This window comes from Abramis brama, assembly GCF_963993115.1.
Source record: "Abramis brama genome assembly, chromosome: 4".
NCBI lineage: Eukaryota > Metazoa > Chordata > Actinopteri > Cypriniformes > Leuciscidae > Abramis > Abramis brama.
Window position 1 is genome coordinate 55,139,381 of NC_139966.1, and position 121,236 is coordinate 55,260,616.

At 37.9% G+C, this 121,236-nt stretch overlaps 3 protein-coding genes and 1 long non-coding RNA gene across 4 annotated transcripts; all 4 read left to right on the top strand.

The window, feature by feature from the left end:
• The first annotated feature begins 3,509 nt into the window (after positions 1 to 3,509).
• Positions 3,510 to 17,235, top strand: LOC311082275 (myelin-associated glycoprotein-like). Its single transcript, XM_084113003.1, has 9 exons — positions 3,510 to 3,668; positions 3,796 to 4,161; positions 4,594 to 4,917; positions 5,014 to 5,280; positions 6,770 to 7,036; positions 9,964 to 10,275; positions 14,017 to 14,104; positions 14,676 to 14,742; positions 14,820 to 17,235. Exons 1-9 carry the CDS (start codon positions 3,620 to 3,622, stop codon positions 15,144 to 15,146), a joined length of 2,067 nt encoding a protein of 688 aa, XP_083969129.1. The 5' UTR covers positions 3,510 to 3,619; the 3' UTR covers positions 15,147 to 17,235.
• Positions 17,236 to 21,179: 3,944 nt separating this feature from the next.
• Positions 21,180 to 48,196, top strand: LOC311082276 (B-cell receptor CD22-like). Its single transcript, XM_084113004.1, has 15 exons — positions 21,180 to 21,253; positions 26,981 to 27,304; positions 27,397 to 27,663; positions 32,350 to 32,400; positions 33,127 to 33,489; positions 33,927 to 34,250; positions 34,342 to 34,608; positions 35,801 to 36,067; positions 37,348 to 37,614; positions 38,817 to 39,083; positions 39,995 to 40,261; positions 43,771 to 44,082; positions 46,259 to 46,346; positions 46,926 to 46,992; positions 47,080 to 48,196. Exons 1-15 carry the CDS (start codon positions 21,205 to 21,207, stop codon positions 47,362 to 47,364), a joined length of 3,465 nt encoding a protein of 1,154 aa, XP_083969130.1. The 5' UTR covers positions 21,180 to 21,204; the 3' UTR covers positions 47,365 to 48,196.
• Positions 48,197 to 53,278: 5,082 nt separating this feature from the next.
• LOC311080924 lies at positions 53,279 to 57,001 on the top strand. Its single transcript, XR_014605759.1, has 4 exons — positions 53,279 to 53,410; positions 53,931 to 53,994; positions 54,119 to 54,488; positions 56,436 to 57,001. It is a non-coding gene; the product is annotated as an uncharacterized lncRNA (long non-coding RNA).
• A 316-nt stretch (positions 57,002 to 57,317) lies between these two features.
• On the top strand, positions 57,318 to 109,057 carry LOC311082277 (B-cell receptor CD22-like). The gene is made up of 17 exons (XM_084113005.1): positions 57,318 to 61,885; positions 62,398 to 62,461; positions 83,950 to 84,319; positions 86,291 to 86,982; positions 87,475 to 91,742; positions 92,255 to 92,318; positions 92,446 to 92,808; positions 93,246 to 93,569; positions 93,657 to 93,923; positions 95,114 to 95,380; positions 96,660 to 96,926; positions 98,511 to 98,777; positions 99,686 to 99,952; positions 103,458 to 103,769; positions 107,114 to 107,201; positions 107,781 to 107,847; positions 107,934 to 109,057. Exons 6-17 carry the CDS (start codon positions 92,270 to 92,272, stop codon positions 108,249 to 108,251), a joined length of 2,856 nt encoding a protein of 951 aa, XP_083969131.1. The 5' UTR covers positions 57,318 to 61,885; positions 62,398 to 62,461; positions 83,950 to 84,319; positions 86,291 to 86,982; positions 87,475 to 91,742; positions 92,255 to 92,269; the 3' UTR covers positions 108,252 to 109,057.
• The last annotated feature ends 12,179 nt before the right edge of the window (positions 109,058 to 121,236 follow it).

The window sequence follows — 121,236 nt, forward strand, 5'->3', positions numbered from 1 at the left end:
ATCGATTTTTTTTATTGTGGTAGCTTACTTACAACTACACATGCAAAGCTGTTTACTGCAATTAATCAATAATTAACATAATTCCTTGTTTGCATGTCATTCCTTGTATGAAGTACTTATATTTGACAGAATCTTCTACTTCAAAGTGCCATGGGAAGTGTAACTTTTGAATTTTTTTAATTCCCACTTTTAATTGTCATCATGCCCTTAATGATTTATGTAATCTTTTTGGATATCAGAAAGCCAGGTTTTTCCTAATATCAATTGCGTGAATCTCATGTTGAATGCGTGAGAGTTGTCAGCTCTGCAAGTTGTTATCTTCTGAGCTATTCTGAGATGTGCCTGAAGACCGTGGTCTTTTGCTTCATATTTAATAGCTCTCCATTATGATTGCTGTTGATGAGGAGATTAATATGATTGTGATTCACTAATGCGTACCTGAGCGTGGCAGAACTGACTCCTCAACCCATTAAGACCATTGTTAATATAGGCAAAATAAAATATTTATTAAAACTTATTTTATTTTTAACACTGAGACACTGAGAGTAATACATTTTTTATTGGTGGAATTGGAAACAAGCTTCCATACATTTGATCATCGGTGTCGGAATTAGAGAAACAAACATGATACAAAACAGCAGTATTTGCTGAAATCTGTTCTGCTTTCGGTTTCACTCAGTATCTTGGGTAAGAAAGAATCTGCAAGCTATTTAGTCCAGAATTTCCCATGTTTCTTACTGTAATACTATAATAGCCAACCTTAAAAAGTAAGAAACACAAAGAAATTAAATGTTAATGTTTCCTTAACAGATTGCGTTTTAAATGTGATTCAACACTTATTCCTGAATAATATTTAGTAATTATTAAGCGTTACTGGATCTCACAAGATGTTTCAAGTAAATATAAAGAAATTATTTTTTGAATATTATTCAATAAGCTTCATACTGATTAGCTTATGTTACTCAGTCAGGCTATAGTTATTTAGTTCGGACTGAAAGGGGAAGTGGTAAAAAAAAGACGTGTTGTTTTCACACACAGATCTCCCTCTATCCAGTGTAGAAGAGTCACAGTCGCTTTCACTCTTCTCCGGTAAGTCATTTACACTTTGTGGTTGTAAAACATGTTCAAAATTAAACAGTTTTTAATCTTTCTAAAAAATTTTTTTTTAAGAATTTCAGTGATTTAGAGTTTTGATTTAGTAGCCTGTATTTTTTCTCATGACATTTATCTCACTCATGAAAAATTGTTTTTGGATTTATAAATAGTGTTTACACCAAAGTTTAAAAAGGAAATAACTGTTGTTAAGTTTATACATGTCATGATTCCTGTCCTGTGTTTCCCTTGTCTGGTGTGCATTTTTGTTATTTCCTGTTCTGTGCCATGTTTTGTAGTCCTTTGTAGTCTTTCTTGTTTATTAGTCTCCCCAGGTGTTTCAGATTAACCACGCCCCCTTGTTATCTTGTTTAGCTTGTTAGTCTCTGTATTTAAACCCTGTATCTTGTTTCAGTGTTTGTGGGTTCTTGTTTGTGTATGTTGGCTGTTTGGTTGGTTGGTTCCTGTGTCCTGTTTCCCGAGTCTGAGTTTGTCTAGGTTTTGGTTTATTAAATAAAGTTTGCTGCATGTGGATCCTGCTTCCTCCTATCATTCAGCCAGCAGCGTTACAGAAGAACCCACCACTTAATGGATCCAGCAGCAGCTTTGGGGAGTCTCCAGCCAAGATGGCGGCCACGTCTGATTCTGGTTCCCAGGATGGCCGCCACCACGTTGTCTGAGAATCTCCAGCCAAGAAGGCGGCCACGCCTGATTTTGGTTCCAAGGATGGCCGCCGCCACGCTTCCTGAGCCTCTGTCTGTTCCTGAGACCGCATCTGTTCCTGACTCTGAGCCTGTTCCTGAACCTGAGCTTCTTCACGTCGCTTCTGCTGATCCAGAGACTGTTCACGTCGCTTCTGCTGATCCAGAGACTGTTCACGTCGCTTCTGCTGATTCAGAGACTGTTCACGTCGCTTCTGCTGATCCAGAGACTGTTCACGTCGCTTCTGCTGATCCAGAGACTGTTCACGTAACTTCTGCTGATCCAGAGACTGTTCACATTGTTTCTGCTGATCTAGAGACTGTTCTCAGCTCAGAGCCCTCTTCGCCGCTGGTCCTGCCCAGCTCAGAGCCCTCTTCGCCGCTGGTCCTGCCCAGCTCAGAGCCCTCTTCGCCGCTGGTCCTGCCCAGTTCAGAGCCCTCTTCGCCGCTGGTCCTGACCAGTTCAGAGCCCTCTACGCCGCTGGTCCTGCCCAGCTCAGTGCCCTCTTCGCCGCTGGTCCTGCCCAGCTCAGTGCCCTCTTCGCCGCTGGTCCTGCCCAGCTCAAAGCCCTCTTCATCGCTGGTCCAGGACTCTTTACCGGGGAGCCTCCCCATGAAAATTTTGGGGGGGGGCAATACACCTCCGGACCAGCCCGATCCGCCAGGACCGCCAGAGGGGTGGTCTCCTGTTCCGCCCTGGCCGCCCGAAGGGTCGTCTCCGCCCTGGCCGCCCGAAGGGTCGTCTCCGCCGTGGCCGCCCGAAGGGTCGTCTCCGCCGTGGCCGCCCGAAGGGTCGTCTCCGCCGTGGCCGCCCGAAGGGTCGTCTCCGCCGTGGCCGCCCGAAGGGTCGTCTCCGCCGTGGCCGCCCGAAGGGTCGTCTCCGCCGTGGCCGCCCGAAGGGTCGTCTCCGCCGTGGCCGCCCGAAGGGTCGTCTCCGCCGTGGCCGCCCGAAGGGTCGTCACCGCCGTGGCCGTCTCCTCAGCCAGCACTGCCCTGGCTGCCAGCACTGCCCTGGCCGCCTGCACAGCCTGCTCCGCCCTGGTCGCCTGATCCGCCCTGGTCTCCCGTTCTGCCACAGTCTCCAGGCCCTCTGCCGTTCCACGGGCCTGGCCCTCCATCCCGCCCCCGGGTCCGCCTCCGCTCCACCACCCTCCTGAACTATTTCCTGAGGAGCATCTGGAATCTGCTCCTTAAGTGGGGGGCTATGTCATGATTCCTGTCCTGTGTTTCCCTTGTCTGGTGTGCATTTTTGTTATTTCCTGTTCTGTGCCATGTTTTGTAGTCCTTTGTAGTCTTTCTTGTTTATTAGTCTCCCCAGGTGTTTCAGATTAACCACGCCCCCTTGTTATCTTGTTTAGCTTGTTAGTCTCTGTATTTAAACCCTGTATCTTGTTTCAGTGTTTGTGGGTTCTTGTTTGTGTATGTTGGCTGTTTGGTTCCTGTGTCCTGTTTCCCGAGTCTGAGTTTGTCTAGGTTTTGGTTTATTAAATAAAGTTTGCTGCATGTGGATCCTGCTTCCTCCTATCATTCAGCCAGCAGCGTTACAATACACTCTTAAAAATAAAGGTTCCAAAAGGGTGTGTTTTTTTCACAGCGATTCCATAGAAGAACAATTTATGGAAACTTTCAGGGAACACTTCCTAAAATAATCATTTTTTCTTAATATGAAGAAACTTTTAATAATCTAAAGAACATTGTTTTTTTCACTATAAAGAAGCTTTTATGGAATGGAAAGATTCAATGGATGTTAAAGGTTCTTCAGTTTATTTTAAGAGTGTATATGATTGTGTGTTTGTATTTTCTGTTGTAAGGTGGAGTGAATGTAAATGATGGAAATATCTGTGACGTTCCTCCTCACTGGATGTCTGATACAAGGTTTCATTCTTATAGATTATTCCTCTACTGAATTAATATTCTGAAAGCATTTCCATTTGAATAAGTGCAGCAGGTTATTCTGCATGTAAACTCTGTGTGATCAGTTCCTCTTGTCTGTGTGTTTTAGGAGTGTTATGTGTTTTTAATATCAGTCTGCCGAAGAAAGTAGAAGCTCTACAAGGATCCTGTGTTTTCATACCCTGCACATTTGATATTGATGATAAATATGTAACAGACCTCACTGAAGATTTAAAGAGAATATGGAATAAAGACGGAGACTCTCCCACTGTAGTGTTTGACTCCAGTAGACCCGGCACTGGACTATTAAAAGGAGAAATATTTGGCACTCCTACAGAGAAAAACTGCACCACCCGCTTTGATAATGTCCGTCCGAGGGATAAAGGGTCGTATTTCTTCAGAGTTGAAGGCAGCAAAAGATTGAAATATAACTACTACAACAAACCTGAATACAAAGTTGAAATTGCTGTCACAAGTGAGTGTCATATTGTTCATGCTGCTTCTATCTTAATGTAAGTGTGGCACGGCCATTAGTAACATGATTGTGCAAAGCTTCTATTGACATTCACTACCAGTTATTAACTTGTACAAAAACTGTCTGTTATGCTGCTTTATATTGCAAACTAGTAATTGTTATCATATTATTTTGATTTATTATCATAAACACTGGTTTGTACTGCAAATAGTTTTACCAGTTACAGCAGTTATTCTTCTAATCATTTACTAATATGCGGCTTATGAATCGGAAGACTTGCACATTCACAGAAAATAGCTTATGTCTGCGATGCAAAATGAGTTGGATAATGTTACTGGATATAAATAATAAATAATTCAACTACTGTACAATATGTGCCTTCATTATTGGATATAATCCTGTAATGTTTGACTGCATCTCTATGTGTTGTAGAGTCTCCACCCAAACCCACAGTGAGTCTGTTTAAGGATCAGCAGAAGGTGACGAAGGTGACGGAGGGAAGCTCTGGGAATCTGCGCTGCTCAACTAAGATCTTCTGTTCCTCTCGTCCAGCAAATCTCACATGGAGCTCGTCTCCTGAACACCTCCTCAACGAGAGCGTCACACAACAGCAGCGTCAGGAGCAAACTGAGCTCATCTCTGATCTGATCTTCACTGTAACTCACCGTCATCATTTAGCCAATTTCACCTGCACTGTAACACACCAGCTTCAGAAGCAGATCACAAAACAAGAGACTCGTACGCTACGTGTTCAGTGTAAGACAGGGATTATTTCAATAAATACTGTCTGATCATCTAGAATTAGAGCTGTAAATCATAACATAATTGCTGAATGTTTTTCTCCTCCATTAGATGCTCCTAAAAACACATCTGCGCATGTAAGTGCATCTGGTTTTGTTCTGGAGGGCCGTTCAGTGACTCTGAGCTGCAGCAGTGATGCAAACCCACCGGTGCTCAACTACACCTGGTACAGAGACACTGAAGAACCACTGAAACCAGTGCAGAGCGGACAGAACCTGACCATCAGCAACACCGACCCGACACACAGCGGACGATACGTCTGTACAGCTCAGAACGAACACGGCGCTCAGAACGCATCAGTGATGCTGGACGTCCAGTGTGAGTATCAAGAGGCTCTTCTAATTTACTGAGTCATTACTATATCAGACTTCAGATTTCAGACTTAAAAGCTAAAAAATAAATAAATAAAAAAACAATTAAATTAAATATATACATTATATTTTAATGCATATATTTTAAATATATTTCATATTTTTAACACATTTAAAAACCTTCACTTTTACTGCAAATACTTGCAGTAAATGTCTTTACTATTATTTTACAAATGTGGAAGATAGTCATAATGCTATCTACTGTGACAGCCTGAATTCTGCTGGACGTCCAGTGTGAGTATCAAGAGGCTCTTCTAATTTACTCACAGTCATTACTATATCAGACTTCAGATTTCAGACTTTATACACATATATATACTAGAAGTATAAAATATTGCATATAATTAATTTTATATGCAGAGAAAGAGAGAGAGGAATAGTGTAAATAAATACACAAAATATAAATTATACATATTATATTACAATTATTTTATATATATTTTTAAATATAAAAACTATAAACTATAAAAACAACCGCTACTATAAATGATCTTCGCTTAAACAGTTTTTTCAACCTTTACTAGGCTTGTAAATGTACAGTGAACGACAAGAACTAAATGCATATATAATAAGCATGACTTTGTAGTCATTTAGCCTGCTGACAGCGGACCCTTTTACATGGATGAGACAATGTGTATGATTTAAAGGGGTGGTATAATGCCCTTTTCACAAGATGTAAAATAAATCTCTGATGTCCCCAGAGTGTGTATGTGAAGTTTTAGCTCAAAATACCCCACAGACATTTTTATTTAGCATGTTAAAATTGTCCATTTTTGAGGGTGAGCAAAAACGCACCGTTTTCTGTGTGTCCCTTTAAATGCAAATGAGCTGCTGCTCCTGACACAGGGGGCGGAGCTTCAACAGCTTGCACTCACACACACGTACTGAAAATTTCAAAAACTTTTAGCCTTTTATGTTCAAACCGGAGTCAGACAATGATGGAGAGACTCAAGAAGAAGAGACAACATGTAGAATGCAACAGGACATTTCTGAATGTTTAGTTGATGAATTTATGTAGCTTATGTGTAGTTATCTTCTAGTCAATGATTAGCATATTCGGTCTTGATAATCTATAAATCGTGTTCAGGGGGCGGGGTTTATGTAAATTTTAGGGTTAGTGATGTCACTAACCCAGGAGGAATGTCGTGTAGTCCCTACCAGCTGTTTGTTGTAGTCCTTAAAAAACTATTTCTTTAAAAGCAAATATCTCCCTTTGCTTTGAACTTTGAGCGTTGTCACTTTGCAGATGTTGTTTATGCTCAAACAGCAACATTACACACTAACTAAAGTTAGAAAAGTGAAATCATAATCAACCACCCCTTTGAAAAGCCTTTTTTTTTGTCACTAATTCCATTAGTCTCATTTCATCGCATTAATGACTTTACAATTATAAAAACAATTTTTTTTGATGGCCTACATTTTTTCTTCTCCATAAGATGCTCCTAAAAACACATCTGCGCATGTAAGTGCATCTGGTTTTGTTCTGGAGGGCCGTTCAGTGACTCTGAGCTGCAGCAGTGATGCAAACCCACCGGTGCTCAACTACACCTGGTACAGAGACACTGAAGAACCACTGAAACCAGTGCAGAGCGGACAGAACCTGACCATCAGCAACACCGACCCGACACACAGCGGACGATACGTCTGTACAGCTCAGAACGAACACGGCGCTCAGAACGCATCAGTGATGCTGGACGTCCAGTGTGAGTATCAAGAGTCTCTTCTAATTTACTCACAGTCATTACTATATCAGACTTCAGATTTCAGACTTAAAAGCTAAAAAAGAAATAAATTAAAATACAACCAAATTAAATATATACATTATATTTTAATGCATATATTTTAAATATATTTCATATTTTTAACACATTTAAAAACCTTCACTTTTACTGCAAATACTTGCAGTAAATGTCTTTACTAATATTTTACAAATGTGGAAGATAGTCATAATGCTATCTACTGTGACAGCCTGAATTCTGCTGGACGTCCATTGTGAATGTTTGGCAATCGCTATTATCCATCAGTTACTCACATTCAAGAGGACTGAATTAATTGATTTCTCATAATATAATCAATGCAAAAAAATAATAATTTTTGATTAGGATTTAATGTGCAAACCCTAACATTAATGATCCAAGTAATGAGGCCTGTCTGTAGATACTGACTTTTTTCTGTGACCATCACTGAACTGCAAATTTATGATCAGTGTCAGTGGGTTTTGATTTATTTTATTCCCAGATATGCTTCAGTTGCTCACAGTGCAGCTGTTCTCAGTTCAGACTAACACACTGTCCAGTCGACAAATGAAAAACAGTCCTATCATGTTTACTACAAATTCTCATCATATAGTCTGTGTTTTGTTTGCTTTAGCACAGTAGCTAATTAAAACCATTACACAGCTAGTGTAAAGCGAACAACGTAATAGGTGAAATACAGACACATGGTGTTTTGTCGGTTATTTTGTATTGTGTTCATCTAGATGTTTGCACACATGCTTCAACATACTGCCTACATCTGAAACTTGTAAAATAACAAGGTTTAAACATACATCTATTCAGTTACTAACCCAGATCTTGAACTGCTACACTACACATCTTTTTTTCCTCAGATGCCCCAAAAAACACATTGCTGTCAAACGCGTCTCTGTAGGCAGCCTAGGCTCTGAAATCTGCACACAAAAACAGTCGGTTTCACCACTACTCAAAACCAAAATAAATAGTGTTCCAACCAATCACCGACAGGGGTGGGTGTTGTGAGGTTTTTGCGTGCAGCCGTCATAGACAGCCGTGCACGAGCGCAAAACCTCACAACACCCACCCCTGTCGGTGATTGGTTGGAACACTAGCTAGCGGATTGTTAGGAAAGTTTAGATGAATGTGATCATTTATGTTTGGGCCTGAAATCGCTGATACAACCTTTAAACCTTTAACAAGTACGATCACAGCGAACATTCAGATCTGTGTTGGCGGAGAGAGCAGTTGTGATGTATAAGTATGAAACAGCTTCACAAACAGTCTTTTCAACCACACAATATTGTTATTTTATATTGTGTTGCATTAATTCAAATGATCATAGAAGTACTGGGATAAATGTTTATAGTTTGGATATAAACACCGATGTCTGCAGTAGCGATCAAAATACAGTAAATCACCTTGTGAATGTAACTTGATGCTTCAAATAAAGATTGTATCAATTAAATTGTTACACAGGGACAAGTGACTTTTAAAAAATGTATTTGTCATTAAATCATTCATTCAAGAGATTTGTTCAAAAACGCTGATTCATCCAGTAATGAAACAAGTGAATTATTTGAGCAAGTCGTTGAATCATTCATTCAACTCAACTTAAAAAAATAATAATAATCTTTTTAGACTACACTACAGCAATTAACATTTTGTCAGAATATTTAGTAAATTACATGTTGTTGTTTTTTGTTGTCCATTCAGAATCATGTGAGAATTTTAAACAAAACAAAAAATTGTCTCAATTCATCCAGAATCATAATGCTCTAGCGTGTCCAGCGACGCAACAAAGTTGATATATGTTTAACTTTATGTAAATAAAAAGTGACTTTTGGGAGTGACAAACAACAGACCTTACTCAGAGCAGCACCATGACAGGTGTGAAAGTGAGTGAAGTCAGTGGAGCTCGAGTGATACAAGACTACATCCTGTAGTGGATTGTCTGTGGCAAGATGGAGAAGTTAATCTTAGCGGTCAGCAACTTCCCTAATTTAGCATTTGTCTCTTGAGTATATATGGTGGTCCTCGCTGTGCTGACTCTGAGCCTGAACAAAATGAACATCCACAGATAAATGGCCACGGTAGCAAAGAGAACTCGCTATTTCGTTAATCTTTAAAAGTAAGCATTTTATGTACTGATTCCATTTATATTTAATCTTTTTGCTCCAAAAGAAAACTGATTCACTGTCTACAACATAGAATAACCCAAGGTAAAGGAACGTTTCACACTTGTAATTTAGAAGTGCCGTTACCACTGCTTTTTACCCGGGGTTATGAAACCCTGCTCGGGAACAGGAGTAGCGCTGCTATTGGCGTCATTAATCCCGCATTGCGTTGCAACCAGTGCATTGTGAAATGATCTGTGTCAGAATGTTACGGCTAGACGCTTAGCAACAAACAGCCAATCGCATGGCTCATAAGCACATGCTTTGAACAGTCATGGGCGTTGGATAAACAGTAGTTTAGCGTTTGAAGGGAAACTGTCAAATGGTGACAGAAAATGTGACAATTGTTGTGAAGAAGAGACCATATCATTCTTACCTTTACTGTCCGAAAAGCCCATTCATTATAAACTTGATAGTTCAGTCGATGAGGATGTGCAATGTGGCTGAATGGCAAATATGCAAATAAGAACATTTATGGTTTAGGAATGTATTTATAAATACTCAGGAATAAATGTTAACCCCAATGTGAAACGTGAAGCAAGATAACCAAGAATTCTGTTAACCCAGTTTTTAGTGTGACCCAGAGTTAACTATATTTCAAGTGTGAAAAGCCCTAGTGAGATGTTCAGCAGTTTTTCTTAAGTGAAACAGGTCCTCAAACTGTTTTATTTTGCTCAGATCCTACACAGAAACTACAGTTTATGATCTTATTATCTCTTTCAGTTGCGCCCAAAATCTCCAGCTCTTGTAACAAAAGCAGCGTAATCACGTGTGTCTGTGAGGCTCATGGGAATCCCTCGCCTAAACTAGAGTGGCGTCGATCTGGAAATGTTCTCACCAACTCTACAAACACGTTCATCAGGAATGAAACTTTAGGAAGCACAAGCTCGAAGAGCATCCTGACCATCAATCAGTCTCTCACAGACACGGACGTCCTTCAGTGTTTCAGTGCAAACACTCTCGGCACCGCCAGCGCCAGCCAACGGTTTCATCCCGTCACACAGACACCCGGGACAGAGACAGATCGGGACAGAGGTGAGATTCGCTTCTCTGATGCACAACAACAGCTTTATCTGATCAACAAGAATGATCACAAATGAGATCTCTGGAATATCTTAACCCTTCTGAAAAAGAAGTGCACTTAATTTGAATTGAATGTGCGCTTGTAGTGTACTTCAAATCTTAAAAGTATACACTCTTAGAAGAAAAGTTTCTGTACGGTGCTTCATATATAGAATCTTTTAGGGATGATTTTATGGATTTATTTGTCCTTAATTTGTTTTGATAAATTTTTTATTTTAATTATCAGTAGAAAAAAACTGAAAGACCCGTTAAACATTAATGTATTTTCGCAATCATTTAAGACATTTCTCCTTAGAACCTTTTTGGTATAAAGTCTTTAAAATTGATTCAAGAACCCTAGAGTTCTAAATAGAACCCTATTTAAGTTTTTTTTTTTTTTTTAAGTGTATTAAAAATCTGTACTTGCAGTTCAAGTTTACTTAAAGAGATTACACGTTCATGACTGTTTCTTGCACTTTTAAAAAGTGCACTTTGTAATGATGCCAAATTAAAAGTTGTACTTTAAAGCACATTTTAAATTATTGTTTTAATACATTTTGCTGTGCTTTAAATAAGTAGACTTGTTTTGATGTGTTGACTATAAGCACACGAAGTACTCGATTAAAATTTTAATTGTAAAATTAGTGTTATTCAATATTACATTTAAAGATAATATATTAAAAGCAGCTTCATTACAAATGTGTAATTAAAAACCCATTTAAATATGTTTACATATGCATAACCTACAATTTTCGGTTAAACATTATTTTAAGGTGTCCATGTTATAGTGTAATTATACATTTAAGTACTTAGTAATAATAATTAACTACATGTACTTATGATTAGGGAGTGGTTAGGGTTAGTTGCATGTAATTATGCATAATTTATATTCATTACTATAGTAACTACATGTAACATGTAACAAGGACAGTGTAAAATAAAGTTACTCAATTTTCAAAAGAAATGACATTAAAGTTTATTTTAGTTTACATACATGCTTATCAGTATTTGGCTGTACACTTTCACCATATTTCAAAGACAATAGAAGTAATTGAGAAATTATGTTTGGCTAATTGAATTTAATATAAATTTAACCTAGAATTATAAATAACATGCAATTATGTGTCTGAAAACTAGAGCCCGACCGATATTAGGCATTTTCCAAACTATCGGTATCGGCATTTATAATGGCCGATAAATGAATATTTAAAAAATTAAATAAAAGCGGACGAAACACCCTTCAACCATGTTATGAGTGTTGGCGCAGCATAGTTTGTCCACCAGAGGGCACTCTACAAGGAAGACCGCTAACATCAATGAGCATGGAAATCACAACGAACTTATTCTGCCTAAATAAAGTAATGATTACTGTATTTATAACTAGCATATCTGTAGTTCCAGTCCCTGCGTTGTAAAACGTAAGTTAGGCACGCGAGGAGTGAACATTTAGACATTGAGAAAAACTATCAAACATAGCCTGTGCATAAAAGTTAGCTTTTCTTTTACACGTGTGTGAAATCCAAGTGTGCGTTGCTGACTTCGTTTAGTCGCAGCATTAACGAGTCACATAATGTATTTAGTGCATCATTAAGTAGTAGATTTTAGAAGGCAGGGAGCAAATGATGATTGAAAATGGTTTGTTGTATCTTTGGAATAGATGGATAGAATTAAAAGAGTGCAGGTAAAGGGATAAGCAAAATGACATTGTAATTATAAGGTAGCTTATAACATTGACATTTGGCAGACGCTTTTATCAAAAGTGACTTACATTGCATTTCAAGGTACACATTTACAATCTTATCAGTTCTTGCATTGAACCCATGACCTTGGCGTTGCCAGCACCAACGCTCTACTGTTTGATCTAATGGAAAGGCAATAGGGACTAACTGTCACACACACACACACACACACACACACACGCACGCACGCACACGTACACACACGTACGTTCACTATCTTTGTGGGGACTCTGCAATGTAATATAAACCTGTACACACACACACACACACACACACACACCACACACACACACTATATTTATCAGAACTTTAATATATTCTGTTCTGTTGTGACAATAAAACAAACAAGTTTATTTTTAAACTGCATTATCATATTATTTTAGTTAGGCTGAGGACTCTTAAACGTACAGTATGGGATTTTTTCTCCACTAGGGGTCGCTAACCTATTTACAATAACAAAGGCGTAGATTGATGACGCAACATTTGCTAAGAATTATGGATCTTGTCGTCAACGTCAAGCCGACCGATCTAATAATGTTTATGGATGACTGAATACATCAATGTTTTTATCATGACTGTGATATGAAGCAGTTCGGGATTGCTAAGAGACAGCTATCAGCTCCAAACGCGACGCGAGTCCCGCGGATATAAAAGGAATATGGACATTTCATTCTACCGAACTACACGCAGAATTACTACTCACAGGTCAGTTTATTAGACAAATTAAACTTGTGAGGTAACGCAGCGCTGTTTCACTTGGTCTAACATTACACTATCACACTAAACTGCATTTGAATGTGTTGAAATGTATGTGTTAGTCTGTCTGTATGAGACTAGCAGTAAACTAGATCAACATTAGAATAACATACAGATCATATTTTGACATTTTAGCATTGTTGAACTATAAAACATTGATTAGTTTTATGTAAATGTGCTCACCTGTTTAATAAAGTACATGTAGGAGCGGTCGAAGTCTCGGACGTGGAGCTCTCGTTTATATACTGTCTATGGGAGCTCTAGGCATCTCGAAAACACCGCGCTGATATTGATTCTCGTTTTAGTTCTCTTTTTTATCCAAAGTCTGCTTGCCATGGTCCGTAATGTTTGAACGAAACAACAACAGCGTGCAGATAGACATTGCGAACTACAGTGGTCCACGTCTGTCGTCTTGGTTACTATCAGAGGGCTCTGGTTCATAACTCTGGTTACCATGGCAGTACGAGCGGAAACCAGGGACAACGCGGATATGACGCCATTGACTGCGACAAAACGGAAATAAAGAAACGTGCCGTGTCTTCGAATTAAATTGAAATTTCTCCTGGTTTGAAAGTTGTTGGAAACAGTTGGGATAATGTAAGTACACAACTAAAAAAAATATATAACATAGATATAGTGATTTTTGCTATTTTTAAAGCAAAAAAGTTACATATTGTGCCTTTAAATAACTACAAATAACTAATGTTAGGGAAATCTGTTCATGTTTTGTTACGTGTTTCTGGATTTTATTTTTTTTAATATATATTGGCCGATATATCGGAATATAGGATTTTTAAATCACCAAATATTTGTATCGGTATCGGCCTTAAAAATCCTTTATCGGTCGGGCTCTACTGAAAACATTACCTTTAGTTCACACTTAAATATTAAATGTTTTCTTTTTTTTTTTTTTGTATGATGAAGTGTACTTTTCCAGAGGGGAATTATTTCTCCTAGGCAGCAATGAGATCAAATGGAGACCAAATGGAAACTTTTCTCCAGAGAAATGTGCTCATATTTGCCAAGACACTAAAGTCTGTAATCAAATATCAGAGATCTCAGTATGAACTTGAATCGAATCTATGATCAAATGATCTGAGCTGCTCTTCACATTCATTTTTATCACTCCTGAGAAACTTTTTAGACACTTAAATTATTTCATTTAAGAGTCCTGAGCTATAAAAGACCAACCTCTGAGCAATAAAACACTGCTTTCCAGGTTTCCATCACCCGTCTGTGCTACTCGGAGCTGCTGTCGGCGCATCAGCGATGATGATCTTGTGCATCATGGCAGTCTACAATGAACGGTGGGTACATCAGACAAATGTCATTTGAGGAAAGACAAAAAAACATGATTATCACAGAACTGGTCCAATATATGAGCTGAGGCTAAACTATAGATGATTACAAAGACTTTTTCGGCTATTGTGTTCAAAAGTTTCACTCCAAAATAAGCTTGTCTTGTTTTCCAGTAAAAAATATCTAAACGTTCTTAAATCAAGATACTTTTACTTGAGAAGCAAAATGACTTCAGAAATTAATTCTTGTTTTCAGAAAAATGCCAATGGGTTCAGAGAAATACACTTTTTTAACCCCATTGGCAGATATTTGTTCTTGTTTTAAACAATCTTAATTTTGATCGATTTTTCAGAAAACAAGACTTTTATATCCCATTTTGCTTCTCAAGTAAATGTGTCTTAATTTAATATATTTGTACTGGAAAACAAGACAAAATACAGAAGAACATAATTTGAAGCCAAATAAACAGATCACATTGATTTGATGAGACTTTTACTTTACTAGCCTCATCACAAGGATGATTTGTGATTCTGATTGACATATTATATCAGAATCTAAAGGCCTAAAAACATTTTTCAGAAGAAGGAATCCCAAACCTTCAAGAACCAGACAAGACGACACATCTGGACTCATACTGTCTCAAATAGTGAGTTAAACACACTCACATTATTCATTTTCAAAGACATCACAAACGGACCTTCATCTGATTCTGCTGTGTTTCAGCTCCATCAGGCCACGGATTCCCATGGTGACAGCGAGTGTGTTTACGGGAATAAAGACATGCTGTCAGCCGTTACACCAAGATCACCAGAATCTCTTCATTATTCCACCATCGACTTCACGAACGCAGAGCCGGCGTCAGGAGAGATCAGGGGCGCCTCCTCGCTGACCGAGGAATATGCTGAGGTCCGTCATCATTCTACAGGAGACGCAGCATCTACGACTGACCTCAAGGAAGACCAAAGCCCACAAGATAGTAGGGCGAAGATCCCGAATGTGTCATCAGAAGACACGATTTATGAAAACATGACCCATCGCTTGGTTGTTTAAAGACAGAAAAAGAACAGTTGCACTTTGTCCAAAATCGAATACTTCCCTGCTATACAGTATGCGCAAAAACTAGTATCATGTCCGAATACATAGTATTAAAGGAGACATATCATGCTTTTAAATTGTTCCTTTTTACATATAAATCATACATTTGTAGTCTATATAAAGCGGAACTGCAATTCTTGGGTCTGAATTCCTCATTATTATAGCTCCACAGGCCCCTTTTCTACCCCTTTTCTGATGTGCGTCTGAGAGCAACTCGTTTTGGTGCGGTCTCTTTAAATACAATTGAGACACTTCATACCCCGCCCCCTCTCCAGGTTGTAGCGGTGACACTCGGTTCAACTCCACCCCATTCGGCCATTTTTGTAGTTTGATAGCAGAGATACGATTATCTAGCGGCACAGAAACTTTTTATTCACACGTTATTAACAAAATGTCAACAACGGAAGACTTGTCCAGCCAGCCTTACATGTTCGAGCCAGAGTCGGAGCAGGAGCGAGATGAAAATGAAGACGACGAACCTGCAGAACAACGTCTTCATATGGATGTATTGCAATGGTGTGTACTGTATTTACACACCTTTTACCACCGTGTCGATTTATTTTGATTAATATGTGCGAGGGAGAGAGAGCAAGACAGCGTCTAGTTTGGAGACGGTTAAGTCTTGTTTACACTTTCGCCTGGCTCTGAAGAGAGAGAGTGAGCACGCGCGCGACCGGGTCTCTCTCTCTGCTCGTTCTTTCAGTTAAACATGCGTCCTGTAACAAGCAGTTCATCTACATTAGACGGTGTAATGAAGCGTGTGGGTTACTACATCCAACAACCGAACATTTTAACTTACCCTCTCGTAACTTCTGCATCCTTTAGCTTGGACTACAAAATTGCAGCGAGAAATAAAAATGGCGGATTGCTCGAAGTGTTGGGCCGGAAGTCAATGTCCTTATTTGGCAGTTCCGCTGCAAATACTGTGACGTAATAGTTCAAAAAACGTCATAGATAACAGAAAAATCGGAACAGGTTGAAAAATATGACCAAAACAGAATATATAGATATCAACGAAGCACCTGAAGAGAATAATTTCATATTTTCTGTACTTCTAAACACTCCAAATATACAACAAAATGCATTTAAGGGCTAAAAAAGTGCATTTGGCATGATATGTCCCCTTTAAAAAAACATTAGGCTAAACATACCCAGGATGATCTGCTACTTCTCAAGTGCGCATTCAATGAACACTTTATTATCCCAATTAGGCCCCGGGAGAGGAGTTGTGAATGGCAGTGAAGCGACGCAGCTGACGCTGTAGGTCACATGACCTGATAGTACCAACTCGGACAGAATGCAATTTCACCGTTGGTCAGTGCAGATGTTGTTGAACAGTAAAAGCCTGTTTAGACCAATAACTATAACGAGTATGAGGCTAGTATATCTTCCACAACGATACGAATATAAACAACTTTTGAAAATTGTTCTAAAGGTGTAGGAACGGCACAAAAAATTATATTGTTGAAACTATTTTTTTTTTCAGCTGATGAACGATAAAAACATTGACAGCCAATCAGAATCCATCCTGCTGTAAAGAGCTTGAGCATTTAAAGCAGTAGACGACAAAACTGCAGACGCACTTATAATAAACAGAACGATATTGTTCGTTGGTGTGACTGTGGACGATATTATTGTTATGATTTTATAGTTATCATTCTTGGTGTGAACGAGCCTTTAGAATGAACCAAAACCTTCAAATCTTTATGCATAACTCAAACACCACACATGGATTTTTCAAGCAAATGTTCACCAACAAATTGCAATTCTATCCTTCCAAACCTGTAGGACTTTCTTTCTTCTGTTGAACATAAAAGATGATAATTTGAAAAATGTTCCAGTGTTTTTTTTCCCCTCAGTGTTAATGGGGTCCAATGATGTTTTTAGTTGCCAATGTTCTCCAAAATATCTTCTTTTACGAACTATCCATATACAATATGAATGAACTAACATTATGATGGACAGAAATTAGCTACTTTATGGCAAATTACTTGAAATAATCTGTAACACTTAAAGTCCCCTGTATTTTATCCCTTAAAACTCATCTTTGATCACCAAAATTACATATTTAAAAGTTTTTTCTTTTCTTTAAAAAGCCTTAAAATAGTTTGAATATAACTCTACACCCTTGACTCATTTAGTCGGTGATTCTATGAATATGCAAATTAGCCCCACCCCCACTCACTCGCAGCAGCTCAGAGATCCAATCGTTGACCTGATTGGTTACAAGTTTGTGACGTCAGAAACACCAGCGAATTCAAACTGTGTTTTTGAGACTGTCTTTGGTTCACTGCAGTTTTAAGGAGAAAATACTCAGCAATGGTGTTGACTAACGCATTTGTACATGGTTTGTCTCAAAGCATATTAAAAACACTACATAGACATATAAACAACATTAAAAGCTTGATTTGTTAACATTTGTTAACATTAGGTAATGCAAAATTTGTTTAGTAAATGTTGAAATTAACATTAACTAATATTGACAAATCATTGTTCATCGTTCGTTCGTGTTTACTAATGATAAAAAGTGAAAACTTCCTCTAAAGCATTACCTAATAAGATTTGAAGTTTGTGAGATTTCACAGAAAATATAGGAGTCAGAAGTTCATTCCTGTAAAATAGCATGAGATTGAACAAGCATTTCTTTTCTTACCAGATCAATAGTGGGAAACGTACTTGACCTCAGTGTGTCGTTTATGTTGCACATTATTTGTGATGGAGAACACAGTCAGCTTCTTCTGGTGTCACACTTTCAGACAGAAACTCCTTTAAAAATACGAGGGATAAAACACATTACATTTTAAAACATTATAATGTATTTTATTATACATCAGTGTTTTCATTTCTATTCAAAACGTATTTTTTTTCTTTAAAAAAAAGATTATAATGTTAATCAGTTTCATCCAGTGTTTATGGAAAAAAATTGCATAGTTGCACATTAAGTATACCAGAGAGTGAAACACTTTTTTTGTTTATTAGACTCGATATGCAACTGTAATTCACACAAATCACCACAGGAGGGCGAAACCCTTTTATTTTGAATGTACACACAGCGGACGATATGTCTGACAGCTCAGAACGAACACGGCGCTCAGAACGCATCAGTGATGCTGGACGTCCAGTGTGAGTATCAAGAGTTTCTTCTAATTTACTCACAGTCATTACTATATCAGACTTCAGATTTCAGACTTAAAAGCTAAAAAAATAACCTTAAACTATATAAATTAAACATAAAAATTATACTTAAAATGTTAAATATGGAATAATAATATTAATGTTTTTATAATTTTTATGTAATAAATCATTTTTAAAACCAGCATGGCCAACACAACATGACATAAATGCTGTGAATGTAATACAGTAACTGCAACACGATCTAGATTGCATTTGGATGCAATGAAAGTGCATTGTTTATAGTCATACAATAAACATTGATTGACAGGAAAAAGATGCAATTTCACCATAAAAGCATTATGTGATGTATACTTTGTTTCACACAGTCACAATATGACTTTCAGCACTGAAAAGACACTTTTGTATGAGGAGCCACTGTCTGATCATCTAGAATTAGTGCTGTAAATCATAATGTAATTGCTTGATTGATTTTCTCTTCCAGATGAACATGTACATCTGTGTCTGTAAACGCAGCTGGTTTTGTAGGAGGGCCGTTCAGTGACTCTGAGCTGCAGCAGTGACTACTCTTATATGTGCACAATAATGCGATTATTTCTAATAATCAGACTAGGTCTTAAACGCAGTAAGATGTTTACATGACACGAGCAGAACTCTTCACTCACAGTTTGTATGCAATTTTTTATTTATTCTGATTATTCACTATGAATCACTAATAAGTATGGTTATAACACACTCAGGCATACAGTATGAATGTTTTAATCTACTCATATCAAATTCATAATAGATTTTTAAGGAGGCACTAGATGTTATTCTGTGCCATGATGTATATTGCATTGCTGGTGTTATGCCGAATTCTGTGACCCTAGTAGGCGCTGTATTGTGCTAATCCAACATACTCCTAATCCCAATCCTAATCCCAATTCTAATATTAACCCTACCATCACTACAGCGCCTACTAGAGTCACAGAATTCAACACTACACCGGGTTTGCCTACACTGCTGTCGCGTTCGTCTGGATGAAGATACGGAGCAGAGACTGCGCAGCGAGTTGTGTTGACAGTTTAGTGATTTGGAGAAGAGAAAGTTCATTCATGAAGTTGTGTGAACAACACACGGCATCCGTGTAGAACCGAGCACTGAGATTAAAGGTGTTTAAATTCCTGTTTATTGCGTTTAATGCAAATATGGTTACTACGATTATAAGCTTAATCTCATTAGTTTCATCGAAGTATTACATTTACATGAGGTAAAGTTTAATCGCAATATTGTCAAAATCCCACATTGCCAGAACCACAATCATTATATATTGGACTTGAGTATTTACACCACCATGGAAGTAAGATAATGTAAAATGTTTTTGAAATAAAAAAGCCTGTTGAATTGCACTACTTGAAAAAATAGGCATTGCATTAACCATGTTTGCATTTTAATGCATTGTATTTTTAGGGCTTGCATTTTTATGGGCTGAAATTCAACATGGTTGAATATTTAAGCTGTGAATATTTCAATTAAAAACATTTCAAACACATTTTCATTATTAAAAATGCAATAATCCATATTCACCTTTCATATTTCACTTTCAAAATATTCAAACTGTTTAAAAATACAACCTATAATATTCAACAGGCAATTTTCGGTCCATTTTATTTCGCTTTGCAAATTCGCTTCCACAAATTCAGTGGTTCAAATTCGACAGTAAATTCAACATTGACGTCCAGGAACTGCAGGAAAAGCAGTAGATTGCCGAGCATATTCTCTACAGCAGATGGAGAGTATGCTTGGCAATCTACTGCTCTAAAGTTGCATACAACATTGACATACACGTTTCTAACTTCAATAGCAAACTTAAATTTATTTGAATAAATATCAAAAATCCAAAGGGTGCACATTATGCCTGACACTACATGAACACTTTAAAAAAAGTAAAGAATGGGAGAAAAGAATCTGCAATCTATTTTTATCCTGAATTTACCATGTGTATTACTGTAATATTATAATAGCCAACCTTAAAAAGTAAGAAACACGAAGAAATGAAATTTAAAATATTTCCTTAACAGATTGCGTTTTAAATATGATTCAACACTTATTCCTGAATAATATTTAGTAATTATTAAGCGTTACTGGATTTCACAAGATATTTCAAGTAAATATAAAGAAATTATTTTTTGAATATTATTCAATAAGCTTCATACTGATTAGCATATATTACTCAGTCAGGCTATAGTTATTTCGGACTGAAAGGGGAAGTGGTAAAACTCTAATAGAAGTAAAGACGTGTTGTTTTCACACACAGATCTCCCTCTATCCAGTGTAGAAGAGTCACAGTCGCTTTCACTCTTCTCCGGTAAGTCATTACACACAACACACTAAAACTTCTGTCGTTTAGAGATTTTCAGTCTTTTGACAAACTTTGTGGTTGTAAAACATGTTCAAAATGTTTTTAATCTTTCTAAAAATTAATTTAAGATTTTTAAGTGATTTAGAGTTATGATTTAGTAGCCTGTATTTTTTCTCATGACATTTATCTCACTCATGTAAATATGTTTACACCAATAGCTAAAAATTCAGATACAAGTTTAAAAAGGAATTAACTGCTGTTAAGTTTATATACTCTTAAAAATAAAGATTACAAAAGAGAGTTTTTTTTTCACAGCGATTCCATAGAAGAATAATTAATGGAAACTTTCAGTGAACACTTTAATAAAAAACATTTTCTTGAGAAGAATCTTTTAATAATCTAAAGAACATTGTTTTTTCACTATAAAGAAGCTTTTATGGAATGGAAAGATTCAATGGATGTTAAAGGTTCTTCAGTTTATTTTAAGAGTGTATATGATTGTGTGTTTGTATTTTCTGTTGTAAGGTGGAGTGAATGTAAATGATGGAAATATCTGTGACGTTCCTCCTCACTGGATGTCTGATACAAGGTTTCATTCTTATAGATTATTCCTCTACTGAATTAATATTCTGAAAGCATTTCCATATGAATAAGTGCAGCAGTTTATTCTGCATGTAAACTCTGTGTGATCAGTTCCTCTTGTCTGTGTGTTTTAGGAGTGTTATGTGTTTTTAATATCAGTCTGTCACAAGTTTGTCCTGTCTTGTTTTACACTTGGGTGTTTGTTGTGTTGAGCCATGTGCTCGTGTTCATTGTTAGCCCCGCCCTTCTTGTTATCTTGTTATTGGTTTAATTCTTTCCACCTGTTGTCATCGTTACCCTCTTTTGTTTGCCTTCCTATTTAGTCTCCTTGTGGCTGTTGTTTTGTGCTGTTACGTTGTCTAATGTTCTTGTGTTTGTTTCCCAGTGTTTTGGTTTGTTTATATTATTCTAGTGTTTTTCCCCCCGCGTGGGAGTTTTGTTTATCATTGTATTTTGCTTCTATTTTATTAAAATCCCATTTTGGTTTTCTGCAATTGAGTCCTCAGTTTTGTTTTTGAATCCAGCCGTGACAGAACGTAACAGCCATTTTGAGGACTCAGCAGAATGAGCATTCGTGTGGTTCCCCCCGCTACAGCTCAAGAGAAACTAGAACTCCAGCAGGCGTTGGCATCGCAACGCCAGCAGGGCTGGGAGATAGGATGCTTCGCCCAGTTCTTCTGGACAATGGCTAGGGGATTGAATTACCATGATGAAGCTCTTAAAGAGGCATTCAACCACTGTTTGGATGATCCCCTTCCTCAGTGGGAGATGAATGGTTTAAGGATCCTGGACTTTTGGAAATTCACCAATTACCTGCGGCATCGCAAGGATTGGAGGATCCTGCCACCATTAGAGACTGACGGTATTGACCAACTTACCTATCCTTCTTCACCGAGTCAAGTTTTTCCGAATTTAACTAAAAAACGAAGGTTGAGAAGGAGGAGAGCAGCTAAGACTGCTGCATCAGTCTTTGTCTCCATCGAGCCAGTTTTTGTCACTCCAGAGTCTGCAGAGACTGTTCTGGTCACGTCTGCCCAGCCAGAGACGGTTCACGTCACGTCTGCCCAGCCAGAGACGGTTCACGTCACGTCTGCCCAGTCAGAGACGGTTCATGTCACGTCTGCCCAGTCAGAGACGGTTCATGTCACGTCTGCCCAGTCAGAGACTGTTCACGTCACGTCTGCCCAGCCGGAGACTGTTCTCGTCGTGTCTGCCCAGTCAGAAACTGTTCACGTCATGCCTGCTGAGCCGGTGTCCCTGGACAAGATGGCCGTACAGCCGGTGCCTGTGTCCGAGCCGGTGGTATCTGTTCTCGAGCCGGAGCCGGTGTCTGTTCCTGAGCCGGAGCCGGTGTCTGTTCCTGAGCCGGAGCCGGTGTCTGTTCCTGAGCCGGAGCCGGTGTCTGTTCCTGAGCCGGAGCCGGTGTCTGTTCCTGAGCCGGAGCCGGTGTCTGTTCCTGAGCCGGAGCCGGTGTCTGTTCCTGAGCCGGAGCCGGTGTCTGTTCCTGAGCCGGAGCCGGTGTCTGTTCCTGAGCCGGAGCCGGTGTCTGTTCCTGAGCCGGAGCCGGTGTCTGTTCCTGAGCCGGAGCCGGTGTCTGTTCCTGAGCCGGAGCCGGTGTCTGTGCCGGAGCCGGTGTCTGTTCCTGAGCCGGAGCCGGTGGTGCCTGTTCCTGAGCCGGAGCCGGTGGTGCCTGTTCCAGTGCCCGAGCCGGTGGTGCCTGTTCCAGTGCCCGAGCCGGTGGTGCCTGTTCCTGAGCCCGAGCCGGTGGTGCCTGTTCCTGAGCCCGAGCCGGTGGTGCCTGTTCCAGTGCCCGAGCCGGTGGTGCCTGTTCCAGTGCCCGAGCCGGTGGTGCCAGTTCCAGTGCCCGAGCCGGTGGTGCCAGTTCCAGTGCCCGAGCCGGTGGTGCCTGTTCCAGTGCCCGAGCCGGTGGTGCCTGTTCCTGAGCCGGAGCCGGTGGTGCCTGTTCCTGAGCCGGAGCCGGTGGTGCCTGTTCCAGTGCCCGAGCCGGTGGTGCCTGTTCCTGAGCCCGAGCCGGTGGTGCCTGTTCCTGAGCCCGAGCCGGTGGTGCCTGTTCCAGTGCCCGAGCCGGTGGTGCCTGTTCCAGTGCCCGAGCCGGTGGTGCCTGTTCCAGTGCCCGAGCCGGTGGTGCCTGTTCCAGTGCCCGAGCCGGTGGTGCCTGTTCCTGAGCCCGAGCCGGTGGTGCCTGTTCCTGAGCCCGAGCCGGTGGTGCCTGTTTCTGAGCCGGTGGTGCCTGTTTCTGAGCCGGTGGTGTCTGTTCCTGTGCCCGAGCCGGTGGTGTCTGTTCCAGTGCCCGAGCCGGTGGTGCCTGTTTCTGAGCCGGTGGTGTCTGTTCCTGTGCCCGAGCCGGTGGTGCCTGTTCCTGAGCCCGAGCCGGTGGTGCCTGTTCCTGAGCCCGAGCCGGTGGTGCCAGTTCCAGTGCCCGAGCCGGTGGTGCCAGTTCCAGTGCCCGAGCCGGTAGAGTCTGTTCCAGTTCCCGAGCCGGTGGAGTCTGTTCCAGTTCCCGAGCCGGTGGAGTCTGTTCCAGTTCCCGAGCCGGTGGAGTCTGTTCCAGTTCCCGAGCCGGTGGAGTCTGTTCCAGTTCCCGAGCCGGTGGAGTCTGTTCCAGTTCCTGAGCCGGTGGAGTCTGTTCCAGTTCCTGAGCCGGTGGAGACTCCGCCGTGGCCGCCCGAGGGGTCGTCTCCTCCCTGGCCGCCCGAGGGGTCGTCTCCTCCCTGGCCGCCCGAGGGGTCGTCTCCTCCCTGGCCGCCCGAGGGGTCGTCTCCTCCCTGGCCGCCCGAGGGGTCGTCTCCTCCCTGGCCGCCCGATGGACAATCTGCTCCACTCTGGTCGCCTGATGGACAGTTTGTTTCTCCCGTCCCGCCCTGGTCTGTCCCTCCACTCTGGTCGCCTGATGGACAGTTTGTTTCTCCCGTCCCGCCCTGGTCTGTCCCTCCAGTCCCGCCCTGGTCTGTCCCTCCAGTCCCGCCCTGGTCTGTCCCTCCAGTCCCGCCCTGGTCTGTCCCTCCAGTCCCGCCCTGGTCTGTCCCTCCTGTCCTAGTGGAGCGTCTGGTAGCCGCTCCTTAAGGAGGGGGTTATGTCACAAGTTTGTCCTGTCTTGTTTTGCACTTGGGTGTTTGTTGTGTTGAGCCATGTGCTCGTGTTCATTGTTAGCCCCGCCCTTCTTGTTATCTTGTTATTGGTTTAATTCTTTCCACCTGTTGTCATCGTTACCCTCTTTTGTTTGCCTTCCTATTTAGTCTCCTTGTGGCTGTTGTTTTGTGCTGTTACGTTGTCTAATGTTCTTGTGTTTGTTTCCCAGTGTTTTGGTTTGTTTATATTATTCTAGTGTTTTTCCCCCCGCGTGGGAGTTTTGTTTATCATTGTATTTTGCTTCTATTTTATTAAAATCCCATTTTGGTTTTCTGCAATTGAGTCCTCAGTTTTGTTTTTGAATCCAGCCGTGACACAGTCTGCCGGAGAGAGTAGAAGCTCTACAAGGATCCTGTGTTTTCATACCCTGCACATTTGATATTGATAAAAATTATGTAAAAGACCTCACTGAAGATTCAAAGAGAATATGGTATAAAGACGTAAACCCTCCTCACTGTAGTGTTTGACTCCAGTAGACCCGGCACTGCATCGTTAAAAGGAGAAATATTTGGCACTCCTACAGAGAAAAACTGCACCACCCGCTTTGATAATGTCCATCCGAGTGATAATGGGTCGTATTTCTTCAGAATTGAAGGCAAAGATAAATTTAAATTTAGCTACAGAAAAAGTAATAAATACTCCCAAGTTGAAATTGGCGTCATAGGTGAGTGTCATATTGTTCATGCTGCTTCTATCTATCTATCTATCTATCTATCTATCTATCTATCTATCTATCTATCTATCTATCTATCTATCTTAATGTAAGTGCAGTGTGGCCATTTGTTATTATTCCTTTACTGAATTAATATTCTGTAATGTAATTGTGTATAAAATATATTTACCTGTACAAAACAGTCCATTATGCAGCTTTATATTGCAAACTGATAACTATCACATTATTTTCATTTATTATCATAATCATAAAACACTATGGTTTGTAGCGCAAGTAGTTTTATCATTAACTGCACTTTGTTATTAGTTATTATTTACCAATAGACCCTTTGTAGCCCTGCCCAGGTCCAGCGATGTGCTCGTCGTGTTCTGTCTTCTGGGGCCTCATTTATAACCGTCGCGTACGCACAAAACAGGCCCTGAAAGAGGCGTACGCCACTTCCGACGCACAAGTTGTGATTTATAAAAACAAACTTGATGGGAAAATGTGCGCACCTGCACGCAAACTCTGACCCATGCGTACGAACGTTTTGGAGATGGAGCAGTTTGGCGACACCGATGGTGAGCTGGAGTTAAATGTCTTTTTGGTCAAAAATTATACAGAAATATAATACAAATATAATTTCACTCACCAAGCCTGTCACTTGACGCAAATATCCACCCCTTCTTAAATGTCCGCGCCAGCGAGCGCGTTGGGCTGTTTAGTGAAACTGACGCAAATAACAGTTTAAATAAATAAAATAATGATTTAAACTATGTTTTACTTCTGATATAAACATTTAGATTAAATATGCCATTCAAATTAATGGAGAACACTTAAACATGAAATCATTACTGAGAAGTTACAACATTTTTTATTCAAATTCAATCAATAGAAATATTTGTTGTGGATGCGATGTTTTTGAACACTTTTCCTGTGGCGTGCTGTGTTTTAATGTTTTAACCACAGAGATAATTGCTTATCAAGATAATACAAGATTGTCTGAGAAAATAGTTTCGTGCAAATAATGCCCAATCTGTTTCCATTAAAAATATAAATCAATTAAAAATACAATTCGGCCAGTGGAAAAGATGAAATGTATTTTACACTATTTGATGTGTATTCAAAAACAAGACAAGGATAGGCAAGTACATGATTTTTATTAATGTAATGTGTCTTGTACCGTTAAACGTTATCACGTGGATGAATAATCATATGCAAATGATATGCAGATGAGGATATGCATAGTAAAACTAGGCGTTGTAAGCTCCATATATGGTTATTTCAGGGAGGAGACGCATGTGCGCACAATCTTCCGCTGACTGGGATTTATAAAGTGAATTCTGCGCAGGTTCTGGCGTACGAATGGTTTTATAAGTCTGAATATTTTTTTGCGTACGTCATTTTTGGCTTTCAGGCGCACGTACACTTTTAGTAAGGTTCCTACGCACAGTTTTATAAATGAGACCCCTGGTTTGTATTTCCACAGCATGTAAGATATGTAAGATCTTATGGATTTATGAATGAACCGCTCGTTTTAAAATCTTCCAGGCCTACAGGGATTCTTTATGACATTACAGACATTACAATGCTCATGATAACTTTCATTAACTCTACAATAAGTAAATCCACTTTACCAGCTACTCTTCAACAGCGCTGCCATAGAAATATACAGAGCTACAGCAAAAACACAAAATTCTAAAGATGTCTACACGCTTGTTTCTCTTGCGCATAATGTCTATAGCGGCTAATGAATCGGAAGTCTCGCACATTCACAAAATTCCAAGATTAAGTCCCAAATACAAAATAAGTTTTGCAAATAAGTTGCAAAATGAGTTGCATTGAAAAATAAATCTAATACTGTACAATATGTGCCTTCATTATTGGATATGATAATCCTGTAATGTTTGACTGCATCTCTATGTGTTGTAGAGTCTCCACCCAAACCCACAGTGAGTCTGTTTAAGGATCAGCAGGAGGTGAAGGAGGTGACGGAGGGAAGCTCTGTGAATCTGCGCTGCTCAACTAAGATCTTCTGTTCCTCTCGTCCAGCAAATCTCACATGGAGCTCGTCTCCTGAACACCTCCTCAACGAGAGCGTCACACAACAGCAGCGTCAGGAGCAAACTGAGCTCATCTCTGATCTGATCTTCACTGTAACTCACCGTCATCATTTAGCCACTTTCACCTGCATTGTAACACACCAGCTTCAGGAGCAGGTCACAAAACTAGAGACCCGTACGCTACGTGTTCAGTGTAAGACGCATTTCAATAAATACTGTCTGATCATCTAGAATTAGAGCTGTAAATCATAACATAATTGCCTGAATGTTTTTCTCCTCCATTAGATGCTCCTAAAAACACATCTGCGCATGTAAGTGCATCTGGTTTTGTTCTGGAGGGCCGTTCAGTGACTCTGAGCTGCAGCAGTGATGCAAACCCACCGGTGCTCAACTACACCTGGTACAGAGACACTGAAGAACCACTGAAACCAGTGCAGAGCGGACAGAACCTGACCATCAGCAACACCGACCCGACACACAGCGGACGATACGTCTGTACAGCTCAGAACGAACACGGCGCTCAGAACGCATCAGTGACGCTGGACGTCCAGTGTGAGTATCAAGAGTCTCTTCTAATATACATACAGTCATTACAATATCAGACTTCAGATTTCAGACTTAAAAGCTAAAAAATAACCTTAAACTATATAAATTGAACATAAAAATTATATTTAAAATATTAAATATGGAATAATAATATTAATGTTTTTATAATTTTCATGTAATAAATCATTTTTAAAACCAGCATGGCCAACACAACATGACATAAATGCTGTGAATGTAATACAGTAACTGCATAACACGATCTAGATTGCATTTGGATGCAATGAAAGTGTATTGTTTATAGTCATACAATAAACATTGATTGACAGGAAAAAGATGCAATTTCACCATAAAAGCATTATGTGATGTATACTTTGTTTCACACAGTCACAATATGACTTTCAGCACTGAAAAGACACTTTTGTATGAGGAGCCACTGTCTGATCATCTAGAATTAGTGCTGTAAATCATAATGTAATTGCTTGATTGATTTTCTCTTCCAGATGAACATGTACATCTGTGTCTGTAAACGCAGCTGGTTTTGTAGGAGGGCCGTTCAGTGACTCTGAGCTGCAGCAGTGACTACTCTTACATGTGCACCAATAATGCGATAATAATCAGACTAGGGGCCCTATTTTAACGATCTGAAACGCAAGTATCAAGCACGAAATGCAAGTAACTTTGTGGGCGGATCTCGGGCGCTGTTGCTATTATACCGGCGGGATAAATGACTCTTGCGCCCGACGCAAATCTAAAATGGGTTGGTCTGAAGAAGCTTCATTATTCATAGGTGTGGTTTGGGCGTAACGTGAAATAAACCAATCAGAGCGTCATCTCACATTCCCTTTAAGAGCAGGCGCGCTTGTTCACAGAGAAGTGACATTGTATGGGGATGGAGAAACACACCCAAATTAGCTTCGGTTAAACAGGCGTATAATAATTTGAGTAAATGTGTAAGCTAGATTTATGCCTATTTTTCACATCTTCATGGACACAACAATGATTTCCCTCGTGTAATAATATTGTTCCTTGTAATAATGTATGGTTTTCTAAAAATGAAAACTTCTGCTTCTGTGTGTAGATGAGATAAGCACATCTCAGCACAGATAAGTGCACATGCTACATTGATTATGGCCAAGCATGCGCCCTTAAAATAGCATCTGAATAATGCACCACTGACTTTAGACTAGGTTTTTCCTGGTCAGTGGCGGAATTGTTTTCTAAACCTGCAAAATAGCACCAGGGAACGTTTGTGCCGGAACACTCCTCCTCTTTTCGCTGAACCGCCCCCGGGAGAGCAAGTTCATTTCCTAATTTACCGAAGTGCGTCTGTGGAGGGAAAAGTCCGCTGCTCGTCGGGTGCAAAATAGGAATGATACATGCGTCGGTGTACAAAGTCAGTTTCGCTGGGTGCAAGATAGGGCCCTAGGTCTTAAACACAGTAAGAAGTTTACATGACACGAGCAGAACTCTCCACTCACAGTTTACATGCAGTTTTTTATTATTCTGATTATTCACTAATAAGTATGGTTATAACACACTCAGATAGGCATACAGTATGAATGTTTTAATCTACTCATATCAAATTTAATACATTTTTAAGGAAGTACTAGGTATTATTCTGTGCCATGATGTATATTGCATTGCCGGTGTAGTGCCAAATTCTGTGACCCTAGTAGGCGCTGTATTGTGCTAATCCAACCTACTCCTAATCCCAATCCTAATCTTAACCCTACCATCACTACAGCGCCTACTAGAGTCACAGAATTCGGCACTACACCGCCGTCACGTTCGTCTGGATGAAGATACGTGATTTGGAGTGATTGATTTAGTGATTTGGAGAAGAGAAAACTTCAGAAAAATATCACAGAGTTCATTCATGAAGTTGTGTGAACAACACACGGCATCCGTGTAGAGCCGAGCACTGAGATTAAAGGTTTTTAAATTCCTGTTTATTGTGTTTAATGCAAATATGGTTACTACGATTATAAGCTTAATCACATTAGTTTCATCGAAGTATTGCATTTACATGAGGTAAAGTTTAATCGCAATATTGCCAAAATCCCATTATAATCGCATTATGAGGGTGCATGTAAACGTACTCAGTGATGCAAACCCACCGGTGCTCAACTACACCTGGTACAGAGACACTGAAGAACCACTGAAACCAGTGCAGAGCGGACAGAACCTGACCATCAGCAACACCGACCCGACACACAGCGGACGATACGTCTGTACAGCTCAGAACCACAATCATTATATATTGGACATATAATTATACATTATATTATATATTATAATATTGTTGTATTTACACAACAATATAGTGTATTTATATGGTGAAAATGTTTTAATGGAGACTTTTTTGTAATGAAAGTGTTAGAATAGATTTTGCTTAATTTTTTGCTTAGTTTTGCTTAATTCCTATTTTATGCTCTCAAAATAATTCTTGTCTGACATGCTCACATAAAAATGCTCTTCACATGATTTAACAATAAGTCTAGAATTTAGTGATTAATATGAGAATACTGTCAGGCATTTGGGCCAGTTGAGCTCCTGACACCATCTGTAGCAATTCTAACACGTCTCAGCTTGTAAAAAAATAAGTGAAACGTTTACAGTATTAGAGTTACGATGGAACAGTAGAAGTTAACCAAGTGAGCATCTCGTAATGCTGACTACCGACACAGATGCAAGAGTGTAGATTCAGTTTGAAGAGCCACTGAGGCTGAAGTGTGAGGCGTTTGCATATAGATTTTTTTTATTGTGGTAGCTTACATACAACTACACATGCAAAGTTGTTTACTGCAAATAATCAATAATGAACATAATTCCTTGTTTGCATGTCATTCCTTGTATGAAGTACTTATATTTGACAGAATCTTCTACTTCAAAGTGCCACGGGAAGTGTAACTTTTGAATTTTTTTAATTCCCACTTTTAATTGTCATCATGCCCTTAATGATTTATGTAATCTTTTTGGATATCAGAAAGCCAGGTTTTTCCTAATATCAATCATCAGAACAGAACACATTTTACACAGATAAATTAAATCCAAAGATGTATTTTGTTGATTTGATCTCATTTGATTGGTAGTCATACAGTGTTTTTTTATTCTGCCTGAATTTATTGATTAAAATGAAGTAATCTGACATAAAAGGACACAGATGCTAGCTTTATTGCTCAGTGTTATTTTAGGGTTTTGAACTTCTCTCAACTGAGAGAGCACAGCCTGTATTTATTGTATTATAATGACTATTTAATATTACCTATAAACTTTGACTAGGCTAGGCATATTGCATATTAATTGTTCTAGAAACCTCGAAGCATATTTTATGTTTGTGTATTTTGTGCTACTCCAAAATGATGTTCTAGTTGAGGTCATTTTTAGTGCAGGTAGGGCCCCGACATAAACTCAAGCCCAGAGGCCCCAGACCCCTCAGTCCTACCCTGATTGCATTTATTTGTGCTACTGTTTGTAATTTGGTCATTTGTTGTTTATTACTGACTGTAGAAAAGCTCCTTAGCGTTGAGCCCTGTAAATAAAGCAGAATCCCTATCAAGACCTGCCTCTTTTGTTATAAAATAAAGTTTTGTTACAGGGAAAAAATAAAATAATGTTAAAACTCAGGGCCCACCAGGAATTTCACTTGGCCCACCTTATATCTCAAAGCTGGAGCCGGGGCTGTGATCAGTTCACGTGCCACGATCTGTCACGTCACATTTAGGAGAGCTAAAACGATATTTATTGTTTGAATTTCATAATAAAATTGATAGAATTTGAAAGCTGAGACCGTTTCATATCATATAAACCTGCTCTGTCTTGTCTGTTGGTGTCAATGTTCTCTTTGCTTCGCGATTTTTCACTGCGTGATAAAATGGACGTGCCGTGAGAGCGTGTCAGTGTCAATTGCGTGAATCTCATGTTGAATGCGTGAGAGTTGTCAGCTCTGCAAGTTGTTATCTTCTGAGCTATTCTGAGATGTGCCTGAAGACCGTGGTCTTTTGCTTCATATTTAATAGCTCTCCATTATGATTGCTGTTGATGAGGAGATTAATATGATCGTGATTCACTAATGCGTACCTGAGCGTGGCAGAACTGACTCCTCAACCCATCAAGACCATTGTTAATATAGGCAAAATAAAATATTTATTAAAACTTATTTTATTTTTAACACTGAGACACTGAGAGTAATACATTTTTTATTGGTGGAATTGGAAACAAGCTTCCATACATTTGATGATCGGTGTCGGAATTAGAGAAACAAACATGATACAAAACAGCAGTATTTGCTGAAATCTGTTCTGCTTTCGGTTTCACTCAGTATCTTGGGTAAGAAAGAATCTGCAAGCTATTTAGTCCTGAATTTCCCATGTTTCTTACTGTAATACTATAATAGCCAACCTTAAAAAGTAAGAAACACAAAGAAATGAAATGATAATGTTTCCTTAACAGATTGCGTTTTAAATGTGATTCAACACTTATTCCTGAATAATATTTAGTAATTATTAAGCGTTACTGGATCTCACAAGATGTTTCAAGTAAATATAAAGAAATTATTTTTTGAATATTATTCAATAAGCTTCATACTGATTAGCATATATTACTCAGTCAGGCTATAGTTATTTAGTTCGGACTGAAAGGGGAAGTGGTAAAACTCTAATAGCAGTAAAGACGTGTTGTTTTCACACACAGATCTCCCTCTATCCAGTGTAGAAGAGTCACAGTCGCTTTCACTCTTCTCCGGTAAGTCACTTACACACAACACACTAAAACTTCTGTCGTTTGGAGATTTTCAGTCTTTTGAAAAACTTTGTGGTTGTAAAACATGTTCAAAATTAAACTGTTTTTAATCTTTCTAAAAAAATTTTTTTTAAGAATTTCAGTGATTTAGAGTTTTGATTTAGTAGCCTGTATTTTTTCTCATGACATTTATCTCACTCATGAAAAATTGTTTTTGGATTTATAAATAGTGTTTACACCAAAGTTTAAAAAGGAAATAACTGTTGTTAAGTTTATACACTCTTAAAAATAAAGGTTCCAAAAGGGTGTGTTTTTTTCACAGCGATTCCATAGAAGAACAATTTATGGAAACTTTCAGGGAACACTTCCTAAAATAATCATTTTTTCTTAATATGAAGAAACTTTTAATAATCTAAAGAACATTGTTTTTTCACTATAAAGAAGCTTTTATGGAATGGAAAGATTCAATGGATGTTAAAGGTTCTTCAGTTTATTTTAAGAGTGTATATGATTGTGTGTTTGTATTTTCTGTTGTAAGGTGGAGTGAATGTAAATGATGGAAATATCTGTGACGTTCCTCCTCACTGGATGTCTGATACAAGGTTTCATTCTTATAGATTATTCCTCTGCTGAATTAATATTCTGAAAGCATTTCCATTTGAATACGTGCAGCAGTTTATTCTGTATGTAAACTCTGTGTGATCAGTTCCTCTTGTCTGTGTGTTTTAGGAGTGTTATGTGTTTTTAATATCAGTCTGCCGAAGAGAGTAGAAGCTCTACAAGGATCCTGTGTTTTCATACCCTGCACATTTGATACTGATCAACAATATGTAACATACCTCACTGAAGATGTAAAGAGATTATGGTATAAAGACACATCTTCCACTGTAGTGTTTGACTCCAGTAGCCCCGACACTGGATCATTAAAAGGAGAAATATTTGGCACTCCTACAGAGAAAAACTGCACCACCCGCTTTGATAATGTCCGTCCGAGGGATAAAGGGTTGTATTACTTTAGAGTTGAAGGCAGCAAAGGATTGAAACATAGCTACTACAACAAACCTGAATACAAAGTTGAAATTGCTGTCACAAGTGAGTGTCATTTTGTTCATGCTGCTTCTATCTAAATGTAAGTGTGGTGCGGCCATTAGTAACATGATTGTGCAAAGCTTCTATTGACATTCACAACCAGTTATTAACTTGTACAAAAACTGTCTGTTATGCTGCTTTATATTGCAAACTAGTAATTGTTATCATATTATTTTGATTTATTATCATAAACACACTGGTTTGTAGTGCAAATAGTTTTACCAGTTACAGCAGTTTTTCTTCTAATCATTTACTAATATGCGGCTTATGAATCAGAAGTCTCGCACATTCACAGAAAATACCTTATGTCTGCGATGCAAAATGAGTTGGATAATGTTACTGGATATAAATAATAAATAATTCAACTACTGTACAATATGTGCCTTCATTATTGGATATGATAATCCTGTAATGTTTGACTGCATCTCTATGTGTTGTAGAGTCTCCACCCGAACACACAGTGAGTCTGTTTAAGGATCAGCAGAAGGTGACGGAGGTGACGGAGGGAAGCTCTGTGAATCTGCGCTGCTCAACTAAGATCTTCTGTTCCTCTCGTCCAGCAAATCTCACATGGAGCTCGTCTCCTGAACACCTCCTCAACGAGAGCGTCACACAACAGCAGCGTCAGGAGCAAACTGAGCTCATCTCTGATCTGATCTTCACTGTAACTCACCGTCATCATTTAGCCAATTTCACCTGCACTGTAACACACCAGCTTCAGGAGCAGATCACAAAACACAAGTCCCGTACGCTACGTGTTCAGTGTAAGACAGGGATTATTTCAATAAATACTGTCTGATCATCTAGAGCTGTAAATCATAACATAATTGCCTGAATGTTTTTCTCCTCCATTAGATGCTCCTAAAAACACATCTGCGCATGTAAGTGCATCTGGTTTTGTTCTGGAGGGCCGTTCAGTGACTCTGAGCTGCAGCAGTGATGCAAACCCACCGGTGCTCAACTACACCTGGTACAGAGACACTGAAGAACCACTGAAACCAGTGCAGAGCGGACAGAACCTGACCATCAGCAACACCGACCCGACACACAGCGGACGATACGTCTGTACAGCTCAGAACGAACACGGCGCTCAGAACGCATCAGTGATGCTGGACGTCCAGTGTGAGTATCAAGAGGCTCTTCTAATTTACTCACAGTCATTACTATATCAGACTTCAGATTTCAGACTTTATACACACATACTAGAAGTATAAAATATTGCATATAATTCATTTTATATGCAGAGAAAGAGAGAGAGGAATAGTGTAAATAAATACACAAAATATAAATTATACATATTATATTACAATTATTTTATATATATTTTTAAATATAAAAACTATAAACTATAAAAACAACCGTTAATATAAATGATCTTCGCTTAAACAGTTTTTTCAACCTTTACTAGGCTTGTAAATGTACTGTGAACGACAAGAACTAAATGCATATATAATAAGCATGACTTTGTAGTCATTTAGCCTGCAGACAGCGGACCCTTTTACATGGATGAGACAATGTGTATGATTTAAAGGGGTGGTATAATGCCCTTTTCACAAAATGTAAAATAAATCTCTGATGTCCCCAGAGTGTGTATGTGAAGTTTTAGCTCAAAATACCCCACAGACATTTTTATTTAGCATGTTAAAATTGTCCATTTTTGAGGGTGAGCAAAAACGCACCGTTTTCTGTGTGTCCCTTTAAATGAGCTACTGCTCCTGACACAGGGGGCGGAGCTTCAACAGCTTGCACTCACACACACACGTACTGAAAATTTCAAAAACTTTTAGCCTTTTATGTTCAAACCGGATTCAGACAATGATGGAGAGACTCAAGAAGAAGAGACAACATGTAGAATGCAACAGGACATTTCTGAATGTTTAGTTGATGAATTTATGTAGCTTATGTGTAGTTATCTTCTAGTCAATGATTAGCATATTCGGTCTTGATAATCTATAAATCGTGTTCAGGGGGCGGGGTTTATGTAAATTTTAGGGTTAGTGATGTCACTAACCCGGGAGGAATGTGGTGTAGTCTCTACCAGCTGTTTGTTGTAGTCCTTAAAAAACTATTTCTTTAAAAGCAAATATCTCCCTTTGCTTTGAACTTTGAGCATTGTCACTTTGCAGATGTTGTTTATGCTCAAACAGCAACATTACACACTAACTAAAGTTAGAAAAGTGAAATCATAATCAACCACCCCTTTGAAAAGCCTTTTTTTTGTCACTAATTCCATTAGTCTCATTTCATCGCATTAATGACTTTACAATTATAAAAACATTTTTTTGATGGCCTAAATTTTTTTCTTCTACATTAGATGCTCCTAAAAACACATCTGCGCATGTAAGTGCATCTGGTTTTGTTCTGGAGGGCCGTTCAGTGACTCTGAGCTGCAGCAGTGATGCAAACCCACCGGTGCTCAACTACACCTGGTACAGAGACACTGAAGAACCACTGAAACCAGTGCAGAGCGGACAGAACCTGACCATCAGCAACACCGACCCGACACACAGCGGACGATACGTCTGTACAGCTCAGAACGAACACGGCGCTCAGAACGCATCAGTGATGCTGGACGTCCAGTGTGAGTATCAAGAGGCTCTTCTAATTTACTCACAGTCATTACTATATCAGACTTCAGATTTCAGACTTTATACACATATATATACTAGAAGTATAAAATATTGCATATAATTCATTTTATATGCAAAGAAAGAGAGAGAGGAATAGTGTAAATAAATACACAAAATATAAATTATACATATTATATTAAAATTATTTTATATATATTTTTAAATATAAAAACTATAAACTATAAAAACAACCGTTAATATAAATGATCTTCGCTTAAACAGTTTTTTCAACCTTTACTAGGCTTGTAAATGTACAGTGAACGACAAGAACTAAATGCATATATAATAAGCATGACTTTGTAGTCATTTAGCCTGCTGACAGCGGACCCTTTTACATGGATGAGACAATGTGTATGATTTTAAAGGGGTGGTATTATGCCCTTTTCACAAGATGTAAAATAAATCTCTGATGTCCCCAGAGTGTGTATGTGAAGTTTTAGCTCAAAATACCCCACAGACATTTTTATTTAGCATGTTAAAATTGTCCATTTTTTGAGGGTGAGCAAAAACGCACCATTTATTCTTTTCCCCTACGAGAGTTTTGTATGTTGTTGTTTTTTGTTAATAAAAAAAAAAAAAAAAAAAAAACGCACCATTTTCTGTGTGTCCCTTTAAATGCAAATGAGCTGCTGCTCCTGACACAGGGGGCGGAGCTTCAACAGCTTGCACTCACACACGTACTGAAAATTTCAAAAACTTTTAGCCTTTTATGTTCAAACCGGATTCAGACAATGATGGAGAGACTCAAGAAGAAGAGACAACATGTAGAATGCAACAGGACATTTCTGAATGTTTAGTTGATGAATTTATGTAGCTTATGTGTAGTTATCTTCTAGTCAATGATTAGCATATTCGGTCTTGTTAATCTATAAATCGTGTTCAGGGGGCGGGGTTTATGTAAATTTTAGGTTTAGTGATGTCACTAACCCAGGAGGAATGTGGTGTAGTCTCTACCAGCCGTTTGTTGTAGTCCTTAAAAAACTATTTCTTTAAAAGCAAATATCTCCCTTTGCTTTGAACTTTGAGCATTGTCACTTTGCAGATGTTGTTTATGCTCAAACAGCAACATTACACACTAACTAAAGTTAGAAAAGTGAAATCATAATCAACCACCCCTTTGAAAAGCCTTTTTTTTTGTCACTAATTCCATTAGTCTCATTTCATCGCATTAATGACTTTACAATTATAAAAACAATTTTTTTGATGGCCTACATTTTTTCTCCTCCATTAGATGCTCCTAAAAACACATCTGCGCATGTAAGTGCATCTGGTTTTGTTCTGGAGGGCCGTTCAGTGACTCTGAGCTGCAGCAGTGATGCAAACCCACCGGTGCTCAACTACACCTGGTACAGAGACACTGAAGAACCACTGAAACCAGTGCAGAGCGGACAGAACCTGACCATCAGCAACACCGACCCGACACACAGCGGACGATACGTCTGTACAGCTCAGAACGAACACGGCGCTCAGAACGCATCAGTGATGCTGGACGTCCAGTGTGAGTATCAAGAGGCTCTTCTAATTTACTCACAGTCATTACTATATCAGACTTCAGATTTCAGACTTTATACACATATATATACTAGAAGTATAAAATATTGCATATAATTCATTTTATATGCAGAGAAAGAGAGAGAGGAATAGTGTAAATAAATACACAAAATATAAATTATACATATTATATTAAAATTATTTTATATATATTTTTAAATATAAAAACTATAAACTATAAAAACAACCGTTAATATAAATGATCTTCACTTAAACAGTTTTTTCAACCTTTACTAGGCTTGTAAATGTACTGTGAACGACAAGAACTAAATGCATATATAATAAGCATGACTTTGTAGTCATTTAGCCTGCTGACAGCGGACCATTTTACATGGATGAGACAATGTGTATGATTTAAAGGGGTGGTATAATGCCCTTTTCACAAGATGTAAAATAAATCTCTGATGTCCCCAGAGTGTGTATGTGAAGTTTTAGCTCAAAATACCCCACAGACATTTTTATTTAGCATGTTAAAATTGTCCATTTTTGAGGGTGAGCAAAAACGCACCGTTTTCTGTGTGTCCCTTTAAATGCAAATGAGCTGCTGCTCCTGACACAGGGGGCGGAGCTTCAACAGCTTGCACTCACACACACGTACTGAAAATTTCAAAAACTTTTAGCCTTTTATGTTCAAACCGGATTCAGACAATGATGGAGAGACTCAAGAAGAAGTGACAACATGTAGAATGCAACAGGACATTTCTGAATGTTTAGTTGATGAATTTATGTAGCTTATGTGTAGTTATCTTCTAGTCAATGATTAGCATATTCGGTCTTGATAATCTATAAATCGTGTTCAGGGGGCGGGGTTTAAGTAAATTTTAGGGTTAGTGATGTCACTAACCCGGGAGGAATGTGGTGTAGTCCCTACCAGCTGTTTGTTGTAGTCCTTAAAAAACTATTTCTTTAAAAGCAAATATCTCCCTTTGCTTTGAACTTTGAGCATTGTCACTTTGCAGATGTTGTTTATGCTCAAACAGCAACATTACACACTAACTAAAGTTAGAAAAGTGAAATCATAATCAACCACCCCTTTGAAAAGCCTTTTTTTTTGTCACTAATTCCATTAGTCTCATTTCATCGCATTAATGACTTTACAATTATAAAAACAATTTTTTTTGATGGCCTACATTTTTTCTCCTCCATTAGATGCTCCTAAAAACACATCTGCGCATGTAAGTGCATCTGGTTTTGTTCTGGAGGGCCGTTCAGTGACTCTGAGCTGCAGCAGTGATGCAAACCCACCGGTGCTCAACTACACCTGGTACAGAGACACTGAAGAACCACTGAAACCAGTACAGAGCGGACAGAACCTGACCATCAGCAACACCGACCCGACACACAGCGGACGATACGTCTGTACAGCTCAGAACGAACACGGCGCTCAGAACGCATCAGTGATGCTGGACGTCCAGTGTGAGTATCAAGAGGCTCTTCTAATTTACTCAGTCATTACTATATCAGACTTCAGATTTCAGACTTAAAAGCTAAAAAATAAATAAATTAAAATACAACCAAATTAAATATATACATTATATTTTAATGCATATATTTTAAATATATTTCATATTTTTAACACATTTAAAAACCTTCACTTTTACTGCAAATACTTGCAGTAAATGTCTTTACTATTATTTTACAAATGTGGAAGATAGTCATAATGCTATCTACTGTGACAGCCTGAATTCTACTGGACGTCCATTGTGAATGTTTGGCAATCGCTATTATCCATCAGTTACTCACATTCAAGAGGACTGAATTAATTGATTTCTCATAATAATATAATCAATGCAAAAAAAAAAAAAATTTTTATTAGGATTTAATGTGCAAACCCTAACATTAATGATCCAAGTAATGAGGCCTGTCTGTAGATACTGACTTTTTTCTGTGAACATCACTGAACTGCAAATTTATGATCAGTGTCAGTGAGTTTTGATTTATTTTATTCCCAGATATGCTTCAGTTGCTCACAGAGCAGCTGTTCTCAGTTCAAACTAACACACTGTCCAGTCGACAAATGAAAAACAGTCCTATCATGTTTACTACAAATTCTCATCATATAGTCTGTGTTTTGTTTGCTTTAGCACAGTAGCTAATTAAAACCATTACACAGCTAGTGTAAAGCGAACAACGTAATAGGTGAAATACAGACACATGGTGTTTTGTCGGTTATTTTGTATTGTGTTCATCTAGATGTTTGCACACATGCTTCAACATACTGCCTACATCGGAAACTTGTAAAATAACAAGGTTTAAACATACAGCTATTCAGTTACTAACCCAGATCTTGAACTGCTACACTATACTACACATCTTTTTTTCCTCAGATGCCCCAAAAAACACATCGCTGTCATTCTTTCCCTCCGGCTCTATGATGGAGGGCCGTCCACTGACTCTGACCTGCAGCACTGATGCAAAACCAGCGGTGCTCAACTTCACCTGGTACAAAGAGACCGGATCTCAGTTTGAGCTCCTCCAGACCGGATTTAATCATACCTACGTTGTGTCTAACCCTACACACTCCACACGGTATCGCTGTACAGCTCAAAACCAGCATGGCCAACACAACGCAACAATTGAACTGGATGCTCAGTGTGAGTACAAAGAAAAATTTCTGCACTGTTATATTCACTTATTTAATCTGATCCCTTAAAGCAAAAGCATAACATTGCATTGCATTTGGATGCAAAGTGCAATGTTTATGGTGAAAATAAACATATATTGAGATTAAAAAGGTGAATTTTACCATAAAAGCATGCGATGATACGGTTTCACGCAGTCACAATATGACTTTCAGACACTATTGAAGAGTTGCAAAAACCACAAAACCATGTTTAAATGACTTCAATTTGATGTATAGCTTACAGTAAAGACTATTTGATCAAATAAACTACACAGTGGTTTAATATCTTATATGAAGGATGCATACTGACATTCGTAAAAAAAAAAAAAAAAAACGTATGACAGGCTGATGGTGACCAACAATACAGTAAGTTGCAGTTCAGTTGCATGCTAGAAATGCTGTTAAATGTGTGTAACCCTTTTGCGTGGGTGTTTTCTTCATATACAGAAAATGTATATGGAAAGACCACAGGAGATTTGGTTCCCCTACAGAGCAACATGTTCATACTTTTTAGTTTTTTATAAAATTAGTTTTTTATACTAATGCAATGTGATTAAATGTAAGAGAAAAAAAATATTTTCTGATAACCGACATCTCAAGTTCTCTAAAATTCCTTGAACATCAAGTCAATTGCTGTATGTTAAAGTAATGCGAAAACATGATTAGATGAGTAATACAAGACTTCACGGTACAGAACATGGAGGAAAAAAAGTTCATTATACCAGTACAAACATTTGCACATCTCTAAAATTGTACTTCTGTTAAAAGATGTGAAAAAAAATATATATGCCAGAATCACACTTTACATAGTAATACATGCAAAGACTCAAAGCAGAGCGGCATGTATATTGCTTACATGTATTATAAGTGTACAGTTTGAAGTAAAGGGATAGTTTACACAAAAATTAAAATTCCGTCATTTATCATCCAAAACCTGTATGACTTACTTTCTTTTTTGAGAGAGATATTGTCTCTTTTTGTTCATACAAGGGAAGTCAATGGGGTCCAATGTTGTTTTGTTCCCAACGTTCTTCAAAATATCTACTTTTGCATTACATGCATGAAAGAAAGTCATACAGGTTTGGTGTATACAGTAAGAGACAGAGTGTTCATTTTTGACACTTTTTACAATTGAATACTACTTTGTAATGTCCAGTTTACACTGACCACAACACTTATGTGCATAAGTGACATGATACCATTCATTTCAATGGAGAGCTGCCGATTTCCGGCAACACAAGCGACTAACCATTGGCAACAGAATGTAGGCGTTTCCAACAGCTGTACGATTAATTGTTAAAAGATCACGATCTCGATTCAAACACCCTTGCAATCTTATTCCTAAATGACAGCAAATTAGCTATATGTCTATTAAAGGTTGTATCAGCGATTTCAGGCCCAAACATAAATTATCACATTCATCTAATCTTTCCTAAACGATCCGCTAGCTGCCCGCCCCATAAGCATGCCGTCAAAAAAACGTGTCTCTGTAGGCAGCCTAGGCTCTGAGATCTGCACACAAAAACAGTCGGTTTCACCACCACTCAAAACCAAAATAAACAGTGTTCCAACCAATCACCGACAGGGGTGGGTGTTGTGAGGTTTTTGCGTGCAGCCGTCATAGACAGCCGTGCACGAGCGCAAAACCTCACAACACCCACCCCTGTCGGTGATTGGTTGGAACACTAGCTAGCGGATTGTTAGGAAAGTTTAGATGAATGTGATCATTTATGTTTGGGCCTGAAATCGCTGATACAACCTTTAAACCTTTAACAAGTACGATCACAGCGAACATTCAGATCTGTGTTGGCGGAGAGAGCAGTTGTGATGTATAAGTATGAAACAGCTTCACAAACAGTCTTTTCAACCACACAATATTGTTATTTTATATTGTGTTGCATTAATTCAAATGATCATAGAAGTACTGGGATAAATGTTTATAGTTTGGATATAAACACCGATGTCTGCAGTAGCGATCAAAATACAGTAAATCACCTTGTGAATGTAACTTGATGCTTCAAATAAAGATTGTATCAATTAAATTGTTACACAGGCGACAAGTGACTTTTAAAAAATGTATTCATCATTAAATCATTCATTCAAGAGATTTGTTCAAAAACGCTGATTCATCCAGTAATGAAACAAGTGAATTCTTTGAGCGAGTCGTTGAATCATTCATTCAACTCAACTTAAAAAAATAATAATAATCTTTTTAGACTACACTACAGCAATTAACATTTTGTCAGAACCTTTAGTAAATTACATGTTGTTGTTTTTTGTTGTCCATTCAGAATCATGCGAGAATTTTAAACAAAACAAAAAATTGTCTCAATTCATCCAGAATCATAATGCTCTAGCTAGCGTGTCCAGCGACGCAACAAAGTTGATATATGTTTAACTTTATGTAAATAAAAAGTGACTTTTGGGAGTGACAAACAACAGACCTTACTCAGAGCAGCACCATGACAGGTGTGAAAGTGAGTGAAGTCAGTGGAGCTCGAGTGATACAAGACTACATCCTGTAGTGGATTGTCTGTGGCAAGATGGAGAAGTTAATCTTAGCGGTCAGCAACTTCCCTAATTTAGCATTTGTCTCTTGAGTATATATGGTGGTCCTCGCTGTGCTGGATCTGAGCCTGAACAGAATGAACATCCACAGATAAATGACCACGATAGCAAAGAGAACTCGCTATTTCGTTAATCTTTAAAAGTAAGCATTTTATGTACTGATTCCATTTATATTTAATCTTTTTGCTCCAAAAGAAAACTGATTCACTGTCTACAACATAGAATAACCCAAGGTAAAGGAACGTTTCACACTTGTAATTTAGAAGTGCCGTTAGCACTGCTTTTTACCCGGGGTTATGAAACCCTGCTCGGGAACAGGAGTAGCGCTGCTATTGGCGTCATTAATCCCACATTGTGTTGCAACCAGTGCATTGTGAAATGATCTGTGTCAGAATGTTATGGCTAGATGCTTAGCAACCAACAGCCAATCGCGTGGCTCATAAGCACATGCTTTGAACAGTCATGGGCGTTGGATAAACAGTAGTTTAGCGTTTGAAGGGAAACTGTCAAATGGTGACAGAAAATGTGACAATTGTTGTGAAGAAGAGACCATATCATTCTTACCTTTATTGTCCGAAAAGCCCATTCGGTATAAACTTGATAGTTCAGTCGATGAGGATGTGCAATGTGGCTGAATGGCAAATATGCAAATAAGAACATTTATGGTTTAGGAATGTGTTTATAAATACTCAGGAATAAATGTTAACCCCAATGTGAAACGTGAAGCAAGATAACCAAGAATTCTGTTAACCTAGTTTTTAGTGTGACCCAGAGTTAACTATATTTCAAGTGTGAAAAGCCCTAGTGAGATGTTCAGCAGTTTTTCTTAAGTGAAACAGGTCCTCAAAGTGTTTTATTTTGCTCAGATCCTACACAGAAACTACAATTTTATGATCTTATTATCTCTTTCAGTTGCGCCCAAAATCTCCAGCTCTTGTAACAAAAGCAGCGTAATCACGTGTGTCTGTGAGGCTCATGGGAATCCCTCGCCTAAACTAGAGTGGCGTCGATCTGGAAATGTTCTCACCAACTCTACAAACACGTTCATCAGGAATGAAACTTTAGGAAGCACAAGCTCGAAGAGCATCCTGACCATCAATCAGCCTCTCACAGACACGGACGTCCTGCAGTGTTTCAGTGCAAACACTCTCGGCACCGCCAGCGCCAGCCAACGGTTTCATCCTGTCACACAGACACCCAGGACAGAGACAGATCGGGACAGAGGTGAGATTCGCTTCTCTGACACGCACAACAACTGCTTTATCTGATCAACAAGAATGATCACAAATGAGATCTCTAGAATATCTTAACCCTTCTGAAAAAGAAGTGCACTTAATTTGAATTGAATGTGCGCTTGTAGTGTACTTCAAATCTTAAAAGTATACACTCTTAGAAGAAAAGTTTCTGTACGGTGCTTCATATATAGGGCCCTATCTTGCACCCAGCGCAATTGACTTTGTACACTGACGCATGTATCATTCCTATTTTGCACCCGCGCAAAGCGCACTTTTCCCTCCACAGAAGCACGTCGCTAAACTAGGGAATGAACTTGCGCTCCCTGGGCGGTTCAGCGCAAAAAAGGAGGCGTGTTCCGGCGCAAACGTTCCTTCATGCTATTTTGCAGGTTTAGAAAACAATTGCGCCACTAACCAGGAAAAAATAGTTTAAAGTCAGTGGCGCGTTGCGCATGTTATTCATATGCTATTTTAAGGGCGCATGCTTGGCCATAATCAATGTAGCGTGTGCACAACGCGCATACACTTTGATTCTCTCATCTACACAGAAGCAGCAGTTTTCATTTTTGCAAATCATACATTATTATTATTATGATAGATAGATAGACAATTTATTATAAAAGCATACATCTAGCTTACACATTTACCCAAATTATCATACACCTTTTTAACCGAAGTTAATTTGGTTGGGTTTCTCCATCCCCAACGTCCCTGACGAGAGCGTTGCTCTCCTTGGCTGTGAACCGCTCCTGGCGCGCGCCTGGCAAATCCGCCGTTATAATAGGAATCCGCTTTAGAACAAAACGCGTCTGCTCTTAAAGGGAATGTGAGATGTCGCTCTGATTGGTTTATTTCACGTTACGCCCAAACCACACCTATGAATAATTAAGCTACTTCAGACCAACCCATTTTAGATTTGCGCCTGGCGCAAGAGTCATTTATCCCGCTGGACCCGTTAAACATTAATGTATTTTCGCAATCATTTAAGACATTTCTCCTTAGAACCTTTTTGGTATAAAGTCTTTAAAATTGATTCAAGAACCCTAGAGTTCTAAATAGAACCCCATTTAAGTTTTTTTTTTTTTTAAGTGTATTAAAAATCTGTACTTGCAGTTCAAGTTTACTTAAAGAGATTACACGTTCATGACTGTTTCTTGCACTTTTAAAAAGTGCACTTTGTAATGATGCCAAATTAAAAGTTGTACTTTAAAGCACATTTTAAATTATTGTTTTAATACATTTTGCTGTGCTTTAAAGAAGTAGACTTGTTTTGATGTGTTGACTATAAGCACACAAAGTACTCGATTTAAATTTTAATTGTAAAATTAGTGTTATTCAATATTACATTTAAAGATAATATATTAAAAGCAGCTTCATTACAAATGTGTAATTAAAAACCCATTTAAATATGTTTACATATGCATAACCTACAATTTTCGGTTAAACATTATTTTAAGGTGTCCATGTTATAGTGTAATTATACATTTAAGTACTTAGTAATAATAATTAACTACATGTACTTATGATTAGGGAGTGGTTAGGGTTAGTTGCATGTAATTATGCATAATTTATATTCATTACTATAGTAACTACATGTAACATGTAACAAGGACAGTGTAAAATAAAGTTACTCAATTTTCAAAAGAAATGACATTAAAGTTTATTTTAGTTTACATACATGCTTATCAGTATTTGGCTGTACACTTTCACCATATTTCAAAGACAATAGAAGTAATTGAGAAATTATGTTTGGCTAATTGAATTTAATATAAATTTAACCTAGAATTATAAATAACATGCAATTATGTGTCTGAAAACTAGAGCCCGACTGATATTAGGCATTTTCCAAACTATCGGTATCGGCATTTATAATGGCCGATAAATGAATATTTAAAAAATTAAATAAAAGTGGACGAAACACCCTTCAACCATGTTATGAGTGTTGGCGCTGCATAGTTTGTCCACCAGAGGGCACTCTACAAGGAAGACCGCTAACATCAATGAGCATGGAAATCACAACAAACTTATTCTGCCTAAATAAAGTAATGATTACTGTATTTATAACTAGCATATCTGTAGTTCCAGTCCCTGCGTTGTAAAACGTAAGTTAGGCACGCGAGGAGTGAACATTTAGACATCGAGAAAAATAAAACACTGCTTTCCAGGTTTCCATCACCCATCTGTGCTACTCGGAGCTGCTGTCGGCGCATCAGTGATGATGATCTTGTGCATCATGGCAGTCTACAATGAACGGTGGGTACATCAGACAAATGTCATTTGTGGAAAGACAAAAAAACATGATTATCACAGAACTGGTCCAATATATAATGAGCTGAGGCTAAACTATAGATGATTACAAAGACTTTTTCGGCTATTCTGGTGTTCAAAAGTTTCACTCCAAAATAAGCTTGTCTTGTTTTCCAGTAAAAAATATCTAAACGTTCTTAAATCAAGATACTTTTACTTGAGAAGCAAAATGACTTCAGAAATTAATTCTTGTTTTCAGAAAAATGCCAATGGGTTCAGAGAAATACACTTTTTTAACCCCATTGGCAGATATTTGTTCTTGTTTTAAACATAATCTTAATTTTGATAGATTTTTCAGAAAACAAGACTTTTATATCCCATTTTGCTTCTCAAGTAAATGTGTCTTAATTTAATATATTTGTACTGGAAAACAAGACAAAATACAGAAGAACATAATTTGAAGCCAAATAAACAGATCACATTGATTTGATGAGACTTTTACTTTACTAGCCTCATCACAAGGAGGATTTGTGATTCTGATTGACATATTATATCAGAATCTAAAGGCCTAAAAACATTTTTCAGAAGAAGGAATCCCAAACCTTCAAGAACCAGACAAGACGACACATCTGGACTCATACTGTCTCAAATAGTGAGTTGAACACACTCACACTATTCATTTTCAAAGACATCACAAACGGACAATTCATCTGATTCTGCTGTGTTTCTGCTCCATCAGGCCACGGATTCCCATGGAGACGGCGAGTGTGTTCACGGGAATAAAGACATGCTGTCAGCCGTTACATCAAGATCACCAGAATCTCTTCATTATTCCACCATCGACTTCACGAACGCAGAGCCGGCGTCAGGAGAGATCAGGGGCGCCTCCTCGCTGACCGAGGAATATGCTGAGGTCCGTCATCATTCTGCAGGAGACGCAGCATCTACGACTGACCTCAAGGAAGACCAAAGCCCACAAGATAGTAGGGCGAAGATCCCGGATGTGTCATCAGAAGATTTATGAAAACATGACCCATCGCTTGGTTGTTTAAAGACAGAAAAAGAACAGTTGCACTTTGTCCAAAATCGAATACTTCCCTGCTATACAGTATGCGCAAAAACTAGCATCATGTCCGAATACATAGTATTAAAAAAACATTAGGCTAAACATACCCAGGATGATCTGCTACTTCTCAAGTGTGCATTCAATGAACACTTTATTATCCCAATTAGGCCCCGGGAGAGGAGTTGTGAATGGCAGTGAAGCGACGCAGCTGACGCTGTAGGTCACATGACCTGATAGTACCAACTCGGACAGAATGCAATTTCACCGTTGGTCAGTGCAGATGTTGTTGAACAGTAAAAGCCTGTTTAGACCAATAACTATAACGAGTATGAGGCTAGTATATCTTCCACAACGATACGAAAGATAAACAACTTTTGAAAATTGTTCTAAAGGTGTAGGAACGGCACAAAAAATTATATTGTTGAAACTATTTTTTTTTTCAGCTGATGAACGATAAAAACATTGACAGCCAATCAGAATCCATCCTGCTGTAAAGAGCTTGAGCATTTAAAGCAGTAGACGACAAAACTGCAGAAGCACTTATAATAAACAGAACGATATTGTTCGTTGGTGTGACTGTGGACGATATTATTGTTATGATTTTATAGTTATCATTCTTGGTGTGAACGAGCCTTTAGAATGAACCAAAACCTTCAAATCTTTATGCATAACTCAAACACCACACATGGATTTTTCAAGCAAATGTTCACCAACAAATTGCAATTCTATCCTTCCAAACCTGTAGGACTTTCTTTCTTCTGTTGAACATAAAAGAAGATAATTTGAAAAATGTTCCAGTGGTTTTTTTTCCCTCAGTGTTAATGGGGTCCAATGATGTTTTTAGTTGCCAATGTTCTCCAAAATATCTTCTTTTACGAACTATCCATATACAATATGAATGAACTAACATTATGATGGACAGAAATTAGCTACTTTATGGCAAATTACTTGAAATAATCTGTAACACTTAAAGTCCCCTGTATTTTATCCCTTAAAACTCATCTTTGATCACCAAAATTACATATTTAAAAGTTTTTTCTTTTCTTTAAAATGCCTTAAAATAGTTTGAATATAACTCTACACCCTTGACTCATTTAGTCGCTGATTCTATGAATATGCAAATTAGCCCCACCCCCACTCACTCGCAGCAGAGATCCAATCGTTGACCTGATTGGTTACAAGTTTGTGACGTCAGAAACACCAGCGAATTCAAACTGTGTTTTTGAGACTGTCTTTGGTTCACTGCAGTTTTAAGGAGAAAATACTCAGCAATGGTGTTGACTAACGCATTTGTACATGGTTTGTCTCAAAGCATATTAAAAACACTACATAGACATATAAACAACATTAAAAGCTTGATTTGTTAACATTTGTTAACATTAGGTAATGCAAAATTTGTTTAGTAAATGTTGAAATTAACATGAACTAATATTGACAAATCATTGTTCATCGTTCGTTCGTGTTTACTAATGATAAAAAGTGAAAACTTCCTCTAAAGCATTACCTAATAAGATTTGAAGTTTGTGACCTTTGGTCAGAGATTTCACAGAAAATATAGGAGTCAGAAGTTCATTCCTGTAAAATAGCATGAGTTTGAACAAGCATTTCTTTCCTTACCAGATCAGCAGTGGGAAACGTACTTGACATCAGTGTGTCGTTTATGTTGCACATTATTTGTGATGGAGAACACAGTCAGCTTCTTCTGGTGTCACACTTTCAGACAGATACTCCTTTAAAAATACGAGGGATAAAACACATTACATTTTAAAACATTATAATGTATTTTATTATACATCAGTGTTTTCATTTCTATTCAAAACGTATTTTTTTTCTTTAAAAAAAAGATTATAATGTTAATCAGTTTCATCCAGTGTTTATGGAAAAAAATTGCATAGTTGCACATTAAGTATACCAGAGAGTGAAACACTTTTTTTGTTTATTAGACTCGATATGCAACTGTAATTCACACAAATCACCACAGGAGGGCGAAACCCTTTTATTTTGAATGTACACACAGCGGACGATATGTCTGAAAGCTCAGAACGCATCAGTGATGCTGGACGTCCAGTGTATCAAGAGGCTCTTCTAATTTACACACAGTCATTACTATATCAGACTTCAGATTTCAGACTTAAAAGCTAAAGAATATCCTTAAACTATATAAATTAAACCTAAAAATTATATTTAAAATGTTAAATATGGAATAATAATATTAATGTTTTTATAATTTTTATGTAATAAATCATTTTTAAAACCAGCATGGCCAACACAACATGACATAAATGCTGTGAATGTAATACAGTAACTGCAACACGATCTAGACTGCATTTGGATGCAATAAAAGTGCATTGTTTATAGTCATACAATAAACATGGACTGACAGGAAAAAGATGCAATTTCACCATAAAAGCATTATGTGATGTATACTTTGTTTCACACAGTCACAATATGACTTTCAGCACTGAAAAGACACTTTTGTATGAGAAGCCACTGTCTGATCATCTACAATTAGTGCTATAAATCATAATGTAATTGCTTGATTGATTTTCTCTTCCAGATGAACATGTACATCTGTGTCTGTAAACGCAGCTGGTTTTGTAGGAGGGCCGTTCAGTGACTCTGAGCTGCAGCAGTGACTACGCTTACATGTGCACCAATAATGCAATTATTTCTAATAATCAGACTAGGGGCCCTATTTTAACGATCTGAAACGCAAGTATGAAGCGCGAAACGCAAGTAACTTTGTGGGCGGGTCTTGGGCGCTGTTGCTATTATACCGGTGGGATAAATGACTCTTGCGCCTGACGCAAATCTAAAAGGGGTTGGTCTGAAGTAGCTTCATTATTCATAGGTGTGGTTTGGGCGTAACGTGAAATAAACCAGAGCGACATCTCACATTCCCTTTAAGAGCAGGCGCACTTGTTCCATGGCGGATGGCTATTATAACGGCGGATTTGCCAGGAGCGGTTCACAGCCGAGGAGACCGACGTTCTCGTCAGGGCCGTAAAACACAGAGAAGTGACATTGTATGGGGATGGAGAAACACACCCAAATTAGCTTCCGTTAAACAGTCGTATAATAATTTGGGTAAATGTGTAAGATAGATTTATGCCTATTTTTTCACATCTTCATGGACACAACAATGATTTCCCTTGTGTGTTAATATTATTCCTTGTAATAATGTATGGTTTTCTAAAAATTAGAACTGCTGCATCTGTGTGTAGATGAGATAAGCAAAGTGCACACGCTACATTGATTATGGCCAAGCATGCGCCCTTAAAATAGCATCTGAATAACGCGGTTTAGACTAGGTTTTTCCTGGTCAGTGGCGGAATTGTTTTCTAAACCTGCAAAATAGCACCAGGGAACGTTTGCGCTGGAACACGCCTCCTCTTTTCACTGAACCGCCCCCGGGAGCGCAAGTTCATTCCCTAATTTACCGACGTGCGCCTGTGGAGGGAAAAGTCCGCTGTGTGCCGGTGCAAAATAGGAATGATACATGCGTCGGACTTTGATACAAAGTCAAGTCTTGCTGGGTGCAAGATAGGGCCCTAGGTCTTAAAGGTGCTCTAAGCGATGCCGGGAGACGTAACTTCTTGTTGACGTTCGAATTGTTGTCAAACAAAACCCTCCTTCCTCCTCATGCCGTCTCCTCCCTCCTCCCCTCCCTTCCGACATAAAGGAAAGTCAAAGTAGTCAATACAAACAAAGTTTTAAGTTTTACTGATACTTCATTCAATTTGTAATGTCGCCAAGTTAGATAAATGCTTTTACATATTGCAGAACAGAATGCAGAAAAAGAGAAACATTATCTTAAAATTGTTTCGCCACCCGAGGTTATAACTATAGCTCCCATACAAGGACGCAATAATAGCAAGATAACGTTAGCTTCGCGTTTCCCAGTGAGCATAAACAACGGCATCGTCGTAAACAAATTTAGTCAAAGTTGTCAATAGCCTATAAATGAACAAATTCATAACAAACAGTGCATGAAAACAATCATTGTTGCCCTACTGTGAATTTGCTTGATCATTTACGATAGAGATTGATCGCTAGCTGCTAGAAACATATATGTTGTATTCACCAAAGTTAACGCTGACTGCATAGTTCTAGCTAATTACATCCTTGTGTTGGTTTGGCGAACATGAACGTCAATTTATAAAGAAAAATGGATTTACTACCTGTTCTGCAAAAACAGAGCAACTGAATGTCGGATTGGAAGCCCTTCTGCCGGCGGAGTTCTCGCCACCTTTCAAAGGTTTTTCCGATGTAAATTCGGTACTTCGCACGTTCCTTATCCTTGTCCCTCTTCTTTGCAATTTGTTCATCGGAACATCGTCTCTTTGGTCGTGTGTCGGCCATAATTCAAACTTCCCTTTTCATGCTTCTTCTCTCTCCTCCACACCCCCTTCATGTGCACGTGCACTAACTCCCCAAACCCCACCCTCAAATACTTCTTGCCAGTGATTGGCTGGAACACTGTTTGTTGTGTTTCGTGGTGCGGGTGAGCCCAGTTTGTTTTTGTTGCCGTATGTGGAGCCTATAGAGACCGCTTTTTTTTTTTACAGTGTGTTCAGGGGACAGGCAGCTAGCGGATAGTGACGAGATGTTTGCTGTATGTGACAAAAAATGTTTTGGCCTAAAAAAACGTGTGACATCACTTAGAGCACCTTTAAACGCAGTAAGATGTTTACATTGCATTGCATTAAGTAATGCAATACTTAATCAAAGTATTGCATTTACATGAGGTAAAGTTTAATCGCAATATTGCCAAAATCCCATTATAATCGCATTATGAGGGTGCATGTAAACGTACTCAGTGATGCAAACCCACCGGTGCTCAACTACACCTGGTACAGAGACACTGAAGAACCACTGAAACCAGTGCAGAGCGGACAGAACCTGACCATCAGCAACACTGACCCGACACAGAGCAGACGATACGTCTGTACAGCTCAGAACCACAATCATTATATATTGGACTTGAGTATTTACACCACCATGGAAGTAAAATAATGTAAAATGTTTTTGAAATAAAAAAGCCTGTTGAATTGCACTACTTGAAAAAAATAGGCATTGCATTAACCATGTTTGCATTTTAATGCATTGTATTTTTAGGGCTTGCATTTTTATGGGCTGAAATTCAACATGGTTGAATATTTAAGCTGTGAATATTTCAATTAAAAACATTTCAAACACATTTTCATTATTAAAAATGCATTAATCCATATTCACCTTTCATATTTCACTTCCAAAATATTCAAACTGTTTAAAAATACAACCTATAATATTCAACAGGCAATTTTCGGTCCATTTTATTTCGCTTTGCAAATTCGCTTCCACAAATTCAGTGGTTCAAATTCGACAGTAAATTCAACATTGACGTCCAGGAACTGCCGGAAAAGCAGTTGATTGCCGAGCATATTCTCTACAGCAGATGGAGAGTATGCTTGGCAATCTACTGCTCTAAAGTTGCATACAACATTGACATACACGTTTTTAACTTCAATAGCAAACTTAAATTTATTTGAATAAATATCAAAAATCCAAAGGGTGCACATTATGCCTGACACTACATGAACACTTTAAAAAAAGTAAAGAATGGGAGAAAAGAATCTGCAAGCTATTTAGTCCTGAATTTACCATGTGTATTACTGTAACATTATAATAGCCAACCTTAAAAAGTAAGAAACACGAAGAAATGAAATGTTAATGTTTCCTTAACAGATTGCGTTTTAAATATGATTCAACACTTATTCCTTAGTAATTATTAAGCGTTACTGGATCTCACAAGATATTTCAAGTAAATATAAAGAAATTATTTTTTGAATATTATTCAATAAGCTTCATACTGATTAGCATATATTACTCAGTCAGGCTATAGTTATTTAGTTCGGACTGAAAGGGGAAGTGGTAAAACTCTAATAGCAGTAAAGACGTGTTGTTTTCACACACAGATCTCCCTCCAGTGTAGAAGAGTCATAGCCGCTTTCACTCTTCTCCAGTAAGTCACTTACACACAACACACTAAAACTTCTGTCGTTTAGAGATTTTCAGTCTTTTGACAAACTTTGTGGTTGTAAAACATGTTCAAAATGTTTTTAATCTTTCTAAAAATTAATTTAAGATTTTTAAGTGATTTAGAGTTATGATTTAGTAGCCTGTATTTTTTCTCATGACATTTATCTCACTCATGTAAATATGTTTACACCAATAGCTAAAAATTCAGATACAAGTTTAAAAAGGAATTAACTGCTGTTAAGTTTATATACTCTTAAAAATAAAGATTACAAAAGAGAGTTTTTTTTTCACAGCGATTCCATAGAAGAATAATTAATGGAAACTTTCAGTGAACACTTTAATAAAAAACATTTTCTTGAGAAGAATCTTTTAATAATCTAAAGAACATTGTTTTTTCTCTATAAAAAAGCTTTTATGGAATGGAAAGATTCAATGGATGTTAAAGGTTCTTCAGTTTATTTTAAGAGTGTATATGATTGTGTGTTTGTATTTTCTGTTGTAAGGTGGAGTGAATGTAAATGATGGAAATATCTGTGACGTTCCTCCTCACTGGATGTCTGATACAAGGTTTCATTCTTATAGATTATTCTACTGAATTAATATTCTGAAAGCATTTCCATATGAATAAGTGCAGCAGTTTATTCTGCATGTAAACTCTGTGTGATCAGTTCCTCTTGTCTGTGTGTTTTAGGAGTGTTATGTGTTTTTAATATCAGTCTGCCGGAGAGAGTAGAAGCTCTACAAGGATCCTGTGTTTTCATACCCTGCACATTTGATATTGATAAAAATTATGTAAAAGACCTCACTGAAGATTCAAAGAGAATATGGTATAAAGACGTAAACCCTCCTCACTGTAGTGTTTGACTCCAGTAGACCCGGCACTGCATCGTTAAAAGGAGAAATATTTGGCACTCCTACAGAGAAAAACTGCACCACCCGCTTCAATAATGTCCATCAGAGTGATAATGGGTCGTATTTCTTCAGAATTGAAGGCAAAGATAAATTTAAATTTAGCTACAGAAAAAGTAATAAATACTCCCAAGTTGAAATTGGCATCATAGGTGAGTGTCATATTGTTCATGCTGCTTCTATCTATCTATCTATCTATCTATCTATCTATCTATCTATCTATCTATCTATCTATCTATCTATCTATCTATCTATCTATCTATCTATCTTAATGTAAGTGCAGTGTGGCCATTTGTTATTATTCCTTTACTGAATTAATATTCTGTAATGTAATTGTGTATAAAATATATTTACCTGTACAAAACAGTCCATTATGCAGCTTTATATTGCAAACTGATAACTATCACATTATTTTCATTTATTATCATAATCATAAAACACTATGGTTTGTAGCGCAAGTAGTTTTATCATTAACTGCACTTTGTTATTAGTTATTATTTACCAATAGACCCTTTGTAGCCCTGCCCAGGTCCAGCGATGTGCTCGTCGTGTTCTGTCTTCTGGGGCCTCATTTATAACCGTCGCGTACGCACAAAACAGGCCCTGAAAGAGGCGTACGCCACTTCCGACGCATAAGTTGTGATTTATAAAAACAAACTTGATGGGAAAATGTGCGCACCTGCACGCAAACTCTGACCCATGCGTACGAACGTTTTGGAGATGGAGCAGTTTGGCGACACCGATGGTGAGCTGGAGTTAAATGTCTTTTTGGTCAAAAATTATACAGAAATATAATACAAATATAATTTCACTCACCAAGCCTGTCACTTGACGCAAATATCCACCCCTTCTTAAATGTCCGCGCCAGCGAGCGCGTTGGGCTGTTTAGTGAAACTGACGCAAATAACAGTTTAAATAAATAAAATAATGATTTAAACTATGTTTTACTTCTGATATAAACATTTAGATTAAATATGCCATTCAAATTAATGGAGTTAAACACTTAAACATGAAATCATTACTGAGAAGTTACAACATTTTTTATTCAAATTCAATCAATAGAAATATTTGTTGTGGATGCGATGTTTTTGAACACTTTTCCTGTGGCGTGCTGTGTTTTAATGTTTTAACCACAGAGATAATTGCTTATCAAGATAATACAAGATTGTCTGAGAAAATAGTTTCGTGCAAATAATGCCCAATCTGTTTCCATTAAAAATATAAATCAATTAAAAATACAATTCGGCCAGTGGAAAAGATGAAATGTATTTTACACTATTTGATGTGTATTCAAAAACAAGACAAGGATAGGCAAGTACATGATTTTTATTAATGTAATGTGTCTTGTACCGTTAAACGTTATCACGTGGATGAATAATCATATGCAAATGATATGCAGATGAGGATATGCATAGTAAAACTAGGCGTTGTAAGCTCCATATATGGTTATTTCAGGGAGGAGACGCATGTGCGCACAATCTTCCGCTGACTGGGATTTATAAAGTGAATTCTGCGCAGGTTCTGGCGTACGAACGGTTTTATAAGTCTGAATATTTTTTTGCGTACGTCATTTTTGGCTTTCAGGCGCACGTACACTTTTAGTAAGGTTCCTACGCACAGTTTTATAAATGAGACCCCTGGTTTGTATTTCCACAGCATGTAAGATATGTAAGATCTTATGGATTTATGAATGAACCGCTCGTTTGAAAATCTTCCAGGCCTACAGGGATTCTTTATGACATTACAGACATTACAATGCTCATGATAACTTTCATTAACTCTACAATAAGTAAATCCACTTTACCAGCTACTCTTCAACAGCGCTGCCATAGAAATATACAGAGCTACAGCAAAAACACAAAATTCTAAAGATGTCTACACGCTTGTTTCTCTTGTGCATAATGTCTATAGCGGCTAATGAATCGGAAGTCTCGCACATTCACAAAATTCCAAGATTAAGTCCCAAATACAAAATAAGTTTTGCAAATAAGTTGCAAAATGAGTTGCATTGAAAAATAAATCTAATACTGTACAATATGTGCCTTCATTATTGGATATGATAATCCTGTAATGTTTGACTGCATCTCTATGTGTTGTAGAGTCTCCACCCAAACCCACAGTGAGTCTGTTTAAGGATCAGCAGAAGGTGAAGGAGGTGACGGAGGTGACGGAGGGAAGCTCTGTGAATCTGCGCTGCTCGACTAAGATCTTCTGTTCCTCTCGTCCAGCAAATCTCACATGGAGCTCGTCTCCTGAACACCTCCTCAACGAGAGCGTCACACAACAGCAGCGTCAGGAGCAAACTGAGCTCATCTCTGATCTGATCTTCACTGTAACTCACCGTCATCATTTAGCCACTTTCACCTGCACTGTAACACACCAGCTTCAGAAGCAGATCACAAAACAAGAGACTCGTACGCTACGTGTTCAGTGTAAGACGTATTTCAATAAATACTGTCTGATCATCTAGAATTAGAGCTGTAAATCATAACATAATTGCCTGAATGTTTTTCTCCTCCATTAGATGCTCCTAAAAACACATCTGCGCATGTAAGTGCATCTGGTTTTGTTCTGTAGGGCCGTTCAGTGACTCTGAGCTGCAGCAGTGATGCAAACCCACCGGTGCTCAACTACACCTGGTACAGAGACACTGAAGAACCACTGAAACCAGTGCAGAGCGGACAGAACCTGACCATCAGCAACACCGACCCGACACACAGCGGACGATACGTCTGTACAGCTCAGAACGAACACGGCGCTCAGAACGCATCAGTGATGCTGGACGTCCAGTGTGAGTATCAAGAGGCTCTTCTAATTTACTCACAGTCATTACTATATCAGACTTCAGATTTCAGACTTAAAAGCTAAAAAATAACATTAAACTATATAAATTGAACATAAAAATTATATTTAAAATATTAAATATGGAATAATAATATTAATGTTTTTATAATTTTCATGTAATAAATCATTTTTAAAACCAGCATGGCCAACACAACATGACATAAATGCTGTGAATGTAATACAGTAACTGCAACACGATCTAGATTGCATTTGGATGCAATGAAAGTGCATTGTTTACGGTCATACAATAAACATTGATTGACAGGAAAAAGATGCAATTTCACCATAAAAGCATTATGTGATGTATACTTTGTTTCACACAGTCACAATATGACTTTCAGCACTGAAAAGACACTTTTGTATGAGGAGCCACTGTCTGATCATCTAGAATTAGTGCTGTAAATCATAATGTAATTGCTTGATTGATTTTCTCTTCCAGATGAACATGTACATCTGTGTCTGTAAACGCAGCTGGTTTTGTAGGAGGGCCGTTCAGTGACTCTGAGCTGCAGCAGTGACTACTCTTACATGTGCACAATAATGCGATAATAATCAGACTAGGGGCCCTATTTTAACGATCTGAAACGCAAGTATCAAGCGCGAAATGCAAGTAACTTTGTGGGCGGATCTTGGGCGCTGTTGCTATTATACCGGCAGGATAAATGACTCTTGCGCCCGACGCAAATCTAAAATGGGTTGGTCTGAAGTAGCTTCATTATTCATAGGTGTGGTTTGGGCGTAACGTGAAATAAACCAATCAGAGCGTCATCTCACATTCCCTTTAAGAGCAGGCGCGCTTGTTCACAGAGAAGTGACATTGTATGGGGATGGAGAAACACACCCAAATTAGCTTCGGTTAAACAGGCGTATAATAATTTGAGTAAATGTGTAAGCTAGATTTATGCCTATTTTTCACATCTTCATGGACACAACAATGATTTCCCTCGTGTAATAATATTGTTCCTTGTAATAATGTATGGTTTTCTAAAAATGAAAACTTCTGCTTCTGTGTGTAGATGAGAGAAGCACATCTCAGCACAGATAAGTGCACATGCTACATTGATTATGGCCAAGCATGCGCCCTTAAAATAGCATCTGAATAATGCACCACTGACTTTAGACTAGGTTTTTCCTGGTCAGTGGCGGAATTGTTTTCTAAACCTGCAAAATAGCACCAGGGAACGCTTGTGCCGGAACACTCCTCCTCTTTTCGCTGAACCGCCCCCGGGAGCGCAAGTTCATTTCCTAATTTACCGAAGTGCGTCTGTGGAGGGAAAAGTCCGCTGCTCGTCGGGTGCAAAATAGGAATGATACATGCGTCGGTGTACAAAGTCAGTTTCGCTGGGTGCAAGATAGGGCCCTAGGTCTTAAACACAGTAAGAAGTTTACATGACACGAGCAGAACTCTCCACTCACAGTTTACATGCAGTTTTTTATTATTCTGATTATTCACTAATAAGTATGGTTATAACACACTCAGATAGGCATACAGTATGAATGTTTTAATCTACTCATATCAAATTTAATACATTTTTAAGGAAGTACTAGGTATTATTCTGTGCCATGATGTACTGTATATTGCATTGCTGGTGTTATGCCGAATTATGTGACCCACCAAATTCTGTGACCCTAGTAGGCGCTGTATTGTGCTAATCCAACCTACTCCTAATCCCAATCCTAATCTTAACCCTACCATCACTACAGCGCCTACTAGAGTCACAGAATTCGGCACTACACCGGGTTTGCCTACACTGCCGTCGCGTTCGTCTGGATGAAGATACGTGATTTGGAGTGATTGATTTAGTGATTTGGAGAAGAGAAAACTTCAGAAAAATATCACAGAGTTCATTCATGAAGTTGTGTGAACAACACACGGCATCCGTGTAGAGCCGAGCACTGAGATTAAAGGTTTTTAAATTCCTGTTTATTGTGTTTAATGCAAATATGGTTACTACGATTATAAGCTTAATCACATTAGTTTCATCGAAGTATTGCATTTACATGAGGTAAAGTTTAATCGCAATATTGCCAAAATCCCATTATAATCGCATTATGAGGGTGCATGTAAACGTACTCACTGATGCAAACCCACCGGTGCTCAACTACACCTGGTACAGAGACACTGAAGAACCACTGAAACCAGTGCAGAGCGGACAGAACCTGACCATCAGCAACACCGACCCGACACACAGCGGACGATACGTCTGTACAGCTCAGAACCACAATCATTATATATTGGACATATAATTATACATTATATTATATATTATAATATTGTTGTATTTACACAACAATATAGTGTATTTATATGGTGAAAATGTTTTAATGGAGACTTTTTTGTAATGAAAGTGTTAGAATAGATTTTGCTTAATTTTTTGCTTAGTTTTGCTTAATTCCTATTTTATGCTCTCAAAATAATTCTTGTCTGACATGCTCACATAAAAATGCTCTTCACATGATTTAACAATAAGTCTAGAATTTAGTGATTAATATGAGAATACTGTCAGGCAGTTGGGCCAGTTGAGCTCCTGACACCATCTGTAGCAATTCTAACACGTCTCAGCTTGTAAAAAAATAAGTGAAACGTTTACAGTATTAGAGTTACGATGGAACAGTAGAAGTTAACCAAGTGAGCATCTCGTAATGCTGACTACCGACACAGATGCAAGAGTGTAGATTCAGTTTGAAGAGCCACTGAGGCTGAAGTGTGAGGCGTTTGCATATAGATTTTTTTTATTGTGGTAGCTTACATACAACTACACATGCAAAGTTGTTTACTGCAAATAATCAATAATGAACATAATTCCTTGTTTGCATGTCATTCCTTGTATGAAGTACTTATATTTGACAGAATCTTCTACTTCAAAGTGCCACGGGAAGTGTAACTTTTGAATTTTTTTAATTCCCACTTTTAATTGTCATCATGCCCTTAATGATTTATGTAATCTTTTTGGATATCAGAAAGCCAGGTTTTTCCTAATATCAATCATCAGAACAGAACACATTTTACACAGATAAATTAAATCCAAAGATGTATTTTGTTGATTTGATCTCATTTGATTGGTAGTCATACAGTGTTTTTTTATTCTGCCTGAATTTATTGATTAAAATGAAATAATCTGACATAAAAGGACACAGATGCTAGCTTTATTGCTCAGTGTTATTTTAGGGTTTTGAACTTCTCTCAACTGAGAGAGCACAGCCTGTATTTATTGTATTATAATGACTATTTAATATTACCTATAAACTTTGACTAGGCTAGGCATATTGCATATTAATTGTTCTAGAAACCTCGAAGCATATTTTATGTTTGTGTATTTTGTGCTACTCCAAAATGATGTTCTAGTTGAGGTCATTTGAGGCCCCGACATAAACTCAAGCCCAGAGGCCCCAGACCCCTCAGTCCTGCCCTGATTGCATTTATTTGTGCTGTTTGTAATTTGGTCATTTGTTGTTTTATTACTGACTGTAGAAAAGCTCCTTAGCGTTGAGCCCTGTAAATAAAGCAGAATCCCTATCAAGACCTGCCTCTTTTGTTATAAAATAAAGTTTTGTTACAGGGAAAAAATAAAATAATGTTAAAACTCAGGGCCCACCAGGAATTTCACTTGGCCCACCTTATATCTCAAAGCTGGAGCCGGGGCTGTGATCAGTTCACGTGCCACGATCTGTCACGTCACATTTAGGAGAGCTAAAACGATATTTATTGTTTGAATTTCATAATAAAATTGATAGAATTTGAAAGCTGAGACCGTTTCATATCATATAAACCTGCTCTGTCTTGTCTATTGGTGTCAATGTTCTCTTTGCTTCGCGATTTTTCACTGCGTGATAAAATGGACGTGCCGTGAGAGCGTGTCAGTGTCAATTGCGTGAATCTCATGTTGAATGCGTGAGAGTTGTCAGCTCTGCAAGTTGTTATCTTCTGAGCTATTCTGAGATGTGCCTGAAGACCGTGGTCTTTTGCTTCATATTTAATAGCTCTCCATTATGATTGCTGTTGATGAGGAGATTAATATGATTGTGATTCACTAATGCGTACCTGAGCGTGGCAGAACTGACTCCTCAACCCATCAAGACCATTGTTAATATAGGCAAAATAAAATATTTATTAAAACTTATTTTATTTTTAACACTGAGACACTGAGAGTAATACATTTTTTATTGGTGGAATTGGAAACAAGCTTCCATACATTTGATCATCGGTGTCGGAATTAGAGAAACAAACATGATACAAAACAGCAGTATTTGCTGAAATCTGTTCTGCTTTCGGTTTCACTCAGTATCTTGGGTAAGAAAGAATCTGCAAGCTATTTAGTCCTGAATTTACCATGTTTCTTACTGTAATACTATAATAGCCAACCTTAAAAAGTAAGAAACACAAAGAAATGAAATGATAATGTTTCCTTAACAGATTGCGTTTTAAATGTGATTCAACACTTATTCCTGAATAATATTTAGTAATTATTAAGCGTTACTGGATCTCACAAGATGTTTCAAGTAAATATAAAGAAATTATTTTTTGAATATTATTCAATAAGCTTCATACTGATTAGCATATATTACTCAGTCAGGCTATAGTTATTTAGTTCGGACTGAAAGGGGAAGTGGTAAAACTCTACAAGCAGTAAAGACGTGTTGTTTTCACACACAGATCTCCCTCTATCCAGTGTAGAAGAGTCACAGTCGCTTTCACTCTTCTCCGGTAAGTCATTTACACACAACACACTAAAACTTCTGTCGTTTGGAGATTTTCAGTCTTTTGAAAAACTTTGTGGTTGTAAAACATGTTCAAAATTAAACTGTTTTTAATCTTTCTAAAAAAAAATAGATTTTGATTTAGTAGCCTGTATTTTTTCTCATGACATTTATCTCACTCATGAAAAATTGTTTTTGGATTTATAAATAGTGTTTACACCAAAGTTTAAAAAGGAAATAACTGTTGTTAAGTTTATACACTCTTAAAAATAAAGGTTCCAAAAGGGTGTGTTTTTTTCACAGCGATTCCATAGAAGAACAATTTATGGAAACTTTCAGGGAACACTTCCTAAAATAATAATTTTTTCTTAATATGAAGAAACTTTTAATAATCTAAAGAACATTGTTTTTTCACTATAAAGAAGCTTTTATGGAATGGAAAGATTCAATGGATGTTAAAGGTTCTTCAGTTTATTTTAAGAGTGTATATGATTGTGTGTTTGTATTTTCTGTTGTAAGGTGGAGTGAATGTAAATGATGGAAATATCTGTGACGTTCCTCCTCACTGGATGTCTGATACAAGGTTTCATTCTTATAGATTATTCCTCTGCTGAATTAATATTCTGAAAGCATTTCCATTTGAATACGTGCAGCAGTTTATTCTGCATGTAAACTCTGTGTGATCAGTTCCTCTTGTCTGTGTGTTTTAGGAGTGTTATGTGTTTTTAGTATCAGTCTGCCGAAGAAAGTAGAAGCTCTACAAGGATCCTGTGTTTTCATACCCTGCACATTTGATACTGATCAACAATATGTAACATACCTCACTGAAGATGTAAAGAGATTATGGTATAAAGACACATCTTCCACTGTAGTGTTTGACTCCAGTAGCCCCGACACTGGATCATTAAAAGGAGAAATATTTGGCACTCCTACAGAGAAAAACTGCACCACCCGCTTTGATAATGTCCGTCAGAGGGATAATGGGTCGTATTACTTTAGAGTTGAAGGCAGCGGAGGACTGAAATATAACTACTACAACAAACCTGAATACAAAGTTGAAATTGCTGTCACAAGTGAGTGTCATTTTGTTCATGCTGCTTCTATCTAAATGTAAGTGTGGTGCGGCCATTAGTAACATGATTGTGCAAAGCTTCTATTGACATTCACAACCAGTTATTAACTTGTACAAAAACTGTCTGTTATGCTGCTTTATATTGCAAACTAGTAATTGTTATCATATTATTTTGATTTATTATCATAAACACACTGGTTTGTAGTGCAAATAGTTTTACCAGTTACAGCAGTTTTTCTTCTAATCATTTACTAATATGCGGCTTATGAATCAGAAGTCTCGCACATTCACAGAAAATACCTTATGTCTGCGATGCAAAATGAGTTGGATAATGTTACTGGATATAAATAATAAATAATTAAACTACTGTACAATATGTGCCTTCATTATTGGATATGATAATCCTGTAATGTTTGACTGCATCTCTATGTGTTGTAGAGTCTCCACCCAAACCCACAGTGAGTCTGTTTAAGGATCAGCAGAAGGTGAAGGAGGTGACGGAGGGAAGCTCTGTGAATCTGCGCTGCTCAACTAAGATCTTCTGTTCCTCTCGTCCAGCAAATCTCACATGGAGCTCGTCTCCTGAACACCTCCTCAACGAGAGTGTCACACAACAGCAGCGTCAGGAGCAAACTGAGCTCATCTCTGATCTGATCTTCACTGTAACTCACCGTCATCATTTAGCCAATTTCACCTGCACTGTAACACACCAGCTTCAGGAGCAGATCACAAAACACAAGTCCCGTACGCTACGTGTTCAGTGTAAGACAGGGATTATTTCAATAAATACTGTCTGATCATCTAGAATTAGAGCTGTAAATCGTAACATATGTTTTTCTCCTCCATTAGATGCTCCTAAAAACACATCTGCGCATGTAAGTGCATCTGGTTTTGTTCTGGAGGGCCGTTCAGTGACTCTGAGCTGCAGCAGTGATGCAAACCCACCGGTGCTCAACTACACCTGGTACAGAGACACTGAAGAACCACTGAAACCAGTGCAGAGCGGACAGAACCTGACCATCAGCAACACCGACCCGACACACAGCGGACGATACGTCTGTACAGCTCAGAACGAACACGGCGCTCAGAACGCATCAGTGATGCTGGACGTCCAGTGTGAGTATCAAGAGTCTCTTCTAATTTACTCACAGTCATTACTATATCAGACTTCAGATTTCAGACTTTATACACACATACTAGAAGTATAAAATATTGCATATAATTCATTTTATATGCAGAGAAAGAGAGAGAGGAATAGTGTAAATAAATACACAAAATATAAATTATACATATTATATTAAAATTATTTTATATATATTTTTAAATATAAAAACTATAAACTATAAAAACAACCGCTACTATAAATGATCTTCGCTTAAACAGTTTTTTCAACCTTTACTAGGCTTGTAAATGTACTGTGAACGACAAGAACTAAATGCATATATAATAAGCATGACTTTGTAGTCATTTAGCCTGCTGACAGCGGACCCTTTTACATGGATGAGACAATGTGTATGATTTAAAGGGGTGGTATAATGCCCTTTTCACAAAATGTAAAATAAATCTCTGATGTCCCCAGAGTGTGTATGTGAAGTTTTAGCTCAAAATACCCCACAGACATTTTTATTTAGCATGTTAAAATTGTCCATTTTTGAGGGTGAGCAAAAACGCACCGTTTTCTGTGTGTCCCTTTAAATGAGCTACTGCTCCTGACACAGGGGGCGGAGCTTCAACAGCTTGCACTCACACACGTACTGAAAATTTCAAAAACTTTTAGCCTTTTATGTTCAAACCGGATTCAGACAATGATGGAGAGACTCAAGAAGAAGAGACAACATGTAGAATGCAACAGGACATTTCTGAATGTTTAGTTGATGAATTTATGTAGCTTATGTGTAGTTATCTTCTAGTCAATGATTAGCATATTCGGTCTTGATAATCTATAAATCGTGTTCAGGGGGCGGGGTTTATGTAAATTTTAGGGTTAGTGATGTCACTAACCCGGGAAGAAATGTGGTGTAGTCTCTACCAGCTGTTTGTTGTAGTCCTTAAAAAACTATTTCTTTAAAAGCAAATATCTCCCTTTGCTTTGAACTTTGAGCATTGTCACTTTGCAGATGTTGTTTATGCTCAAACAGCAACATTACACACTAACTAAAGTTAGAAAAGTGAAATCATAATCAACCACCCCTTTGAAAAGCCTTTTTTTTTGTCACTAATTCCATTAGTCTCATTTCATCGCATTAATGACTTTACAATTATAAAAACAATTTTTTTGATGGCCTACATTTTTTCTCCTCCATTAGATGCTCCTAAAAACACATCTGCGCATGTAAGTGCATCTGGTTTTGTTCTGGAGGGCCGTTCAGTGACTCTGAGCTGCAGCAGTGATGCAAACCCACCGGTGCTCAACTACACCTGGTACAGAGACACTGAAGAACCACTGAAACCAGTGCAGAGCGGACAGAACCTGACCATCAGCAACACCGACCCGACACACAGCGGACGATACGTCTGTACAGCTCAGAATGAACACGGCGCTCAGAACGCATCAGTGATGCTGGACGTCCAGTGTGAGTATCAAGAGGCTCTTCTAATTTACTCACAGTCATTACTATATCAGACTTCAGATTTCAGACTTTATACACATATATATACTAGAAGTATAAAATATTGCATATAATTCATTTTATATGCAGAGAAAGAGAGAGAGGAATAGTGTAAATAAATACACAAAATATAAATTATACATATTATATTAAAATTATTTTATATATATTTTTAAATATAAAAACTATAAACTATAAAAACAACCGCTACTATAAATGATCTTCGCTTAAACAGTTTTTTCAACCTTTACTAGGCTTGTAAATGTACAGTGAACGACAAGAACTAAATGCATATATAATAAGCATGACTTTGTAGTCATTTAGCCTGCTGACAGCGGACCCTTTTACATGGATGAGACAATGTGTATGATTTAAAGGGGTGGTATAATGCCCTTTTTACAAGATGTAAAATAAATCTCTGATGTCCCCAGAGTGTGTATGTGAAGTTTTAGCTCAAAATACCCCACAGACATTTTTATTTAGCATGTTAAAATTGTCCATTTTTTGAGGGTGAGCAAAAACGCACCATTTATTCTTTTCCCCTACGAGAGTTTTGTATGTTGTTGTTTTTTGTTAATAAAAAAAATAATAAAAAAAAAAACGCACCGTTTTCTGTGTGTCCCTTTAAATGCAAATGAGCTGCTGCTCCTGACACAGGGGGCGGAGCTTCAACAGCTTGCACTCACACACGTACTGAAAATTTCAAAAACTTTTAGCCTTTTATGTTCAAACTGGATTCAGACAATGATGGAGAAACTCAAGAAGAAGAGACAACATGTAGAAGCAACAGGACATTTCTGAATGTTTAGTTGATGAATTTATGTAGCTTATGTGTAGTTATCTTCTAGTCAATGATTAGCATATTCGGTCTTGTTAATCTATAAATCGTGTTCAGGGGGCGGGGTTTATGTAAATTTTAGGGTTAGTGATGTCACTAACCCGGGAGGAATGTGGTGTAGTCTCTACCAGCTGTTTGTTGTAGTCCTTAAAAAACTATTTCTTTAAAAGCAAATATCTCCCTTTGCTTTGAACTTTGAGCATTGTCACTTTGCAGATGTTGTTTATGCTCAAACAGCAACATTACACACTAACTAAAGTTAGAAAAGTGAAATCATAATCAACCACCCCTTTGAAAAGCCTTTTTTTTTGTCACTAATTCCATTAGTCTCATTTCATCGCATTAATGACTTTACAATTATAAAAACAATTTTTTTGATGGCCTACATTTTTTCTCCTCCATTAGATGCTCCTAAAAACACATCTGCGCATGTAAGTGCATCTGGTTTTGTTCTGGAGGGCCGTTCAGTGACTCTGAGCTGCAGCAGTGATGCAAACCCACCGGTGCTCAACTACACCTGGTACAGAGACACTGAAGAACCACTGAAACCAGTGCAGAGCGGACAGAACCTGACCATCAGCAACCCCGACCCGACACACAGCGGACGATACGTCTGTACAGCTCAGAACGAACACGGCGCTCAGAACGCATCAGTGATGCTGGACGTCCAGTGTGAGTATCAAGAGGCTCTTCTAATTTACTCACAGTCATTACTATATCAGACTTCAGATTTCAGACTTTATACACATATATATACTAGAAGTATAAAATATTGCATATAATTCATTTTATATGCAGAGAAAGAGAGAGAGGAATAGTGTAAATAAATACACAAAATATAAATTATACATATTATATTAAAATTATTTTATATATATTTTTAAATATAAAAACTATAAACTATAAAAACAACCGTTAATATAAATGATCTTCGCTTAAACAGTTTTTTCAGCCTTTACTAGGCTTGTAAATGTACAGTGAACGACAAGAACTAAATGCATATATAATAAGCATGACTTTGTAGTCATTTAGCCTGCTGACAGCGGACCCTTTTACATGGATGAGACAATGTGTATGATTTAAAGGGGTGGTATAATGCCCTTTTCACAAGATGTAAAATAAATCTCTGATGTCCCCAGAGTGTGTATGTGAAGTTTTAGCTCAAAATACCCCACAGACATTTTTATTTAGCATGTTAAAATTGTCCATTTTTGAGGGTGAGCAAAAACGCACCGTTTTCTGTGTGTCCCTTTAAATGCAAATGAGCTGCTGCTCCTGACACAGGGGGCGGAGCTTCAACAGCTTGCACTCACACACACGTACTGAAAATTTCAAAAACTTTTAGCCTTTTATGTTCAAACCGGATTCAGACAATGATGGAGAGACTCAAGAAGAAGAGACAACATGTAGAATGCAACAGGACATTTCTGAATGTTTAGTTGATGAATTTATGTAGCTTATGTGTAGTTATCTTCTAGTCAATGATTAGCATATTCGGTCTTGATAATCTATAAATCGTGTTCAGGGGGCGGGGTTTAAGTAAATTTTAGGGTTAGTGATGTCACTAACCCGGGAGGAATGTGGTGTAGTCTCTACCAGCCGTTTGTTGTAGTCCTTAAAAAACTATTTCTTTAAAAGCAAATATCTCCCTTTGCTTTGAACTTTTAGCATTGTCACTTTGCAGATGTTGTTTATGCTCAAACAGCAACTGTAGTAAGGTTCGTAGTGTAGGAAGGAAGAAGACAGGGGTCGGCTGACTGGGACTAACACTTTATTTCAAAATCAACAAATAAACAAAAGGTGCGCAAACAGCGCGTTCACCGTGCTTCCTGCACAGCAATAACAATCAAATAATTTTCACAGTCTCTGGTGATCTCTCTCCTCGATCAGCTCGTGTGTGTAGTCCCAGTCCAATACTCTCTCCCCCTCTCTCTCGCTCTCCCCGGCTTTATGCAGTCTCTCCACGCCAATTACTGCAATCAGACACAGGTGTTCATCATCTGCACTTGACCTACTTACTCACCGCTCGGCCCCCACCTTTCTCTCCCGCTACAGACTTCGCGGAACCACGCCCCCCTCGCCACAGCAACATTACACACTAACTAAAGTTAGAAAAGTGAAATCATAATCAACCACCCCTTTGAAAAGCCTTCTTTTTTTTGTCACTAATTCCATTAGTCTCATTTCATCGCATTAATGACTTTACAATTATAAAAACAATTTTTTTGATGGCCTACATTTTTTCTCCTCCATTAGATGCTCCTAAAAACACATCTGCGCATGTAAGTGCATCTGGTTTTGTTCTGGAGGGCCGTTCAGTGACTCTGAGCTGCAGCAGTGATGCAAACCCACCGGTGCTCAACTACACCTGGTACAGAGACACTGAAGAACCACTGAAACCAGTGCAGAGCGGACAGAACCTGACCATCAGCAACACCGACCCGACACACAGCGGACGATACGTCTGTACAGCTCAGAACGAACACGGCGCTCAGAACGCATCAGTGATGCTGGACGTCCAGTGTGAGTATCAAGAGGCTCTTCTAATTTACTCACAGTCATTACTATATCAGACTACAGATTTCAGACTTAAAAGCTAAAAAATAAATAAATTAAAATACAACCAAATTAAATATATACATTATATTTTAATGCATATATTTTAAATATATTTCATATTTTTAACACATTTAAAAACCTTCACTTTTACTGCAAATACTTGCAGTAAATGTCTTTACTATTATTTTACAAATGTGGAAGATAGTCATAATGCTATCTACTGTGACAGCCTGAATTCTGCTGGACGTCCATTGTGAATGTTTGGCAATCGCTATTATCCATCAGTTACTCACATTCAAGAGGACTGAATTAATTGATTTCTCATAATAATATAATCAATGCAAAAAAAAAAAAAATTTTTATTAGGATTTAATGTGCAAACCCTAACATTAATGATCCAAGTAATGAGGCCTGTCTGTAGATACTGACTTTTTTCTGTGAACATCACTGAACTGCAAATTTATGATCAGTGTCAGTGAGTTTTGATTTATTTTATTCCCAGATATGCTTCAGTTGCTCACAGAGCAGCTGTTCTCAGTTCAAACTAACACACTGTCCAGTCGACAAATGAAAAACAGTCCTATCATGTTTACTACAAATTCTCATCATATAGTCTGTGTTTTGTTTGCTTTAGCACAGTAGCTAATTAAAACCATTACACAGCTAGTGTAAAGCGAACAACGTAATAGGTGAAATACAGACACATGGTGTTTTGTCGGTTATTTTGTATTGTGTTCATCTAGATGTTTGCACACATGCTTCAACATACTGCCTACATCGGAAACTTGTAAAATAACAAGGTTTAAACATACAGCTATTCAGTTACTAACCCAGATCTTGAACTGCTACACTACACATCTTTTTTTCCTCAGATGCCCCAAAAAACACATCGCTGTCATTCTTTCCCTCCGGCTCTATGATGGAGGGCCGTCCAGTGACTCTGACCTGCAGCACTGATGCAAAACCAGCGGTGCTCAACTTCACCTGGTACAAAGAGACCGGATCTCAGTTTGAGCTCCTCCAGACCGGATTTAATCATACCTACGTTGTGTCTAACCCTACACACTCCACACGGTATCGCTGTACAGCTCAAAACCAGCATGGCCAACACAACGCAACAATTGAACTGGATGCTCAGTGTGAGTACAAAGAAAAATTTCTGCACTGTTATATTCACTTATTTAATCTGATCCCTTAAAGCAAAAGCATAACATTGCATTGCATTTGGATGCAAAGTGCAATGTTTATGGTGAAAATAAACATATATTGAGATTAAAAAGGTGAATTTTACCATAAAAGCATGCGATGATACGGTTTCACGCAGTCACAATATGACTTTCAGACACTATTGAAGAGTTGCAAAAACCACAAAACCATGTTTAAATGACTTCAATTTGATGTATAGCTTACAGTAAAGACTATTTGATCAAATAAACTACACAGTGGTTTAATATCTTATATGAAGGATGCATACTGACATTCGTAAAAAAAAAAAAAAAAAAGTATGACAGGCTGATGGTGACCAACAATACAGTAAGTTGCAGTTCAGTTGCATGCTAGAAATGCTGTTAAATGTGTGTAACCCTTTTGCGTGGGTGTTTTCTTCATATACAGAAAATGTATATGGAAAGACCACAGGAGATTTGGTTCCCCTACAGAGCAACATGTTCATACTTTTTAGTTTTTTATAAAATTAGTTTTTTATACTAATGCAATGTGATTAAATGTAAGAGAAAAAAAATATTTTCTGATAACCGACATCTCAAGTTCTCTAAAATTCCTTGAATATCAAGTTAATTGCTGTATGTTAAAGTAATGCGAAAACATGATTAGATGAGTAATACAAGACTTCACGGTACAGAACATGGAGGAAAAAAAGTTCATTATACCAGTACAAACATTTGCACATCTCTAAAATTGTACTTCTGTTAAAAGATGTGAAAAAAAATATATATGCCAGAATCACACTTTACATAGTAATACATGCAAAGACTCAAAGCAGAGCGGCATGTATATTGCTTACATGTATTATAAGTGTACAGTTTGAAGTAAAGGGATAGTTTACACAAAAATTAAAATTCCGTCATTTATCATCCAAAACCTGTATGACTTACTTTCTTTTTTGAGAGAGATATTGTCTCTTTTTGTTCATACAAGGGAAGTCAATGGGGTCCAATGTTGTTTTGTTCCCAACGTTCTTCAAAATATCTACTTTTGCATTACATGCATGAAAGAAAGTCATACAGGTTTGGTGTATACAGTAAGAGACAGAGTGTTCATTTTTGACACTTTTTACAATTGAATACTACTCTGTAACGTCCAGTTTACACTGACCACAACACTTATGTGCATAAGTGACATGATACCATTCATTTCAATGGAGAGCTGCCGATTTCCGGCAACACAAGCGACTAACCATTGGCAACAGAATGTAGGCGTTTCCAACAGCTGTACGATTAATTGTTAAAAGATCACGATCTCGATTCAAACACCCTTGCAATCTTATTCCTAAATGACAGCAAATTAGCTATATGTCTATTAAAGGTTGTATCAGCGATTTCAGGCCCAAACATAAATTATCACATTCATCTAATCTTTCCTAAACGATCCGCTAGCTGCCCGCCCCATAAGCATGCCGTCAAAAAAACGTGTCTCTGTAGGCAGCCTAGGCTCTGAGATCTGCACACAAAAACAGTCGGTTTCACCACCACTCAAAACCAAAATAAACAGTGTTCCAACCAATCACCGACAGGGGTGGGTGTTGTGAGGTTTTTGCGTGCAGCCGTCATAGACAGCCGTGCACGAGCGCAAAACCTCACAACACCCACCCCTGTCGGTGATTGGTTGGAACACTAGCTAGCGGATTGTTAGGAAAGTTTAGATGAATGTGATCATTTATGTTTGGGCCTGAAATCGCTGATACAACCTTTAAACCTTTAACAAGTACGATCACAGCGAACATTCAGATCTGTGTTGGCGGAGAGAGCAGTTGTGATGTATAAGTATGAAACAGCTTCACAAACAGTCTTTTCAACCACACAATATTGTTATTTTATATTGTGTTGCATTAATTCAAATGATCATAGAAGTACTGGGATAAATGTTTATAGTTTGGATATAAACACCGATGTCTGCAGTAGCGATCAAAATACAGTAAATCACCTTGTGAATGTAACTTGATGCTTCAAATAAAGATTGTATCAATTAAATTGTTACACAGGCGACAAGTGACTTTTAAAAAATGTATTCATCATTAAATCATTCATTCAAGAGATTTGTTCAAAAACGCTGATTCATCCAGTAATGAAACAAGTGAATTCTTTGAGCGAGTCGTTGAATCATTCATTCAACTCAACTTAAAAAAATAATAATAATCTTTTTAGACTACACTACAGCAATTAACATTTTGTCAGAACCTTTAGTAAATTACATGTTGTTTTTTGTTGTCCATTCAGAATCATGCGAGAATTTTAAACAAAACAAAAAATTGTCTCAATTCATCCAGAATCATAATGCTCTAGCTAGCGTGTCCAGCGACGCAACAAAGTTGATATATGTTTAACTTTATGTAAATAAAAAGTGACTTTTGGGAGTGACAAACAACAGACCTTACTCAGAGCAGCACCATGACAGGTGTGAAAGTGAGTGAAGTCAGTGGAGCTCGAGTGATACAAGACTGCATCCTGTAGTGGATTGTCTGTGGCAAGATGGAGAAGTTAATCTTAGCGGTCAGCAACTTCCCTAATTTAGCATTTGTCTCTTGAGTATATATGGTGGTCCTCGCTGTGCTGGATCTGAGCCTGAACAGAATGAACATCCACAGATAAATGACCACGATAGCAAAGAGAACTCGCTATTTCGTTAATCTTTAAAAGTAAGCATTTTATGTACTGATTCCATTTATATTTAATCTTTTTGCTCCAAAAGAAAACTGATTCACTGTCTACAACATAGAATAACCCAAGGTAAAGGAACGTTTCACACTTGTAATTTAGAAGTGCCGTTAGCACTGCTTTTTACCCGGGGTTATGAAACCCTGCTCGGGAACAGGAGTAGCGCTGCTATTGGCGTCATTAATCCCACATTGTGTTGCAACCAGTGCATTGTGAAATGATCTGTGTCAGAATGTTATGGCTAGATGCTTAGCAACCAACAGCCAATCGCGTGGCTCATAAGCACATGCTTTGAACAGTCATGGGCGTTGGATAAACAGTAGTTTAGCGTTTGAAGGGAAACTGTCAAATGGTGACAGAAAATGTGACAATTGTTGTGAAGAAGAGACCATATCATTCTTACCTTTATTGTCCGAAAAGCCCATTCGGTATAAACTTGATAGTTCAGTCGATGAGGATGTGCAATGTGGCTGAATGGCAAATATGCAAATAAGAACATTTATGGTTTAGGAATGTGTTTATAAATACTCAGGAATAAATGTTAACCCCAATGTGAAACGTGAAGCAAGATAACCAAGAATTCTGTTAACCTAGTTTTTAGTGTGACCCAGAGTTAACTATATTTCAAGTGTGAAAAGCCCTAGTGAGATGTTCAGCAGTTTTTCTTAAGTGAAACAGGTCCTCAAACTGTTTTATTTTGCTCAGATCCTACACAGAAACTACAATTTTATGATCTTATTATCTCTTTCAGTTGCGCCCAAAATCTCCAGCTCTTGCAACAAAAGCAGCGTAATCACGTGTGTCTGTGAGGCTCATGGGAATCCCTCGCCTAAACTAGAGTGGCGTCGATCTGGAAATGTTCTCACCAACTCTACAAACACGTTCATCAGGAATGAAACTTTAGGAAGCACAAGCTCGAAGAGCATCCTGACCATCAATCAGCCTCTCACAGACACGGACGTCCTGCAGTGTTTCAGTGCAAACACTCTCGGCACCGCCAGCGCCAGCCAACGGTTTCATCCTGTCACACAGACACCCAGGACAGAGACAGATCGGGACAGAGGTGAGATTCGCTTCTCTGACACGCACAACAACTGCTTTATCTGATCAACAAGAATGATCACAAATGAGATCTCTAGAATATCTTAACCCTTCTGAAAAAGAAGTGCACTTAATTTGAATTGAATGTGCGCTTGTAGTGTACTTCAAATCTTAAAAGTATACACTCTTAGAAGAAAAGTTTCTGTACGGTGCTTCATATATAGGGCCCTATCTTGCACCCAGCGCAATTGACTTTGTACACTGACGCATGTATCATTCCTATTTTGCACCCGCGCAAAGCGCACTTTTCCCTCCACAGAAGCACGTCGCTAAACTAGGGAATGAACTTGCGCTCCCTGGGCGGTTCAGCGCAAAAAAGGAGGCGTGTTCCGGCGCAAACGTTCCTTCATGCTATTTTGCAGGTTTAGAAAACAATTGCGCCACTAACCAGGAAAAAATAGTTTAAAGTCAGTGGCGCGTTGCGCATGTTATTCATATGCTATTTTAAGGGCGCATGCTTGGCCATAATCAATGTAGCGTGTGCACAACGCGCATACACTTTGATTCTCTCATCTACACAGAAGCAGCAGTTTTCATTTTTGCAAATCATACATTATTATGATAGATAGATAGATAGATAGACAATTTATTATAAAAGCATACATCTAGCTTACACATTTACCCAAATTATCATACACCTTTTTAACCGAAGTTAATTTGGGTGGGTTTCTCCATCCCCAACGTCCCTGACGAGAGCGTTGCTCTCCTTGGCTGTGAACCGCTCCTGGCGCGCGCCTGGCAAATCCGCCGTTATAATAGGAATCCGCTTTAGAACAAAACGCGTCTGCTCTTAAAGGGAATGTGAGATGTCGCTCTGATTGGTTTATTTCACGTTACGCCCAAACCACACCTATGAATAATGAAGCTACTTCAGACCAACCCATTTTAGATTTGCGCCTGGCGCAAGAGTCATTTATCCCGCTGGACCCGTTAAACATTAATGTATTTTCGCAATCATTTAAGACATTTCTCCTTAGAACCTTTTTGGTATAAAGTCTTTAAAATTGATTCAAGAACCCTAGAGTTCTAAATAGAACCCCATTTAAGTTTTTTTTTTTTTTAAGTGTATTAAAAATCTGTACTTGCAGTTCAAGTTTACTTAAAGAGATTACACGTTCATGACTGTTTCTTGCACTTTTAAAAAGTGCACTTTGTAATGATGCCAAATTAAAAGTTGTACTTTAAAGCACATTTTAAATTATTGTTTTAATACATTTTGCTGTGCTTTAAAGAAGTAGACTTGTTTTGATGTGTTGACTATAAGCACACAAAGTACTCGATTTAAATTTTAATTGTAAAATTAGTGTTATTCAATATTACATTTAAAGATAATATATTAAAAGCAGCTTCATTACAAATGTGTAATTAAAAACCCATTTAAATATGTTTACATATGCATAACCTACAATTTTCGGTTAAACATTATTTTAAGGTGTCCATGTTATAGTGTAATTATACATTTAAGTACTTAGTAATAATAATTAACTACATGTACTTATGATTAGGGAGTGGTTAGGGTTAGTTGCATGTAATTATGCATAATTTATATTCATTACTATAGTAACTACATGTAACATGTAACAAGGACAGTGTAAAATAAAGTTACTCAATTTTCAAAAGAAATGACATTAAAGTTTATTTTAGTTTACATACATGCTTATCAGTATTTGGCTGTACACTTTCACCATATTTCAAAGACAATAGAAGTAATTGAGAAATTATGTTTGGCTAATTGAATTTAATATAAATTTAACCTAGAATTATAAATAACATGCAATTATGTGTCTGAAAACTAGAGCCCGACTGATATTAGGCATTTTCCAAACTATCGGTATCGGCATTTATAATGGCCGATAAATGAATATTTAAAAAATTAAATAAAAGTGGACGAAACACCCTTCAACCATGTTATGAGTGTTGGCGCTGCATAGTTTGTCCACCAGAGGGCACTCTACAAGGAAGACCGCTAACATCAATGAGCATGGAAATCACAACAAACTTATTCTGCCTAAATAAAGTAATGATTACTGTATTTATAACTAGCATATCTGTAGTTCCAGTCCCTGCGTTGTAAAACGTAAGTTAGGCACGCGAGGAGTGAACATTTAGACATCGAGAAAAATAAAACACTGCTTTCCAGGTTTCCATCACCCATCTGTGCTACTCGGAGCTGCTGTCGGCGCATCAGTGATGATGATCTTGTGCATCATGGCAGTCTACAATGAACGGTGGGTACATCAGACAAATGTCATTTGTGGAAAGACAAAAAAACATGATTATCACAGAACTGGTCCAATATATAATGAGCTGAGGCTAAACTATAGATGATTACAAAGACTTTTTCGGCTATTCTGGTGTTCAAAAGTTTCACTCCAAAATAAGCTTGTCTTGTTTTCCAGTAAAAAATATCTAAACGTTCTTAAATCAAGATACTTTTACTTGAGAAGCAAAATGACTTCAGAAATTAATTCTTGTTTTCAGAAAAATGCCAATGGGTTCAGAGAAATACACTTTTTTAACCCCATTGGCAGATATTTGTTCTTGTTTTAAACATAATCTTAATTTTGATAGATTTTTCAGAAAACAAGACTTTTATATCCCATTTTGCTTCTCAAGTAAATGTGTCTTAATTTAATATATTTGTACTGGAAAACAAGACAAAATACAGAAGAACATAATTTGAAGCCAAATAAACAGATCACATTGATTTGATGAGACTTTTACTTTACTAGCCTCATCACAAGGAGGATTTGTGATTCTGATTGACATATTATATCAGAATCTAAAGGCCTAAAAACATTTTTCAGAAGAAGGAATCCCAAACCTTCAAGAACCAGACAAGACGACACATCTGGACTCAAACTGTCTCAAATAGTGAGTTGAACACACTCACACTATTCATTTTCAAAGACATCACAAACGGACAATTCATCTGATTCTGCTGTGTTTCTGCTCCATCAGGCCACGGATTCCCATGGAGACGGCGAGTGTGTTCACGGGAATAAAGACATGCTGTCAGCCGTTACATCAAGATCACCAGAATCTCTTCATTATTCCACCATCGACTTCACGAACGCAGAGCCGGCGTCAGGAGAGATCAGGGGCGCCTCCTCGCTGACCGAGGAATATGCTGAGGTCCGTCATCATTCTGCAGGAGACGCAGCATCTACGACTGACCTCAAGGAAGACCAAAGCCCACAAGATAGTAGGGCGAAGATCCCGGATGTGTCATCAGAAGATTTATGAAAACATGACCCATCGCTTGGTTGTTTAAAGACAGAAAAAGAACAGTTGCACTTTGTCCAAAATCGAATACTTCCCTGCTATACAGTATGCGCAAAAACTAGCATCATGTCCGAATACATAGTATTAAAAAAACATTAGGCTAAACATACCCAGGATGATCTGCTACTTCTCAAGTGTGCATTCAATGAACACTTTATTATCCCAATTAGGCCCCGGGAGAGGAGTTGTGAATGGCAGTGAAGCGACGCAGCTGACGCTGTAGGTCACATGACCTGATAGTACCAACTCGGACAGAATGCAATTTCACCGTTGGTCAGTGCAGATGTTGTTGAACAGTAAAAGCCTGTTTAGACCAATAACTATAACGAGTATGAGGCTAGTATATCTTCCACAACGATACGAAAGATAAACAACTTTTGAAAATTGTTCTAAAGGTGTAGGAACGGCACAAAAAATTATATTGTTGAAACTATTTTTTTTTTCAGCTGATGAACGATAAAAACATTGACAGCCAATCAGAATCCATCCTGCTGTAAAGAGCTTGAGCATTTAAAGCAGTAGACGACAAAACTGCAGAAGCACTTATAATAAACAGAACGATATTGTTCGTTGGTGTGACTGTGGACGATATTATTGTTATGATTTTATAGTTATCATTCTTGGTGTGAACGAGCCTTTAGAATGAACCAAAACCTTCAAATCTTTATGCATAACTCAAACACCACACATGGATTTTTCAAGCAAATGTTCACCAACAAATTGCAATTCTATCCTTCCAAACCTGTAGGACTTTCTTTCTTCTGTTGAACATAAAAGAAGATAATTTGAAAAATGTTCCAGTGGTTTTTTTTCCCTCAGTGTTAATGGGGTCCAATGATGTTTTTAGTTGCCAATGTTCTCCAAAATATCTTCTTTTACGAACTATCCATATACAATATGAATGAACTAACATTATGATGGACAGAAATTAGCTACTTTATGGCAAATTACTTGAAATAATCTGTAACACTTAAAGTCCCCTGTATTTTATCCCTTAAAACTCATCTTTGATCACCAAAATTACATATTTAAAAGTTTTTTCTTTTCTTTAAAATGCCTTAAAATAGTTTGAATATAACTCTACACCCTTGACTCATTTAGTCGCTGATTCTATGAATATGCAAATTAGCCCCACCCCCACTCACTCGCAGCAGAGATCCAATCGTTGACCTGATTGGTTACAAGTTTGTGACGTCAGAAACACCAGCGAATTCAAACTGTGTTTTTGAGACTGTCTTTGGTTCACTGCAGTTTTAAGGAGAAAATACTCAGCAATGGTGTTGACTAACGCATTTGTACATGGTTTGTCTCAAAGCATATTAAAAACACTACATAGACATATAAACAACATTAAAAGCTTGATTTGTTAACATTTGTTAACATTAGGTAATGCAAAATTTGTTTAGTAAATGTTGAAATTAACATTAACTAATATTGACAAATCATTGTTCATCGTTCGTTCGTGTTTACTAATGATAAAAAGTGAAAACTTCCTCTAAAGCATTACCTAATAAGATTTGAAGTTTGTGACCTTTGGTCAGAGATTTCACAGAAAATATAGGAGTCAGAAGTTCATTCCTGTAAAATAGCATGAGTTTGAACAAGCATTTCTTTCCTTACCAGATCAGCAGTGGGAAACGTACTTGACATCAGTGTGTCGTTTATGTTGCACATTATTTGTGATGGAGAACACAGTCAGCTTCTTCTGGTGTCACACTTTCAGACAGATACTCCTTTAAAAATACGAGGGATAAAACACATTACATTTTAAAACATTATAATGTATTTTATTATACATCAGTGTTTTCATTTCTATTCAAAACGTATTTTTTTTCTTTAAAAAAAAGATTATAATGTTAATCAGTTTCATCCAGTGTTTATGGAAAAAAATTGCATAGTTGCACATTAAGTATACCAGAGAGTGAAACACTTTTTTTGTTTATTAGACTCGATATGCAACTGTAATTCACACAAATCACCACAGGAGGGCGAAACCCTTTTATTTTGAATGTACACACAGCGGACGATATGTCTGAAAGCTCAGAACGCATCAGTGATGCTGGACGTCCAGTGTATCAAGAGGCTCTTCTAATTTACACACAGTCATTACTATATCAGACTTCAGATTTCAGACTTAAAAGCTAAAGAATATCCTTAAACTATATAAATTAAACCTAAAAATTATATTTAAAATGTTAAATATGGAATAATAATATTAATGTTTTTATAATTTTTATGTAATAAATCATTTTTAAAACCAGCATGGCCAACACAACATGACATAAATGCTGTGAATGTAATACAGTAACTGCAACACGATCTAGACTGCATTTGGATGCAATAAAAGTGCATTGTTTATAGTCATACAATAAACATGGACTGACAGGAAAAAGATGCAATTTCACCATAAAAGCATTATGTGATGTATACTTTGTTTCACACAGTCACAATATGACTTTCAGCACTGAAAAGACACTTTTGTATGAGAAGCCACTGTCTGATCATCTACAATTAGTGCTATAAATCATAATGTAATTGCTTGATTGATTTTCTCTTCCAGATGAACATGTACATCTGTGTCTGTAAACGCAGCTGGTTTTGTAGGAGGGCCGTTCAGTGACTCTGAGCTGCAGCAGTGACTACGCTTACATGTGCACCAATAATGCAATTATTTCTAATAATCAGACTAGGGGCCCTATTTTAACGATCTGAAACGCAAGTATGAAGCGCGAAACGCAAGTAACTTTGTGGGCGGGTCTTGGGCGCTGTTGCTATTATACCGGTGGGATAAATGACTCTTGCGCCTGACGCAAATCTAAAAGGGGTTGGTCTGAAGTAGCTTCATTATTCATAGGTGTGGTTTGGGCGTAACGTGAAATAAACCAGAGCGACATCTCACATTCCCTTTAAGAGCAGGCGCACTTGTTCCATGGCGGATTGCTATTATAACGGCGGATTTGCCAGGAGCGGTTCACAGCCGAGGAGACCGACGTTCTCGTCAGGGCCGTAAAACACAGAGAAGTGACATTGTATGGGGATGGAGAAACACACCCAAATTAGCTTCCGTTAAACAGTCGTATAATAATTTGGGTAAATGTGTAAGATAGATTTATGCCTATTTTTTCACATCTTCATGGACACAACAATGATTTCCCTTGTGTGTTAATATTATTCCTTGTAATAATGTATGGTTTTCTAAAAATTAGAACTGCTGCATCTGTGTGTAGATGAGATAAGCAAAGTGCACACGCTACATTGATTATGGCCAAGCATGCGCCCTTAAAATAGCATCTGAATAACGCGGTTTAGACTAGGTTTTTCCTGGTCAGTGGCGGAATTGTTTTCTAAACCTGCAAAATAGCACCAGGGAACGTTTGCGCTGGAACACGCCTCCTCTTTTCACTGAACCGCCCCCGGGAGCGCAAGTTCATTCCCTAATTTACCGACGTGCGCCTGTGGAGGGAAAAGTCCGCTGTGTGCCGGTGCAAAATAGGAATGATACATGCGTCGGACTTTGATACAAAGTCAAGTCTTGCTGGGTGCAAGATAGGGCCCTAGGTCTTAAAGGTGCTCTAAGCGATGCCGGGAGACGTAACTTCTTGTTGACGTTCGAATTGTTGTCAAACAAAACCCTCCTTCCTCCTCATGCCGTCTCCTCCCTCCTCCCCTCCCTTCCGACATAAAGGAAAGTCAAAGTAGTCAATACAAACAAAGTTTTAAGTTTTACTGATACTTCATTCAATTTGTAATGTCGCCAAGTTAGATAAATGCTTTTACATATTGCAGAACAGAATGCAGAAAAAGAGAAACATTATCTTAAAATTGTTTCGCCACCCGAGGTTATAACTATAGCTCCCATACAAGGACGCAATAATAGCAAGATAACGTTAGCTTCGCGTTTCCCAGTGAGCATAAACAACGGCATCGTCGTAAACAAATTTAGTCAAAGTTGTCAATAGCCTATAAATGAACAAATTCATAACAAACAGTGCATGAAAACAATCATTGTTGCCCTACTGTGAATTTGCTTGATCATTTACGATAGAGATTGATCGCTAGCTGCTAGAAACATATATGTTGTATTCACCAAAGTTAACGCTGACTGCATAGTTCTAGCTAATTACATCCTTGTGTTGGTTTGGCGAACATGAACGTCAATTTATAAAGAAAAATGGATTTACTACCTGTTCTGCAAAAACAGAGCAACTGAATGTCGGATTGGAAGCCCTTCTGCCGGCGGAGTTCTCGCCACCTTTCAAAGGTTTTTCCGATGTAAATTCGGTACTTCGCACGTTCCTTATCCTTGTCCCTCTTCTTTGCAATTTGTTCATCGGAACATCGTCTCTTTGGTCGTGTGTCGGCCATAATTCAAACTTCCCTTTTCATGCTTCTTCTCTCTCCTCCACACCCCCTTCATGTGCACGTGCACTAACTCCCCAAACCCCACCCTCAAATACTTCTTGCCAGTGATTGGCTGGAACACTGTTTGTTGTGTTTCGTGGTGCGGGTGAGCCCAGTTTGTTTTTGTTGCCGTATGTGGAGCCTATAGAGACCGCTTTTTTTTTTTACAGTGTGTTCAGGGGACAGGCAGCTAGCGGATAGTGACGAGATGTTTGCTGTATGTGACAAAAAATGTTTTGGCCTAAAAAAACGTGTGACATCACTTAGAGCACCTTTAAACGCAGTAAGATGTTTACATTGCATTGCATTAAGTAATGCAATACTTAATCAAAGTATTGCATTTACATGAGGTAAAGTTTAATCGCAATATTGCCAAAATCCCATTATAATCGCATTATGAGGGTGCATGTAAACGTACTCAGTGATGCAAACCCACCGGTGCTCAACTACACCTGGTACAGAGACACTGAAGAACCACTGAAACCAGTGCAGAGCGGACAGAACCTGACCATCAGCAACACTGACCCGACACAGAGCAGACGATACGTCTGTACAGCTCAGAACCACAATCATTATATATTGGACTTGAGTATTTACACCACCATGGAAGTAAAATAATGTAAAATGTTTTTGAAATAAAAAAGCCTGTTGAATTGCACTACTTGAAAAAAATAGGCATTGCATTAACCATGTTTGCATTTTAATGCATTGTATTTTTAGGGCTTGCATTTTTATGGGCTGAAATTCAACATGGTTGAATATTTAAGCTGTGAATATTTCAATTAAAAACATTTCAAACACATTTTCATTATTAAAAATGCATTAATCCATATTCACCTTTCATATTTCACTTCCAAAATATTCAAACTGTTTAAAAATACAACCTATAATATTCAACAGGCAATTTTCGGTCCATTTTATTTCGCTTTGCAAATTCGCTTCCACAAATTCAGTGGTTCAAATTCGACAGTAAATTCAACATTGACGTCCAGGAACTGCCGGAAAAGCAGTTGATTGCCGAGCATATTCTCTACAGCAGATGGAGAGTATGCTTGGCAATCTACTGCTCTAAAGTTGCATACAACATTGACATACACGTTTTTAACTTCAATAGCAAACTTAAATTTATTTGAATAAATATCAAAAATCCAAAGGGTGCACATTATGCCTGACACTACATGAACACTTTAAAAAAAGTAAAGAATGGGAGAAAAGAATCTGCAAGCTATTTAGTCCTGAATTTACCATGTGTATTACTGTAACATTATAATAGCCAACCTTAAAAAGTAAGAAACACGAAGAAATGAAATGTTAATGTTTCCTTAACAGATTGCGTTTTAAATATGATTCAACACTTATTCCTTAGTAATTATTAAGCGTTACTGGATCTCACAAGATATTTCAAGTAAATATAAAGAAATTATTTTTTGAATATTATTCAATAAGCTTCATACTGATTAGCATATATTACTCAGTCAGGCTATAGTTATTTAGTTCGGACTGAAAGGGGAAGTGGTAAAACTCTAATAGCAGTAAAGACGTGTTGTTTTCACACACAGATCTCCCTCCAGTGTAGAAGAGTCATAGCCGCTTTCACTCTTCTCCAGTAAGTCACTTACACACAACACACTAAAACTTCTGTCGTTTAGAGATTTTCAGTCTTTTGACAAACTTTGTGGTTGTAAAACATGTTCAAAATGTTTTTAATCTTTCTAAAAATTAATTTAAGATTTTTAAGTGATTTAGAGTTATGATTTAGTAGCCTGTATTTTTTCTCATGACATTTATCTCACTCATGTAAATATGTTTACACCAATAGCTAAAAATTCAGATACAAGTTTAAAAAGGAATTAACTGCTGTTAAGTTTATATACTCTTAAAAATAAAGATTACAAAAGAGAGTTTTTTTTCACAGCGATTCCATAGAAGAATAATTAATGGAAACTTTCAGTGAACACTTTAATAAAAAACATTTTCTTGAGAAGAATCTTTTAATAATCTAAAGAACATTGTTTTTTCTCTATAAAAAAGCTTTTATGGAATGGAAAGATTCAATGGATGTTAAAGGTTCTTCAGTTTATTTTAAGAGTGTATATGATTGTGTGTTTGTATTTTCTGTTGTAAGGTGGAGTGAATGTAAATGATGGAAATATCTGTGACGTTCCTCCTCACTGGATGTCTGATACAAGGTTTCATTCTTATAGATTATTCTACTGAATTAATATTCTGAAAGCATTTCCATATGAATAAGTGCAGCAGTTTATTCTGCATGTAAACTCTGTGTGATCAGTTCCTCTTGTCTGTGTGTTTTAGGAGTGTTATGTGTTTTTAATATCAGTCTGCCGGAGAGAGTAGAAGCTCTACAAGGATCCTGTGTTTTCATACCCTGCACATTTGATATTGATAAAAATTATGTAAAAGACCTCACTGAAGATTCAAAGAGAATATGGTATAAAGACGTAAACCCTCCTCACTGTAGTGTTTGACTCCAGTAGACCCGGCACTGCATCGTTAAAAGGAGAAATATTTGGCACTCCTACAGAGAAAAACTGCACCACCCGCTTCAATAATGTCCATCAGAGTGATAATGGGTCGTATTTCTTCAGAATTGAAGGCAAAGATAAATTTAAATTTAGCTACAGAAAAAGTAATAAATACTCCCAAGTTGAAATTGGCATCATAGGTGAGTGTCATATTGTTCATGCTGCTTCTATCTATCTATCTATCTATCTATCTATCTATCTATCTATCTATCTATCTATCTATATATCTATCTATCTATCTATCTATCTATCTATCTATCTATCTATCTATCTATCTATCTTAATGTAAGTGCAGTGTGGCCATTTGTTATTATTCCTTTACTGAATTAATATTCTGTAATGTAATTGTGTATAAAATATATTTACCTGTACAAAACAGTCCATTATGCAGCTTTATATTGCAAACTGATAACTATCACATTATTTTCATTTATTATCATAATCATAAAACACTATGGTTTGTAGCGCAAGTAGTTTTATCATTAACTGCACTTTGTTATTAGTTATTATTTACCAATAGACCCTTTGTAGCCCTGCCCAGGTCCAGCGATGTGCTCGTCGTGTTCTGTCTTCTGGGGCCTCATTTATAACCGTCGCGTACGCACAAAACAGGCCCTGAAAGAGGCGTACGCCACTTCCGACGCATAAGTTGTGATTTATAAAAACAAACTTGATGGGAAAATGTGCGCACCTGCACGCAAACTCTGACCCATGCGTACGAACGTTTTGGAGATGGAGCAGTTTGGCGACACCGATGGTGAGCTGGAGTTAAATGTCTTTTTGGTCAAAAATTATACAGAAATATAATACAAATATAATTTCACTCACCAAGCCTGTCACTTGACGCAAATATCCACCCCTTCTTAAATGTCCGCGCCAGCGAGCGCGTTGGGCTGTTTAGTGAAACTGACGCAAATAACAGTTTAAATAAATAAAATAATGATTTAAACTATGTTTTACTTCTGATATAAACATTTAGATTAAATATGCCATTCAAATTAATGGAGTTAAACACTTAAACATGAAATCATTACTGAGAAGTTACAACATTTTTTATTCAAATTCAATCAATAGAAATATTTGTTGTGGATGCGATGTTTTTGAACACTTTTCCTGTGGCGTGCTGTGTTTTAATGTTTTAACCACAGAGATAATTGCTTATCAAGATAATACAAGATTGTCTGAGAAAATAGTTTCGTGCAAATAATGCCCAATCTGTTTCCATTAAAAATATAAATCAATTAAAAATACAATTCGGCCAGTGGAAAAGATGAAATGTATTTTACACTATTTGATGTGTATTCAAAAACAAGACAAGGATAGGCAAGTACATGATTTTTATTAATGTAATGTGTCTTGTACCGTTAAACGTTATCACGTGGATGAATAATCATATGCAAATGATATGCAGATGAGGATATGCATAGTAAAACTAGGCGTTGTAAGCTCCATATATGGTTATTTCAGGGAGGAGACGCATGTGCGCACAATCTTCCGCTGACTGGGATTTATAAAGTGAATTCTGCGCAGGTTCTGGCGTACGAACGGTTTTATAAGTCTGAATATTTTTTTGCGTACGTCATTTTTGGCTTTCAGGCGCACGTACACTTTTAGTAAGGTTCCTACGCACAGTTTTATAAATGAGACCCCTGGTTTGTATTTCCACAGCATGTAAGATATGTAAGATCTTATGGATTTATGAATGAACCGCTCGTTTGAAAATCTTCCAGGCCTACAGGGATTCTTTATGACATTACAGACATTACAATGCTCATGATAACTTTCATTAACTCTACAATAAGTAAATCCACTTTACCAGCTACTCTTCAACAGCGCTGCCATAGAAATATACAGAGCTACAGCAAAAACACAAAATTCTAAAGATGTCTACACGCTTGTTTCTCTTGTGCATAATGTCTATAGCGGCTAATGAATCGGAAGTCTCGCACATTCACAAAATTCCAAGATTAAGTCCCAAATACAAAATAAGTTTTGCAAATAAGTTGCAAAATGAGTTGCATTGAAAAATAAATCTAATACTGTACAATATGTGCCTTCATTATTGGATATGATAATCCTGTAATGTTTGACTGCATCTCTATGTGTTGTAGAGTCTCCACCCAAACCCACAGTGAGTCTGTTTAAGGATCAGCAGAAGGTGAAGGAGGTGACGGAGGTGACGGAGGGAAGCTCTGTGAATCTGCGCTGCTCGACTAAGATCTTCTGTTCCTCTCGTCCAGCAAATCTCACATGGAGCTCGTCTCCTGAACACCTCCTCAACGAGAGCGTCACACAACAGCAGCGTCAGGAGCAAACTGAGCTCATCTCTGATCTGATCTTCACTGTAACTCACCGTCATCATTTAGCCACTTTCACCTGCACTGTAACACACCAGCTTCAGAAGCAGATCACAAAACAAGAGACTCGTACGCTACGTGTTCAGTGTAAGACGTATTTCAATAAATACTGTCTGATCATCTAGAATTAGAGCTGTAAATCATAACATAATTGCCTGAATGTTTTTCTCCTCCATTAGATGCTCCTAAAAACACATCTGCGCATGTAAGTGCATCTGGTTTTGTTCTGTAGGGCCGTTCAGTGACTCTGAGCTGCAGCAGTGATGCAAACCCACCGGTGCTCAACTACACCTGGTACAGAGACACTGAAGAACCACTGAAACCAGTGCAGAGCGGACAGAACCTGACCATCAGCAACACCGACCCGACACACAGCGGACGATACGTCTGTACAGCTCAGAACGAACACGGCGCTCAGAACGCATCAGTGATGCTGGACGTCCAGTGTGAGTATCAAGAGGCTCTTCTAATTTACTCACAGTCATTACTATATCAGACTTCAGATTTCAGACTTAAAAGCTAAAAAATAACATTAAACTATATAAATTGAACATAAAAATTATATTTAAAATATTAAATATGGAATAATAATATTAATGTTTTTATAATTTTCATGTAATAAATCATTTTTAAAACCAGCATGGCCAACACAACATGACATAAATGCTGTGAATGTAATACAGTAACTGCAACACGATCTAGATTGCATTTGGATGCAATGAAAGTGCATTGTTTACGGTCATACAATAAACATTGATTGACAGGAAAAAGATGCAATTTCACCATAAAAGCATTATGTGATGTATACTTTGTTTCACACAGTCACAATATGACTTTCAGCACTGAAAAGACACTTTTGTATGAGGAGCCACTGTCTGATCATCTAGAATTAGTGCTGTAAATCATAATGTAATTGCTTGATTGATTTTCTCTTCCAGATGAACATGTACATCTGTGTCTGTAAACGCAGCTGGTTTTGTAGGAGGGCCGTTCAGTGACTCTGAGCTGCAGCAGTGACTACTCTTACATGTGCACAATAATGCGATAATAATCAGACTAGGGGCCCTATTTTAACGATCTGAAACGCAAGTATCAAGCGCGAAATGCAAGTAACTTTGTGGGCGGATCTTGGGCGCTGTTGCTATTATACCGGCAGGATAAATGACTCTTGCGCCCGACGCAAATCTAAAATGGGTTGGTCTGAAGTAGCTTCATTATTCATAGGTGTGGTTTGGGCGTAACGTGAAATAAACCAATCAGAGCGTCATCTCACATTCCCTTTAAGAGCAGGCGCGCTTGTTCACAGAGAAGTGACATTGTATGGGGATGGAGAAACACACCCAAATTAGCTTCGGTTAAACAGGCGTATAATAATTTGAGTAAATGTGTAAGCTAGATTTATGCCTATTTTTCACATCTTCATGGACACAACAATGATTTCCCTCGTGTAATAATATTGTTCCTTGTAATAATGTATGGTTTTCTAAAAATGAAAACTTCTGCTTCTGTGTGTAGATGAGAGAAGCACATCTCAGCACAGATAAGTGCACATGCTACATTGATTATGGCCAAGCATGCGCCCTTAAAATAGCATCTGAATAATGCACCACTGACTTTAGACTAGGTTTTTCCTGGTCAGTGGCGGAATTGTTTTCTAAACCTGCAAAATAGCACCAGGGAACGCTTGTGCCGGAACACTCCTCCTCTTTTCGCTGAACCGCCCCCGGGAGCGCAAGTTCATTTCCTAATTTACCGAAGTGCGTCTGTGGAGGGAAAAGTCCGCTGCTCGTCGGGTGCAAAATAGGAATGATACATGCGTCGGTGTACAAAGTCAGTTTCGCTGGGTGCAAGATAGGGCCCTAGGTCTTAAACACAGTAAGAAGTTTACATGACACGAGCAGAACTCTCCACTCACAGTTTACATGCAGTTTTTTATTATTCTGATTATTCACTAATAAGTATGGTTATAACACACTCAGATAGGCATACAGTATGAATGTTTTAATCTACTCATATCAAATTTAATACATTTTTAAGGAAGTACTAGGTATTATTCTGTGCCATGATGTACTGTATATTGCATTGCTGGTGTTATGCCGAATTATGTGACCCACCAAATTCTGTGACCCTAGTAGGCGCTGTATTGTGCTAATCCAACCTACTCCTAATCCCAATCCTAATCTTAACCCTACCATCACTACAGCGCCTACTAGAGTCACAGAATTCGGCACTACACCGGGTTTGCCTACACTGCCGTCGCGTTCGTCTGGATGAAGATACGTGATTTGGAGTGATTGATTTAGTGATTTGGAGAAGAGAAAACTTCAGAAAAATATCACAGAGTTCATTCATGAAGTTGTGTGAACAACACACGGCATCCGTGTAGAGCCGAGCACTGAGATTAAAGGTTTTTAAATTCCTGTTTATTGTGTTTAATGCAAATATGGTTACTACGATTATAAGCTTAATCACATTAGTTTCATCGAAGTATTGCATTTACATGAGGTAAAGTTTAATCGCAATATTGCCAAAATCCCATTATAATCGCATTATGAGGGTGCATGTAAACGTACTCACTGATGCAAACCCACCGGTGCTCAACTACACCTGGTACAGAGACACTGAAGAACCACTGAAACCAGTGCAGAGCGGACAGAACCTGACCATCAGCAACACCGACCCGACACACAGCGGACGATACGTCTGTACAGCTCAGAACCACAATCATTATATATTGGACATATAATTATACATTATATTATATATTATAATATTGTTGTATTTACACAACAATATAGTGTATTTATATGGTGAAAATGTTTTAATGGAGACTTTTTTGTAATGAAAGTGTTAGAATAGATTTTGCTTAATTTTTTGCTTAGTTTTGCTTAATTCCTATTTTATGCTCTCAAAATAATTCTTGTCTGACATGCTCACATAAAAATGCTCTTCACATGATTTAACAATAAGTCTAGAATTTAGTGATTAATATGAGAATACTGTCAGGCAGTTGGGCCAGTTGAGCTCCTGACACCATCTGTAGCAATTCTAACACGTCTCAGCTTGTAAAAAAATAAGTGAAACGTTTACAGTATTAGAGTTACGATGGAACAGTAGAAGTTAACCAAGTGAGCATCTCGTAATGCTGACTACCGACACAGATGCAAGAGTGTAGATTCAGTTTGAAGAAACACTGAGGCTGCAGTGTGAGGCGTTTGCATATAGATTTTTTTTATTGTGGTAGCTTACATACAACTACACATGCAAAGTTGTTTACTGCAAATAATCAATAATGAACATAATTCCTTGTTTGCATGTCATTCCTTGTATGAAGTACTTATATTTGACAGAATCTTCTACTTCAAAGTGCCACGGGAAGTGTAACTTTTGAATTTTTTTAATTCCCACTTTTAATTGTCATCATGCCCTTAATGATTTATGTAATCTTTTTGGATATCAGAAAGCCAGGTTTTTCCTAATATCAATCATCAGAACAGAACACATTTTACACAGATAAATTAAATCCAAAGATGTATTTTGTTGATTTGATCTCATTTGATTGGTAGTCATACAGTGTTTTTTTATTCTGCCTGAATTTATTGATTAAAATGAAATAATCTGACATAAAAGGACACAGATGCTAGCTTTATTGCTCAGTGTTATTTTAGGGTTTTGAACTTCTCTCAACTGAGAGAGCACAGCCTGTATTTATTGTATTATAATGACTATTTAATATTACCTATAAACTTTGACTAGGCTAGGCATATTGCATATTAATTGTTCTAGAAACCTCGAAGCATATTTTATGTTTGTGTATTTTGTGCTACTCCAAAATGATGTTCTAGTTGAGGTCATTTGAGGCCCCGACATAAACTCAAGCCCAGAGGCCCCAGACCCCTCAGTCCTGCCCTGATTGCATTTATTTGTGCTACTGTTTGTAATTTGGTAATTTGTTGTTTATTACTGACTGTAGAAAAGCTCCTTAGCGTTGAGCCCTGTAAATAAAGCAGAATCCCTATCAAGACCTGCCTCTTTTGTTATAAAATAAAGTTTTGTTACAGGGAAAAAATAAAATAATGTTAAAACTCAGGGCCCACCAGGAATTTCACTTGGCCCACCTTATATCTCAAAGCTGGAGCCGGGGCTGTGATCAGTTCACGTGCCACGATCTGTCACGTCACATTTAGGAGAGCTAAAACGATATTTATTGTTTGAATTTCATAATAAAATTGATAGAATTTGAAAGCTGAGACCGTTTCATATCATATAAACCTGCTCTGTCTTGTCTATTGGTGTCAATGTTCTCTTTGCTTCGCGATTTTTCACTGCGTGATAAAATGGACATGCCGTGAGAGCGTGTCAGTGTCAATTGCGTGAATCTCATGTTGAATGCGTGAGAGTTGTCAGCTCTGCAAGTTGTTATCTTCTGAGCTATTCTGAGATGTGCCTGAAGACCGTGGTCTTTTGCTTCATATTTAATAGCTCTCCATTATGATTGCTGTTGATGAGGAGATTAATATGATTGTGATTCACTAATGCGTACCTGAGCGTGGCAGAACTGACTCCTCAACCCATCAAGACCATTGTTAATATAGGCAAAATAAAATATTTATTAAAACTTATTTTATTTTTAACACTGAGACACTGAGAGTAATACATTTTTTATTGGTGGAATTGGAAACAAGCTTCCATACATTTGATCATCGGTGTCGGAATTAGAGAAACAAACATGATACAAAACAGCAGTATTTGCTGAAATCTGTTCTGCTTTCGGTTTCACTCAGTATCTTGGGTAAGAAAGAATCTGCAAGCTATTTAGTCCTGAATTTACCATGTTTCTTACTGTAATACTATAATAGCCAACCTTAAAAAGTAAGAAACACAAAGAAATGAAATGATAATGTTTCCTTAACAGATTGCGTTTTAAATGTGATTCAACACTTATTCCTGAATAATATTTAGTAATTATTAAGCGTTACTGGATCTCACAAGATGTTTCAAGTAAATATAAAGAAATTATTTTTTGAATATTATTCAATAAGCTTCATACTGATTAGCATATATTACTCAGTCAGGCTATAGTTATTTAGTTCGGACTGAAAGGGGAAGTGGTAAAACTCTACAAGCAGTAAAGACGTGTTGTTTTCACACACAGATCTCCCTCTATCCAGTGTAGAAGAGTCACAGTCGCTTTCACTCTTCTCCGGTAAGTCATTTACACACAACACACTAAAACTTCTGTCGTTTGGAGATTTTCAGTCTTTTGAAAAACTTTGTGGTTGTAAAACATGTTCAAAATTAAACTGTTTTTAATCTTTCTAAAAAAAAATAGATTTTGATTTAGTAGCCTGTATTTTTTCTCATGACATTTATCTCACTCATGAAAAATTGTTTTTGGATTTATAAATAGTGTTTACACCAAAGTTTAAAAAGGAAATAACTGTTGTTAAGTTTATACACTCTTAAAAATAAAGGTTCCAAAAGGGTGTGTTTTTTTCACAGCGATTCCATAGAAGAACAATTTATGGAAACTTTCAGGGAACACTTCCTAAAATAATAATTTTTTCTTAATATGAAGAAACTTTTAATAATCTAAAGAACATTGTTTTTTCACTATAAAGAAGCTTTTATGGAATGGAAAGATTCAATGGATGTTAAAGGTTCTTCAGTTTATTTTAAGAGTGTATATGATTGTGTGTTTGTATTTTCTGTTGTAAGGTGGAGTGAATGTAAATGATGGAAATATCTGTGACGTTCCTCCTCACTGGATGTCTGATACAAGGTTTCATTCTTATAGATTATTCCTCTGCTGAATTAATATTCTGAAAGCATTTCCATTTGAATACGTGCAGCAGTTTATTCTGTATGTAAACTCTGTGTGATCAGTTCCTCTTGTCTGTGTGTTTTAGGAGTGTTATGTGTTTTTAGTATCAGTCTGCCGGAGAAAGTAGAAGCTCTACAAGGATCCTGTGTTTTCATACCCTGCACATTTGATACTGATCAACAATATGTAACATACCTCACTGAAGATGTAAAGAGATTATGGTATAAAGACACATCTTCCACTGTAGTGTTTGACTCCAGTAGCCCCGACACTGGATCATTAAAAGGAGAAATATTTGGCACTCCTACAGAGAAAAACTGCACCACCCGCTTTGATAATGTCCGTCAGAGGGATAATGGGTCGTATTACTTTAGAGTTGAAGGCAGCGGAGGACTGAAATATAACTACTACAACAAACCTGAATACAAAGTTGAAATTGCTGTCACAAGTGAGTGTCATTTTGTTCATGCTGCTTCTATCTAAATGTAAGTGTGGTGCGGCCATTAGTAACATGATTGTGCAAAGCTTCTATTGACATTCACAACCAGTTATTAACTTGTACAAAAACTGTCTGTTATGCTGCTTTATATTGCAAACTAGTAATTGTTATCATATTATTTTGATTTATTATCATAAACACACTGGTTTGTAGTGCAAATAGTTTTACCAGTTACAGCAGTTTTTCTTCTAATCATTTACTAATATGCGGCTTATGAATCAGAAGTCTCGCACATTCACAGAAAATACCTTATGTCTGCGATGCAAAATGAGTTGGATAATGTTACTGGATATAAATAATAAATAATTAAACTACTGTACAATATGTGCCTTCATTATTGGATATGATAATCCTGTAATGTTTGACTGCATCTCTATGTGTTGTAGAGTCTCCACCCAAACCCACAGTGAGTCTGTTTAAGGATCAGCAGAAGGTGAAGGAGGTGACGGAGGGAAGCTCTGTGAATCTGCGCTGCTCAACTAAGATCTTCTGTTCCTCTCGTCCAGCAAATCTCACATGGAGCTCGTCTCCTGAACACCTCCTCAACGAGAGTGTCACACAACAGCAGCGTCAGGAGCAAACTGAGCTCATCTCTGATCTGATCTTCACTGTAACTCACCGTCATCATTTAGCCAATTTCACCTGCACTGTAACACACCAGCTTCAGGAGCAGATCACAAAACACAAGTCCCGTACGCTACGTGTTCAGTGTAAGACAGGGATTATTTCAATAAATACTGTCTGATCATCTAGAATTAGAGCTGTAAATCGTAACATATGTTTTTCTCCTCCATTAGATGCTCCTAAAAACACATCTGCGCATGTAAGTGCATCTGGTTTTGTTCTGGAGGGCCGTTCAGTGACTCTGAGCTGCAGCAGTGATGCAAACCCACCGGTGCTCAACTACACCTGGTACAGAGACACTGAAGAACCACTGAAACCAGTGCAGAGCGGACAGAACCTGACCATCAGCAACACCGACCCGACACACAGCGGACGATACGTCTGTACAGCTCAGAACGAACACGGCGCTCAGAACGCATCAGTGATGCTGGACGTCCAGTGTGAGTATCAAGAGGCTCTTCTAATTTACTCACAGTCATTACTATATCAGACTTCAGATTTCAGACTTTATACACACATACTAGAAGTATAAAATATTGCATATAATTCATTTTATATGCAGAGAAAGAGAGAGAGGAATAGTGTAAATAAATACACAAAATATAAATTATACATATTATATTAAAATTATTTTATATATATTTTTAAATATAAAAACTATAAACTATAAAAACAACCGTTAATATAAATGATCTTCGCTTAAACAGTTTTTTCAACCTTTACTAGGCTTGTAAATGTACTGTGAACGACAAGAACTAAATGCATATATAATAAGCATGACTTTGTAGTCCTTTAACCTGCTGACAGCGGACCCTTTTACATGGATGAGACAATGTGTATGATTTAAAGGGGTGGTATAATGCCCTTTTCACAAAATGTAAAATAAATCTCTGATGTCCCCAGAGTGTGTATGTGAAGTTTTAGCTCAAAATACCCCACAGACATTTTTATTTAGCATGTTAAAATTGTCCATTTTTGAGGGTGAGCAAAAACGCACCGTTTTCTGTGTGTCCCTTTAAATGAGCTACTGCTCCTGACACAGGGGGCGGAGCTTCAACAGCTTGCACTCACACACGTACTGAAAATTTCAAAAACTTTTAGCCTTTTATGTTCAAACCGGATTCAGACAATGATGGAGAGACTCAAGAAGAAGAGACAACATGTAGAATGCAACAGGACATTTCTGAATGTTTAGTTGATGAATTTATGTAGCTTATGTGTAGTTATCTTCTAGTCAATGATTAGCATATTCGGTCTTGATAATCTATAAATCGTGTTCAGGGGGCGGGGTTTATGTAAATTTTAGGGTTAGTGATGTCACTAACCCGGGAAGAAATGTGGTGTAGTCTCTACCAGCTGTTTGTTGTAGTCCTTAAAAAACTATTTCTTTAAAAGCAAATATCTCCCTTTGCTTTGAACTTTGAGCATTGTCACTTTGCAGATGTTGTTTATGCTCAAACAGCAACATTACACACTAACTAAAGTTAGAAAAGTGAAATCATAATCAACCACCCCTTTGAAAAGCCTTTTTTTTTGTCACTAATTCCATTAGTCTCATTTCATCGCATTAATGACTTTACAATTATAAAAACAATTTTTTTGATGGCCTACATTTTTTCTCCTCCATTAGATGCTCCTAAAAACACATCTGCGCATGTAAGTGCATCTGGTTTTGTTCTGGAGGGCCGTTCAGTGACTCTGAGCTGCAGCAGTGATGCAAACCCACCGGTGCTCAACTACACCTGGTACAGAGACACTGAAGAACCACTGAAACCAGTGCAGAGCGGACAGAACCTGACCATCAGCAACACCGACCCGACACACAGCGGACGATACGTCTGTACAGCTCAGAACGAACACGGCGCTCAGAACGCATCAGTGATGCTGGACGTCCAGTGTGAGTATCAAGAGGCTCTTCTAATTTACTCACAGTCATTACTATATCAGACTTCAGATTTCAGACTTTATACACATATATATACTAGAAGTATAAAATATTGCATATAATTCATTTTATATGCAGAGAAAGAGAGAGAGGAATAGTGTAAATAAATACACAAAATATAAATTATACATATTATATTAAAATTATTTTATATATATTTTTAAATATAAAAACTATAAACTATAAAAACAACCGCTACTATAAATGATCTTCGCTTAAACAGTTTTTTCAACCTTTACTAGGCTTGTAAATGTACAGTGAACGACAAGAACTAAATGCATATATAATAAGCATGACTTTGTAGTCATTTAGCCTGCTGACAGCGGACCCTTTTACATGGATGAGACAATGTGTATGATTTAAAGGGGTGGTATAATGCCCTTTTTACAAGATGTAAAATAAATCTCTGATGTCCCCAGAGTGTGTATGTGAAGTTTTAGCTCAAAATACCCCACAGACATTTTTATTTAGCATGTTAAAATTGTCCATTTTTTGAGGGTGAGCAAAAACGCACCATTTATTCTTTTCCCCTACGAGAGTTTTGTATGTTGTTGTTTTTTGTTAATAAAAAAAATAATAAAAAAAAAAACGCACCGTTTTCTGTGTGTCCCTTTAAATGCAAATGAGCTGCTGCTCCTGACACAGGGGGCGGAGCTTCAACAGCTTGCACTCACACACGTACTGAAAATTTCAAAAACTTTTAGCCTTTTATGTTCAAACTGGATTCAGACAATGATGGAGAAACTCAAGAAGAAGAGACAACATGTAGAAGCAACAGGACATTTCTGAATGTTTAGTTGATGAATTTATGTAGCTTATGTGTAGTTATCTTCTAGTCAATGATTAGCATATTCGGTCTTGTTAATCTATAAATCGTGTTCAGGGGGCGGGGTTTATGTAAATTTTAGGGTTAGTGATGTCACTAACCCGGGAGGAATGTGGTGTAGTCTCTACCAGCTGTTTGTTGTAGTCCTTAAAAAACTATTTCTTTAAAAGCAAATATCTCCCTTTGCTTTGAACTTTGAGCATTGTCACTTTGCAGATGTTGTTTATGCTCAAACAGCAACATTACACACTAACTAAAGTTAGAAAAGTGAAATCATAATCAACCACCCCTTTGAAAAGCCTTTTTTTTTGTCACTAATTCCATTAGTCTCATTTCATCGCATTAATGACTTTACAATTATAAAAACAATTTTTTTGATGGCCTACATTTTTTCTCCTCCATTAGATGCTCCTAAAAACACATCTGCGCATGTAAGTGCATCTGGTTTTGTTCTGGAGGGCCGTTCAGTGACTCTGAGCTGCAGCAGTGATGCAAACCCACCGGTGCTCAACTACACCTGGTACAGAGACACTGAAGAACCACTGAAACCAGTGCAGAGCGGACAGAACCTGACCATCAGCAACCCCGACCCGACACACAGCGGACGATACGTCTGTACAGCTCAGAACGAACACGGCGCTCAGAACGCATCAGTGATGCTGGACGTCCAGTGTGAGTATCAAGAGGCTCTTCTAATTTACTCACAGTCATTACTATATCAGACTTCAGATTTCAGACTTTATACACATATATATACTAGAAGTATAAAATATTGCATATAATTCATTTTATATGCAGAGAAAGAGAGAGAGGAATAGTGTAAATAAATACACAAAATATAAATTATACATATTATATTAAAATTATTTTATATATATTTTTAAATATAAAAACTATAAACTATAAAAACAACCGTTAATATAAATGATCTTCGCTTAAACAGTTTTTTCAGCCTTTACTAGGCTTGTAAATGTACAGTGAACGACAAGAACTAAATGCATATATAATAAGCATGACTTTGTAGTCATTTAGCCTGCTGACAGCGGACCCTTTTACATGGATGAGACAATGTGTATGATTTAAAGGGGTGGTATAATGCCCTTTTCACAAGATGTAAAATAAATCTCTGATGTCCCCAGAGTGTGTATGTGAAGTTTTAGCTCAAAATACCCCACAGACATTTTTATTTAGCATGTTAAAATTGTCCATTTTTGAGGGTGAGCAAAAACGCACCGTTTTCTGTGTGTCCCTTTAAATGCAAATGAGCTGCTGCTCCTGACACAGGGGGCGGAGCTTCAACAGCTTGCACTCACACACACGTACTGAAAATTTCAAAAACTTTTAGCCTTTTATGTTCAAACCGGATTCAGACAATGATGGAGAGACTCAAGAAGAAGAGACAACATGTAGAATGCAACAGGACATTTCTGAATGTTTAGTTGATGAATTTATGTAGCTTATGTGTAGTTATCTTCTAGTCAATGATTAGCATATTCGGTCTTGATAATCTATAAATCGTGTTCAGGGGGCGGGGTTTAAGTAAATTTTAGGGTTAGTGATGTCACTAACCCGGGAGGAATGTGGTGTAGTCTCTACCAGCCGTTTGTTGTAGTCCTTAAAAAACTATTTCTTTAAAAGCAAATATCTCCCTTTGCTTTGAACTTTTAGCATTGTCACTTTGCAGATGTTGTTTATGCTCAAACAGCAACTGTAGTAAGGTTCGTAGTGTAGGAAGGAAGAAGACAGGGGTCGGCTGACTGGGACTAACACTTTATTTCAAAATCAACAAATAAACAAAAGGTGCGCAAACAGCGCGTTCACCGTGCTTCCTGCACAGCAATAACAATCAAATAATTTTCACAGTCTCTGGTGATCTCTCTCCTCGATCAGCTCGTGTGTGTAGTCCCAGTCCAATACTCTCTCCCCCTCTCTCTCGCTCTCCCCGGCTTTATGCAGTCTCTCCACGCCAATTACTGCAATCAGACACAGGTGTTCATCATCTGCACTTGACCTACTTACTCACCGCTCGGCCCCCACCTTTCTCTCCCGCTACAGACTTCGCGGAACCACGCCCCCCTCGCCACAGCAACATTACACACTAACTAAAGTTAGAAAAGTGAAATCATAATCAACCACCCCTTTGAAAAGCCTTCTTTTTTTTGTCACTAATTCCATTAGTCTCATTTCATCGCATTAATGACTTTACAATTATAAAAACAATTTTTTTGATGGCCTACATTTTTTCTCCTCCATTAGATGCTCCTAAAAACACATCTGCGCATGTAAGTGCATCTGGTTTTGTTCTGGAGGGCCGTTCAGTGACTCTGAGCTGCAGCAGTGATGCAAACCCACCGGTGCTCAACTACACCTGGTACAGAGACACTGAAGAACCACTGAAACCAGTGCAGAGCGGACAGAACCTGACCATCAGCAACACCGACCCGACACACAGCGGACGATACGTCTGTACAGCTCAGAACGAACACGGCGCTCAGAACGCATCAGTGATGCTGGACGTCCAGTGTGAGTATCAAGAGGCTCTTCTAATTTACTCACAGTCATTACTATATCAGACTACAGATTTCAGACTTAAAAGCTAAAAAATAAATAAATTAAAATACAACCAAATTAAATATATACATTATATTTTAATGCATATATTTTAAATATATTTCATATTTTTAACACATTTAAAAACCTTCACTTTTACTGCAAATACTTGCAGTAAATGTCTTTACTATTATTTTACAAATGTGGAAGATAGTCATAATGCTATCTACTGTGACAGCCTGAATTCTGCTGGACGTCCATTGTGAATGTTTGGCAATCGCTATTATCCATCAGTTACTCACATTCAAGAGGACTGAATTAATTGATTTCTCATAATAATATAATCAATGCAAAAAAAAAAAAAATTTTTATTAGGATTTAATGTGCAAACCCTAACATTAATGATCCAAGTAATGAGGCCTGTCTGTAGATACTGACTTTTTTCTGTGAACATCACTGAACTGCAAATTTATGATCAGTGTCAGTGAGTTTTGATTTATTTTATTCCCAGATATGCTTCAGTTGCTCACAGAGCAGCTGTTCTCAGTTCAAACTAACACACTGTCCAGTCGACAAATGAAAAACAGTCCTATCATGTTTACTACAAATTCTCATCATATAGTCTGTGTTTTGTTTGCTTTAGCACAGTAGCTAATTAAAACCATTACACAGCTAGTGTAAAGCGAACAACGTAATAGGTGAAATACAGACACATGGTGTTTTGTCGGTTATTTTGTATTGTGTTCATCTAGATGTTTGCACACATGCTTCAACATACTGCCTACATCGGAAACTTGTAAAATAACAAGGTTTAAACATACAGCTATTCAGTTACTAACCCAGATCTTGAACTGCTACACTACACATCTTTTTTTCCTCAGATGCCCCAAAAAACACATCGCTGTCATTCTTTCCCTCCGGCTCTATGATGGAGGGCCGTCCAGTGACTCTGACCTGCAGCACTGATGCAAAACCAGCGGTGCTCAACTTCACCTGGTACAAAGAGACCGGATCTCAGTTTGAGCTCCTCCAGACCGGATTTAATCATACCTACGTTGTGTCTAACCCTACACACTCCACACGGTATCGCTGTACAGCTCAAAACCAGCATGGCCAACACAACGCAACAATTGAACTGGATGCTCAGTGTGAGTACAAAGAAAAATTTCTGCACTGTTATATTCACTTATTTAATCTGATCCCTTAAAGCAAAAGCATAACATTGCATTGCATTTGGATGCAAAGTGCAATGTTTATGGTGAAAATAAACATATATTGAGATTAAAAAGGTGAATTTTACCATAAAAGCATGCGATGATACGGTTTCACGCAGTCACAATATGACTTTCAGACACTATTGAAGAGTTGCAAAAACCACAAAACCATGTTTAAATGACTTCAATTTGATGTATAGCTTACAGTAAAGACTATTTGATCAAATAAACTACACAGTGGTTTAATATCTTATATGAAGGATGCATACTGACATTCGTAAAAAAAAAAAAAAAAAAGTATGACAGGCTGATGGTGACCAACAATACAGTAAGTTGCAGTTCAGTTGCATGCTAGAAATGCTGTTAAATGTGTGTAACCCTTTTGCGTGGGTGTTTTCTTCATATACAGAAAATGTATATGGAAAGACCACAGGAGATTTGGTTCCCCTACAGAGCAACATGTTCATACTTTTTAGTTTTTTATAAAATTAGTTTTTTATACTAATGCAATGTGATTAAATGTAAGAGAAAAAAAATATTTTCTGATAACCGACATCTCAAGTTCTCTAAAATTCCTTGAATATCAAGTTAATTGCTGTATGTTAAAGTAATGCGAAAACATGATTAGATGAGTAATACAAGACTTCACGGTACAGAACATGGAGGAAAAAAAGTTCATTATACCAGTACAAACATTTGCACATCTCTAAAATTGTACTTCTGTTAAAAGATGTGAAAAAAAATATATATGCCAGAATCACACTTTACATAGTAATACATGCAAAGACTCAAAGCAGAGCGGCATGTATATTGCTTACATGTATTATAAGTGTACAGTTTGAAGTAAAGGGATAGTTTACACAAAAATTAAAATTCCGTCATTTATCATCCAAAACCTGTATGACTTACTTTCTTTTTTGAGAGAGATATTGTCTCTTTTTGTTCATACAAGGGAAGTCAATGGGGTCCAATGTTGTTTTGTTCCCAACGTTCTTCAAAATATCTACTTTTGCATTACATGCATGAAAGAAAGTCATACAGGTTTGGTGTATACAGTAAGAGACAGAGTGTTCATTTTTGACACTTTTTACAATTGAATACTACTCTGTAACGTCCAGTTTACACTGACCACAACACTTATGTGCATAAGTGACATGATACCATTCATTTCAATGGAGAGCTGCCGATTTCCGGCAACACAAGCGACTAACCATTGGCAACAGAATGTAGGCGTTTCCAACAGCTGTACGATTAATTGTTAAAAGATCACGATCTCGATTCAAACACCCTTGCAATCTTATTCCTAAATGACAGCAAATTAGCTATATGTCTATTAAAGGTTGTATCAGCGATTTCAGGCCCAAACATAAATTATCACATTCATCTAATCTTTCCTAAACGATCCGCTAGCTGCCCGCCCCATAAGCATGCCGTCAAAAAAACGTGTCTCTGTAGGCAGCCTAGGCTCTGAGATCTGCACACAAAAACAGTCGGTTTCACCACCACTCAAAACCAAAATAAACAGTGTTCCAACCAATCACCGACAGGGGTGGGTGTTGTGAGGTTTTTGCGTGCAGCCGTCATAGACAGCCGTGCACGAGCGCAAAACCTCACAACACCCACCCCTGTCGGTGATTGGTTGGAACACTAGCTAGCGGATTGTTAGGAAAGTTTAGATGAATGTGATCATTTATGTTTGGGCCTGAAATCGCTGATACAACCTTTAAACCTTTAACAAGTACGATCACAGCGAACATTCAGATCTGTGTTGGCGGAGAGAGCAGTTGTGATGTATAAGTATGAAACAGCTTCACAAACAGTCTTTTCAACCACACAATATTGTTATTTTATATTGTGTTGCATTAATTCAAATGATCATAGAAGTACTGGGATAAATGTTTATAGTTTGGATATAAACACCGATGTCTGCAGTAGCGATCAAAATACAGTAAATCACCTTGTGAATGTAACTTGATGCTTCAAATAAAGATTGTATCAATTAAATTGTTACACAGGCGACAAGTGACTTTTAAAAAATGTATTCATCATTAAATCATTCATTCAAGAGATTTGTTCAAAAACGCTGATTCATCCAGTAATGAAACAAGTGAATTCTTTGAGCGAGTCGTTGAATCATTCATTCAACTCAACTTAAAAAAATAATAATAATCTTTTTAGACTACACTACAGCAATTAACATTTTGTCAGAACCTTTAGTAAATTACATGTTGTTTTTTGTTGTCCATTCAGAATCATGTGAGAATTTTAAACAAAACAAAAAATTGTCTCAATTCATCCAGAATCATAATGCTCTAGCTAGCGTGTCCAGCGACGCAACAAAGTTGATATATGTTTAACTTTATGTAAATAAAAAGTGACTTTTGGGAGTGACAAACAACAGACCTTACTCAGAGCAGCGCCATGACAGGTGTGAAAGCGAGTGAAGTCAGTGGAGCTCGAGTGATACAAGACTGCATCCTGTAGTGGATTGTCTGTGGCAAGATGGAGAAGTTAATCTTAGTGGTCAGCAACTTCCCTAATTTAGCATTTGTCTCTTGAGTATATATGGTGGTCCTCGCTGTGCTGGATCTGAGCCTGAACAGAATGAACATCCACAGATAAATGACCACGATAGCAAAGAGAACTCGCTATTTCGTTAATCTTTAAAAGTAAGCATTTTATGTACTGATTCAATTTATATTTAATCTTTTTGCTCCAAAAGAAAACTGATTCACTGTCTACAACATAGAATAACCCAAGGTAAAGGAACGTTTCACACTTGTAATTTAGAAGTGCCGTTACCACTGCTTTTTACCCGGGGTTATGAAACCCTGCTCGGGAACAGAAGTAGCGCTGCTATTGGCGTCATTAATCCCACATTGCGTTGCAACCAGTGCATTGTGAAATGATCTGTGTCAGAATGTTATGGCTAGATGCTTAGCAACCAACAGCCAATCGCGTGGCTCATAAGCACATGCTTTGAACAGTCATGGGCGTTGGATAAACAGTAGTTTAGCGTTTGAAGGGAAACTGTCAAATGGTGACAGAAAATGTGACAATTGTTGTGAAGAAGAGACCATATCATTCTTACCTTTATTGTCCGAAAAGCCCATTCATTATAAACTTGATAGTTCAGTCGATGAGGATGTGCAATGTGGCTGAATGGCAAATATGCAAATAAGAACATTTATGGTTTAGGAATGTGTTTATAAATACTCAGGAATAAATGTTAACCCCAATGTGAAACGTGAAGCAAGATAACCAAGAATTCTGTTAACCTAGTTTTTAGTGTGACCCAGAGTTAACTATATTTCAAGTGTGAAAAGCCCTAGTGAGATGTTCAGCAGTTTTTCTTAAGTGAAACAGGTCCTCAAACTGTTTTATTTTGCTCAGATCCTACACAGAAACTACAATTTTATGATCTTATTATCTCTTTCAGTTGCGCCCAAAATCTCCAGCTCTTGCAACAAAAGCAGCGTAATCACGTGTGTCTGTGAGGCTCATGGGAATCCCTCGCCTAAACTAGAGTGGCGTCGATCTGGAAATGTTCTCACCAACTCTACAACCGCGTTCATCAGGAATGAAACTTTAGGAAGCACAAGCTCGAAGAGCATCCTGACCATCAATCAGTCTCTCACAGACACGGACGTCCTTCAGTGTTTCAGTGCAAACACTCTCGGCACCGCCAGCGCCAGCCAACGGTTTCATCCCGTCACACAGACACCCAGGACAGAGACAGATCGGGACAGAGGTGAGATTCGCTTCTCTGACACGCACAACAACTGCTTTATCTGATCAACAAGAATGATCACAAATGAGATCTCTGGAATATCTTAACCCTTCTGAAAAAGAAGTGCACTTAATTTGAATTGAATGTGCGCTTGTAGTGTACTTCAAATCTTAAAAGTATACACTCTTAGAAGAAAAGTTTCTGTACGGTGCTTCATATATAGGGCCCTATCTTGCACCCAGCGCAATTGACTTTGTACACTGACGCATGTATCATTCCTATTTTGCACCCGCGCAAAGCGCGCTTTTCCCTCCACAGAAGCACGTCGCTAAACTAGGGAATGAACTTGCGCTCCCTGGGCGGTTCAGCGCAAAAAAGGAGGCATGTTCCGGCGCAAACGTTCCTTCATGCTATTTTGCAGGTTTAGAAAACAATTGCGCCACTAACCAGGAAAAAATAGTTTAAAGTCAGTGGCGCGTTGCGCATGTTATTCATATGCTATTTTAAGGGCACATGCTTGGCCATAATCAATGTAGCGTGTGCACAACGCGCATACACTTTGATTCTCTCATCTACACAGAAGCAGCAGTTTTCATTTTTGCAAATCATACATTATTATGATAGATAGATAGATAGACAATTTATTATAAAAGCATACATCTAGCTTACACATTTACCCAAATTATCATACACCTTTTTAACCGAAGTTAATTTGGTTGGGTTTCTCCATCCCCAACGTCCCTGACGAGAGCGTTGCTCTCCTTGGCTGTGAACCGCTCCTGGCGCGCGCCTGGCAAATCCGCCGTTATAATAGGAATCCGCTTTAGAACAAAACGCGTCTGCTCTTAAAGGGAATGTGAGATGTCGCTCTGATTGGTTTATTTCACGTTACGCCCAAACCACACCTATGAATAATTAAGCTACTTCAGACCAACCCATTTTAGATTTGCGCCTGGCGCAAGAGTCATTTATCCCGCTGGACCCGTTAAACATTAATGTATTTTCGCAATCATTTAAGACATTTCTCCTTAGAACCTTTTTGGTATAAAGTCTTTAAAATTGATTCAAGAACCCTAGAGTTCTAAATAGAACCCCATTTAAGTTTTTTTTTTTTTTAAGTGTATTAAAAATCTGTACTTGCAGTTCAAGTTTACTTAAAGAGATTACACGTTCATGACTGTTTCTTGCACTTTTAAAAAGTGCACTTTGTAATGATGCCAAATTAAAAGTTGTACTTTAAAGCACATTTTAAATTATTGTTTTAATACATTTTGCTGTGCTTTAAAGAAGTAGACTTGTTTTGATGTGTTGACTATAAGCACACAAAGTACTCGATTTAAATTTTAATTGTAAAATTAGTGTTATTCAATATTACATTTAAAGATAATATATTAAAAGCAGCTTCATTACAAATGTGTAATTAAAAACCCATTTAAATATGTTTACATATGCATAACCTACAATTTTCGGTTAAACATTATTTTAAGGTGTCCATGTTATAGTGTAATTATACATTTAAGTACTTAGTAATAATAATTAACTACATGTACTTATGATTAGGGAGTGGTTAGGGTTAGTTGCATGTAATTATGCATAATTTATATTCATTACTATAGTAACTACATGTAACATGTAACAAGGACAGTGTAAAATAAAGTTACTCAATTTTCAAAAGAAATGACATTAAAGTTTATTTTAGTTTACATACATGCTTATCAGTATTTGGCTGTACACTTTCACCATATTTCAAAGACAATAGAAGTAATTGAGAAATTATGTTTGGCTAATTGAATTTAATATAAATTTAACCTAGAATTATAAATAACATGCAATTATGTGTCTGAAAACTAGAGCCCAACTGATATTAGGCATTTTCCAAACTATCGGTATCGGCATTTATAATGGCCGATAAATGAATATTTAAAAAATTAAATAAAAGTGGACGAAACACCCTTCAACCATGTTATGAGTGTTGGCGCTGCATAGTTTGTCCACCAGAGGGCACTCTACAAGGAAGACCGCTAACATCAATGAGCATGGAAATCACAACAAACTTATTCTGCCTAAATAAAGTAATGATTACTGTATTTATAACTAGCATATCTGTAGTTCCATTCCCTGCGTTGTAAAACGTAAGTTAGGCACGCGAGGAGTGAACATTTAGACATCGAGAAAAACTATCAAACATAGCCTGTGCATAAAAGTTAGCTTTTCTTTTACACGTGTGTGAAATCCAAGTGTGCGTTGCTGACTTCGTTTAGTCGCAGCATTAACGAGTCACATAATGTATTTAGTGCATCATTAAGTAGTAGATTTTAGAAGGCAGGGAGCAAATGATGATTGAAAATGGTTTGTTGTATCTTTGGAATAGATGGATAGAATTAAAAGAGTGCAGGTAAAGGGATAAGCAAGTTGACATTGTAATTATAAGGTAGCTTATAACATTGACATTTGGCAGACGCTTTTATCAAAAGTGACTTACATTGCATTTCAAGGTACACATTTACAATCTTATCAGTTCTTGCATTGAACCCATGACCTTGGCGTTGCCAGCACCAACGCTCTACTGTTTGATCTAATGGAAAGGCAATAGGGACTAACTGTCACACACACACACACGCACACGCACACATACACACACGTACGTTCACTATCTTTGTGGGGACTCTGCAATGTAATATAAACCTGTACACACACACACACACACACACACCACACACACACTATATTTATCAGAACTTTAATATATTCTGTTCTGTTGTGACAATAAAACAAACAAGTTTATTTTTAAACTGCATTATCATATTATTTTAGTTAGGCTGAGGACTCTTAAATAACTACAAATAACTAATGTTAGGGAAATCTGTTCATGTTTTGTTACGTGTTTCTGGATTTTAATTTTTTTTATATATATTGGCCGATATATCGGAATAGGATTTTTAAATCACCAAATATTTGTATCGGTATCGGCCTTAAAAATCCTTTATCGGTCGGGCTCTACTGAAAACATTACCTTTAGTTCACACTTAAATATTAAATGTTTTCTTTCTTTTTTTTTTGTATGATGAAGTGTACTTTTCCACAGGGGAATTCTTTCTCCTAGACAGCAATGAGATCAAATGGAGACCAAATGGAAACTTTTCTCCAGAGAAATGTGCTCATATTTGCCAAGACACTAAAGTCTGTAATCAAATATCAGAGATCTCAGTATGAACTTGAATCGAATCTATGATCAAATGATCTGAGCTGCTCTTCACATTCATTTTTATCACTCCTGAGAAACTTTTTAGACACTTAAATTATTTCATTTAAGAGTCCTGAGCTATAAAAGACCAACCTCTGAGCAATAAAACACTGCTTTCCAGGTTTCCATCACCCGTCTGTGCTACTCGGAGCTGCTGTCGGCGCATCAGTGATGATGATCCTGTGCATCATGGCAGTCTACAATGAACGGTGGGTACATCAGACAAATGTAATTTGTGGAAAGACAAAAAAACATGATTATCACAGAACTGGTCCAATATATAATGAGCTGAGGCTAAACTATAGATGATTACAAAGACTTTTTCGGCTATTCTGGTGTTCAAAAGTTTCACTCCAAAATAAGCTTGTCTTGTTTTCCAGTAAAAAATATCTAAACGTTCTTAAATCAAGATACTTTTACTTGAGAAGCAAAATGACTTCAGAAATTAATTCTTGTTTTCAGAAAAATGCCAATGGGTTCAGAGAAATACACTTTTTTAACCCCATTGGCAGATATTTGTTCTTGTTTTAAACATAATCTTAATTTTGATCGATTTTTCAGAAAACAAGACTTTTATATCCCATTTTGCTTCTCAAGTAAATGTGTCTTAATTTAATATATTTGTACTGGAAAACAAGACAAAATACAGAAGAACATAATTTGAAGCCAAATAAACAGATCACATTGATTTGATGAGACTTTTACTTTACTAGCCTCATCACAAGGAGGATTTGTGATTCTGATTGACATATTATATCAGAATCTAAAGGCCTAAAAACATTTTTCAGAAGAAGGAATCCCAAACCTTCAAGAACCAGACAAGACGACACATCTGGACTCACACTGTCTCAAATAGTGAGTTGAACACACTCACACTATTCATTTTCAAAGACATCACAAACGGACATTCATCTGATTCTGCTGTGTTTCTGCTCCATCAGGCCACGGATTCCCATGGAGACGGCGAGTGTGTTCACGGGAATAAAGACATGCTGTCAGCCGTTACATCAAGATCACCAGAATCTCTTCATTATTCCACCATCGACTTCACGAACGCAGAGCCGGCGTCAGGAGAGATCAGGGGCGCCTCCTCGCTGACCGAGGAATATGCTGAGGTCCGTCATCATTCTGCAGGAGACGCAGCATCTAGGACTGACCTCAAGGAAGACCAAAGCCCACAAGATAGTAGGGCGAAGATCCCGAATGTGTCATCAGAAGACACGATTTATGAAAACATGACCCATCGCTTGGTTGTTTAAAGACAGAAAAAGAACAGTTGCACTTTGTCCAAAATCGAATACTTCCCTGCTATACAGTATGCGCAAAAACTAGCATCATGTCCGAATACATAGTATTAAAAAAACATTAGGCTAAACATACCCAGGATGATCTGCTACTTCTCAAGTGTGCATTCAATGAACACTTTATTATCCCAATTAGGCCCCGGGAGAGGAGTTGTGAATGGCAGTGAAGCGACGCAGCTGACGCTGTAGGTCACATGACCTGATAGTACCAACTCGGACAGAATGCAATTTCACCGTTGGTCAGTGCAGATGTTGTTGAACAGTAAAAGCCTGTTTAGACCAATAACTATAACGAGTATGAGGCTAGTATATCTTCCACAACGATACGAAAGATAAACAACTTTTGAAAATTGTTCTAAAGGTGTAGGAACGGCACAAAAAATTATATTGTTGAAACTATTTTTTTTTTCAGCTGATGAACGATAAAAACATTGACAGCCAATCAGAATCCATCCTGCTGTAAAGAGCTTGAGCATTTAAAGCAGTAGACGACAAAACTGCAGAAGCACTTATAATAAACAGAACGATATTGTTCGTTGGTGTGACTGTGGACGATATTATTGTTATGATTTTATAGTTATCATTCTTGGTGTGAACGAGCCTTTAGAATGAACCAAAACCTTCAAATCTTTATGCATAACTCAAACACCACACATGGATTTTTCAAGCAAATGTTCACCAACAAATTGCAATTCTATCCTTCCAAACCTGTAGGACTTTCTTTCTTCTGTTGAACATAAAAGAAGATAATTTGAAAAATGTTCCAGTGTTTTTTTTTCCCTCAGTGTTAATGGGGTCCAATGATGTTTTTAGTTGCCAATGTTCTCCAAAATATCTTCTTTTACGAACTATCCATATACAATATGAATGAACTAACATTATGATGGACAGAAATTAGCTACTTTATGGCAAATTACTTGAAATAATCTGTAACACTTAAAGTCCCCTGTATTTTATCCCTTAAAACTCATCTTTGATCACCAAAATTACATATTTAAAAGTTTTTTCTTTTCTTTAAAATGCCTTAAAATAGTTTGAATATAACTCTACACCCTTGACTCATTTAGTCGCTGATTCTATGAATATGCAAATTAGCCCCACCCCCACTCACTCACAGCAGAGATCCAATCGTTGACCTGATTGGTTACAAGTTTGTGACGTCAGAAACACCAGCGAATTCAAACTGTGTTTTTGAGACTGTCTTTGGTTCACTGCAGTTTTAAGGAGAAAATACTCAGCAATGGTGTTGACTAACGCATTTGTACATGGTTTGTCTCAAAGCATATTAAAAACACTACATAGACATATAAACAACATTAAAAGCTTGATTTGTTAACATTTGTTAACATTAGGTAATGCAAAATTTGTTTAGTAAATGTTGAAATTAACATGAACTAATATTGACAAATCATTGTTCATCGTTCGTTCGTGTTTACTAATGATAAAAAGTGAAAACTTCCTCTAAAGCATTACCTAATAAGATTTGAAGTTTGTGACCTTTGGTCAGAGATTTCACAGAAAATATAGGAGTCAGAAGTTCATTCCTGTAAAATAGCATGAGTTTGAACAAGCATTTCTTTCCTTACCAGATCAGCAGTGGGAAACGTACTTGACATCAGTGTGTCGTTTATGTTGCACATTATTTGTGATGGAGAACACAGTCATCTTCTTCTGGTGTCACACTTTCAGACAGAAACTCCTTTAAAAATACGAGGGATAAAACACATTACATTTTAAAACATTATAATGTATTTTATTATACATCAGTGTTTTCATTTCTATTCAAAACGTATTTTTTTTCTTTAAAAAAAAGATTATAATGTTAATCAGTTTCATCCAGTGTTTATGGAAAAAAATTGCATAGTTGCACATTAAGTATACCAGAGAGTGAAACACTTTTTTTGTTTATTAGACTCCATATGCAACTGTAATTCACACAAATCACCACAGGAGGGCGAAACCCTTTTATTTTGAATGTACACACAGCGGACGATATGTCTGAAAGCTCAGAACGCATCAGTGATGCTGGACGTCCAGTGTATCAAGAGGCTCTTCTAATTTACACACAGTCATTACTATATCAGACTTCAGATTTCAGACTTAAAAGCTAAAGAATATCCTTAAACTATATAAATTAAACCTAAAAATTATATTTAAAATGTTAAATATGGAATAATAATATTAATGTTTTTATAATTTTTATGTAATAAATCATTTTTAAAACCAGCATGGCCAACACAACATGACATAAATGCTGTGAATGTAATACAGTAACTGCATAACACAATCTAGACTGCATTTGGATGCAATGAAAGTGTATTGTTTATAGTCATACAATAAACATGGATTGACAGGAAAAAGATGCAATTTCACCATAAAAGCATTATGTGATGTATACTTTGTTTCACACAGTCACAATATGACTTTCAGCACTGAAAGACACTTTTGTATGAGGAGCCACTGTCTGATCATCTACAATTAGTGCTGTAAATCATAATGTAATTGCTTGATTGATTTTCTCTTCCAGATTAACATTAACATCTGTGTCTGTAAACGCAGCTGGTTTTGTAGGAGGGCCGTTCAGTGACTCTGAGCTGCAGCAGTGACTACGCTTACAAATATGCACCAATAATGCGATTATTTCTAATAATCAGACTAGGGGCCCTATTTTAACGATCTGAAACGCAAGTATGAAGCGCGAAACGCAAGTAACTTTGTGGGCGGGTCTCGGGCGCTGTTGCTATTATACCGGCGGGATAAATGACTCTTGCGCCCGACACAAATCTAAAATGGGTTGGTCTGAAGTAGCTTCATTACTCATACTGTAGGTGTGGTTTGGGCGTAACGTGAAATAAACCAATCAGAGCGACATCTCACATTCCCTTTAAGAGCAGGCGCACTTGTTCCATGGCGGATTGCTATTATAACGGCAGATTTGCCAGGAGCGGTTCACAGCCGAGGAGACCGACGTTCTCGTCAGGGCCGTAAAACACAGAGAAGTGACATTGTATGGGGATGGAGAAACCCACCCAAATTAGCTTCGGTTAAACAGTCGTATAATAATTTGGGTAAATGTGTAAGATAGATTTATGCCTATTTTTTCACATCTTCATGGACACAACAATGATTTCCCTTGTGTGTTAATATCATTCCTTGTAATAATGTATGGTTTTCTAAAAATTAGAACTGCTGCATCTGTGTGTAGATGAGATAAGCAAAGTGCACACGCTACATTGATTATGGCCAAGCATGCGCCCTTAAAATAGCATCTGAATAACGCGCCACTGACTTTAGACTAGGTTTTTCCTGGTCAGTGGCGGAATTGTTTTCTAAACCTGCAAAATAGCACCAGGGAACGTTTGCGCTGGAACACGCCTCCTCTTTTCACTGAACCGCCCCCGGGAGCGCAAGTTCATTCCCTAATTTACCGACGTGCGCCTGTGGAGGGAAAAGTCCGCTGTGTGCCGGTGCAAAATAGGAATGATACATGCGTCGGACTTTGATACAAAGTCAATTGCGCTGGGTGCAAGATAGGGCCCTAGGTCTTAAAGGTGCTCTAAGCGATGCCGGGAGACGTAACTTCTTGTTGACGTTCGAATTGTTGTCAAACAAAACCCTCCCTCCTCCTCATGCCGTCTCCTCCCTCCTCCCCTCCCTTCCGACATAAAGGAAAGTCAAAGTAGTCAATACAAACAAAGTTTTAAGTTTTACTGATACTTCATTCAATTTGTAATGTCGCCAAGTTAGATAAATGCTTTTACATATTGCAGAACAGAATGCAGAAAAAGAGAAACATTATCTTAAAATTGTTTCGCCACCCGAGGTTATAACTATAGCTCCCATACAAGGACGCAATAATAGCAAGATAATGTTAGCTTCGCGTTTCCCAGTGAGCATAAACAACGGCATCGTCGTAAACAAATTTAGTCAAAGTTGTCAATAGCCTATAAATGAACAAATTCATAACAAACAGTGCATGAAAACAATCATTGTTGCCCTACTGTGAATTTGCTTGATCATTTACGATAGAGATTGATCGCTAGCTGCTAGAAACATATATGTTGTATTCACCAAAGTTAACGCTGACTGCATAGTTCTAGCTAATTACATCCTTGTGTTGGTTTGGCGAACATGAACGTCAATTTATAAAGAAAAATGGATTTACTACCTGTTCTGCAAAAACAGAGCAACTGAATGTCGGATTGGAAGCCCTTCTGCCGGCGGAGTTCTCGCCACCTTTCAAAGGTTTTTCCGATGTAAATTTGGTACTTCGCACGTTCCTTATCCTTGTCCCTCTTCTTTGCAATTTGTTCATCGGAACATCGTCTCTTTGGTCGTGTGTGGGCCATAATTCAAACTTCCCTTTTCATGCTTCTTCTCTCTCCTCCACACCCCCTTCATGTGCACGTGCACTAACTCCCCAAACCCCACCCTCAAATACTTCTTGCCAGTGATTGGCTGGAACACTGTTTGTTGTGTTTCGTGGTGCGGGTGAGCCCAGTTTGTTTTTGTTGCCGTATGTGGAGCCTATAGAGACCGCTTTTTTTTTTTACAGTGTGTTCAGGGGACAGGCAGCTAGCGGATAGTGACGAGATGTTTGCTGTATGTGACAAAAAATGTTTTGGCCTAAAAAAACGTGTGACATCACTTAGAGCACCTTTAAACGCAGTAAGATGTTTACATTGCATTGCATTAAGTAATGCAATACTTAATCAAAGTATTGCATTTACATGAGGTAAAGTTTAATCGCAATATTGCCAAAATCCCATTATAATCGCATTATGAGGGTGCATGTAAACGTACTCAGTGATGCAAACCCACCGGTGCTCAACTACACCTGGTACAGAGACACTGAAGAACCACTGAAACCAGTGCAGAGCGGACAGAACCTGACCATCAGCAACACTGACCCGACACAGAGCAGACGATACGTCTGTACAGCTCAGAACCACAATCATTATATATTGGACTCGAGTATTTACACCACAATATAGTGTATTTATATGGTGAAAATGTTTGATGGAGAATTTTTTGTAATGAAAGTGTTAGAATAGATTTTGCTTAATTTTGCTTAATTCCTATTTTATGCTCTCAAAATAATTAGTTTCTGACATGCTCATAAAAATGCTCTTCACATGATTTAAAGTGTAAATTGCAGGTTACATTTTTCGAAGATAATGCAATGTACTTATTAAACATAAAGATAGGAACCGCCCACCATTGTTTTGTATGTTTTTTATACCAAAATGGTAAATATAATATGAAAAGTTGGTACTTTTTACAGTGGTTTTAAGCACTCCCCCTGCCTTCCACTAGACTGGGCGTGATGTCATAAGAGGGACTCCAAGCCTAGAGTTACCGTTAGTCTAACGGCAAGTAGGCTAGCAGTTATATTGGAGACCTAGCTAGCAAAAATGGTTAACTATGTGTTTGTGCGGGATGTACGAATACATCAAAATTCACCTCCACGGCGTTCAGAGTTCGGTTGCTTGGCACTCGGTGGTTTTTGTTCATCTTTCGCTAACTGGACCCAGCCGCAGAAACACACTTGCCCTCCCGCGGGCTGCGCTCATCCACCTTGAGCTCGGTCCGTCCAAAACGGCTTTTCTCGGCTTAATCCAGTTAAAGGCGCGTACCTCGCAACAGCTCTGTGTCATTGCGGAGTTGCGTTTTAGCACTGACAATATCGCGTTCTGTCAGCAGATGCCGGCAAAGCGCCATTGTGCCTGTGCAGTGTGTGCATCTCTACAGCTCCGATTAGGACTACTGACACCATGTAAGTAAATAATGTCTTCAGTCGTTGTCCCTCCTTGCTATTCTACATGACGGCAAGATTTTGAAAAGACTTTGGCTTGTTCCCTAATGTTATCAGTCTCCCAGTCGTTCTCCATAGTCAAGCCACAAACAGTAGGAATCTAGCAGAGTATGGGTTGCTACTCCCTCTTATGACGTCATCACCCAGTAACTGTAAGAAACATGCTACCTTTGAAGAAACCCCAATAAATGTTATTTTAACGCATTTTAAGACAGACTTTTTTAAATATATACATATTGAGCACTTTAATTTAGACATTAATTGGTTGTGGTGGTTAACCTGCAATTTACACTTTAACAATAAGTCTAGAATTTAGTGATTAATATGAGAATACTGTCAGGCATTTGGGCCAGTTGAGCTCCTGACACCATCTGTAACAATTCTAACACGTCTCACTTTGTAAAAAAAGAAGTGAAACGTTTACAGTATTAGAGTTACGAAGAAACAGTAGAAGTTAACCAAGTGAGCATCTCGTAATGCTGACTACCGACACAGATGCAAGAGTGTAGATTCAGTTTGAAGAAACACTGAGGCTGCAGTGTGAGGCGTTTGCATGTTCTTTTTTTTATTGTGGTAGCTTACTTACAACTACACATGCAAAGCTGTTTACTGCAATTAATCAATAATGAACATAATTCCTTGTTTGCATGTCATTCCTTGTATGAAGTACTTATTTTTGACAGAATCTTCTACTATAAAGTGCCATGGGAAGTGTAACTTCACTTAACATTTTCTTCTAATGAAAAATTTTAATTCCCACTTTTAATTGTCATCATGCCCTTAATGATTTATGTAATCTTTTTGGATATCAGAAAGCCAGGTTTTTCCTAATATCAATCATCAGAACAGAACACATTTTACACAAAGAAAACTAGCTTAGTCCATAATTCATGACAGTCCAGATTCTACAAAGCTCTTGATTCTTCTTTGTACTTGTGGCGTTTGTTAAAACTATAATTACAGGTAAGATAGGACAATGTACTACTGTATCTCTATTTGTATCTGTATCTCAACTCTATTTCTGTATTTCTACATACTTTCTATGAAAAATAGCAGCCTAACTATTGTATAACTACATCTTGTTAATACAATAAAACATGATAAATTCTTGTATGGTTGGTCATGACTGAGTAGTGTAAAAGCTTTCTAATTTATGTTGGTGCATGTCAGCGTTGTCTCTTTTCTAGTGGTGCAACAAATAACAAAACTCACGGTTTGGATCATATTATGTTTTTTGAGTCACGGATCGGATTTCAGATAACCAAAAAAAAAAAAGAAAAAAGCAAATAAACTAATTACAAGATAAATACAATATAACAAAGTTATAAATAAAGTAAGGTCCAACAGTAGTATTCAGGTACAGATATGTAATAATTAAATGTAAAATAACACTGAAGTGTTAACTGTATTAAATACAGATTCATCTTTGTTAAAGTACCCCAATTATGCTATTTTAAAGTTTCCTAATGTTGTTTTGGAGTCTCCTACCACAGGTTTACATGCATCAAAAGTAAAAAAACTGTTTCATTTTCTCATAAAATACATTTGCACATCACCACATTTTCAATGATTCTCAAACGACTCGTCAGATGAATCAATCTCTCTAAATCCCTCCTTTCCGCGAGTTACTTTGCTCTGATTGGCCAGAGAGCTCAGTCTGTTGTGATTGGTTTACAGCGTACAGCGTGCGTGTCGAAAACAAAAACGCCCATTGCCATAACAACGTCAGCTCTGCTTGTCCTGAGACTTCCTACACGTTTGTGCTTTTAAAAAAAGTTAACAAAATGGAAAAGAGCACTGGGTGTCAAAGTTGAACGCTTAACTTGACATTGCGTTCTGAAACGTGGTGCGAGTAACTAAAAAAATCGCAACGGTTAAGCTGTCTGTTCAACGCATTATGTTTAGATCGAAAACAACCTTTTCTCTTTTTCATCACAACTAGACAAGGGCGAACAAACTGTAAGAATTTATATTAAAATGTATATTACTTTACATTTATAATGTGAGTGAATCTTCAAAAAGATCTGGGGCTTTCGACAATAATCAGGGGATTAAGCCACCAAAGTAGTTACTCACCAATAGCAGATCACGAGAGGACATGCGTCTGTTGTTCAGGGCTGCCAACTTTTGAGTTTAGCTAAAACATTTGGTAAATAAACAGAATTTCATTATGTTTAGTGACAACATGTTACAATGTTTACATGGTAGAGAATGACTGGTATGCTTGTTTTATTAGTTCTTGACACAAATTTCACGATTTCAATTCATAAGCTTCAACAGTGTAATTATATTACTGTACTAATGACTCTTTCTAAAAATTATTGCATTGCTTATTACTAGTTACTTTCTAAATCCCATATCAACCTTGACCAGTTGAACAATACAAAGATAGACATGAAACTGCTTTTAATTATTTCAAATAAATTGCAAGGTTACATCTCATTTTACCATAAAAGGTAAAATTTTGACATTAAATCCACTATTGTTTTATATAGTATATATAATCTATATATAATAAACTATAATCTATTTAATGGAATTAAACCATAAGTAACTGTAAATAAATAAAGAAAAACTAGAGTAATCCCATTCTTTACTTTTTGAATGAAAAGTGATTAAATTACAGTAATTAATTAGTTAGTAATGCATTTGTTACAAAAATCAGTTGTGTTGGTTATTAGTTTCGTTTTCATGGACTTTTAGTTTGTTTTCATTAGTCACGTGTTCCTTTGTTTGAGTTTCCCGCCACTCATCAGTTCCCATGGACACTAATCTTTATCACAGCTCTTCTCATTTAGTTAACCACAATGTGTATTTAAGTTCCCCACCTTCACTCAGTGTTTGTCCGATCTTGTTCGAGCAAGCGTTTATGTGTTGCTACTACCTTCTGTTATTTTTGCCTGTTGGTGTCACAATGTATGGGTGATGTCCCCTGGGTAGCTGTTCCCACTCACCTTGTTAAGTGTCTGTCTATTTATACCCTGTCTGTTTTAGTCACTGGTGTGGAGTCCTTGTATTGTGTTACCTGCATCTCAGAGTCTGTCTTAATTTGTTTGTTTCGGACTGATTTATATGGATTATGACCTTTTACCTGTTTGTGGATATGATTACAGATTACCCAAAATAAAGCTGCACTTGTAATTCACCCTTTCGTATGCGCGTCGTGACAGAAGGACTCCACCACAATGAAGAAATCCAGCAGCACAGGTATTCGTACCCCTCGTCATTTCACCTGGAACGAGAGGGAGAGAGTAGGGAATTTATTTTCCCTACGCCAGCAGGGCCGGACGATGGAAGAATTTAGTTTTTTTAGGGTTTTTTTACTCTCTCCAGTGGGATGGGATAATGACACGGCAGTTAAAGATATTTTTAATAATTGCCTTGATGATCCCTTGCCGGTCTGGGAAATGAGGGGACTGGAGATCTTGGACTTTGACAGGTTTGTCCAATACCTTCATTTCCGCAGCATGAGGGATATATCAGTTGGGCTTAGGTTACCAGACAAAATGGCCGACTCTACGCCGATGTCCCCAGACGAGGAGATCGTTATGCCACAGTCCCACCCTTGTAAACGGAGGAGGAGGAGGAGGAAGGCGTTCCTCGTTCCTCACTCCACGTCTGTGGTTCCCGAACAGCCCGCTGTCGTTCCAGAGGATCTAACTTCGGTGGTCCCAAGCCCGGTGGTCCCAAGCACGGTGGTCCTGGAGGACCCGATTTCGGTGGTTCCAAGCCCGGTGGTCCAGGAGGACCTGACTTCAGTGGTCCCTGACCCAGTTGTCCCAGAGCTCTCCACCATCAGTCCTGCTATGGCCAAGAGGGTTATCTTCAATTTCTATGCATTGGCCGTTCTGCATGCATGGGGGAAGCACATGGGTTCTGCCGATCCAGAGACTGTTCACGTCACGTCTGCCGATCCAGAGACTGTTCACGTCACGTCTGCCGATCCAGAGCCAGTGTCTCCGGACAAGATGGCCGCTGCCGAGCCAGTGTCTCCGGACAAGATGGCCGCCGCCGAGCCAGTAGCCGTTTCTCAATACCAAGTACGCAAAGTTAGGACTTGAGTCCTTGGTAGTTCGGACTTGACAAGTTCAACTCAGGAGAACGAACTCCCTAGGACGGGAGGACGCAAGTCCGATAATTCTGAAATGGAACAGCGGCGTACTTGATAACGTCACTCAGCTCGCTCTGGCTACTCTGGTTATCTCTTTATGTATATCTAGGCTACAAATAAAACAAAATATGTTATAAACCACCACTCTGCCTCTTTTCATTTTCATTTAAAAAAATCTTAAACATAATGGCCACACAAATGTGGTTCAGGCAACGCAATTGATTATCTTCACTGCATATTTATAACAACACGAAATATAAAACACAACCCTGACTCTTGATGAATAAAAAACATTATAATATTGATCATTAAAAATAACATTTAGTAAAAAGAGACAGGGTTGTGTCATTTTATTTTATTATATATGTACATGTGAAGAGAATGTAGGCAACATGTAGGCTATAATAAAATATTTTATATGTTTTAAATATATAAAATAAAATGACATAACCTTTTTTTGTTAAATGTCAGTTTTAATGATCAATAATAACCATTATAAAAGTATAAGTAGCCTAAAAGGTATAAGAAGCTATACAATAATAAAGCAAACGATTCAGTCAAACAAAAGTCAGCTCTCTAGGCTACAACGTTAAAGTTAAATAGACTAAATAAAGCTATGAAACTTCACTTTGCCCTCAGCTTAACGTTTTGCCAGGGAACAAATTATAGATTAATGAGACAAATAAAATAAATAAATAAATAAATCGCCCGTTAGATATTCACAAGACGATTTATATCTCATGTTAAACCACTAGACTAGAGACATCTGAGCCAGTGGCAAACGTTAGCAACACTAGCCGAGGAAAGGCTGTTCTCGGTGGGGTACATGAGCGCCGAGCGTCCGATTGCCTGGTTCTCACAGCTCCGAAAACGTCAGATAAAATTTTCAAATAGGCGCTATCTTTAAAAATAAACCAAAGATTTGATCTTTAAACAACTACATTCTCGCCTGAAATACTCTTACAACTACATTTCGTGACACAATTACAGCAGTATTTTTAAATTACGCGGGGTTTCTCCTCTGCTATTGACGCTTGCTGGTTGGTGTGAGATGCATTCTGGGATACCTGGCTGTCTCAAGTTCGCACAAGTCACCTCTCGATGCATCCTCGGTAAAAGGGGCGGATCAAGAACACATCCGGGGATTTGAACTGGACTTGGCTAGATGTGAACTTTGAATTGGAACAGTACTTGTGCAGCGACTGATGATTGTTTCAAAAGTCCACAAGAACACAAGTACAGACAAGAACGCATATTGAGAAACGGCTAGTGTCTCCGGACAAGATGGCCGCCGCCGAGCCAGTGTCTCCGGACAAGATGGCCGCCGCCGAGCCAGTGTCTCAGGACAAGATGGCTGCCGCTGAGCCGGTGTCTGTTCCTGTTTCTGAGCCGGTGTCTGTTCCTGAGCCGCAGTCTGTTCCTGTTCCTGAGCCGGTGTCTGTTTCTGTTCCTGAGCCAGTGTCTGTTCCTGCGCCATGGCCGCCCAAATGGTCGTCTCCACCATGGCCACTTCCTGGGTTCCTGAATGGCGGAATCTGACCTGGTCGCCTGCACTGCCTGCTCCGGCCTGGTCGACTGCACTGCCTGCTCCGGCCTGGTCGCCTACACCACCTGCTCCACCCTGGCCTGCCATCTTGCCGCAGTTTCCAGACCTTCTTCCGCTCCATGGACCTGGCCCCCCATCCCTCCCCCTGACCCTCCGCCGTTCCACCTCCCTCCTGGACCTTTGTTTTGTTTCTAGGAGTGTCTGGTAGCCGCTCCTTAGAGGGGGGGTAATGTCACAATGTATGGGTGATGTCCCCTGGGTTGAGGTCCTCTTCCCCCACAGGTGTCAGTCACTATTGGACTACAATCCCCATCACCCTTGTCGGACTCATTATTCATTATCACACTCAGCTGTTCCCACTCACCTTGTTAAGTGTCTGTCTATTTATACCCTGTCTGTTTTAGTCACTGGTGTGGAGTCCTTGTATTGTCACCCGCATCTCAGAGTCTGTCTTGGTTTGTTTATTTGTTTGTTTCTTGTTTTGGACTGATTTACATGGATTATGACCTTTTACCTGTTTGTGGATATGATTACGGATTACCCAAAATAAAGCTGCACTTGGAATTCATCCTTTTGTGTGCGCGCCATGACAGTTGGATTATTAAACCATTTGAACTTTATCCTGATCTTCATCTGTCTGTCTGTAACCTTGCTAACAGCATTAAACCCAACACTGATGATGCCATTATAATTGCTGTTTAAATCAATTCATGCTATGTCTGAGCTGCATTAAATCCAAAGATGTATTTTGTTGATTTGATCTCATTTGATTGATAGTCATACAGTGTCTTTTTTATTCTGACCGAATTTACTGATTAAAATGAAATAATCTGACATAAAAGGACACAGATGCTAGCTTTATTGCTCAGTGTTATTTCAGGGTTTTGATCTTCTCTCAACTGAGAGAGCACAGCCTGTATTTTATTGTATTATAATGACTATTTAATGTTACCTCTAAACTTTGACTAGGCTAGGCATGTTGCATATTAATTGTTCTAGAAACCTCGAAGCATATTTTATGTTTGTGTATTTTGTGCTACTCCAAAATGATGTTCTTAGTTGAGATCATTTGAGGCCCCGACATAAACTCAAGCCCAGAGGCCCCAGACCCCTCAGTCCTGCCCTGATTGCATTTATTTGTGCTACTGTTTGTAATTTGGTCATTTGTTGTTTTATTACTGACTGTAGAAAAGCATAATTGACTCCCCCCATCAAGACCATTGTTAATATAGACAAAATAAAATATTTATTAAATCTTATTTTATTTTTAAGGTTCTTAATGACTAATTTTTGATGAAAGTGACACTGAGAGTAATTAATTTTTTATTGGTGTAATTGGAAACAAGCTTCCATACATTTGATCATCGGTGTCAGAATTAGAGAAACAAACATGATACAAAACAGCAGTATTTGCTGAAATCTGTTCTGCTTTCGGTTTCACTCAGTATCTTGGGTAAGAAAGAATCTG

Coding starts and splice junctions, on each gene's coding strand:
- LOC311082277 (XM_084113005.1), top strand. CDS start 92,270: ATGATGGAAATATCTGTGACGTTCCTCCTCACTGGATGTCTGATACAA. Junction 93,570..93,656: donor CCGTACGCTACGTGTTCAGT/GTAAGACAGGGA, acceptor CTCCTCCATTAG/ATGCTCCTAAAAACACATCT. Junction 99,953..103,457: donor AATTGAACTGGATGCTCAGT/GTGAGTACAAAG, acceptor TATCTCTTTCAG/TTGCGCCCAAAATCTCCAGC.
- LOC311082276 (XM_084113004.1), top strand. CDS start 21,205: ATGATGGAAATATCTGTGACGTTCCTCCTCACTGGATGTCTGATACAA. Junction 27,305..27,396: donor CCGTACGCTACGTGTTCAGT/GTAAGACGCATT, acceptor CTCCTCCATTAG/ATGCTCCTAAAAACACATCT. Junction 46,347..46,925: donor ATGGCAGTCTACAATGAACG/GTGGGTACATCA, acceptor AACATTTTTCAG/AAGAAGGAATCCCAAACCTT.
- LOC311082275 (XM_084113003.1), top strand. CDS start 3,620: ATGATGGAAATATCTGTGACGTTCCTCCTCACTGGATGTCTGATACAA. Junction 3,669..3,795: donor CACTGGATGTCTGATACAAG/GTTTCATTCTTA, acceptor TGTGTGTTTTAG/GAGTGTTATGTGTTTTTAAT. Junction 10,276..14,016: donor AGAGACAGATCGGGACAGAG/GTGAGATTCGCT, acceptor ACTGCTTTCCAG/GTTTCCATCACCCGTCTGTG.